Below are 141464 nucleotides of genomic sequence, written 5' to 3' on the forward strand. Positions count from 1 at the left end.
GTTTTCTTTAAAGCAATGGAAGAAAGTTGTTTCCTAACCATGCAAATCTTTTTTTTTTTCACTTTACTGTTATTGATTTTCATATGTTTGATTAGATCGATCATTTCATATGATCTTTTTTACTTTCTTATTTGAATTTTCATCATATTCTTTCTACGGTGCCACAGCCTAGTGGTTCTCTGACTATGTGTTCTGATAATATAGGACCTATTTTTATTTCTGAGATCATTTTATGCGCTTTATTTCAGTGGCTCGCTCTGCAGATTTTTTTAAATTAGTTTTGAGTTATTTCATGTCCATCAATAAAGGTATGCCTATTACGTAATAAGGTATGAAAAGATTTTTTTTAGAAAACTTTGCAAATTCAGAGGAATTTCCATGTCAAAGATTTGGAAGATTACTCCATTATTTGTGTTTCCTGAATTTTCCTACCAATTTTCCTGTGTTCACCTGGGAATACCGTCGAGACTTTGTTTCACATCTTGTTCGCGTCTCTCTACATTTTCGATTACGACGGCTACTCCTCTATTCTAAGCTCATTACAAATTCACAGGTTCCCTCGTATAAGCAGAGTTCTTGGGAACAAATCGAATTTTTGGAACTCCGCATTAATAGAGCAAATCTTTTTTTGTGCTTTTTTTTCGATAATATTTTACATTGGTGGTACTTGCTTTCATATCAGCCTGCTAAGTTAATTTAGTGTTTAATAGTGTCAGGTAATTTCAGTATTTAATTCATACTGAAATCGAGTGTGTGGATTATCTAAGAAATTCTTTATTTTTTAACATACTTTACAGAAATGAGCATACATCAAGCAAGAGTTTCCGAAATTAACTGTTTTGCAGAAACCTCTGCTTATTTGAAAATAGCATAACTATGCAAAGTAGTTTTTTGCTTTGCACAACAAATATTTTTTTTCCATTTTACCTTTTTTCTTTCTTGAAAATTCCCGAATAACTTTATCCTTTTCTTCATTTTTTATTGAGTGCTTTAATTGACGCTCTTCACTGAGCACATTTTTTTGGTGTTCTCACAAGTGTTTGGATCCCCTTAATATCTCTCTTCCTTGCACCTGAATAGAATTTCCATGAAAATAAAACGGCTTTGATGTCGTACTTTTTACTGAAGACTAATCAAAGGGAATGGATTCCCTCGCCATATTAAAAGGCTTCTGTGCTGGCTTACTGCTACTGGTACGTATATATCCACTAATAATGCTTGGTCAATATTTATGACCCACTTACTAGTTCAAAGCTCGTTAAGTCGCAAAGGAAATGAATATCCGGAAAGCACGTAATTAGGAATCGGCTTCATTTTCTTTCTACTACATAATATTTTGCCTATTCGTATTTCCTATTCACAGTACATTTTCTTTCGATAATTTCTCATTCTTTTTTTTCAACTGATTTAGTCTGAGCTTATATTCTGCATTATTTCCTCTGCGCTGATACATTGATGGGACTATGAACGATACTCTAAGAATCTCAACAAAAATGAGGATTGCACATTTTTCCCGGGAAGTATTCTGCGAGGATTGTATTATTGAGCGGACACGTTGCTTGTTCAGATCATTATTGATCGATGTCCTCATTTCCAAAGGAAGGGGTTCGTTTTCGACGCGTCACATTTTTTCCTTGGCCCGTACTTTATCTAACTTTTACTTGGTGACGGGGTAGGCCATCATTTTTGAGGAAGTAACTGGTAATTTTGGAAGAATTCGATGTTACTCGTAGCTTATACCCAATTTGCAGCTTCTTACACAGTTTTCTTTGTGCTTATAGTTTAAAAATGGTTCTTAGCCCTCGTTTCAGGCTTCAATGATCTCGTATTCCACTAATGGTGCACATTACATGCATTCACGATGCTTTGTTTAGTGGGTGGACAAATCTCACGGTTTTTCCGAACATACACATGACAGATTCGTAATTCTTCGTTATTTACTGCCTTATTCCTCTAGAACATTCCTTACATAGCAGTTAGTCCTCAGCGGATTCTGTCTGACGGTGTTCTTTAATGTTTACTTGTGCGCTTCTAGAGATTTCTGTTGAAGTCGTTTTCGAAAATCGATTTATGATGGATTGATTTTCTTTCTGTTGATCTACAATATAGTCTACGTTATGACTATTCTGAAACAAGATAAACTTATTCGAATTATTAAAATATACATAGGATTATGGATAAGGTATTCTCCGAAGGTTTCGGAGTTGACGAAAGGTCAGTGCTAACCTCGAAGGGGCGAGTAATTTTCCGACGTATTACATAAATACTGCTGAAGCACACGATTTATGGCATGATTTAATTCAGAAAGATGAGTGTAGTGTTTTATTTTCCTCACTTTTAATTAAATTCCTAACTACTACAAGAAAATAAGAAGACGCCGGTATTCCAATTTTCCTGCAATAATCAGGAATCCAAGTGTATCACTTCTATTGTGTTTTTGCACTCCTATTTTAAGTGGATCACTTCTGTGCTTCACTAGATGATTCTGTTCTTGTCCTATGTTTCTGATTGTTTCGTCCTGTCTTTTCATTTCCATGAAAACCTACCGACGATCACTTTTGTATTTTGTTGTATTTTCTTCTACTCTAGTCACAGTTAGGGTAGAACTAGGTTCATGAATGCGGAGTCACAACACATTATCGATTAGTGATTCTCGTTATAACGATTTCGGTGTTAGATATCACAAAGTCACGATACATGTAGAGTACGATTGAATCCCTCTTGGTTTTTTCTCCTTATCACGTAGAGATTACTTATGAATTTTGTTATAGAATATTTCTTCCTTCTCCTAATATACTCATTCATTCCTTACAATTTATTCTTTTGTTTCTGTCTTACTTTTCTGAAGCGTTGAGTTTGTATGTCTTATTTCTTCACTGTAACAAAATTTGCTGCAGTTTTTGGCGACATGTCAACGGTGTCCGCCGGCGGCCGCCGCGGTCCGCCAAAGGACTTCCGTGCGGCACCTCGAGGTGATTTGAGGTTAATGAAACCCCGTGGGCGAGGATATTCTCAGTCAGACGTCGGTGAACCTTTTATTCCACGATTTTCTGCTATAGCTAGCGAAGTGAGTTCTACATTCTTTCGTAGTGATGTTGATAGCATGACAATATCATGAAATTTCTTAGGGAGTCAAAATAGGATTACCTCCTGAGGAGTATGGAGAGAACACCACAGTCTTGACGGGTGTGACTAGTGAACATTCGTACAATGGAGATGATCGGCCTGTTTATGAGCCTCCCATGGGAAGAGTGATGAGTAGACGGTCAGCTGAATTTCATTTCTATGCCGTTCAAAATCTAAGCGGTAACAAACAACTTTTACTAACTTTTTTGATTATGTAATTTCTTCCAGGTGCTCCAGGGTGCTATGGCTTGGTGCCGCTGGCTTGATTTCTCTAGTAGCTCTTATATCAGCACCTCTCATGTGCTTACTTCCGTTTGCCATGACTTATTCAATATATCATTATCCACAAATCACATGTGAAGTGAGTAGGACTGCTCTTTTTTTCTTTGTCTATTTCCCATCACCAATAAACAAACTATATTCAGGTCGATTGTCAAGGTTACTTGTTATTAATAGCTATTAAAACACTTTTACTTATTGTTGCTTTGTGGGCTCTCTATTGGCGACGTGCTGCCGCAGATTTGCCAAGATTGTAAGTGGTTTTGTTGACTTCTATTCCAAGTTTTTCATATTAATTCATCTTTTTCCTTCAAGATACTTTGCTCGAGCTGCTCTAAGCTTCTTTGTGTTATTCATACTTTTCGCATTCTGGTTGTTTTATACTGTGCGAATATTTTTGGAAAAGCATAGTAATTATACTTACGTGGTAAGTCTTACTTCATTTATTTTTCCGAAGATTTTTTTTATCATCTCGCAACTACAACCATGATCCTTTGTTTACTGGATATCAACGTGTGCTAAAGCAAAGACGTAAAAAAAAAAACTGCGCACGTTGTGTAAATCTAAATGTCCGCGCTTTAACAACTTTTTTTTGCTAATTATAATGCATCAGTGTTCTCTGTATTCTGGATACTTCATAGTTGTTTTCATAGTTTCCAACATCTCACATGTTATTATCGCCAGAATACTGAAAAATGAACTCTTGTTTGAGGTGACCTACGCACTTTCCTTACTTGATGCTTTGTTGTATACACACTATATCTCAGTAATAGTGCTGGAATTACGGCGGTTACGTCCAGAGTACATTGTTACTATGGTTCGCGATCCTGATGGCGAGTCAAAAACCATGTCCATAGGTGAAGATTTTGTAATTCTTGTTTCGATTTTAAGTGCTGTCATATCAGTTGTTCAGGCATGATGTCTCTGCAAGAAGCTGCTATCCAAGTTTTACGTTTCCATGAATCGTATTTCCCATCTTATAACGTTTTCCTTGACAAGGTATGCTTTATAAAGCATAAATGGTTGGATGCTATAGATCCATCTCATTCTTCAGGAGAAACAAAATGGCGTCGATTTCACATGAGATAAATGTTAACTAGATTTATTTTTGCTTTAAGGCCCGTCAATCAAGCCATCGATTGAGAAATTCGTCTCAGCCACCTGGATTCAAAGTCTATGACATTGAGGGGTTGGGAAGCGGAACGACAGAGATTAGCCAGGTATTCGCTTACGTTTTGTAATAGAAATTCCTCTATAATTTTGGAATTTAGAGCAATCTCCGTGCACTCATGGAAGCAACATCCAGACGACGCAGCACAAACCACAACGATATTCTACAAGAAGAGTGCGAATGGGAGAGGAGAATTAAGAAAAGGAAGTAAGTGACGTCACCGGCACATTCTTCTAGAGACCAATTCATATCACGAGATTCAGATATCGATTGATCGCGTCGACTGAGGAGGCGTTCGCACAAGTACAAAGCATCGTCGACAACCAAGCAGGGAATAAGGTAATTGTGCTAACGTTAAATGTTTAATTCTAACTTCGAAAACGTCTGGCCCCGTAATAGCAGCTGCCCGCTGTAAGAAATGAAGGCGGATGGCTGTTATATTGAATTTGGAACTCACAACGTTTATGAGATCATCACGGCGGCGATAATTGCCTACGGACGGGCGTCGCGCCATTCGGAAATGTTCGGTTTTGAATTCGCGTTAATCGACGTTTCACTTCAATGCGATGCGTGGTGAACTAATTAGTACACGCAGGATAGATGCTGCACTTGCCAGAAACCATCGAATATTTACAAAGGGGAAGGTTGTGTAGAGGTCGAATCAGTTTCAGTGATAGGATACTTCTTCCTTTTACCAAGTCTGATCTGAAAACGAGATTAGTTTTTTGGCAGTGCTGGAGCGTATTTCAGCATCCAAAGCACAAACAGTTGTGTTGAGAGAGGAGGGAATTGACTGTGCTGGATGTTTTGACTCGGGAGAATTGTAATGTGGCTTCGATGGCATCAACGATGAGAGGGCCCATCAACCCCAACTAGACATATAACAATGATCTGTTTCCATCAAAAGTGTCGCTTAAAAAGATTAGAATTCGTATACTATTCAGTTTGGTCAAATTCTTGCCCGATAAATCCGCGATTTCAGTTTGTGCATAACGTTGTTCACAATGAAATAAGAGGAATTCATTCGTGAAATTTTAACGAAGTTTGTGCAGAATGGGTTTGGAGGTACAGAATAGTATACGCATCGGGAGCATACGAGCTATATAGCCCGTTTTGTTATGGCATGTATGACAAAAGCTTCCCATACCCTGAGAGGTCGAATGCCTGAGGGAAATACAGGATCTTTCGTAACAGACATCCGTCTCGTAATATCGAACTTTCGCTCGCTATCAAGAGAACTCAAACAAGGCACACTGTCCAGACTTCTGCGATGTCTGCATCACCGTTTTCTGTGTTGCTGAAAACACAAAAACACAACAACAACAGACTCACGGGTCGACAATTACATCGTGTGCTGCGGCGCTGCTGATGAAAGGAAAGTAGGTGGTTGCGTATTAGCTGTGAGGGACGACTGGAACAACCTGCTGGAGGAGTTTGGATCTACGTCGTCAAGATGCGGCTTTGTACAATTGCGGGATCGCCGAAGACTTGAACTCCGGATCGTAAGTACTCATGCACCTATAGAAACCGCTGAGGATATAACAAGGATTCATTTTATGATGAACACTATACGTTGACATCCAAGATGCCAAACCAGCAGGCGGCAATTGTTTGAGTTAACGCTGATGCAAAGACGGGACTTGAACAACAATCTGATGATCTCGGAAAATGGTTCTACCTGAAGTAGCAACAAAATTTCTGATAGACATTTGCGAGCAGACGCACCTCATCATTGCATCCATTTTTTAAGAGGAATCGTCGTTGACATGAGCTTACGTGGCAAGGGACAATCCCTTTGACCCCAGAAAAGCAGCGAAAGCGGAAGATGCCAACTCTCAAGCTTCAGCTCAATTACATTCTGACGAAGAACATACCTTTGCCAGATATCCGAAAATTCAGAGCTGTCTGGGACGTCGCATTCGATTCCGACCACCGCCCAGTTCTTCTCAGCCTTATGGTACGGTTCCAGAAAAGGTATCGAGTATCAACATCGGAACGAGGAGTGCAGAAAGAAGTTCCGCCAACGAGTTTCGATAAGTGTTGGATTACGAACCAGGAAGAGAGTGGACGACGCTGATTCTTTCACTAAATGCATTCATTGCATTGCATTGGACGCTGCAAAGCAAACGCTCTCGGTTTTAGCACCGAGAAAGAGGTTCACCTTTGCATCTGCGGAGACAATATCCATGTACAATTCTGTTTGTGTTACCCGCACTACTGATGACTTCAGCCTGGAGAAGCGCCTCAGAAGAAAGTTGCGTCATCAGCTGAAAAGTGATCATGAGAACGAATGGACGTCAAGAGCGAGAGAGTTTGAGAATGCATGAGAGAGCAAGAACCCAAGAAAAGCCTGTACTCTGCTAAGGCAGTATAGTGGAAAAATGAAGGGGTGTTTGCCTGTTCTAAACACTGTCAACGGAGTCGCTATCGGGGAGGCAACTGTGGCAATCTGGAAGGAACATTTGAAAGCTTTGCTGAACCGGCAAGTACCGTCAGCTCCTGAGCGTGTGCTTGCAAAAAGGTCGTTATACATCGCGGTCAGCGAACAAACACCGACCGAGTCGGACGTTCTGGTATATCCAGAAATCCGATGGAGTATTTTTTAAAATCTTTTTTCTTTATTCTATTTAAGAAAATTCTTACACTTAGTGAACGACATGAATAGAAGGATAAACGCTACTGTTCGAACACCAGCTGTATGTACTACACCGTTCGAAGAGGAAACTGGAGTGAGACATGGAGCAGTGGCGGGACACTTTCTGTTCAACTTTGCCATCGACATAATGCGAAGGACGGTTGAACAGTGTCTCGTCGATGACGTTTTTGCACCGCCTCCATGTCCTTTGGTGGATCTCGAATACGCCGACGATGTAGTAATATTCGCTTCAAGCAGTCCGAAATTACAACATGTTGTTGACCTCGTATCGAAATTAGCTCCATCCTTCAGACTGGGACTTTGCCGTGATAAATGCAAGCAGTTGTAGGTCTCCTAGTTTGTTAACTAGTTATTTATCATAAGTTGATTGGTAAGCGGGATTCAAATTGAAACCTTTGTCCATAGCCAGATGTTCTGTGCACTTCCGCGAATAAAGGTCGAAACCATCCGTTTAGGTGACCTTGGTTTATGAACGATTACAAATGCGGTTAGCCCATTATTCTTTTGCAAATCGTAAATTTTGGGAAGAAAAAGGGATATTACTTTATCTTTAAATTTTTGACCGAGAACTCCATTGTAATCAGATTTCTCTCTTATTTGTCTAGATCCTTCTTTCCTTGAATTTGTGGAAAATCATGCCTTCATAGGAGAGTTCACCTCTAGACGAGAACTTTTGTCTCTGTTTTCTTTTCGTAACTGATTTCACTTTCAAGAATCTCTGCGATGCTATGGACTCGACAACTGCAGCTCAAGGAGTGTTTGCGTGTATTATGCGGCCTTTGAACAAGTATCTCAGACAAACAAGGCAACAACCTCGTCATCCTGCTGAAGCAGTTACTCATCATATAGAGAGGTATGAGTAATTTCTGTTTTAAAACCATGTGCAACATTTGACGAATGGATCTTTAGATGTCTTAGTATGCGGTTAAACTACAGGACATTCTTGCAGCGATTCTTCAGTGATAGGTTCCCTGCGAAGGTTAGTGTTTTCAAAATTCTGTGGTTGCATACTTAACATCGGCAATACTAGGATATCGTGTCCGAGTCGAAATGGTCTATCATTTCGGATGAACAAGCTTCGGCATCGATTCAGCATGGAACGACGTTTTTGCTTCGTTCGCACAATAAGGTAACTTTCCCTTTGGTTTGAATACGTACTTACTGGTCTTTGAGCTCTTCATTTTCTAATGTCGCCTACTGATTGAATTATCGATTTTTGCTCAGGACGACGATGCAGGTGTGCAATTGTTGTGCACTATAAGTTCACTACCCTTCTTCAACCTCACCGAACAGTCACGATCCTCAAACAATAAGTTTGCTTTAAAAATAAGAAATGAATCCTCTGTCTAAAATAATATTATATTACGTCAAATAACTCGTCATAAACAAGCTGAGATTGGTCACATGATTCTCTTTTATTTTGTTGTGCGCGTTGATATTCTAGAAGTGACGGAAGTTTCCGAACTAATAAAACAATGTAATTGTTTGATCTGTGCCTAAATGGCTGCTGTTTTTGCCCATTCTTCAACGATATTACGGTGTATTTTGTTGTCATTCGTGTAATATTTGTAATAATTTGTTTACATCAAGGTTTCCAGACAGGTGAGAATCGCACTGTAAGCTAAATGTTTTGCGATTGGCATTTAGGGAATTTCTCTCTTTTTTATTAGCAATTTTTTGTATATAAATGTTGAACGAAAATTATGGCCTTCTAGAGACATTCTCATTCCACCAACATGCATTTCTGCTTGTTTTTCTCTGTTATCTCATTTTGATGTTCTCCAATTTCCTTGTGATCTTTTCTTTGATGCGATAAAGCTTTGAATAGCTTAAACGATGAGATAATTCAATACGAGTGGTATAAGGTCTTATTACTAGAGTTTAGCACAATGATCTTAAATCATCGATCATGAAGCTTCATTTGTTCGTTTCCATATCACGGATACGAATTTTCAAGCAAAAAAAAAATCAGCGAAAATCGAAGAATCAGATGATATAAGATAGTTGTCATCATCTTCCCTCAGGACTGCTTCCTCGGTCTGACTCGGTAGTGGAGCAATTCGATGTGTTAGACATGTTGCACAGGATATTAAGAGTAATTTATTATGTGGTTATGTGATCATCGAAGCATTACACGGATCATTGTCAATGCGAACAAGGAGGACAGTCAACATTAAAATGAATTGATGTCATTCCTTCAAAAAAAATACGCAACATTTGCTTTCGGATCGCTCACCGATAGTTCTCTTTGAAATCTGGATCGATCTTTTCAAATCCACCTTTCGAAAGGTGCTCATTGATTGGACATAGCATTACACAGAAGAAACGTGATCTATTTATGATCTTTCTAGTCCATCTTCATAATTTTAGGATTATATTGTAGCTTATTCCAAAGTTCCATTCCAGCTCCTCTTTCATCTGATACCCTAACTTCATGAGTTTCTTTCTGAGAGTAATAAAACTTCTGAATAATGGCTACTTATATCGTAGAATCATTGTTAGTAGTTACAAGTAAGCCAATATTAAAAGTTATTTGTTTTAATGACTGAGGATGGCAGACCCCAGAACATTTAAGATGAAATTGTCTCATAAATGAAGAATCTTTACTACAAGCAATTATCAAACATTGTAAAAATAAAGAAAAGAAGTTGCAAATAACTATAACATCCTTTCCTTAATGGTGGTCAACACCAAAAAAATCACAGGCTGTTTTATATGTAAGATTCATTCAACAACGCCAAATATTTCCAAGTGATCTACGTTGTTGAGGAGTAAGTTTGGCAAGCAACTGGAATATGGTCTAAATCATTTGCGAAAGCAAAGAAGAAAGGAAAGGTAATAAAATACGGAAGAAGCACATCAGAACCTGAAACTCCTGCTCGGCTGCTTCTCCTTCGGAAATGCTCCAATTGGCGTCAAGACTGTTAATTTGGTTCCAGAAATCCTTGATCACTGGGTCATCGGTCCTACTTAATCTCGATTCGATAAATTCATCGTGCATACTTTGTCTTATACGCATTCTGGTCTTGAATTGAGACTAAAAGTGTAATTTGTTGTGAAAACAGACGAGTTGGTGCTTTAAGGTGCTTAACATCACCCTTATCTCCTTCGGTTTTTTCATGAGCATAAAATGGATTTTCCTCATTTTATTCCATCTAAAAAGTTGTATGGTAGGATTCAAAAATGAATTATTTACATTTATGTGCACAACAAATGGAATGAAAGTGAAATGGAAGAGTACAGGATTGTGAAGCTGAATGCAAAGTTTCTGGAAGCAATTAAAAACAAACCTTGTCATTTCATCATCATACTTGAGTGCTTCTAAATCTAATATATCAACTTTGCTATTCAAGAGATCTTGCAGCTCTTCCACATAGGTCGGATCAGATAGCATTTGTGAGAATAACAGGAACAGAATTAGACAAATAGTTATCATTGTGTTAGAGATAGGAGTCCACGACTATATCCTACAATGATCAAAATAGTCCACAAATCGTGTGTAATAAAACAAATCCATTTGAAACAATTTTATACTTGTAAATTCCATATTACTGGTCTGAACACATGTAAATGACGTCAAAGTAAATGGATAGGAGACATATGTTTGTGTGGTTTGTAAGAAATACAGAAAAAATAGATTAATGAGAGGGATGGAAGGAAAGAGAAGTGCAAGGCGCCACTTGTGAGCCTGGTTCATTCCGATAGGTTTCCCATTGATTGGATAGCAGCTTCCCTGACCTATGGTTTAACCAACAAATTCACTTAACTCGTTCAAATAAAAGAGTTCATTCGATTCATTTAATGATGTTTTTTCGGACGAAACATCTATTTTTGGCTACTCGTTATTGACACAACTGTTCTTTTGTGATTCTAACAATGGTTTTTCTTTTTCGTTCGAATGCGATGATTCAGTTCATTCGATTCAATGAACCATTCTTCACTTCGGCCTCGGAATTCAATCAACTCAAAGAATTTCTTTTTCGAAATGTTTTGCGTTCACCGTAGAATTTTGATAGCAGAATAGTACAATGGTAGGTCGAAGAAATGGTAGGATAAATAGACGTCAACATCGTCCGGTAGAATGTTCCAGCGGGTGCTGGTTTGTCGTTCATTTTTGATTTTCCATTCGTTGTATACGGCAGAGTTTCTCGGTCTTCATTTCCATTCGTTCTTTCTGCTCTGAAACTCCCTTACTGTTCCACTTTCGGGCTAACCAGGCTAAATCGAAAAAAAAGGGTTCATAGTAAAATTACATAGTGTAAGATTTCTACTTTACTATCCTGCTAATTTTAGTGTTAATTTAAATGATAAAACTATGTGAGTGCACTCAAAAAATGAGTAAAAATTTGTGATTCGCATTTTGTTTGCAGCTGAACAGTTGGAGCTGTTGCTTTTTGGAACATCTACATACATCTCACATTGTTCCTCGTTCTTTAGACTACTGGGAGTATAAAGCAATGTTTTGAATCCCTGATAATCAATAAAATTTCTCTATCGCTGATAGACTTTCGATACTTTGTGCCAAAGATCCTTTTATTTTCATGTTCCAATGTGTTCTTTATCATTTCAGCAAGGTTCACGAATATCAGGTTTCTTTAGGTCTTCACCACACTAACTCCAAAATTTCACAGTCATAATTGTGGACTTCCTTTCATACTTTTCTTCTGCAAAATCAGTATGAATAATGAATTTTATTTTCCAAAAGAACAACTTGTTTTCCAGAATGAAGGTTTTCATACTAATTCTTGCTGTTGCTATTGCTGGTTCACTTGCTTTCGATCCGGTGTTCGTGGACGAACTTGAAGACTTGGTGCCGAATAAGCAGGACGAAAGGGAGTTGGAGGCATTGGATGATGATGATGAAATGATCCGGTATCATTCTCTTTTTGGATTATTGATAATTGCTGTTAAATTCAAAAATTCGTATCCATCACTTTTCTTGCCTGAGCTTGTCAAATCAGAATAATTGTGAGATGAGATAACTGCCTAGAAAAAATATTGAAATATTATTTCAGTTCTACAAAGAAGGAGAAATTGGACGCAATTTTGGCCAGGCAGTCAGAGTTCATTCAGGTGTTTATTTAACAGCACAGCTAAGTTTTTCTCTCATTTTGGTATGCGAATACCCCACTCCTTAGAAACGGTTCAAAATTGAAGTGGAAAGAGAGAAACGTCGCCATCAAGAAAAGATTGAAAAGAAAATCGCAAAAGCCAAGGATCCTCAAATCAAGGAGTTCTGGAAAAAAATCGAAGAAATTGACAACGATATGAGCCTATCTGAAAATGATGCGGACATCAAAGAATGGGAGGTAGGTTTCTGAGTATTTCTAGTGATAGTTTGTGAGTTTATTCGTTGTTACTTTCAGCTCAAGTCCAAATTGACTCCACAACAACGCAAAACATTGGAAAAGGACTGAAAAACTGTGATGTAGATGAGAAATAGATGTGTACGAATTTCGTCCAGTCTCCGATGATTATAATATTTAACAGAGTGTATCGTATTATTTAATAAATCCTTATTAATGTATTTATTCACATTTAATTCTTACACAGCAAAGTTCAGAGTGTGTTGTCTTCTCCTACTTTATTCCCGACACTATTTTCAAGTGAGTTGAAAAAACGTAACGGAGAATTCGGACCCTTTCTTTCGTCTTTTGCTCCTTCTTTCCTTATCATCTACTATTTTGCCTCTTTCTCTCTTCCTTTTTTTCTTTCAATCATCTCATTTTTTTTCATTCTACAAAAAATAATATTGTATCCACCTGGTCGCAAAGACAAATGTACCGCAGAATACTGCCCCATACGTAGTCTATCAACCTTGTCAAATTTTTATCCAGAACCATTTCAAACGATCGACAGATCCTTGCTCGTCTGGATTTATTTGTAAGATCACATAGAGTCAGATAACGTCTTTCACTTATTGTATTTGTCCCGGTTTCATGGGACATTTGAGCCTTTTAAAGCGAAAATATTTTACAACATGAAATATTAATTGGATCTTGTTCTTTCTTGTTCTTTTTAAATTGAACAATGCATCTAAATGCATAAATATCAAATACGTTGGTTAAACAGTTTTGTTGCCTTTAAGTTATTTAAGTATATGCTCATTAGGTTTGTTTAATTACAGGTGTTGTACTGTTTTCCTGTAACTCAACGTTTTTAATGATGAATTAGGCATGTAACGATTAATCAATATCTCTTGCTTCTGCAGTTATTGTCGATATTCCAGATTTATATTAGGTGTAGTTAGATTAAAAAATTCATGGGCGTGATGTTGAAATACGGTATTCAACATGTTACATGGTGAGGGGGTTTTTCTTTTCCTTCTTGGAGCAAATAATTGATAGAGCGAAATTGATGAGTGTTTTACATTCCACTAAGATAAGAAATGTCATTGAAACATTCAAGAAAGTCGAAACACATGTTTCAACAATAGTCATGTATGTAAATAAGTTTGAAAACTATCGAAAAGAAAGTAAAAGATGTAGATTTATAAATTATTTAAACATGGGAACATTTACCTTAATACATTTTTTGTATTGTGTGTAGAACAAGTTGTTTAGATCTTTGACCAACTGATTCGTCATCGAATCAATACACGTGATAGACGCGATAGATGATAAGAATCGACAATATCCACTTTAGATTTTCAAATAAACGTGATCAGATTGTAGTATAACCACGAAATAAAGCAAATAGTTTATATATAAAACAATAGTTTGTAAACGTTCATATGTGAATATAGTGTGTAGTTTAATGCTTGTGTACATGCAGCGTATATAAAGTTGTAAAGCAGAATTTTGTAATGTTGTTTCTCATGAAACCCGCGCAAAATCCATAAAGATACTGCAAAATTGTTCCTATTGTTATAGTTAGATGGACTGTCTTCTTGGACGTGATCGAAGGATTCCCGAACGTTTTCGTACTTTCTGAAATGGAATGATATTGATCCTTCCAGATAAGCCACTTTTAAAACAAAACAATCATGAGCCGATTTCTCTCATATTTTTATCTAAATCTTCTTATCTCTGCAGTCTCTAGAGGTTTCAGAAATGGAGCTGAATACATTGGCATAGCAAAAGAATACTGTACCTGGGGAGAAGTTGACTGCAAGAAGTATTTTCTAATCAGTAATTAGGAACGAAAACAAAAAAATTGCTTACGTGAATCCTCAAACATTGTCTGCATCAAGCACGTATGAAGTATAGGGCGTGACCGCAAAAACTCACTTCGAAAAACGCCCTGCTGTAAAAACGCATCTACACGTTTACGTCATGAGGAAGCTTTACTTTTCTTTCCATAGACTGTTGCTCTGTTCATGCCACGTAATTGAGAACGTAATTTATCATTTGGAACAAAAGCCAAAAATAGCAGCAAAAATGTAATGGAAGGACAACCAATATAACACTTCGGACGCCCTTCAAATCCTCCTCACAACCAAAAACTCCACTTCTGCAGATCAGAGAACAATAAAAACCACTCAACGAGATCGTTTGTAAAATAAGCTTATTAAAGTAAGCTTATTCTGCCGGTTTCTTGAGTATCGTGGTGAGGTAGGGGATTTTCATCTTGATGTTCCTTCTGTCTCCATAAAAAGAGAGCTGCAGCTTTGTCGAAGCAACTCTGCAAAAAAAAAAACTGAGTTGAGTTGAAAACTTGAGTTCTTTGTAGCCATGAGTCTCAGGGAACAGAGTCAATTAGTGGAACGAAAGGTAATAAACTTTGTTTCCATGGAACTATGAGGAATTAACTGACTAACACGAGTCTAACGGCAGACGTGTTACGGCCTAACGCGACTATCCGCATCTTCACTGGGGTGTGTCGTCCGTGACACATGCGAGCACATCCTGTTTATTTTTCAGCTGGAGCTCGCATAGAATCCATCCATTCATTGCTGTTCCATAATCTGCAAAAGGATACGTCTCTCGATTGGACTGCCTATCAACGCTTAACCTCCTCAGCTCTTTTTTCACTGCCTCCGTCTAGAATTTTCTTTTACATCCAGAAGGCCTTTTCTAGCATGAGTCTGGAAACATCCCCCCAGAGGAGTTTGACGAAGTGATCAGACGGCCTCCTCATAAACTGACTAAAGAAGAGAAGACAGTTTTTCGTGACTACTTCAGGATTCCGGTGAAGATTTTGTGGAACGGGTCATCCGCCGGTATCTATCTAACGTATCTTCTTCTGCCTAAAGTTTGTCATTATGGCGCAACACTGGCCTGAAGTAGCCTAGTAGTCATTTAAGAAGGTTCTCTCCACGCAGTCAAGGTTCTCCATCACCGTGACTGTTTTGCCCAAGTCTCCGATCCGTACATCAGGGCGAATTGCTGATAAGTAGACTTCCAGCCTGGCTTCGTTAGCGGTGGAGATCGACCACAGATGTTTGGTCAAGGAGTTAAATCCCGAATTGATTTTAGCGCACCTTTCCTGGAAATCCCTCTCGCAGAAGCGATCGTTTTACGCCATACGGCTTAAATAACACACAACTCCACGAAAATCATTGAATAATACGACACTTTAAACAACAGAAATGTGTGTGAACGAAATTGGAATGAAATTTTGCTCTGAATATTTGATGAGAATTTCCTCGTTTCATCATCTATTTTTTCGTCTTCAATGGTCGCTGACGAGAATACTGCAGTCTTTCTCGTGCAAAACGCAGCGTTCATCTTGAACTTCACGTTAACGACTTCATCAGGAAATCTCTTAAACTTCTAGCACGGATTATGTATGTAGGTCCTGTATGTATACTTATAGTAGTTCTGGCTGAGATATTAATTTCAGCAACAGATCCCCCACCACCAACTCCTCCCCTTCAGTGAAAACTGACAGGAATTGGGCAGTCGATCGGCAAAAAGACAGGACAAAAGGACAAGACGATGAAAACAGAGCGTTATCAAAAACTCTCCCGTCCTTGACAGAAAATCTCCTCAGCTTTCTAGGAAACTTCCAGGTGGAACCCTTAAATACAAACGGACAATGCTTCATGAAACTTGTCTTAATCAGTCACTGATGACATGCTTTTGTTCCCTATGAAAGTGAGATCGAAATCTATGTTCATGATGCTCCTAGATTATAAACCATCGCTATTACCTGACATTTCGCTGGATTGAAAAGCAACACAGAAAATCTTTCTAAGAATGCTCCCGTTTTAAATATATGTTATTAAATAACTTCTTCATTAAATAGCACCAGTATCATTTTAGTAGCAACAAATTGGCCACCTACAGCGTAAAGAGTTTTCAGTCACCTTATTTATGACTGCTTCGTACTGCGGCAAGCATGTAGCCGTTTTATTTCTTCACGCGAGTTTTTGAGGTTTTTAGCAATTCAGAATTGAGGTGGCTAGTTGTCTGCACTTCGTCATTCAGCTTTGTCCTTCAAATCATCCTGAAGAAGAGAGTTGTTTTTGAAGGAAAATGCTCCTAGAATGGGCAGGATTCGGAGGGTGTCGCAATCCTAGTACAATATTTTCTTCGAAAAAAACCAAGCCGTCAAGTAATTTCCGCTGTAATTGACAATGTCTGGTGCCAAATTGAGACCTGGACCATCTAACACCCACCAACGGAACGGATCACCATTTATATTCTACAGCTGCATCCTGCACCACTTAACCATCACGGTACAACCCAATCTCGCTGCATACGAAGATTAGCGCTGACTTCGCGAGAGCCTAACCCACCCAACTATTCACTCCGGTTCAGGCTATGGAAGAACAAGCTCCTTTGATAACTTGTCCCTGTTCGGACTTATTTGAAATTATCCGTAAGAATGATTTTTAAAGGATGAAGTGGAAAACAACTTTCTGCGCTCAACTTGAAAAGTGTTCGTGAGGAGAATGAGGTTAGCAGCAACCAAATTCATTTGTAATATGACGATACGACGATGCAACTCCCCGTCAAAATGGGTTCGCCCGCACACGGACGAGATTTTTTTTTTGTCACTGACACGAGAATTTTTTTTGACGCGGCATGTACGAGTGTCCACCATACACAGCTTTTCTTTATGAAGAGTTTAATGTGCGTTTTAAGTGCAAAGAAAATAGCTATTTGAATTTGTTCTGTACCATATCTAGACGTTTACACCATGCTTCTAAAATGTGACTCCTGAGATCCAACTTTATTTGACGCTTTGGTTAAAAACTTAAAGTGTTGATCTTTATCCTGGTAACAACACAAGTATAAATCTTAAAAGGAGAAAGTCTACAATTTATGGATTATAGTTGTGACAAGGAACGACATCGTGACAATCTTGCTTTCACGTATTTTTTTGTACCATCAAAAGAAAGGGTTGCACGCACGGATCATCACAAAGACTGACATGTTTTTTTTATTAAATCATTTTCGTAAGACCTATGGGCATATACAGACAATTAGTCCATATGATGCAAGCTCCCAAGTCATGTGGTTGTCAGTTTGGGAATAGTGTCATATCAAAAGTACTCCGGAGTTTTCATCGCTACCAGTCAAGGTACTGATTAGAAGTTTTAAAAAAATGTCTTCATTGATAAGGAAGAAGAGGAAAGCTATTCATTCCAATGGCGAAACTCCTAGAAGCCACCACTGGTAAGTATTCTGCGATGATTTGTTCCCTTATTAGGTTCCACTCGTATCGAGCACATACATTCTGATTTTGACTTTCAATCGAAAGGAATGATTACTTCATAGCTGCGATCTGCTATTCTACCCATGACATAATTCTAGCAGAAATGACAAAGATCCCGTTTGGTGTCCAAAAGGATGGAAGATGTTAAATTTTTCTTTCAATAATTTCAAAAAAGGAAATTCAATCTGGATTCAGCTTGAAAAGGGAAAAATGAGCATTCCAGCGGATTACCGTTCTTCAGATTTTTTACCATGTTTTACTTTCCCCAAACTTTCACTGTTTGTGCAGAAATTAATGTTGGGCTGTTGAAGTTGCATGTTTGAATACTGTTTTCGCCCCGACATCCGATGAAAATACACACATATTTATATATCCCATGCCCACCCCTTCATATATTTATTTGACAAGCTTTTAAAATTGCCCAGAATATCGCATGGCATCGTTTTGTATGTACAATCATCAAAAATTACCTTTACCAAAGTTGTGGCTTTCTAGTTTCTATGGTAATATATATATACTTGTTTATTCATTTATTTATTTTTCTATTTATTCATTTATTTATTTGAAAGCACCTACAGGTGTGCTATAACAACGAAGAGAGCTCACTAGAGTTCCGCCTAGGTTTTACACAGCAAGGTTGGCCCTTCACAGCACATTAAGTGGTGGGTTGGCAAGTCATTCTCCTGTTATAGAAGGTAAAAAATCCTCATGCGAGGTCCTTTTCCCAAACTCAGAATAGTGCAGTAGATAGACAGCAACCTGGGCTTGGGTGACCAACTTAACTCAGAACAGACGAGTCCATCAGGGGACCTGGGCGAAACGGTGGCGGGACCTGAAGCGGAAGGGCTCACTTCTTCGCTATCCTTGAACGGTTAACCACCACTAGGATAGAATAAGGACCAATTATAACGAAGAGTACGAAAAAAAGCATATCAAGGCAAAGTTTCAGTAGCCAGTGTCGTCAAAGAAAAAACAGAAGAAATGAAACTAAACTGTGAGCTAAAAGCATGGATCACTCCAATGGTTAATGTGAACTCTTATTAGAGAATAAACTTGCTCGACTTTTCTAAAACAGTGGAATTTTTAATTCTTGTTCATATCTAGAGTAGTAAGAACATTCAATAAGGATAACTTGTTCTTCAAAATCTTCGAGTTTAAACAACACTAAACAAAACTTTAAGAGGAAATAAATTAATCCAATGCGCAACTCTGCAGAAAAAAGGAGCTTAACATACTTGAGAAGAGTTTTGGTCTCAATTTAGAAAAGTGGGAATCGAGGATAGCTGTTCTTCAACTTGTCTGTCGGAAAAAAACAACACTTGCTTTTCTTTGGCGTAGCTTCTTCTCGTAACATACAAAAACCCAGAACTAAGTAGTTGACCACTCATCTGTACTTTAAACTCTTTAGTTCAGAGCGTTAAGTCGAATTTCATAAGAAGGGAGTATTTTAGGGTAGCCCGGATATATAATGTATACATATGGAGGGAATACGACTTTTGACATTTTCGCTTATCCGAATCACAACCATGCACACTTCAACAAGAAAGAAAGCCATTCACACACATGTGATGCTTTGCTTTGAGTTGGATCACGAATCTATAACAAATCACTAGATTCCTCTCAGTATGATTTTCTTCTCATGATGTTATACATATCAAAGTCAAACGACCCGTAAATATTTGATTTAGTAGTAGTTACGTCTTTGTGAAATACGCAACAACCAATTCGGTGCTTTCTTTTTAGGGCTAGTCGTTCTCGTCGGCGCATTGGCCGTGGTGTCCGTAGTTTTCAATGTTCTGACATGGATAGAAGTGAACAAGGAGAAAGAAGTTGTGCCGCCGAGTCCTGCTCCAGTATCTTCGACGAAGTTGCAGACGCAAACACATGAACAAACTCCAGCTAAGACCAACCCCATTACTACAACAAAGCAGAAAGGGCCTACTCCTCCTAAAACGGAACCTATCATTACAACTACGAAGGAACGGCTATCAACGGATACGACAACCACTTCAACAAAGCCAATAACCAAAACGTCTGCTACCACAAGGCTGAGAACCATTCAATCTAGCACAATAACTACCATAAAACCTCCGACAAGCACCCTAGCTCCAATACGAGTTAACGACTCAGTTTTCTGTCCGAGTTATGGAAACCCCGACATGAGATATTCGTATCAGGTGAGTCCAATTTTGTGTTAAAATTGGATTTCTTAAAGCTTTACTAGAGAATGATTTCCATCTTTATAATAAGACAATGGCCAGTTCGAAGAAGCGCAAGCCTTGTGGTGAAATCGCGTTCTTTCGTAAGCAATGAGATGACGTTGTTCATAAATCTCACTTCAGTTTCCTTTTAATCTTGCTCTGCGGTTCAAGTTATCGAGAACTAGACAGTTTAATACAACACACGCGAGTCTGCAAGTTTCAGGAAGCAGCTGCATTCATTATCAGTGGTCTGGATCAGAACGTCGATCCATGCGATGATTTCTACGCATTTTCTTGTAACACTGTAAGATCCAATACATTATGGAACACCCTATGAGATAACATTCACTTTGTTTTAGTATCTGAAGAATCATAACGTTACGGAGCTTGAAATAAACCGAATCGGGACATACAAGGAGGCTCAGGAAGATGTGAACGCTGATATAGTGGACGCACTTGAACCCGTTGCAGTAAACGACGCTAGGTTTTCAGAGACGGAAAGGATTGTGAAGGCTGTAGGTTTCTTGTCACCTAATCGTAACATCAACCAGTGATCAGCGAAGCAATCGAGGGTGGAAGGATACGATTTCAAGTGGTTCACAATTCATTATTAGCGATTTTAGGCTTTGTTCGCATGCGTCCATCACTCGAGGGCGAGGCTCCCCATCGACAATTCAAGGGACGTGCTCATAGAGATGAGAGATTTGTATGGATTAGTGTTCTTAGCAGGCTTCCATATGAATAAGTCTATATTTGTGCTTATAGATTGGGTGCAATACCTTTCCTTAACCATACTCTCAATAAAAACGTGGACTTCTTTACTGCGATGGGGAAACTAGAACAAGAACATGCAATGGGAACACTTTTGGGTGCAATGGTCTCCGTAGACTTCTCAGACGTCACTCGTCACGCCTTATATATTTCGCAGGTATTCTGGTTGATATAAGTCGCCATAAAACGAATGGGTACTTCCTGATAAAGTTTCCGGTAGAAGGAATCTTGTGAGTATAAGACGAAACAGTAACAGTATTGTTTTCAGGCGTACTAAGCAGCGAAAGCACATTACTTGAGCAAGACGATCAGGGATCCCGGATAATTATATTTATTTATTGCAGCCTTATCTTCCACTGCCACGAGACTTCTACGTTCTACCGCAGCATACAAAAAGGCTTCAGAATCGTGTAGAACTAGTGAATTTGGTTCTAGGGAATTTTGCAGAAATCGTTTTAAATGATCCCATCCCATACCGAAATCTTATAAAGAAGGTGCTTACTTGATTGGAAGATCCTATTATGACAAATAAATGAACAACATCGAAGAAAAGAGGAAGCAGTTCAGGTTTCACAAGATATAGTGAAGCTGGAGATGCAAATTGCAATGGCAACATGGCCCGATAGTGAAATGAGGTAACTCTTTTCTAGCGGAAGTTAGATTTTTTTTCTGGCATGTATATTTCAGGAATTACGCGCTACAAAACAATCCATTCACACTCAAAGAATTGGAAAAGGCGTATCCATCGATTAAATGGAAGAACTACTTTACGGCTTTGCTCTCTTCTGTAGGCAACCTCGACATCAACACTGTGCCGGTACATCTGCTCTTCAGGTCATTTGGTTGACGTCATTTACGACTTCAAACACTTTTTAATTCCAGTTCATTGTTACACAACCGTCGTACTTCGCTTGGTTGAACGCGCTTTTCGCAGGAGAAGCTGTCGATCGTAATACAATTGCTAACTATCTTCTCCTTAATCTGATCTTCGTAAGTCTTCGACTGGTGCGATTATTTCTATATATTTCTGCTTATAATTAAGGAAGACGCTGATTTCCTTGGTGGAAACTTCAAACGAGAAGTGCAAAAATCTGACTACGTAAAATATTCTTTTCGAAGAGGCCGAGGAGTCACAAGGTGGGCACAGGAAAAAGTACAAAATGTTTACGAAGAGAAGTTCTAGCGAAGCTAAGATATGAGAGAAAGCTCGCAGCACTTCAACAACTACATCATCTAAGAACAGAAATACATAGTATACATATAATAGTGCATAGAGTTGGGGCGGCGACCGACCAATCGTGCACAAAATTGTTTTCTCTCATACTGGTGAACAATGTTGAACAGAACCGAAAAATATCTTCATATTAAATTAATAACAATGTTTATTTGTAGAGTTGGCCGACAGTTCGGACGATTATATGATGAAACAATTGCAGATGCAAATATGGAGTGTTTAAACAATATGATGCATTACATGCCAAACGGACCTGGTATTTATAGCAACAACTATCTTTTTTTTTGTTTTCTCTCAGTGTTAGCAGTTTTAAATTTGGGCCTAATTTATCTACGCTGCTTTTTGTGCAGAGCTCACAGCGATTCAGAAGTAACGTAAGTATTGAGCCAAACACGAGAAGAATTTCCAAGAAATCAAGTAAGAATAGTAAGTTATCAAGTAAGAGGAGGGACAAAACGTCAATGCAAATGAGTGGAGAAAATGAATTTTTTTACATGACTCAGTACCTAAACAGTAACTTGTATTTGAAAGATTCGATGGCCGTAAAATCAACGCAAAAATATTATCAGTGAATCCGAAGAAACAACCATTTAATGAACATGAAAGATATTTGTTTAGGTTATGTCTACGTAAAATCTAAGAAAAACAGGGAGGAGGTGGCGAAAGACGTACAGGAGCAGACAGAACGTGTCATTAAACACTTTTTGGTAACTATTTGCTTTCTAACTCCAACTATTCTGACTTTCATGGTCCATGGTCCAAATCTAATATCTATGCGTACACAAATATGGCTCCCACAATCCTAGGAAGATTTAATGAATGATTCGTGTTGAATTGGAATCGAAGAATATACACATGCACAAGATGAAAAAGTAGTGGCTTCCTTCTAAATTATTTTTATGTCATCGTTTTTCTGGATAACAAAACGTGTTGACATCTTTTAAGCGTATGATCACCGAACTGGACTGGATGTCAGAAGAGTCTCATGCTGCGGCGAGGCAAAAAGGTAGGTGAAATGGACGTAATTTTCAGTATTTGCAGTATCAATACACTGTTTTCTTTCTTTTTAGCGGAGAATCTGGTTCAAAACTATGGATGGCCAAAAGACTTGTATGGAGACTTCTCGAACAGTGCGACGATTGACAGATATCACAAGGTGTCAACTTCATTAATATGTATTCACCTTCGATATATTTCCTTTCATAATTTTTCCAGAAAGACTATGGTGAAATTCTCGACCTTTTCAATGCGAATAACACTCATAACTATTATAAAATTCGAAAGGTCATGATCAAAGGATATTCAAACCTTGAATCCCTCAAAATGCTTAAAGAAAAACCAAAGAGGCAAGGATTGATGTGCAAAAAAAATATGTTTCATTCATGATCAGGCTAACTTAGGAACTACTTTTCGATGTCTCCTGCATTGGTAAATGCGTGGTATCAGCCGGATAGAAATTCAATTACATTCCCCTACGCTATCTGGAATCCACCTTATTACAAGTCAGTGAGGCTTGCCATCTGATGTCTTTCTTATCTTTCGATATAAAATGCGCAGTTTTAGTTATGAATACCCTCAAGCGTATAATTATGCTGGACAAGGCGGCACTGGTGGCCATGAACTGGTACATGGATTTGACGACCAAGGCAAGTTAGTCCCATCATTTGTTCTCACTAGGAAAACGCTAATTGCGAGTTTTTAAGGAGTTCAATTTGGTCATGATGGTAAACTCACTGGCTGCACGTGGCTTGAATGCGGGTGGATGGATTCGACATCCAAGAATGGCTTCAGAGATATGGCCCAATGTGTTGTTACACAGTACAGGTCGATAATTGGAGAAGTAAAATTATAGTCACATTAAGTGATATTCCTTTATTTTCAACGATGGAGAACTAGTAGGGATGTCGATATTGTTCATGTTCTCCGTGGTTACCATTTTAGTACTCAGTGCTGCCCAGAAAAGAGTGGTACCATACAGTGTGCAAATGGGATGACAACTCAAGGAGAGAATATTGCCGATGTAGGAGGTGAATCATACGCCCTAAATCCTTTCAGCAGACGTTTTCCACGAATAGTAATTTCAGGTCAATTGGCTGCATACAGAGCTTATCGAGAATACATCGAGGAGAAGGGTGAAGAAGAGAAGAGGTAGTAGGATTTTAATCAAAGTAGAATGGAATATCATTAGTGACACATTCGTTTGAAGACTGCCGGGATTGGAACAGTATACACCGAATCAAATCTTCTGGTTGACATATGGTTTCTCATGGTGCATGAGCCAGACAGAGAATAGTCTCGTTACACAGGTATGCGATCAAACTTTGATGTGAGAAAGTCGAAAATTAGTATTGAAATCTTCCAGCTTCTGGTGGATCCTCACGCACCAGGCTCATGCCGAGTCAACCAAGTAATGCAGGATATACCAGACTTTGGACGTGACTTTGGCTGCACAATGGGACAAAATATGTATCCACCAGCAGAACAACGATGTCCAGTGTGGGTCGCAGAATAAAAGCTCGAACATGGACCGTCAGATCTCATGTTATTACGTGATAATGACGTTGTCAGCAAAATTTCTTCTTCTAAATTCTGGATTTTTCTTCAAAAAATATCCATAAGCATGTTGCCGAACAAGATTACTGCTTCTCTAGAGCGAACCAGCTGCGATCTTATCTGAACAAATTATTGAAGTCTCTATTCCGTCCACTGATGTAGCTGTACATCTATCTAACGTATTTTTGCTTTCATTTCCTACTTTGTTTTATTTTGAATCCATTTTCATACAAAACACACATTATCTGAACATGCTTTTTCTGAATTAGAGGTATTCCATTCGGCAGCATTATCTATGGTGGTATTAACAAGAATAAAGAAGTTATCTTTGAGGCAGGACGAAAGTTCTTCGCCATTCAAATTAACAACCAACTTGGCGCAATAAATAGTTGCTGTATTAAACAGTTACCAAGTCCAAGTCCACTTGAAGTACATAAGAACAGGCCCGTGCTTGAAAAGGTAACAAATAAATATGTACTACACTGGAAAAAGTTAAAAAAAACTTCCATAACCAGAAAAAATTAAATCCTTCCAATGTCCGACATGTCTTCAAAAATTCACATTCAATGAACGAATAGTCGTTCGGTTCCTGCTCCGAGTATGTTTCAATGCTAACTTACTCAATTACTGCACGAAGAGCAAAGTCCTTGCCGAAGAGAAAGAAATCGGAGGCTAATCCTCAGAGAAGGACGAGTAGAAATTTAAGAAGAGCATAAAAACGATTTTCTACATAGCATAGACTGCAGCAAGCAGATTAAATGGAGCTGAGGGAGCAAATCTTTTGCTGCAATTTACAGACAACAAAAGGACAAGAACATTCCAACAACTTCCCAGAACAAGAACATCCTTCCCTCACTTTTTTTAACTTCTTCAGTTACAAGAAGGCCTTATTTCTATGATACCCTCGTTCTAGAAGATATTACCAAACAAATATTGCTAATAAACCGTACGATATCCTAACACGTTTAAAATAAATCCGCAAGAGCGGGATGTAGCGCTGTGTACTGGAGTGTACAAAAATGTGCAAAACTGACATAACAGTACGTGTAGGAAGTAGATCGTAGTAGTAGAAGATCAAAACAGGTTGTGAAAATAACAACACCCAAAATCTTCAAAGATTAGTGAAAATCTTCCGTGTAAGTTAGTTTCAGTGGATTGATCATCTGGGCTAAACAACGGTCCATGGGAAGGGCAATATTTGATCGAAGAGGGGTGGAAATTCAATTCCCCTTCCCACAACAGTCTTGCGGCATCTTCTTCCTTTCTCAGGGATCCAATCCTGACACGACAAATGGCTTAATTCCGAAAATGAAGGAAACGGCGAACAAGAAGTTTCAAGGGAGACAGGAAAATGTTCTTGCTGAAACAAAAAACCACATCAATACCTGTGCAGCCTATCAGCACTAACTAAGTTGGTAACTAATATGCGTGTTAACAATAGTCGTTCCTTGATTATTTTAGAGCTCTTTCAACAAAAACAGCAAATAACGCAAGGCAACACTAATGACTTTACATTTAGTCATCATTATCAGCAATTTCTACTAGTTAAAATGTAAAAAAAAAGAACGCAGAAACAGTTCATTCTGATCTCCAACTTTCAGAACTAATAAAATAAATAAATTGTAGTAAAATGAGCGTAGAGTTCGAATTATCTATGGGTAAGCCGTACCAGAATTTGAAAAGAAAAAAAAGGTAAATAACATTAACTAAGCTCTGGAAGTGAACAATGGATGAAACATGTTCTTGTTGCCTTACATTTCGAGTATATCGTCTAAGTGTGAATTTTCATATCACTTTTGACTTTCAGCTTTCGCACATGGAACCTTATCGATTACTTCAAGCACGCTAATCTTGAACCCAGAGCCATACTGTCCAGCAGCATCCAATATCCATTGTTGTTCGCTGTGAAAAAACGAACTATTGAGAGAATTCGGAGTTAAAAAGATATGGCAGAGCAGCTAACGATTGAATCGTAATTCTTGCCACGCAAGAGCAAATCCTTCTTGTTTCAACGCGTGATTTCACTAATCAGCCTGAAATGTTCGCTTTTGTATGGAGAACTAATGGCGACCTCGAAGTCACACTGGATATGTCTCGAAGTGGAAACATGTAATCTGCCGGTTCAAGACAACAGTTCTTCAGAATTCTCAAACAAAACTCTCTGATAGACAGCTGTGCAGAGGCAAGATCAACATAAGTGTGCTGTCATATACATATGAAAGATTAGTATATTTATTAAAGACTTTTCACCACCATGATTTATAGAGATTACGTAAATTTGGCTCATTTGGCCAAAGTATCGTTACTAAATATTGCAGAATAATAATGATGATAAATAAAATGATAAAATAATAATGTGATAAGGTTATTTAGTGGCTGGTGTGATCACAGCTAATCTGTTAAACATACACCAGTTTTGCTTTGAGACATAGTAAGGGGAGACATCCTCGAGGACGAAGTTTTGCCCTTTTTTGAAGTTATGGAGAATGAATTTTAATTTAGGACCGCCTCGCATAAGATGACAACGAAACAACACGTAAAGAATGTAAGAGTTTGATTAAATTCAAATGACAACTCACATACAGGTAACGAAATGTGATTAGCTTCGACGTATCATCTCATTGCAGCCAAGCACTTCTCACTTCGTCACAACTAAGAACTAAGAATATTACCTAGACTAACATACTTCATTAGACAATTACATGTACACATTAATATTGAACAGAAAACCGTTCCAGTAGTTGCGTGTTTCTTGTTGAAGCAGAAAAGAAGAGAGGGTTGGAGGTAAAGTGTGATTTTCTCTATTGTCGATATCATAAGATGATGTAAGCCACGAGTTCAACTATCCGCCACTCTGATGAAGTAGTCGTGTCATACACATTCCAAATTCACTTTTCCTCGCTAGATAACAGCTCCACTGATTAGAACTTTTTAAAAAAATAGCTTTGTAGATAAGAAGATTCCCCTTAGTTCTCATTTCAATGACCAAGCTCCTCGTAAGCACCGCCGGTGAGTTCTCTACATGAAACGCTTTTCTTCAGTTCAAATGTTACAAGTGAGATATTCGTTGAAAATGGAAGTGTAGTGAAAGAAAGACTGTTTTTTCTTTGCCGCACACTTTATTTAACCCGTTATTTAACTTGGAAGCCAGAACAGGAAGGCTTCAAACGCAGATAGACAACATTAGTGGGAGAATGGCGAATTTTTGAGCATGAATAACATGAAGCATGACCACGACAGAAATGTAATGCTAATTGGATTAAGTTAGAACAACGCAGACAAAAGTAAGAAAAAATTGATTAACAATACTTGTTTCGCCATACTTTCAGTTCTCTTCACTAGAAAATTCTTCTCTGTGCGTCTCTTAAAGGAGGAGCGAAATAGGATTCGTTATCCTTCAAGTGTGCTTTCAAGTGTAGAACAGTGGCAAATAATTGAAAAAGAAATACATTTAAAAAATATCCTAGAAAACAAAAAAAAAAGAAATATATTATCTTGGACTAGCGGTATAAGTTTCTCTTAATACTGTCGGCATTTAACAGTATTATAAAAATGCATAAAACCCTCTACAAAATGTAACACAAAAATGAAGCCGACAAAAAGTTGGTTGTGAAAACTAAGCTGGGCTCGACATGTCTTATAGCATTCCCGAAAACGTCCAATATATAAAAAAGCAATAATGGAAAAATATTGTTTTCTGGTCACTACTTAGAACTTGCACTGTTTCAAGTTCGTTTTCAGGGTTGACCGGCGTCGTCGCGGCCCTCTTCATCACTTCTCTGGTTTTCAGCATCCTTACATGGACACGTGTAAAAAATGACAACGATAACCCACCAAGACCTAAGGAGCCACTCAGTCGTCCAGTAGTGCAATTGTCTTCATCTATTCAGACTACCGTATCCGAAAATGTAGTGACAGAACCCATAGTGACTGTGCCGACAGTGTCACGCACCAGAGTTTCGGCAAAAACAATATCACCGAGAAGTTCCGCGACAACGTCAACTCGAACGCTTCGAACTCTCACCACACCGAAATTCGTCGCAACGGAGGCCGCACCGCGACGTAATCGTACGATAATGTGTCCGAACTATGGAGTTTCAGACAACTCATACGCATACCAGGTTAGTGAGCTAATCTTGATCACCTGGTAACTCGTTGGTGCACTGTGCTACATTTCTGCCTACGTTGTCAACGAACGTTGTATCTCCCCTCACACTCATATTTCTATTTGACCCCTTATCGCAGTTTATATGGAATATACCGTAGAAAATGAAGCTGTGATTTCCCGTAACTTTCTCCTATCTAAAAGTACGCTGTCGCTGTCGTCTCTACTGAGTATTTTTTTGCGTTTAGAGAAGCAAACACTGGCAAAAGATAGTTCCCTGGAGAATCCTAGTCGCAATGGGATACATTAAACCAAACCAGAACCAAAATACCAACCAAAATGAGTAGAAAGCAGTATCGTTCTATGCTTTGTTTATACACTCGAACTAGGGAAACGGATTCTGTAACATGACATGAGTGATGCAAATCTCCATTGAAAAGACACTCACATTCCTACTGATCTCCTAAGTCTTTCTGGATTCATTAACACTTAACCACATGTTTACATGATCGAGGGGCTCATAAGTGGCAAGAAGTTACCCATCCGAGCACAATGATACTGATTTCTGCGTACTTATCATGGCCCTACGTTCAAAAAAAGCAGCGACAACGTGGTTGGATCTTGTAAAATATTTTTACAGAAGTTCTCAAAGATGATTTCCTTTTCCTGTGATTTATCTTAATATATAATGTCATGTTTCATTAAGCACCAGAGCTGACCTGCTGAATACTTACTTACCTAGGATTTCCCTACACTAAACTTTTAATCTGATTAATTTAATCTGATTGTAGGTAACAATTCCAGGAAGCAGCATCGTTCATTCTTAGTGGCCTCGACGAACGTGTCAATCCGTGCGAAGATTTCTACGCTTTCACTTGTAACAAGGCTTGTTTCTGTATTTTACATTGATTTGTCAAGTAACATAAAAACTGCTCTCTTTCTTGCAGTTTCTAAAAGATCATAAGGCTGAAGAACATGGGGTCAGTCGTTACGGAGCTATAAAAGAACTTCAAGATGCAGTGAACACAGAAATAGTTGACGCCCTCTTCGATGTGGATGTGAACGATAAGAAGCGGTCAGAAACGGAGAGAATAACGAAAGCGGTGATTTTTCTGGCTTCGATCGTTAGTAATTTAGAAAAACTACGGTAAAATTCACCTCATAAACAAAGAAACTCATGTACTTTATTTCGCTACTTTGTTGTTAGTTTTGTGAATGACAGCTGTCATATTCGTTTCTGCAAATATCGAATGCCACATTTCTTTTACTGCATATATTTTCGCCGATGTATTTATCTGTGAATTAGTCAACTATGAAAGCTTAAACACATACAACATTTCATCTCATTGTGAAGTCGTTTGCTCATCAAAACAATAACAAGGGGCTCTCGTAGTTACATCTAGTACAAGGGTCACACTTATTTACTCGCTTTTTTCCTATCATGTTGGGATCAGAAGGCGAAGCGGAGTCGGCAAGAGTCTACACGATCGATCGAAGGCTCGAATCCACCCCAGTGCTCACCAACCCTTTCATTCCTCTGGACTCCATAAATTGGTACTAGACATGCTTGAGAAGATCTGAAAAAAACACTGACTTGATCGGATAGCCGCCGTGAACCATTACAGGGCTGTACGCGCGATCATGAACCTCAAACGATTTTGAATTGAAGTCGAACGCGTAGGCACATCCCTACAAGGATTGATCAATGCCGTGCATCTTACTTCTTATCCACTTTTCTCAAACAGGCTTTCTGTTTCATGGGCAAAAGTCTTCGTGAGCAGTAAGGGGGATTCGAACCTTCGATCGATCGTGTAGGCAGCGGAACCTTTTGCCGACTCCGTTACACGCGCCCCAATTACGTGGAATAAAACTGCTAATATACAATTATACTAGCAGAAAATTTATTTTTGTGAAGATTGCCTTACTCACACAATATCGGCATCGAGGAACAATTCCAGCTTCTCCACGACTGCGTTTACCACATCTCGCCTAATGTTCCGACCGAAACAATCATTAATTTCCTTGAAGAAATTGCAAGAATGTAGGCTATATGTTTCAATGTTCAAAAACAGCTTCCAAAAGGATAGCTATGGTAAATGTCTCCACAGGTTTGGAGGTATACCGTTCCTCAACCACACTCTAAAAGAAGATTTTGACGTTTTCGCTGCAATGGGAGAAGTCGAACAAAATCACGCGATGGGTACGCTTTTCAGCGCAATGGTTTCGGTCGACTACAAGAAGATCAAACAGAATTCACTGTTCTTATCACAGGTACGTGTTTATGTTTGAAATACGTTGTTGTGGAGAAAATTACCGGTCTATTAAAAGACGTACAAATGAAGGTGAAAATGGCAACAACTATATGAAATTATCAGGGAGACGTAGATCACTTTTTCTTCTTTCAGCCTCGGCTTCCGATGCCAAGAGAATTCTACGTGCTTCCACAGTTTACGATGAAGCTTAAAAAACGTGGACTTCAAATTGCTGACGTTTTAAAGAAATTTGCCGAGAAGATCTTAGAAGAACCCGATAAGTATAGGGATATGATAGAAAAGGTAGTGGCGATTTCTTTTTATCATTTTTTAAAATGAAATCTATGACCACCTGAATCTGTGCTGCGACGAGACCACTACATAAAATTTGAAAATTTTTTAAAGGCTGCGCAAGATGTTGTGGAACTAGAGAGGAGGATCGCTCTGGCGTCTTGGGCAGATGCCGAAATGAGGTAAGTCTATTTCAGCGACAACCTTTTACGAAAGTTAAGCGCCTTCTTGCTACAGAAACTACGCCCAACAGTACAATCCCTACGATCTGCCCACTTTGAAAAAAGTGTATCCATCTGTCAAATGGGAGAGCTATCTACGTAGTCTTTTGTCAACCGTCGGTCCAGTCGATTTTTCTGGTCCACATAAACGGGTGAGCTAGTTCAGATATTTTGGTTTTTAGAGGAAGTTTATTCGACAAATTTTAGCTCATAATCTCGCAACCGTCGTATTTTGGGTGGTTGAATGCTCTCTTCAATGGTAACGTTGTTGACGAAAATACGATAGTAAACTATATAATCACGCACTTAATCTTCGTAAGTTACTCAACAAAATGTTTTGTCGTTATATGGTATTCCTCCTGACGTCCTAGGAAGATGCGGAATTCCTTGGTGGTATATTTAAAGAATCTGCAGAGGATTTAAATTACGTCCGGTATGCGCAAAGAAGTGGCAGAGGAGTTGCCCGGTGGGTTAACGTTTTGCATCAAAACAGGAACACATTTGTAGATGTAACGTGTTGTGTGCATCATAAATACTAAGAAATTATGATAAAGTCAAATACGTTCCACCAACGATCTTGCTAACCTGGCTATGAGTTCCATGAAATCCTCCATAGGTGTAAGTAATCTACAAAATGGAACATCTGTTCATGGTATACCTTTCTTTGCGGAGATGGAATCAATTGAGTGTTGTTTGCTGCTAGAATCAAGTCAGAAAGAGAACTCATGTTGTCCACTAAATCGTTCTCAAAGGTTTCTAGTATTTTAGAGTTGGAAGGCAACTTATGCATCAAAGAGATACCAGGGGCGACCCGAATATCCCGTGCATGAATTTCATCATGACGTACATGCCGTATGGACCTGGTGCATTTTCTTCATTTTTTTTCTGTGGATTATGTGATCTTAAAACACTCTTCACTATAAGGAATTTCATTTTTTTAAGGTTATGTCTATGTAAGAAGCAAACAGCAGAGAAACGATGTTCAAGCAGACATTAAGAAACAAACAGAACTCGTCATCGAGAGCTTTCTGGTACAGAAAAGTTTGAAGTTTGAATAATTAAACGGAGGAATACGTTCTTCTGCGAGCTACCTTACTGTGATCTAGCTACGTTACTGTGATCTCCATCTATTCGAACACTTCAGACGATAAGACAGAGTTTACCACATTTTCTTATAATTTTTTCATATTCTTAATCTCTGTGATAAATTTAGCGGGGAACCCTAGAAACCCCTTTTCCTGAATGATATATGTGCCAGTTTCCCTCAGCAAACCTCCTCTGCTGCATTTCTGTCATCTATTTCAATTTCATCGATTGTAAGCAGAAAGTCCGCTAAGCCGCTTTCGTTTCACACGCGTTTGCCGTCCCTGTGATAAACGATGCCAATGCTGCAAACAACTCGAAATCGGTGCTTGCATACACCTTGTCGCGTGTGAACTTCACCCATCGTTTTGTGAACTTGGGCGACATCAGAGCCTACCAACCACCCGCTAATGTCACTCAGTCAAAAGCGAAAAATTTCTCCGTCGTGTGTTTTCACGTCGCGTTTGGATTTTTCACTGAGAATGTCACGGAAATCACATTTCAACAAAAATCTTAGGAAAGAACTTAAAGGTGGGACACCGCCTTCAACAAATGACGAAATATAAGATTGGTAGACGGAAAGAGTAAGAAAGAAGTATGAGCACTCGGGCTACAACTTTGAGCCACCCTGTTCGGATGGCTCAGCCTCAAACTTGGGTAATCAAACCTTATGGCTATTAAGTAAAAAAACAAATAACACGACGACATCAATGCTCTTATCACTATGCACTAAAAGCTAACACGCAAAAATAAATGTTCAAGAAAACAGTAATGAGAGAAAATAAAGAAAATCAAAGAGAATGGATACCACAGAAAATCGCCGCTTATATAAGCGCACGCAGGCGCTTCTGATATGATATCGCGCATATCTACTTAGCAATGTAAACATAAACAAAAGCAAAAGCAAAGGCATCTACATCCTTCTACTTAAGCTGAGTCACGTCCGTGACACTCCCCCCTAATCTTGGTTTCGACCATCCGGATTACTGTCCAGGACCGTAGTAGTCGGCGAAGGTCTCCAGTTCTCGCTCAATCTCCTTCAGTTCATAACGCTGGTCGTGGATACACTCCGGTAGGGTGCACAATGTTTTGTTGTGGTTTCTCGATCCACAGTACATGCATTCTCTGCTCTGATTCCAACAATGCTCTGTATCGTGGCGACTGTCCAAGCACCTTTTGCAGCGAACGCGCTTCCTCCTCAATTCCACGCTCACGTACACAGGGCAGCTATCGGAATAGTATTGTCCCTTTGCCAAACAGAACGAACACACCAGATAGCGTTCTTCCGGTCTCATGAAGTTGACATGACTGATCCTTCTATCTGGTACTTTCCTTCTGCTTCCAAGAATCGCTTTGAAGGCATCCCTTCGCTTTTCCAGTTCCACTCTCTTGTGGCGTCCTGGGTATTCGTCGTTTGGAATGCTCTCTCGAGATCCGTGGTTTGTGCCCTGGTTGCCTGCCTCCTCATGGTCGTCGATCACTTCATAATCGTCGTAGAAATCCAGAAGATCCTCTTCGGGCTCCTGATGCTTTTCGGCGTCTCGTGGGTCACCTTCGCCTTGGTTCCTCGAGGGCGGCATGGAATTATCTCCATGAGGTCTGGTTGGCTCTCTATCTTCCGAGTTACACGTCTGGTCGGACGTTTCCCCATGATGCTCTCTCAGTCTCTCCATTGACATCTTAATGCCTTCGATGCTCTCGTTCATGCTCTTGAGTTGGTCACGGAGTTTCTCGTGTTTTTCTTCGAACTCCTGACGCAGCTCCGCGAAAAGCTCCTTGACTTGGTCGAACAGGCTGGCGTGGTTCTCGCTTTTTTCCTGCAGCTCAGCCTCCTTGATCTCGTTCTCGACCTTCCGCCTGAAGTCGTCTATTTTTTCGACTTCCTTACGAATGAAGTCGGTAGTGAAGCATGGGCGGATAATCACTCCTTCTTCCCAGTCATCATAGAAGTCTTCGCGTTCATCTGAAAGAGTATCATCCGCGAGAACGAGAAGTCCGTACAGGTCGTATGCCATCGATAGCGTTTCGGTTGCGCTGCGGATCCTCTCCATCAAATTGGACGCTTCATAATGCACTCTCTCCAAGCGACAACGGTAGAGCGCCGCCTCTCTCCTGGCGAAAAGTTGGGTCCTACTTCCACGCAGCTCAGTGAAAGTTTCCACGAGATTGTTAGACTTAACAAGCATGACAACAATACTCAGAAATCTACGGATCTTGCATTGGATCATCATTGGGTACTAGATGTCAACTGCTCCTTGTTAATCTCCAGTTTGATGAGCAGGGATGTGGATTGAGAGATGAGTTCCTGAGCGCCACTTATATACTCCGAAACTTTCGCCTCTTCCTCTTCAGTGAGAGGTTCCTTTAGGTTGTCCACTGTTTCGGTAAATGCAAAAAGCGCTCTATCAAAGATGTCTTGGAGTGATTTAATCTCCATTTCAGCCTTTTCGATCTCATTCAGTATAGTTCTATATGCTCCCTGATCCTCTAGACCTACGTTTTCCCCTAAAGTCGCATGTCTCGCCAATGCTTGCGATAGGGAGTTAGAATGCCTGGTTAAAACTCCTTTCCGCGTTTTCAATGACGTAGCCATTTTTTATGCACTACGATCAGAACGGAAAGTCCGCAGAGAAATCGATCAGCCGCTGCGCAAGTGCTCTAGCTTGAGATCGTTACGAATGATAACGGTTAGTGGATGAAGGAGCTGGACCCAAAGGAAGATGCACCAATGCTCTAGTCCAAGCTAATAAATTTGAATGCTCAGAACAATCCGTGGAATCGAGGCCGGAATGAAGCGTTTGGCATTCACTGCAATCGGATTTGATGCCCACCTGTCCTTTTTGGCCTGTCTTCAGTCTCTCGCTTGGTCGGCTCGCTTGGTCAATGTGGCCGATGCACCATGTTGTTCGGATGGTTCAGCCTCAAACTTGGGTAATTAAACCTTATGGCTATTAAGTAAACAAACAAATAACACGACGACATCAATGCTCTTATCATTATGCACTAAAAGCTAACACACAAAAATAAATGTTCAAGGGAACAGTAATGAGAGAAAATAAAGAAAATCAAAGAGAGTGAATACCACACAAAATCGCCGCTTATATAGGCGCACGCAGGCGCTTCTGATATGATATCGCTGCATATCTACTTAGTAATGTAAACATAAACAAAAGCAAAAGCAAAAGCAAAAGCAAAGGCATCTACATTCTTCTACTTAAGCTGAGTCACCTCCGTGACACAGCCACTACTTTTTTAGGTTCTTTTGTCTTTTACTATCACAAAGATAAATAGTAAACGTTTGAACCATAAGTTATCCGATGCCTTCAATGCTTTGATCGGCAGTTATCTGAGCGTGAGAAGGATAAGTCAAAAAAGAAGAACCAATTAATGTCATCCGAATAAAAAGAATCTAACTATCAAAATAAATCTGTAAAAGACCATTATTCTATCAGTGATACCCCTGCAGGACCCAGCTTAAAGGCATCACCCCACGAATCTGAGGTGGTGCAGATTTCAGGTGGAGTATTCGTATACGGGATGGGAAACTACGGAGAGGGAGGTGATTCCGTCCATTTCTTCCTAATTGCCGTAAAAAACGACCCGGAAGATGCGGCGCTGCACAAGACTGGCGCGCTCCAATCGAACCTCTTGTACAAAATGGCGCGCCAAAACGAATGAAGCCGTAATGAAGAAATGGACGGAGTCACCCCCCTCTCCGTAGTCTCCCATCCCGTATGCGAATACTCCACCTGGAATCTGCACCACCTCAGATTCGTGGGATGATGGCTTTAAGTGTGAATGCCAGAGATAAGAAGTGGATCGATACAAAAGTGAAAGAAAGAGTAGAAGATACGAAAACTTACGTTCCGTATGCATTTTCATTATTTCAGAATATGACTTCGGGCCTGAAGTGGATGTCTTCGGATTCGAAAGAAAAAGCTAGACAAAAGGGTAAGTCAAATGGTTGGTTTGATACCCACTGTTGTAAATAAAACGCTTATTTGTTGCAGCTAAGGGTATGGTGAGGAACTACGGATGGCCTCAAAAACTCTTCGGAGACTTTAAAAGCAGCAAAGAGATTGATGAATATCACAAGGCAAGACGTCAACAGGAAATGCCATTGATTCTGAAATGCTTCCCCCTGAACATTACAGAAGGATTATGCTGAAATCCTTGAGCTTACCAAGACGGAGAGGAGCAGCCTTCGATATTACCGTATGCGCCGGGTGCTGATTAAAGGATATTCAAATCGCGAGTCACTACGTTTACTTTTGCAGGATGCAGACAGGTTTACTGGCTTTTGTTGAGAAACTCTACACTCTTTTAGTGAATGTGCTTAAGGTCCAATTTCCTCCTATCACCAGCGTTAGTGAGCGCCTGGTACCAGCCGGAAAGGAACTCTATCACTTTCCCTTACGCGAGCTTCAATCCACCGTACTATAGGTAAGACGAAATTCTGAACGTAAATTAACTGTATGGTAATGCACAATGTCTAGCTATGAATATCCTCAAGCTTACAACTATGGTGGTCAGGGTGGAACTGCCGGTCATGAGCTAGTCCATGGATTTGACGACCAAGGCAAGTGACTGAAAACGCTATACTCCCAACATTGTAATAGGCAGCATAAAAACAAGAATAGGAGACGAATTCTAAGGTTGCAGCCTTGCTCTTAAAAGAGAAGAATATGTGTGGGACATCAACAACGTCACAAATGTGAAGTCGCGGTTGAAACGTTGCTCAACAAATTTGCACATGTCCCAGCTGCCTGATATTATATCAAGCCCAGGTCCCTAATCACCGCAATCATGCAAGAGTTTGGCAAAAAATAACGAATCATGAGTTGAACAGAGCCTTACAACTAGTTCCGTTCGTTGAAAGCAAATCTCATCTCATTTTCTCTCCCATGGTTCACGGATAAAACTTCCAAACACACCAGTTCTGTGTTAAACACTACAAGAAAAGAGAAACTGTACCCACCAAGAGATAAGGATGTAAATAGAAAACTGCAGGGTTCCTCCACATTCAAACGAATGTCATGAACCCCATTTATAGAAGCTGAGATTTTGAAAAGTGCTTTGAAAATTCCCTACGCTCGAACGGGATGACAGACAATGGTCCCGCTATTTACAACGTCCCGATCGGTAAGATGGCAGCACAGGCTACGAAACTGACAGCGCTAGTACTGCAAGGAAAACTCAAGCACTTAGAGTTGTGAGTAGAAAACAGTATTTTTCTTTCCAATCAGCACATGGCTAACAATAAAACAAGAGGTCTGAAAATTCTACAGACAAATTTGAGAAGACAGATCTTGTTAGGCCTATATTTCATGTTTAGTGTACTGTAAACTCCGTCTCACTGCTCTCTACTTCTAATAACTAGTTCTATTTCACATTTGTATATTGTTGGGCCTAATTTTAAGCACTTCTTCGCTGTTTAACTTCCGAGATGTTCTTTCTTCTGCTGGAGCATGTACCTACGTCACTACTAGGCCGCAGGCTTTTCCGTCTCTGGTTCAGTTTACTGCAGCATAGCAACAAATTGAACATTCTTTTCGAGAAGAAAGGCTGAGATGATTAAGATAGAGAAAAAAGTGTGAGAGAGATCTGTTATAGGAGAGGAAAAACAGGAGGTGAAGAGCTGTCAAGGAAAAGGCTGCAGCAAATCATAATTCAAGAGAGTCAAAGAGCCAATGTCTAGATTTCAGGAGTGCAGTTCGGTCCCGATGGAAGTCTAAGTAGGTGTACGTGGTATGATTGTGGATGGATGGATAAAAGATCAAAAGATGGTTTCAACGACATGGCCCAATGCGTTGTAACACATTATAGGTTTGCCTTTCAAAAACAATTACTACAAAACTGTAAGAGATTTCTTCCGCACGTCACTCTTTCACTGGCTTTATTCTATTTCTATATCATCCGCTAAATGGCGAAGACACAGGATACTATGAGTATTGTGGATATAGTGAGCAACCATTTGATTCCAGCACTTTCTGCTGCCCAGAACAGGAAGGTAATATACACTGCGCAAATGGTGCAACCACACAAGGGGAAAATATTGCTGATATTGGAGGTTAAATACACTTGCCAATAACTTCAAATTCAAAGCACACTTATGTTTGATGTACGTTCATTCAAGGTGAACATGCTGCATACATAGCATATCGAGAGTACATCAAATCACTAGGACATGAAGAGAAAAGGTAGATCTTCTAAGAAGTTATTATTAATTGAACTTATGTGAAAATTTAAGATTGCCAGGATTAGAACGATACACACCAAACCAGATCTTTTGGATTACATATGGATACTCATGGTGCAGGAGCGTAACAGAGGAATACCTTATTAGTCAAGTATGTTTTATGATTACGTTTTACAGCAAGTTTGCAAAAAACTCAAATTTCAGCTTCTCACCGACCCCCACGCACCAAGTGCTTGCCGCACTAACCAAGTAGTCCAAAGTATCCCTGCGTTTGGACGGGATTTCGGGTGCTCATTAGGAGACAGAATGTATCCTGCACCAGAGCAGCGATGTTCAGTTTGGGTTCAAGAGTAAATGGTCGGACGAAACTGTCGGATTTTATGTTTCAGTCGAATTATAACACTATCAACTAAACATTTCCTTCAACAAACGTGTATTTACCACGCAATATATTAGCGGCTACGCAATTCAGACGACTAGATCGTTGTTGGAGACACGACGTGACTGTAGGATACGTTAAACTCCTGGAGTCATGTCGCACAGCTGCCCCATTGTCTCGGTGCTGTCTGCTACCCACAAATTTGCAGTCTATTCTTATTATGAATAGAATAAATTTTTGCAATTCCTGCAGCGTTCGATAGCGGGAGTGGCAGGAAAAATTGGAACCAACCAATAAACAGTCCCACTTTTCAGTCTTTGCAGATTGCACTAAAAGTGTAGCGAGAAGTTAAGGTACAGAATCTTTCTATTTTTCATAACCCGTAAAAGCCACTAAAATGGATTTGACGAGTGGAACAATAGCACTCATCGGAACAAGTATTAATGTCAAGCGATTTATTTCAGGGGATCCTCCTTAGGTCGGTAAGTTTGCAAGCGGTTGGAAGTTTTCTACCGACAGTTTTGTTACTCAAGCACATTGGTAAGTTCGGTTGAGGTGTGAGACTCTCGTTAAAGCCAACATACCACGAATCTGACTTGGTGATGAAATCGGCGGAAAAATCTAGAGTTGAGGTTGTAGACTGCGAGATCGGGGGTAGTTCCGCTCCATCCTACTTTCTTCTCTTAGTAACATTAGCTTACATGTCATTTATCCTCTAAGACTAATGCATAGGTCTTAGGGCCCCGATTAATTTAGTTATTTACCTCCAGAAATATAGCCACTGAATACTTTCTTTCCCCCAACTACATTTTACCCTGGAAAGGCTGCTAAGGGGACCGGAACGTGTGCAGAGAGTAGCGTTCTGACGTATCTCGTAGTAACAAATGTGGCTCCAATGGCGTTTCTTACGACGATCAGGGAGAGATGAGCGCAACAATCCCTGATTCCACAACCTACAACCCTATCTCTAGGTTTTTCCCCGGATTCCTTCACCACTTCAGAACCGTGGTATGTTGCATTTAAGCAACATCAAATGTGAACTTGATAATAAGGGCCCACAGAGCCAAGTGGACCTCATCAATTCTAAAAAAAGATTGTGGAACCTTCGAGATGATAAGGTGGTGGGTATCACTGCACACCGGTACAGAGAATCACATCGAACATTATCATACTCCAGCCCATTAGGTCTACACTTGTATTTCCCGGTATCAGGTTCATCTAAGAATAACATTGTATCGAGCAACTAACTGTGTACTTCAAACTATATCGCATTCCTCTTTACTTATCTTCATCACCATCAAAAATGCTGTATCTCACAAAAATTTCAGTAAAATTAGATATTTTCATCTGAATTCAGATCCAACCCTCATACACCCACTATTCTACATTCTTCGGCATCCAGTAATATGCCATACACTATGAGTAATCCACAACGATTCAGTGACGATAAAATACATATGCATATTGCATTATCATAAAGATGGTTGAACTTCCATACATTCTACGAGAAAAGATGAAGAGAAAATTACGAGGTACTTGCGAAATACTACGAAATACCTACTAACAATACAAAAATAGCAGAATGGTAAAAAAAAAAAATTATGTGAGTACACGATAGGAACAGAGGAGGATCAGAGCAAAGTCTCAGTGCGTGAAAGGTCGGCAGATCAAACGTGAATCGATCACCACTACCAATTGATCAAACGTCAAAACGGATTTGAATTGATCATTGGAAAGGTCCATTACCAGAAGATAGGTCCTACTTTTCTGCAAAAAAAGTCATCTTTATTATTTGAGTACTGAAATCTAGATAATCATTTGTTGAAATATTGTTCTGTAAGAATTCGTTTTATGTACACTGTAATGATGATGAAATATTTGACACGAAAATATTGATCGATGCTATCTGTGACGATGCGGCGATAAGCGACCTAAGTACGAGTCGCGTACAAAACTAAAAAAAATGATATGAAGGATATGTCTGTGTGTTACGCCAGAAACAAGGGGTGTGCTCATATAAGGAGATCTAATAAATAAATATGTTGTTTTACATTAAAATATTTTTCATTTAACCTATGTTCAGCTATTCTTGTGAGGATGTTTAGTGATCACCTTAGCATTAATTACTCTGGTAATTCATTCGACATCCTAATTTGTCATAGGTGTCAGGATGAGAATTCATCTCCACTAATGTGCTAGGACAATGGTTAGGCTGCTGATAAAGTCTTCGCACCAGATAACAGCAAAGTTCGAAAGTCGCATCATTTCAATGTCCAAGCTGGTCGGCGTCGCCGCTCGTTAGTTTCTTTCTTCTTTTAATCTGAATTTTTGTTATTAAATGGTGGTTTGCATAGCTTCTGCGGTGTAATATGTCCTTTAAAAAATCTTTAACATGATATCAGTGACCATTGGGCGTTGTATGTATGGCTGTGTGTTTTCCCCTCGTATGTTTCACGAGGAAAGTGTGAACGTGGAAGAGGAAGCCTCTTTTGCACAAAGAAAGCTCTAAGGGCATCTTTTAAGATAAATGATCAAGCGAGAAGAGGAAGGCAGAAGAATGATCACTACACAGAGAATGAGTTAAAGTGGTTACTGTGTTTAATAAGTTTTTTTTTAAACTAAAAAGTTAGAAGTCTGGTATCAAGGATAGCAGAGTTTAGCCAAGGAAAAATCCAAGGCATATGTGATACATCACATATCAGAAATTGTGGGATTTGTACCTGACGCCTTATATATCCACTGATCAGATGGAATATCAAGGACAAAGTTGCGAGCTGAAGCCGAAACATTATCTCGACAATTTGGACAAGTCCTTTCTAGAAGAAACCTAGATTTCTCTAGGTTACCTATTGAATCTTGCAGGTATATCTGGAATATTCCAGATGATCTCAAGGATTGCAGTGACAATATCTCGAATCTGTTGAATAATAATTCTGCTGATTCGTTCGTCCATATCCTATCCTAGATATTCAACGTCCCATCTTCGCTGTAAATCCCTTGTGGTGGCCCGCTCCAGAGAGCACGGCACCGTATCTTCTTCTAGCTGTTGAAACTGAACTAAGGAAAGCTAGGTTTTTTACTCTTTATCTTTCGAGACGGTGAGGAATCTTGAGCTGAGTAATTCTCAAAACCATCTTGGGATTTTCTGAAAATCCATGGAAGCAACTTAATCGCAACATCCCCAGGTATTGGTTCGAAAAGAAATGTCCATGATTATCCTCAGTTTTGAAATTTTGCCTATCAAATCATTCTTTCTAGATTTTTCACACTTGACAGGGTTAGGAAATAAACACCCAATGTTCTGCAGCATGAAGGACTGGTATCACGACTATATTCTGGGCTCTTAGAAGTCCTGAGTTGAAAAAAAGAAGAGAATGACTAGTGAAGGTTTATAGGTAGACTAGACGTGTGGCATTGGTTATAAATCTAATATTTTTCACTAAGAATCATGTTCGATAAAGCACTGCTATCCACCTGCTTTTTCAGGAATGAAGGTCCATAACGAGAATTTGGTCATAACGAGAACTATTGGTCAAGAATCTCATCCATTTTTTACCTTGTGTCATTGTTGATTCAATTAATTAGTTCAACGAATCGACAAGACCTGATGGTTTTTTTTTAAATGAAATGTGGTCTTTTTCTTTACGATGAGTAAAAAATATTTTGAAATATCTTCACGTCTTCTCTTACTAGAAGCTGTAAACAAAAAAATGAAAGAATTCTAAGGTTTTGATGGGAAATGAGGTCACGTTGGTACAGAATAGAATTAGATGATTATTCTACCACCAACTTCGACACTTTCCAACTTCGCTAAGAAAGTGAGCGTAGATGGCCAGATAATAAAATAATCCGCTCTGCAAACAGACATTCAGCGACTGAATAGAACTACAGTGCAACTATCGGAAATTTTATGAAACGACTTTTCAGATGACTAAACAAGCTAATCATATAGATTTTATTGCAGTTGCGGTAGTGGTGGCCGCAGCGATTGTGATCGCTTCACTTGTCCTTAACATCATCATCCTCACCCGAGTCAACACTATCAACAACAACGTCCTCAGCCCAACTCCGACACCACAGCCGACTGTCATTTCCAATGGAACACCACAGCCGACTGTCATTTCCAATGGAACACCACAATCGACTGTCATTACCACTGCAGCAGCACAGGCAACTGTCATTACCAGTGCAGCACCACAGGCAACTGTCATTACCAGTGCAGCTCCACCACAACAACCGACTGTCGGTACCGTTCCGACACCACAGCCGACTGTCATTACAAATGACACGAAGTTTTGTCCGAACGTTGGGCCAGCAAACACATCGCCAGCATACCAAGTAAGTTTCATACAGCGATGGGATCACAGATTGCACTATTATGTTCCGTAGAATATAGACGGGTTAAACGCATCACCCCACGAATCTGAGGTGGTACGGACTTCAGGTGGAGTATTCCTATACGGGGTAGTAGATTATGGAGAGAGCGGTGATTCCGTCCATTTCTTCCTAATTGCCGTAAAAAACGGTCCGAAAGACGGGGCGCGTGCACAAACTTGGCGTGCTCTGACCGAACTCGTAGAAATAAGCGCCCGGGACGCTTGAAGCCGCGTCTTCTGGGCCGTTTTTTACGGAAATTAGGAAGAAATGGATGGAATCACCCTTCTCTCCATAATCTACGATCCCGCACATGAATACTCAACCTGAAATCCGCACCACCTCAGATTCGTAGGGTGATGCCTTTAAAACAACATGGATCACGGTGCAGTTGCGTAAGCGGCTGCGTTCGAAGCAATGCGGTAGAGCGTAACGATTAAGAATGATTGAGGAACGCTGCTATCACCGTTCATTGCTACAGTTCGCGATGATCTCTCGATTCCAACCTCTCTCCTCCGCGAGCGCAACCGCTTACGCAACTGCACCGTGGTTCATGTCGTTTTGACTCTACTATACTTCGGTTTCCGTAACTGGATAAAATTCAGTGGGATAGTTCCGAAATGACTGAGTTCCGTCAGTGCGTACTTCAAGACAGCGTGTCACGAAATTGATGTACTGTGGAAATCTGATGGAAAAACACAGAGTCTGGAGTGTAAATTACGAGTATGATCGTGCCCTCACTTAATTCCCCTTTGTCGTTCCAAAAAACCGCACGGGAACGAAGTTTGTTCCTACGAGGTACACGTTAGAATGCGCACTCATATATATGCTGGAGTCCGCTTAGCAGCCTATTCATTAGTCTTATATGAACAGGCCGCTGAGGAGACCTCACTGCCGATCAACCGCTCGCTCATGGACGCGGGGCGTACGCGAGGGTGGCGCGCTCCATCTTATCTCGTCGGGAACGAGCACGTTTCCCACGTCGTTTTTTAAAAAGATTAGAGGAAGCTGACCAGAGGCAAGCTCGTACTCGTAATCAGCAACTCGAACTCTATGTTTTTATCAGCTTTTCACAACTCTCAACTACAATTTCAATTTTGTGACACGACGCCTTTAACATTTGAAGAGGTGCTTTAGCAAATCGTTCATATGTTTTAAAAAAGAGCTCTTTCTTTGACCATTTTTCGTCACGTTTGAAGGATTCATAGTGTTGAACCACATGCTTCTCTTACTACTGGGGTAAATGATGTCCTCTTAGTGCATGGCTTGTTCATTTGATGGCTCACACTTACAAATTATTATAAATGTGTATTTCTAAATGGTGTGCAGATTTATGGAGTTGCACCAACGGGATGGTGGAGAGGGAGGTGATTCCGTCCATTTCTTTTTTAAAAAACGGCCCGCAAGATGCGGCGCCGCACAAGACTGGCGCGCTCCAATCGAACCTCTTGTACAAAATGGTGCGCCAAAACGAATGAAGCCGTATCTTCCGGGCCATTTTTTACGGCAATTAGGAAGAAATGGAGGGAATCACCCCCTCTCCGTAGTCTCCCATCCTGTATACGAATACTCCACCTGAAATCTGCACCACCTCAGATTCGTGGGGTGATGCCTTTAAGAAGGAATGAAAAACGTTGGATCAGGCTTAGTAGATATTCACAACAATATCCTGGATCATTTCTGCCCCACTACCTTTATAAGGGATGCCTATGGTGTAGTTGTGATTGTACTACTGTGGTTTTCTCATTACTTCGGCAGTACCGCCGTCCTTTACAGAGAAACGAACTAGAGGACCGTCATATTTCAACAAAAATTTTCCCTTGCTACCAGGATCTTGTAAGGGCAGGTAGTAAGGCCTCTTCAAAATTATCGCATTCTTTCTACTTCAGATTTTGACTGCGCTATCACGCACCTGCAGCCCACTAGTCTCGTTGACTGCTTCAAAATATGATATAGGATTATTCATCCACATTGTTTATCGAATCTTTAAATGTTTCAGTGAAGGTTACTAGAGGTAAGTTAAAGGCATCACCCTACGAATCTGAGGTGGTGCAGATTTCAGGTGGAGTATTCGTATACGGGATGGGAGACTATGAAGAGGGTGGTGATTCCGTCCATTTCTTCCTAATTGCCGTAAAAAACGGCCCGGAAGATGCGGCGCCGCACAAGGCTGGCGCGCCCCAGTCAAACTCCCTGTACAAAATGGTGCGCCAAAACGCCTGAAGCCGTATCTTACGGGCCGTATTTTACGGAAATTAGGAAGAAATAGACGGAATCACCCCCCTCTCCATAGTCTTCCATCCCGTATACGAATACTACACCTCAAATCCGTACCACCTCAGATTCGTGGGATGATACCTTTAAACATAATAGCATAACACATAACACATGCGGGACGTGTGTAGCACAATTGGTAATAGGTTCCGATGTGACTGCATGGTCGCTCGATGTTTCGAAACCGCCCTACAGCCAACCAAGCACTTCATCCTTCCCGAGTCGATAAATTGGTACCAGACTTGCCAGGGAATAGAAGAAACACTGACTTGGCACCACAAGTCGCTGTGATGTTGCACGTGCGCTCAACAGTAAACGCATTCTTATTTCTGGATGCTCAATATTACTTTTTCCTTTAGTAACTTTAGCTTACTTTAGCAATTTATGGACCCCGGAGGGAAGGGCTTGGTGAGCGCTAGGGCGGATTCGAACTTCCCGTTTCTTCCGTTGGCGCATCCCAAGTGGATTGATTGAAGCCAGACACGTTATCCTCCAAGACACATACACAACCTTACACCTTACCATTGTTTAAGATTTGACTGCAAACAAGCAAGTGTCATAGCATGTCCTCAATCTATCTATTTCTTTAACTATGATCTGAATAGAGGTAATAAATCAGTATGAATCAATCACTGGTACTGATTCGGCGAATGCTATCACACAGAGACGGTGCAGTGAATGAATGGAGTCTGCAGAATCAAATCATCGCTCTGACCAGGACCTGACCTGAACTGATACGAGGGGAGAGGATAGTTTTGTGAGGATCTGCCGGTGTTTCAAAAGAACTCTCCACACCTCACACACTCCTGAGCGCTGTGAGGGAGCTGGTTGCCATTGCTGGCAGAGCTGTAACAAGTACCTGTAATCTCCCATATAGACGGGCCAAAACATTGTGAATGACGATGCAGTTGCTTAGGCGGCCACGGCCTAGGCGACGCGGTGGAGGTCGAAATCCAGATGGGACCATCGCGAATTGCAGCGATGAATGGTGCTAGCAAGGATCCCTTTTGATTCCAACCGCTACACTTCACCGCACTTCGATCGCAGCCGCTTGTGCCACTGCACCGAGATTCATATCGTTTCGACCCGAGTATACCGAGGCACATCCCACCACTCACTGAATCACTCGATACGAGTTCAGTGCTATGAGGAGAGGGTGTTTATGAGCGTAGATATCGACGAGGTGTTGTTCTGAACGGCGTGCAACATGCTCCCACGAATCTTAGAGGAAATCCAATCACGTCCACCATGAGCCAATATCGGCACGGAAGGTGAAGACATTATATCGTGATAACTTTTTCTATTTTCAACCCAAATGATTCTTTGATTCATACCCGCTTAGAGTGAAAGTATGCTCCTGTAGGTAATTTGTCAGCGCTCCACCCGAAATGTTCTTTGATTATCCAACGTAGGTTCATCCTCGTCATGATATCTTCAAAAATGGTTGTTTTTGTATTTTCGATATTTATAGTAGAGTCAAATTATATGAGTTGCGGGTGCAGTGTAGTTGCGTGAGCGGTTGAACCGGTGCGGTTGAGCGTAGCGGTTAGGATCGAGGGAGGGCGTACCTTTGCTATCATCGTTCATTGCTGCACTTCGCGATGGTCCTACCTCGATTCCAATCACTACGCTCCGCGTCGTTTCGACTGCACACGCTTACGTAATTGCACCGTGCTTCATGTCGTATCGATGCTACTATATTCTCCCGATGGGTACGGCGTTTTGACTCGACTATACCTCAGCAGTCGAGATCACTGTTAACTCCTAGATTAATCCGTACGAACTGAAGGATGTGAGTGCTAATTTTTTCATCTCCGTCTGCATCTGCACTTGAAGAAACTTCCCTTCGATAATCCTGCACTCCAGAAACACTAGACACTTTAGACGAAAGTCAGCCAAGCTGCTCCAATTAGGCCCCGACCATGCTGATCCCATGCTCAGCAGACCAGCGCTCCTCATCTGCCATACCTTCCTTAACATTTGAAACCACGTAGCTGAGTTAAGGTTTTAAAAAATAGGTGGTCATGAAGTGTGATTCATGGAAGGGACAAAGGATCTACGCGACTTCTGTTAGGATGCCATCAATGTCCTAGCTGAGTAATGGCAAAAGGCGTTAGATGTCAAAAGTCGGGGTGTCCTCCTCAATAACCGAATTATCGATGAACTGTAATTAACATACTGAAAAGTTCAAATCATTAGCGGCACTTACCTGGCTCTTTAACCTTTCTTTGCATTTTTTAGCACAAACATTTCATCGTAAAAAAATTCATTGTTTTAGCAAGCTGCTACGTATCTGCTGAATGGTCTGGATCAAAGTGTTGATCCATGTGTGGACTTCTATGCTTTCACGTGTAACAAGGTGAGTTTCTCCGTGATGCGAATTTTATCCTACTTTAAGGGGAAATCGAATCACCAACCTAACGTATTCTTACATAGTTGTTGGAATTAAGATAAGACAAATTAATGAACTTCATAGACAGGCTCTAGATGTTAGGGACCAAACAATCGAGAAATTATAGGACTCAGATGCACTAAGCATCTACCCGTAGCTAGAAAAAGTGGCCGTCATGCCTAGGACCGTCGCACTGTACAGGGAATCATGATAGGATTAGCTGGCAACGGCGATTTTTGTGCTTTTGCTCAATTAAGTCTGCTCACAGTACTCACAGCATTTCCATAGCTTCACTGAAAATTAGGAGTCCATACCTGTACAAAGCCAAGAGAGAAAATTGCATAAGAGCAGTGTTAGCACGAGAAAACTAACGAATTTAAGTATGCGTTGAAGTCTAAAGAGCACATTCTACATTTTGATGTAAAGAATTTGTACAGTATTAAGGTCAAGCCTTCTAAAAGCGTTCGTTTTACTTCATTTCTAGTAGTTTCTAGAGTATACCTGGAAAAGTTTCTCCTTTAGCTGTTTGGTCCTCACGTAAATTTGCTGAACTCCTAATCAATTTCAGCACCCATTTGGTGAAAGAAACACCGAACCCGACCGAAGACTTAAAGGCATCACGCCACGAATCTGAGTGGCACAGATTTCAGGTGGAACATTCGTATACGGGATAGCAGATTATGGAGAGGGGGTGATTCCGTCCATTTCCTCTTAATTGCCGTAAAAACGGCCCGGAAGATACGGCTTCATTCGTTTTGGCGCACCATTTTGTACAGGAGGTTCGATTGGAGCGCGCCAGTCTTGTGCGGCGCCGCATCTTCCGGGCCGTTTTTTACGGCAATTAGGAAGAAATGGACGGAATCACCCCCTCTCCATAATCTACAATCCCGTATACGAGTTTCAGTTTCAGTTTCACGCTTCCTTTTTCGACCCAGTGAAAGAAGATCAACGTTTTTGAGTTTCTCGTTAAATAATATTCCGTTATTCGAATCCCATAGGCGATATGCAAACAGAAATCAGAAACAAGACTATCACCACCAACCCTAACTTTAATCGCTACTTTTCAGTTCATCGCCCAAGTAAATTTAACGGCTTTGGATTTGAATCGTTTATCAACATATGATCAAGCTCAAGAGGCTGTAAATGCTCAAATAGTAAAAACTCTGATGCCTGTTGATGTTAACGACGACAAGAAATGGTCAGCCACAGAGCGAATCACAAAGGCGGTGAGCCTTCTGCATTACAACAAGGATTTCGTTTCTTCGCAATTCCATGGATTTTAAGGCGCTCGATGCTTGTGTAATCAACAGTAAACTTGCTACTTCGCTAGACAATTCAAAACAGATTTATAACGACATTAACACGTGGTACGACTCATAAATATTTCAGATATTATCTCGACGATAGATCCATTCTGTTTTACAGGTTTGGAGGAGTCCCGTTCTTAGGAGGAAGCCTCGTGAAAAATGCGAGTATCTGGGCTGCAGTGGGTACCATCGAACAGACTCATGCTCTCGGAACATTGCTATCATCCTGGGTTTCTGTGGACTACAGAAATGTGTCCCAAAATGCTCTCTACATATCACAGGTACTTCGCTGATTATACCTTTCAGTCTATTAAGATACACATAGGCATACGTAAATACTATCTATAACTATTTTTTCAGCCATCTCTACCGATGCCGCGTGAGTTCTATGTGCTCCCTCAGTTTGTGGATAAACTGAATAATCGAGCACAACAGATCGAAGCAATAATGCTCTCCTTTGCGAGCGATGTTCTTCCTGATCCATCGCCTTATGCTGCCACAATCAAGCAGGTAATCTTAAATAATCTATAGCTACAGACTGTTTCAGAGCTTTTGAGAAATTGATCCGCTAGTGACCATACCGTTCTTTAACTGTTCTAGATTGATAATTGATATAACTGTTACATTGGGACTTTCCTTTAGCAGTGGGAATCTCATCGTCGTGAGAATTCTAGGGAAAAGCTCATTGAACTTGATGAAAATCTAGCAAAAGTTGAAGGTGAGACCAGTTTTTTTTTTGTGAAAGAACCAATCTTTTAAATCTAATAAAGCAATCTCTTTAATATAATTTGTAATTTAAATACCTGTATAAGTAGTGTTCCTAAAATGACCGAGCAGTAAAGGTAAATCAATAATTTCTTATGCTGCTTAACAAAACAGTATTTTAGTACTTTATTGAATTGTTCACAAAACACATCAAAATCAATAACACGATCTATCCTTGAGCAAGTATATATTTTCATCTATGCTGGTGTTTTGTTATCTTTCAAATCCCATTCCCAGTATCGATCAGCTCAGCTGCATGGTTAAGGGAGGCGTAAGTATAATCTTGATAGAGATCATAAAACTGTCAATCGAAGAAGATCACAACCTTCTGAATACTGTAGCCGTTTAAACGGAATCCCGTGTGCTTCTCCAACGCTCTAAAGGAGAGAATCCAGTTTAGAACGGTTTGGTCATTTCCTGATCAAAGTCAGAAATTTCAGGCCTCCCAAGATGTTGCAAATTTCGAAGTTTTAATTGCTATGGCTTCATGGTCTGACGATGAGCAGAGGTCTGTTTCTTATTTCTTCTCGTCGAAGGGATGATAAAAATACAGAACGCGTAAGGATAGCTAAATCCACATAATCTATTAAGAATATATGGTCCTGAAGATCATTTTTGAGTGTACCGTGTGAATTGCGAGGTTAGAAAACAAAAAAAGAAAACTGGCAGTTGCTTGCCAAGGATTAGATGTGGCCTTCCTGTGATGTCCTTTGCGGAGCTTCACATCGCATTTTCAGGAATTATGACCAACAATACAATGCGTACAAGTTGTTCAACCTCACTCAGGCGTATCCCTCAATTGAATGGAATGATTACCTAACAAATCTTCTATCATCTGTCGAAAACGCTACAGACGTTGTCAGCAACCAAGTAACTTTCGCTCACAACTCCTTCACGCAAATACAATGTTAGGGCTTCAGGAGATCTCACTCATTGCTGGGTTGTATTTTTAGGTCGTGCTCTCTCAACCTTCTTACTTCGCATGGTTGAACGCAATTTTCGCTGGGAACACAGTTGATCAAAACACTATCGTTAACTACATTATCACACAATTGTTGTTTGTAAGTCAATCAATGAAATTTGGGGAAACTTGTTAAAGGCAATACATCACTCTAAAGTGAATTTTGAGGAGCATTAGAAACGTTAAAGGCAGCACACTACGAATCTGAGGTGGTGAGAGAATCCGCTTAAAAAGCTAGAGACGCGGTTTTAGATTGCGGGATCAGAGGTGGTCCCACTCATCTCTTTCTAATCGTCGTAAGAAATGGCGTGGAAGACAACGTTTTTTGAGACTATTTCAGTTGAAACGCTCCACGCATGTGCATGCGCCGCGTCCAAGTGCTAGCGGTCGAATATCAGTGATGTCTTCTCAACAACCTTTTCAAGTGAGATAAATGAATAGGCTGCTGTAGGGACCGAAACTTGTACACCGAAAAGCGTTCTAAACTAATTCGTAGGAGCTAAAATGGTTCGCACGTCGTTTCTTACGACGATCAGGGAGAGATGAGCGGAACCACCTCTGACCCCCGTAATCTATAACCGCGTCTCTAGCTTTTTCCGCGGATTCCTTTACCACGTCAGATTCGTGGTGAAGGAATCCGCGGAAAAATTATGTTGCCTTTAAATTTGTCGAGGGCGAAAACGAACGTATCAAAACAGACCTCTAGGGGGCACAGAATGAGTTTGGCGGAGTGATAGCAACGCATGGTCTTTTTCTCCTTGTCAGCGCACTCTCTTCCTTCGTCTGAGTCAAAATCGCAGGGACAATCGCACTCACTTGATTGAACACTTCTGGACGCCGATCATATACACATATGGATAGATGGTAGTAAAATAATTTTCCTTTGCCCCATTCTTCCGAGACCCTAAGCTGATCGTTCGCATCTCCAATCAATACTTTATTTCTTCTAGTACGTCTGGCAAGTAGAAGAGGTTTAACTTACACAATCAAGAAGGAGCCCGTTACAAAATTTCCATATATTTTGTGCCCCGCATTTCAGCTACTGTATCTCAATACCAGTCCTCTACTGTATCTCAATACCAGTCCTCTACTGTATCTCAATACCAGAATTTTTTTTAGCGAAAGTTACGGTCTCCCTAAAAATGTCCAAAGCAGTCTTCTCCACGAATACCACAACGTAAACGAAATATTCTCTTTTATCCAGGATGATGCAGATTTCCTCGGAGGATCTTTCAAAAATGTTGCAGTGCAAGCTGATTATGTTCCCTATGCTCAACGAAGAGGTCGAGGAGTTACAAGGTAAACAGCTTGTGGTAGATTAAAAATAGGGATCATTGACTGTAGAGGAGACTATGTTCCTTGAGGATTGGTCGACGACATTTCCGAAAATTCGATGATCAAGATGATCCTGCTGTCGGTTGCATAGACATGCTTATGAATTACATGCCATATGGACCTGGTGAGGAGAAAAATCATTCTCTAATCTAACCATCATTCAAACCAAAATATGCACCATTTGTTTATTCAGGTTATGTTTATGTGAAGGCACAAGGAAACAGAGACCAAGTTGTTAAGGACATCACTCATCAAACAGATCTTGTCATTTCAAACTTTCAGGTGATTTGAAATTATTTTCTATACCACTCTTAATAAATTAATCACAACTGCTTGCAGAAGATGATAGGCACATTAGATTGGATGACGCCTGATTCAAAAGCTGCTGCCAAGTACAAATGTAATTTTTCAATTTTTGTTTGGTCATAATTTGAAGAGACATTATCATTGTTCAGCTGATCATATCCTCAAAAATTATGGTTGGCCATCAGACATGTTTGGTGATTTTCAGAATTTCACAAATGTCGATGACTACCATCAAGTAAGTAAAACAACTCTGTATTATTTTGCAGCGGTAACTTAAATTCTTCAGCTTGACTATTTCCCCATTATTAATGCGTACAACAACGATAGCACCGATTACTACACGATTTTCAATCTACTGAAGAAAGGCCTGGAAAATCGCGAGGCGTTCCGTTTGCTCACGGAACAAGCAGACAGGTAATGTTTTTTTTTTTTTGCTTGCAAGTGATTTGGATTCGTCGCGAACCATTCTGGATGAACTGTTGCATTTGAGAGGGAACTTCCTCCAGTCGCCAGCAATGGTAAATGCGTGGTACCAGCCAGAAAGGAATTCAATCACATTTCCCTACGCTATCTGGAATCCGCCTTATTACAAGTGAGCACATTTAGAGTATTTCGATGCTATCACTGATACAATTTTCGCTTCCAGTATCGACTACCCTCAGGCTTATAATTATGCTGGCCAAGGTGGAACGGGTGGTCATGAATTGACCCATGGATTTGACGACGAAGGTAGTCGAAGTTAAAACTAAAAATCTGAAAGAAAAAAAACGAAGCATGAGAGACACTTTTGCTCCTTTTCCTGTTTCTTTTTCGTTATTTGGTTGGGCATTTCTATTGAATTTGGAGCACGTGAAAAACGTTTATAGTTGCTTTTAAAGGCATCACCTCACGAATCTGAGGTGGTACGGATTTCAGGTGGATTATTCGTATACAGGGTCATTGATTATGGAGAGACAGGTGAATCCGTCCATTTCTTGCTAATTGGCGTAAAAAACAGCCCGGAAGATGCGGCGCCGCACAAGGCTGGCGCGCCACAGTCAAACTCCCTGTAGAAAATAGTGTGCCAAAACGCCTGAAGCTGTATCTTCCGGGTCGTTTTTTTTTACGGCAATTAGGAAGAAATAGACGGAATCACCCCCCTCTCCATAGTCTCCTCTTCGTTAACCCGTACCCCGTGTTAAGTTTTTTGGCTGTTGTCCTGAATAGTACCGATGTACTTGAGAATATATGATTAAAGTCTTCTTTTATTGTATGGAATCACTCCCTACCATAGTCTCCCACCTGAATACACCACCTTAAATCCGTACCACCTCAGATTCGTGGAGTGATGCCTTTAACTCATCTCGCAAATACAAACTTTTAACTACTTGATATTTTTTACTATCCTTATTTTCATATATCATAGTTCATTCTTACCTTAGGTGTTCAATTCGGATGGGATGGATCTCTCACGAATTGCACATGGAATCAATGTGGGTGGATGGATGCAACTTCAAAAACCGGATTTACCGGGATGGCTCAATGTGTTGTCACTCAGTACAGGTAGGCATATTCTAGAGTCAAAGGAATGCATCTATCATTTGTTCTCTCCCCTATCACTGTTCACAGCTTATCACATTGCTTAGTATGAAGTATAGGGACTGAAGTTTTATGTTATTACATACATGTTCATGTTAATTCAAATAGCGCCAGATGATATCCGAAAAAAGAGCAATTTCATTTTTTTTAAAGTACCCAATGCTGCCCGGAAAAAACTGGCAACGTCCATTGTTGTAATGGAGCTACCACACAAGGAGAGAACATTGCTGATTTAGGAGGTACGTTGTATTTTTTTTAACCACAGTTCTCTCATGTCTAATAGAAATAAACAGAATGTTGCTGACATAGTACATTGTATTTAGGATATAAATATTAGTCTGAACATCCGGCTAAGGCTGGACCTCAGACTTTTTGTGGTTTTTGTTTCGCTCGTCTTCAACTGATCAATGAAAATTAATAGTAATAGCATTTTCTGTAGATTTAGAATTGTATTTTTCAAACCACTTCTTCTTTTTTTGAAATAAATTCAGGCGAAATATTCCATAGTTTTCTTTCTAAACGCGTCAGTTCTACATTTGGGGAAAATACTGACATCAGCTTCAGGCACTTCTTTGATATCAATATAATGTAGAGACCCAGGGACCCGTTCCGTTCCATTTCATAGTTTCCTGGAGCCGACGCACCAATCCGACATCAGACCCCATGGGGCCAGTCATACCCCACTCTATAGGTTTCTGGCGCTCTTGCACCAATCCGACGAGCCCGTCTCACTGTTTCTGGAACTTCGTGACAAACAGATGGACAGACAGACACATACACACACGTGACAGAATAAGACTGCTATAATACAGGATGATATATATATATATATATATATATATATATATATATATATATATATATATATATTAGGTCAGCAAGCTGCATACAATGCCTACCAAGACTACGTCAAAGAGCTGGGCCATGATGAAATGAGGTATGCAGTCAGCCTACGATCACCAAGTCATGACTTGTTATCATGCTAATTTTTTTGACAGATTACCTGGCCTGGAGCAGTTCACTCCCAATCAAATTTTCTGGATTACTTATGGTTATTCGTGGTGCATGAAGCAGAGTGATAAAAATCTTGTTAATCAGGTCTGCACTTCATTTTTTTCCCAAGTACCAACTTTTAAAGATGACTTGATCTTTCAGCTCTTAACAAATCCACATGCGCCTGGTTCGTGTAGGACAAACCAAGTTATGCAGGACATACCGTCATTTGGAAAAGATTTCGGCTGCAAGCAAGGATCACCAATGTATCCACCACCCGATCAACGATGCAAGGTATGGGTAGGATAGCAAGAACCGCTCTTGATACCACGAATCTCCTAGTTTCCTTTTTTCGTTGTCGATTTGTTAGCAGTGCGTGATCTGCTACTTATAAAATTTATTGTTATCGCTGTTTTAAAAGTTCTGAAAAATGAGAAAACAGGATTAATTTGGAAGCTAGTCACTCCGATATTAAGTAAATAAATGTATTGTAACTATCCGAGTGTGACATGTTCTCCATACGTTTTTTTGCAAATGAAAATTATGCTTTTTTAACTAGAAGCTCTATGACACTTCATCATATGGTTGCAGCTTTTAGTAGATTTTTTTTCGAAGTATTACACCAAAGTCATTCATGTTCACCAATCGTTACCGCAATGGTAAACATAAATAGCAGTGGAACAGATGACCTGTCGCATTTTCTAGACACTTTCAAAAATGATCATGGCCATCTAACGATGATCTTGTACCTCTTGTCTCTAAACTTAACAGGAATGAAGAAGCAAAATAAAAAACCAATCTCTGGAGGGGGTATAAATTCCATGTGTGTATTGTCTAGCATAAATAACGTATTGTCTAGCATAAATAACGAGTTCGAACGTATTCGAAGGAGAGGTGTTCTCGTTCCTTGAAAATTTATACTGTCTCGAGTACTGGTTGATTCTCTCATACGTTTTGGTGGAAACAGCTCTGCGTTTGAAAATCTGACTGGGATTTTGAAGAGATTTTCGAATACTGATAAGCTTCGATAAAGCTTCGTCGAAAAAATGGCGGTCAAACATGAGAATGACAGTATAATGCGACAAAACATAGGATGTGACAGAAAAGATTTCCGCTACCAAAATGCGTACACAGAGATCGATTCTGGGCCAGTAAAGGGATTTCAATTTGTACAAATGTGGGTAATCATGCCTCTTCCGCTTAAGTGACAAATAAGGGCAAAAGTTGACAGAAAACTCAAAATCTCAAGCTGTACCTCAACCCTCGCGGATGCGAACTTGCACTGGTCTGCTGTGTCTTTGAGGTTCAGGCTGAGCGCAGATTCGAAGATAGGCTCCTAAAATCATCTGCTCCTTCCGGCTTTTCCTATAATTCAATTGCCAACATTCAGATCCCTTCGATATAGAACTTGTGAACATCCTGGAAGAATTTTTTCCAAGTAACCTCCCCTAGAAGACATATATTATAACGGATGATTTGCAGAAATTAGCATTGGTTTATTTACATCGAGGTACTACACCTGAGAAAATGGTATGTAGAAGCAACGTTGTGGCTGTGTAGAGGATTTTAGGGCTTGATTAAAAAGACTGCAACGGGTCCTTTTTCGTTTTTAACTGTTTGCAAATCCACCAGAAGAAATCTACTTCTCCAATATTTATTCGCACAAAAAAGTGATAAAGCAAAAACATAATTGTAATTCTGCGATATCTAGTATATTAAAATTAAAATACAAAGCAAAACACTTTGAAAGCTAATCACAAAGGAATTCTCTGCACAGAGAAATACCTGACAATAGTTATAGGATCAGCAAGACATCACCACATATCTAGTAGACCCTTCCAGAGGTGATTCGTAAAAAAATCTTCGAAATACAAGAATTATTAGTGGATTAGATGATACAAACCAGAAGCGGCCGTCTCCACGCGCCCGTCCTTGATTAGTTTATTCAAATGTAGCCTTACATTATTTAAAGCAGCCAATCGTACCGAGAGTGGCGCATCCTGAAACAGATTCAAAATAGTCGAAAAACTTAGAATTTTAATGAATTATCACGAGATTTCCACTACCTTGTAAACAAGTACTGTGATATCCATGCTACTAGCTTCGCCGAGGCTGATTAATGCTTCAACAATTTGATTCTCACGAATCATACGGTGCTTCACATACTCGTCAACTTTTTCGTCACATTTCTCAACAACAGGACCATGACCTGAGGAAAACCAACGACTAAGACTTGAACAATTCACTAAGAAGTAGTTCTACAATTAAGGATAAAAAATATCAAAACACGTCCATAACATCAATATTGGTCACTAATGTCATGAAACCTGAAGTGAACTTTCTTCCTCACTTCGGCTCACAACGAACAAACTACCCATCGCATGAATTCTCCTGAGTTTTTGGTTCTCACCGATCGAACACCAAAACCACTAGTAGTACTGAAGTGATTGCTTTCAGTTAGCTACACTATCATTTAAAGTCAAAAGTCCATCTTGGATATTTGAGACATATGAAATAAAGGTAACATATGCAACTGAAATATGAAAGCGATTATTAAGAAGCTAACCGGGATAGATCCGTTTTGCGTGTAGTCCCTTGATTATTTCCAAACTTTTCATGTAGTCATGAAGATCTTCGAAAACCGTTGTCCCCTCGCCAAGGATGCAATCACCGCTTAATAAATTCCAAATAAAAGTTGTTCAATGTCAAAAAAGAATGTCAACAAACCTGAACAACGTCTGCTCCTCGTTCAGCCATAGAGAAGTGTGATCGCACGTGTGGCCAGGAGTTTGTACAAACCTAAAACGCATTTCGAGTGTGTAGCACCGATAGAGCTAAAAAACAAAAATATATTCCAGTTGGAATCGGTCCTGAATAGATGGTGTCCAACCTCAAAGTCGCACCCTCGACTTGAACTTCGTGACCATCTTCTACATAATGGAACTGCGATGGATCTTCAGCAGTTCCACGTTGAATTTTGTAAATCGGGACCTAAAAACAGTTCATATCAGGTATAGCAATATATTTTTCAAGTCATAATTGATCCAACTATCAGGTTTACTTATGGGAATCTTCATTACATATTCATAAGCAATACAAACTACCTTTATGGAACAGAATTACCTCATGACCAATGACATCTTTTACGACATTGGGAATTCCGCCAACATGATCGTTATGCCAATGGGTTATAATGATCGAGTCGATCTCACTTTGGTCTTCCTGCAAAAAAACCCTCTCACCTAACCGATAACGAAGGACAAAATAAAGGAAAGTTTTGAAACGTGCGCAACTGTTGTTGTTTAATACACATCTCACTCCTAATATGCTTTAATTTACGTATTACAAATACGATAAATGCTGTTAAATTCATCGACCGGAGACGGTAAACTACGATTGTTCAAAGAGAGTTAATGGAAAATGACTAAATGAAAAAAAACGATACAAAAGAGATATAACCAATTGAAAAGTTACGTTTCTATCAAATTGATTTTTTTCTTCTATTTTCACTTGTTTCAATCAATTCCAACTGAACCTGATGATGTCACAATGGGTATCGATTTCCACGTGAGTCACCAGAACTTTGCACAGCTGCGAAAAGTAGATTGGAGGCAAATTTCTTGAGTATGATAGAAATATTTGTCTGATAATTCGCAACCAAAGAGAATCACTCTCGTAACCTAGCCCACCTTTGTTAGAACTAAGAAGATTTCTCCGAATGGAATAACTTTTGTGAGCAGATCAAAAGTATGAGATTGATTCATTTTCAATGCACTGCTTCGATCATTGATTTTAACTAGTTCCAGCTAATTCAAATTACACTTATTAGTTCTTCAAAAGGTACGCTCCTTATTTTCGACACGTCGCACACCAGGAAATATTTCCTATAACTACCTCGCCTTCACTGTTTCCCAAAGATTTCACTTGCTCACATATCGCTACTCATTTAAAAAGTAATGTAGGAATAATTTTTCGTGCAAATGTGACGGCCACGCACTAGAGGCAACCCAATGATCCATACTGATTCACCTCTATTGCAAACATAGGGCGTCAACAAGGAAAGAAAACAAATGTGATAACTGATCAAAACAGTTTTGCAGCTATATTAATAAAGCTGCAGCAATGAAATAACGTCGGGAAAGCATGATAGAAGGTACCATAAAAGGAGAACACTCACAAAACCCTAGATATTAACCTCAAGAGTTGATTTAAGCAAAGCAACGTATTCGTGGATGTCCGGTTCTCCAGTGTCGATCAGAATTTTCCTAAAATGAGCTAAGAAGACGAGATTAAGAATTTGTAAATATGAATAACTCACTTTTTTCCGCTTCCAATAAGATACGTGTTCGTCCCTTGAAGCGTGAATGGTCCAGGATTCTGCCCAAGGATTCGAATAACAAGCGGACTAAGACGGGAAACGGAGTCCAGAGAGGTTAGAGTCGGCATTGCTCTACATAAAAAGCATATATCAAGAAAATAGGCAAGGAAGTAAACATGATTTGAATTTTAAAAGCGCTCGATGGCCATGTTTTGAATGTTCCAAGGCGAATAGGACAACAGAGGACAATCCCTTATCGCAAGGTCGCGTGAATGACGTATTTGGTTGCAGAAATTGGCCAGCATTAGAGAACCAGTCTCTAAGGGATGGGAGAAAGAGCATAAAATTGAGGCCAATGTACGAGTAACTGGGGAGGGTAACATACATCTAATAACTGAAGTCAAAAATTTCTGGAAACTTACTTGTGAGCTTTGCTAGCCAACGCGTAGGCAGCAGCAGCTATCGCATAATCCTTGGCGAACCGAAGAGCGGCGGTAACCCCGTTGAGGTACGAGGTCATCGTATCTAGAACCATGTCTCAAATGGGACAGCAACAGAGATAGTGCGGTACGATAAGGTGGACGGTTGAGATATCACGGTTTATTGTTGGCGGCAACGACTAAAACTGACGGAGCACACTTCGATAAACCAATATGTCAGGAAAATTGAAGCCAGGATCTCTTACTACGTTTATTCAGCAATCCAAACTGGGCTATATGATGATCCCTGTGGGATCTCACGAGAATTGTGAGTATTGCCAAAGAGATTGTGAGCCTATCCGCCTTCGTCCTTGCGAGATTAATCTAGTCCATCCTCGTCAAAACTCGTCCACAACTAGAAATCCTCATCAAAAATTAAAGGCGGCGAAAACCTTCAGTATAGCAATTTCAAACTGGACGACATCGCGCTTAGTAAACAAAAACTTCATCTCTGACTGAGAAGGATGGAGTGGTAGAATTTTCCCCGACAATGCTACAGTAGAACCCTTTCATATCACATCGAAGCATAAGCGTTTGGGACGATTCTGAAATCTTTCGGTATGAGAGGTATGAGTTCCTTCAAATTTCAGCGAAAACGTATCCAAAATTTCAAAGTTGATCAAAGGATAATTAATGAAAAATATAGAACGCACCGCTTAGCGTAATGTGGTTGTGTCGTAGGATGAAACTTCGGCTAACTGCGCAAAGCGGTTTTAAAACATTTCTCATTTACCTCCTCTTGGACTTGATTCCGTTGTGTCGCTTTAAGAACTTTCTTATCTTAGGCTTTGAGGTTTTGTTTACAGTTCTCCTTCTCGGGTGATGATGGAACTGTTTCAACTCATTGATGTTTATTGTTTGAGTTTTTCGCTTTTTTGAAATGAGATTCGTAAAACGAGTGTTTTTAATTTGCAGACAGGCTAACTTTTATACTTCATTGCTTACACGATGTCTTATTCATGTTTCAAATGGTTATCAGGTGCTCAGGAGGCGACTTTGCACTTGTTGCGTCATTCTTACGGATCCGCCCATTTTCATCCTGAATATAGTGATGTGGCTTAACTTTTGCCGCTATTTGCCGTCGATTTGCACACTCATCCCGCCGTTGAATGCTTCATTTAGAATCTCACGTTTTTGTTTATTAGAACTGCACTTTATGGAGGTAAAAAAATTCCTCATCTAGGATTATCCTCCCGTTGGGTTTAACGACGAACACAGTTCGTGTCGTATCGGTTGTAGTAGGACGACGTTTAGCGCCGTTTAATCGTTCAAAATCTACATATTCGCCAACGGATAACTTGAAACGAAAAATGGTTGCTGATGATTTGAAGGAGAATATTCCAAATCATAAAGAGGTCAGAATGCGATATATGCATCGAAGAAACGAATCATTACAGGAATTATTCTTGTTTTAGATCAAAGTGTCTAAGGCACCAACGGAAATGACTCCTTGGCCTGACTTTATTCAAAGGCGCATCGACATGTGGGATAGACTTATGGCTGAGTATAAGGCAGAAATTGCTGCAAAGGTTCATTTATTCGTACATTGTTGGTTGTGAAGGATGAATTTCGGCATAAATTTAGAGTTTTTTCATTTTATTTTCTGGATTTTTATGTGTTATGCCAATACTTCTACGGAAGATGGACTTTCGTAATAGCTTCGCCGTGCAGAAAAATTAAGCAAACGTATTTATAGCGACGGGATTTACTGTCTTTTTATGTTGCTCGTTTCTAGCAAGTGTCAGTGTGTTGAACCATTCATTTTGCTGGTCTTTTTGAAGATTTTCATCGATGCCAGGAAAAACTCATCTTCTAGTTTTAAGTTAAATTTTAAATTGAGTTAAGTAACAGCAGCTACTCTGATTCCTGAACGTAGCTGCTATTCTGTCCCTAAAGTTCTTTTTTTTTAACGTGGATTATAATTGCTTCACTTATATACACCATGACTAGAAATCAGGGTCAATGCTTTTACCAGTTTCTTAGAAGTAAAATCCCAAGTCTTGTGAAAATACGTCCGCGTAAGTCTTGTCTTATGTAACCTTTTCATGAATCCAGAGGAGTGGACTTGTTGTGTTTGTGGTCTTGTGTTTACTTACCTTTTTTAGTATTGTATGTTAATACCTAGAAATCTTTATATAATATTTCATAGGATAGTATGAACCAAGCGTTATATTCGTTTTAGGAGCCGGTTCCAATCAAAATCACCCTTCCGGATGGTAAGCAATTCGATGCAGATGCATGGCGCACAACACCATTACATATTGCTGAGAAAATTTCCAAAGGCTTGGCTGATACCACAATTGTTGCTAAAGTGAATGGAGAGGTATGCTCTTTTTTTATCTGTATGGAATACTGCATTTTTGCTTGTTTTGTCCAGGTCTGGGATTTGGATCGTCCATTCGAGAAAGACTCCACATTACATCTGTTGAAGTTTGATGACGATGAAGCAAAACAAGTAGACTAACAACTTGCTGTAGAGAGCCTTCTGATAATATTTTTGTCAAAAAATCGGTTGAGGTGTTCTGGCACAGTTCCGCACACATTCTTGGTGAAGCTATGGAACGGTATTGTGGTGGACATCTCTGTTATGGACCACCAATCCAAGAAGGATTTTATTACGATATGTGGCATGATGTAAACATTTTTCTTTTGTCGTTGTGTTACTCATCATAAATCACCTATCATTTTTAGAACTGTACCATTTCTCAAGAAGATTTCCCAAAACTTGACCAAATTGTGAAGTGTGCAGTCAAGGTATATTCTGTTCATCCTTTTTCGTTCCTTATTGTGCCGACGTGGATTTTTTTCTGTTGAAGGATAAACAACCATTCGAACGGTTGGAGATGTCGAAGGAAGATCTCCTAGAAATGTTCAAGTACAACGAGTTCAAGGTATTGTTGTTGTTGCTTGTTGCAGCTCGATCAGTTTCATTTAAAGGGTGCTATGATTTGGTAGGGTGATCAATACCGATTGCGGGAGTTTGAAGAGTTCTCGTAGTTTTGAGGACTCGAACGTTTGCGGCTAGTTTGCGCTTTGGAAGAGAACGTCATAGTGTGAACATTGTTTTCCTTCGGAATTCCAAAGATATTTTTTTCGCGACACATTGGTTTCTTGCTGGTTTCATTAACTCTTTTTTTTATACACGAGACGAATAATGTCTAAATTATTTTGTTATTGTTAGTTACCATTGGAGACGAACGCAACAATGACTCTTTCGGAAGTTTCGCGGAAGCTGATGCGAATTTTTGCGAATCATGTACTTGCGCTAACTTCTTCATCCTTCCTTTTCAGCTTATATTTAAGTTCAGAGCTGTGTGCACCTGGAGACACATGTAGCCGGTATAAATAACCCCTGTTTCAAGATTAAGGTTGCCCTGTGTGAAGTTGCGAATTTCTAGAGGCAAAAATGGTGAACTGTTTCAGATTCGCATCATAAAAGAAAAAATAAACACGCCCAAGACTACTGTTTATCGTTGTGGACCTCTTATTGATCTTTGCCGCGGTCCTCATGTGCGCCACACTGGAAAAGTTAAGGTAGTTCCGTTTTGTTATTTGTCATCTCCGCTCCTCATAAATTTTCGTTTCGGAATTTTGATGTTTAAGGCGCTGCACATCACTAAGTCCTCATCTTCATATTGGGAAGGAAAAGCGGATGCGGAAAGTTTGCAGAGAATCTACGGAATTTCATTCCCGGATCCAAAACAGCTCAAAGAATGGCAAAAGTTTCAGGTTGCTTCGTCTATCCATCATTCAAGTTCATTAAATCTACTGTTATATATTCTCAGGAAGAGGCTGCTAAACGTGATCATCGTAAACTCGGTCGCGAACACGAACTTTTCTTTTTCAATCCATTATCTCCTGGATCAGCATTTTGGTACCCCAAAGGTGCTCATATCTATAACACCTTGATAAATTTTATGAGGAAGGAATACCGGAAACGTGGGTTCACTGAGGTAGGAGTAGTTTTTTTCTTTAAATTGAGACCACAGTTTTATAATAGTCCGGACGATTTCTTGTCAGGTTATCACACCGAACATGTTCAATAGCAAACTGTGGGAGACTTCTGGACATTGGCAGCACTATTCTGAGGATATGTTCAGGTGAGTACTATTTTCGTGGGTAATGCCATATATTGTTGTTTCTGTTCAAGGTTTGAAGTAGAAAAGGAACAGTTTGGATTGAAACCAATGAACTGTCCTGGACATTGCCTTATGTATGCCCACATGCCACGCACGCATAATGAGCTCCCTATTCGGTACGCAGATTTCGGAGTACTACATAGGTGAGTGCCTTTTTTCTTTCTGCTGTCATTCAATTATGTGTATGCAGACACAATTTTTCTATTTTATAGTGTAGTCTTATAGTCGGGTCAAAGCGGCATGAAGCGCGGTGCAGTTGCGCAAGCGGCCGCAGTCGATGCGGTACGTTAGAGCGTAGCGGCTAGGATTGAGGGAGAATCTTTCCCGACACCATTCCTTGCTGTAGTTCGCGACGGCCTCACCTCGACTCCAACCGCGTCGCTTCGAGTGCATTAGCTTACGTAACGGCATCGTGCTTCATGTCGTTTCGATCCTACTATATTTCCCGGGTGGATATGTGTATACTGTGTCTTTGCACGCCGTTCACATAACCCGTAACCGTTAAGGTTGATTTTAGTTCCCAAATATCTCTGCAATTTCGTTTGCAGGAATGAAATGTCTGGCGCTCTTACTGGTCTAACACGTGTACGTCGATTCCAACAAGATGATGCCCATATTTTCTGCCGGAAAGATCAGATTGGTGACGAAATTAGGGTTTGTTTATTTACCTATTGTATCTTTTGGCTTCCATGTTTGTGTTAGCGTCGCGAAATTTTTAATCCAAGTTTCATTACGGGTTTGACTTCCTACCATTTAGTAATGTTTTCCCTTCGACGGCACCTTTATTTGTTGAAACCTTATTTAACCATTTTCATTTTCTGTGACTACGGAAAATTTCCGTGTTTTTTCTCGCATAATATTCTCAATCTTTTCATTCTAGCGTGACCATCTTTTTCAGGGCTGTTTGGACTTCCTTACGTTCTGCTATGAAACAGTCTTTGGGTTTACTTTCAAGCTCAATCTTGCTACGAGGCCTGAAGGTTTCTTAGGAGAGATCTCGGTGAGTTATCCTATCGTGAGGGTATATTGTCTTCTTATGATGAACAATGGAAATTTCAGACATGGAATGAAGCTGAAGCTGACTTGAAGGCTGTTCTGGATGAGTCAGGCAGACAGTGGGGATTGAATGAAGGAGATGGAGCGTTCTATGGTCCCAAGGTATAACGTAAATCACTACTGCTTGGTTTTCAGGATGAATTACAGAATCTTCTTTGCAGATCGACATCACTATCCAGGATGCACTGAAACGTTATCATCAGTGCGCTACAATTCAGCTAGACTTCCAGCTTCCTCAACGATTTGACTTGAGTTATTTCGAGTGCGTTTCCGACCATTTGAGTGTAATTTAGGTTTATATTACAACATTCAAAAGCTGTTCATGTTTTGTTTGTGTGATTATCGAATTTAAGCGAAAAAGGTGAAAAACAACGTCCAGTCATGATTCACCGTGCGATATTGGGTTCTGTTGAAAGAATGACAGCCATTCTGACTGAGAACTATGGTGGAAAGTGGCCGTTCTGGCTGTCACCTCGTCAGGTAAGCTTTGCTTGAAGTTTGTTGATTTGAATTTTTGTTAATTTTTGTTTTTTTTTCAGGCGAAGGTTATCACGGTTCATGAATCTGTGAACGATTACGCTAAACAAGTTAAAAACAAACTGTATGGGGAAGGATTCGAGGTGATGTTACAATATTAAACACTTTTGTTGTTCCAGATAATTATTTCGTCACATATTTTAGGTAGAGTACGATGAGGGTTGCCCTGACACATTAAATAAGCAAATCCGTAATGCTCAACTAGCTCAATTCAACTTTATACTTGTTGTTGGTGCGAAAGAAAAGGAAAATGGTACCGTGAATGTCCGTACAAGAGATAACGCAGTAAGTAGTTTAGTTTACAGTTCTCCGCAGAATGGGAAACAACTAGTAAAGTAGTAAGCTGATGGGCTTTTTCAGGTTCGTGGTGAAGTACCTTTGGATGCGCTTCTCGCGAAATTCCGTCGTTTTGCTGCTGAGTTCACCAAAGATACTGAGAGCGCCGAGGAGTTTGCTGCGTAGGGCGGTCATTTCTTCCAAATATACGTTTCAACCTCTTAATTGTGAAATTGTGGTGAAAAATGTTTGTTCTTTCCTGTAATTCTTTGTTTTGTTACCTTTTTCCCTTGACTGCTTTATATATCCAAGAATATGGGGGCTTGTTGTTTTGTGCTGTAATCATATTGCATTGGTACACTGGTGTTCCTTTGTCCTAAAAAGTGTTAAGATATAGTCAGTATAATCTGGTAATAATATTTATTCCAAACGTTCTGTTATTGATTCGGATGAATGTTTCCGCCTAGTAGTTTGGTGATGTCGTGTTATCACATAATTTTTGCGTATGTGCTGAGGGAGTTCCACTGAGGGTTTTTTAAAGGCTTTTTTAAAAAGTGGAATTTCTAGATGTGACTTACAAGTAAGCACGTGGATGAAAATTAGAAAAGGAAAATAGGGACTTGTCTAATGAATGAAAGACTAGAAGCTCTTTTTTCCTGTGGTTTTGGAAATTAGCAAAATAAGCGAAAATAGATTTCAAGGAAAATTCGGATTTGGGAAATGAGCGTATTTATTGTTGATTTATTTTGAAAGATTTTCTCTGAAACAAATGCAAAGAGTATATTGATCTTTCTGAATGTACAGTAATTCTGAACGAATCCTCACTAAATTTATTGAATGAAGATGTTCTTTCATCCAACATAGGAAGAAACCGAAGGTTGATCTGAGGTGGAATTAGTTGCTCAGAAGCTAAAAGAACAAACTAGCTATTGCAGTCAGACTATTGAATGACTCCAAATATGAGATGTGGAAATCTTGGACTGTCTTAGGTTTCCATGAAACAGGAGATAGTAAGGATATCGTCACGAGAGAGTAAGAGTGAATCTACGTTACGATTTTATTGCAAAATTGCGATTTTGTCCATGGTGTGGGTTCAATTCATTCAATTCAAAAAAAAGGAGTAATGGTGAAAACAATTCACGATACGCGATTGTTTGCACACTTTTGCGCGAAAAAGAGCGGAAATAAAAATCTAAGCACAATTAAGATCAAATATTTAGAATTCTTGCTTCTAAGGTTGCTTTTGAAGTTGATATTGGCTACGGGGAATGATGTATTAAATGTTTAAGTGACACTCTTTTTTTTACTGTGACTCCGACTTGGATCATATGCGTCCTCCACATTAAGTATTGCATCATTCTTACTCAATTCTTCCACAATATCGGCGGTCCGCGTGAATTCTGATGCAATACATAGCAAACTGGTGAATAAACAGTCCACTGGTGATCAGATCGTCGGTCAAGCTGTGACTGACTACTTTCTTCTATTCTGCAATCGTCCTACAATTCTAGAATATTCATCTCTTTAATTAGTACTAACTTTGAAACTCACAATTTACACCTTTTCTGGAGATACGGCGTTAAAAACACGACCACGAATTCCCTCCACAATCGCAGCTTTGTGGAATTCGTGTAGAAAGACATTTTCTGAAGTGCTGGAGAAGTACCGTCATAAGAAAGTGAATATTTGTCACTGCTTACAGTTAAATTTCCTGAAACCTTCCGGATGAGATTATTTAGATTTTAATGCTTGAAACGGATAACTCCTTCTTTTCGAATCGATCTAGAGATCCTGAGTGCCAAGAGGTGTAATTTAATGCATTGCTTGTGCTAGAATTATTCAATAACCCGTTTTGTCCAGAAATCATGCGATCACCGAAGGATCGGATGTGAACAAGAGCTCTACTTTTTCCATCCATTATCACCTGGATCCGCTTTTTGGTACCCAAAAGGAGCTCATATTTATAATAAACTTGTCAAATTTATTAGAAATGAATATAGAAGACGTGGGTTCAATGAGGTTAGTTTAAGTGAGTCCTTAATAGATCATAGATTTTTCTTTTTTAAGGTTATTACACCAAATATTTACAATTGTAAACTATGGCAGATCTCCGGACATTGGGAGCACTACAGCGACAAGATATTTAAGTGCTGTTTCTGCTAATTCAAAAATTAACAATTGCTTAAATTAATGTCTATTTTTACAAGGCTCGAGTTGGAACACGAACAATTTGCTTTGAAACCTATGAACTGTCCTGGACATTGTCTTATATACAGTAGTAGGCCACGCACTTATAATGAGCTACCAATTCGATATGCTGATTTTGGTGTGATACATAGGTGAGGTGAATCCGAAAAGCTTCATTTACAACTATTTTCTGTTGGTTTTTAAATATGATAATATAGATAATTAAATAATAATATAAATAATAATTACAGAAATGAGATGTCAGGTTCAATCACTGGACTTACTCGTGTCCGACGCTTCCAACAAGACGATGCTCATATATTTTGTCGTAAAGATCAGATCGGAGAAGAGATGAGGGTGTGCCTTTATTGAGTCCTGCTGACCTATCTGTTCGGTTAGGTGCTTTGATTTTGCAAAATAGTCCTTTATGTTTGGAGTCTTAAGATGAAAATGTACGGTTTTCGATGAAATTTTTTTTCTCGAAGTGGTCCCGCTTCTATCCTTTTCTAGAGTTTTTCTAATTTCTTCTCATTATTCTCCATTTTATTTTTTTGTGGTGCAATACCTACGAAGAAATTGTTCAGAGCTGCTTGGATTTCCTTTCATTTTGCTACGAGAAAGTTTTTGGCTTCAACTTTGAGCTAAATCTTTCCACTCGTCCTGAGAAGTTTCTGGGTGAAATTCAGGTACGATATTGTAGTACATTTTATTTCACCCTATGATTTATTGAATACGTTATGACTGTTCATGGATTCTAGACGTGGGATGAAGCTGAAGCTATCCTTAAAGATGTTCTGAATGAGTCTGGCAAGCACTGGGAGTCACATCAAGGTGATGGAGCTTTCTACGGGCCTAAGGTCTGCTATTTGGCTTTCTTCCAGACCAGTAGATCAATTATCTGGTATGTTTTGTAGATTGATATCACAATTAAAGATGCTTTGGGACGTAAACATCAGTGCGCAACAATTCAGTTGGACTTCCAGCTTCCTCAACGATTTGACTTAACCTATTTGGAGTGCTTTTCTTATTTCTTCATGTATTCAGTATTGTGTTTGTTGACCAATTTGTTGGTTTCCAGTGAGAATGGTGAGAAACACAGCCCGGTGATGATCCATCGTGCAGTACTCGGATCAGTCGAGAGAATGATAGCTATCCTGGCTGAGCATTGCGAGGGCAAGTGGCCATTCTGGCTATCACCGCGCCAGGTGAATTCTAAGGGATATTCTCATTTATTCTTGGCTCATTGGGTTATTTTGAGATTGTTTAGGCAAAGATTATTGTTGTACATGAGTCTGTGGATGACTACGCCATGGAAATCAAGAACAAGCTATACTGTCAAGGATTTGAGGTCTTATGAGATATAAAAATTGCACTGTTCTAATCATCATAGATTTGAGGTGGAATACGATCAATCCTGCCCGGACACACTAAGTAGACAGATCCGTAAAGCCTTGCAGACCCACTTTAATTTTATTCTTGTTGTGGGAGCAAATGAAAAGAAGAATGGCACAGTGAATGTTCGAACAAGGAACAACTCGGTACTTCCATGTTACTGTAAGAGGAAATTAACATCACAGAGCAGATTGATGTCATTCAGTGTCGTGGAGAAGTTCATCTGGATGATCTGGTGGTGAAATTCCGACGTTTTGAGGAGGAACACATCAGGGATACTGAAAATTCCAAGCTTTCGTTTTAGAATTAAAAACTAACATCGCAAATTTGTTGTTTTGATTTGTGTTTGTGTTATTATTATCTTACATAAAATTTGTGGATCGGTTTTTTTCTGTAGTTCTGTGCCTGTTTTTCTTTACTGTACAACATTTACTGGAAGTTTGGAGCTTTTGCCATTTCCTACTATTCATACTATAACTACTTGAGTAATTACGGTAAATAATTGTTGGATAGAAAACGAGAAAGCGGATTTCTCTAGTTTTTTTCCTTCATGACTCGCTTCATTTTGCTCCTTATCTCGGTATTTGTTCGTCAATCGATTTTCCATGATGACGTCATTCTGTTGGTTGTTACGAGGAACGGTGGAGTTTGTTTTCAGTTCTACCGTTTTCCCAGTCCACTATCATATTATAAAATTCTTAGTTCTACGTAGGTCATCCGTGGATTTGAGAGAGAAGTTACGATTTCACAACTACACATCCATTAAATTTTTTCTGTAAACGACAAAAAATGGAAAGTGTTGCGGGTTTTCATTCGCCTTGGTATAAATTCAATAAATGTTCAATTTATAACAAATATAATGAAAATTTTCGTATCGGTAGCAATTCTTGTAAGGTGGGAAGCAGCTGATTCGAGTAAAAATACAGTCGAGCTATCACTCACTCACGTACCCGTCACCTTCTTTCATACTGATAACACTGAATTGTTTACAAAGTGTATCGATAGTATCTAGTGCGCCAAGGAAATCTGCCACGTATTCCTGATGTTCCGATTATTCCTAGTCACATCCATCCTGATAGTGATTATCCATGCGGAAACTACTCTTGAGGTACTCGAAATTTATCGTAGCGTTCTTTTTAATGACGTTCTCTAATCTTTAGAAACCAGGATTGTAGAATAATTTTGTGGCATTTAATTGTCATTTCCTGATCTTAATTGCTCATTTATTCAGGATCGCATAGAGAAAGGAAAGGAACGACACAAGCAGGTAATGCAATCCATCTCTCTACTACTATTTATAACCACAACTATAGAACTTTAAAGGTAGTTGGGACACTTGTGAACCATATATTCACTTCTATAGAGCAGCGAAAAGAAAAAGAAGCTGCTGAGAGAGAGAAGCTCAAAGAGGTAGGATGAGTGCTGTGTTCTGTTTAGTTTATTTTTTCGATTACAATTATGATAAAACGTATCCGAAAGATATCTAGGAGCCTACAGACAATTAGAAATAGGTGAACATCACCTTGAATACGTCATATACATTCTTGAAATTTGTACTACTACCTTCTTGCTCTTTTTTTTTCTTTCTTGTACTGAACGGTTGGAGTTTCATATTATTAAAACTATCCAGAATTAAATCACAAGCAAAGGATCACTTATTTCTAGCTAGCTGACCAACTCAAGCCTTATGTTGACGAAACTAAGAAGAGAATCAAAGGAGAGCAGGTATGTGATCCACTCCATCGCTCGATAATATTTCTCATCGGAATATTTTTCCAGGAATTGTCAGAAATTGACAATGCTCTAGAAGAAGCTCAGATGCATTTGGCTGAAGAGGGTGATGCAAATGCAGAAGAAAAACAAGCGGAAATTGCAAGAATTCGCGATGAGGTCAATAAGGCCAAATGGGGACTGATGGTGGGAAAGATTTGTTGCAATTTGACCTCCTCAGAATACTATCATAAACCTACAAAAGTTCTTATTTTCGAAAGAAAATATTTTTTCCAGGATCGCTTACAAAAAATTCTACACGGCAAATATAAGCCAACAGTTGAAACGATGAAGAAATCGGAAATTTTGAACGAGTACGACAATGGATATCGTCTGGAATTTTAATTACATTATTAGTTTGAAATTCTGTTCAGAATAATTCTGGTAATTAACTGAGATAAAGTTGAAGAATAAGGATATTACCGAAGGGTTTTCCAGGATATTTGCCCGTTTTTCTTACCAAAATGTATCTTATTTGGTTTTGATATAGTTTAGTAATGATGATATAATAATTACAGAATAACGGGCACCTCTTCATGGCAAAGCGCGACATGGTTACTGCTCTTCCTTTGTGTACTTCTTTCAATCGCTCTTATTGCAGTACTCACTCATCAGGTTGTAGACTCTAATTTTAGTTACTGAACCGTTATGTACCAAAATTTAATGAATCGACAGTTCAGATGTCCAAGAAAAGCGACTACGAACGTCTTAAAAATAACAGCCTGATGTGAGCAACTGACTGCTACCGATATACCGTACCCTATTCTAATCTTAATAAAATTTATTTGCACAATTATGGATCTTAATAAACATTTCTTAAAGTTCTTGTCTCTCATTCTTCAATTTGAATATTTACAAAGAGGGAAGAAAATACCATCTTACCGTAAAGTGATTGTGCGGAATAATAACTCTACTGCATATCTTATACCTTTTTAAGTATACGAGAGATACTATAGATCCATGAATTTAAGGAAAATCCCATGACAAAGCGAAAATCTGAGGACGAGTTCAGATCATGTAAAAATAAATAGAACCGCACATGTAAGTATTAGTTGCATAGCCATACGAACTCCGTATGACTATGAGAGTTACTGTAAAGCCTAAAAGTTACTTAAGAATATCGATCACATCATGTTTTTAAAACAATTAAAAGAAAAATTAGTCGATATTGTAGTTCTTCGTCTAGTCAAAGTTCCCCTACTGGTATTAAGAAAATGAAGTAGTTTTCGTCGATTTTAGAGCAGCTTATGAGAAAATGACCTGGGAATAGTCTCGTTATTTAAGCAATATTTCTCTTGTTGGAACCTAAAAGATCAAAGCGAGGAATTTCCTTAGCGACAACAACAACATGGAGCTGAACATACTACCAAAGAATAGATTATTTACGGATTTCGTATTGAATTGAATTTGAAGATAGTATCTTCAAGTAACACAAATTCTATTTTTACCTCAGAAGTGACGAAGGCTCTAGTAAACCCTCCAAACAGTTCTGAATTAGATGGATAAATAACTAAAAAGTGGATTGAGGTTGTTACGTGAAAACACGAAAAATACTGAGAACAAAATTTGTAGATGGTCCAGTGAGCAAATAAAGATTTGAATTAATTTTTCTGGATCTTATTCAATTAGAAATGAACTATGTTACGTTGTGTTCAAAATCACTTCATCCAATTAAACGATATTTACCTACAAGAAATGTCGAAATAGGTACAAAAAGGCAAAAATCCACGAAATCGTACACACTATTGAAACAAAGGGGGAATAAAAAGGTTTGTGATCGCGATTAAGTACCTGTTATTTTATTCTTCTTAAGCTTTCACATCTATCACATCCAGAAAAATGACAAGTAACGGGATGAGACAAGTCAACGTTGATTATATTGTTCTACTTGCGATTCGTGAAAGTTAAATGAAATATGGATTCTTATCATTGAGAAATATTGGTTGTGAGGACATTGTGGTGGATTGCAGACGCACAGGATTGAAAGATGCCGTATCTTTCACAACCGCTTCGATTGATAATGGTCAATTCTCGTGACCTCAGGATTCTGCTTAATGGATCATCCATCATGGACCTATATTCGTCCAGAACTGAATGCAACCTCAATCTTCGCTGAAATATGTGCCCTTTTTGATAAGAGATAACTTCATTTCTCAATCAAAAATTGAGAAACAGCGGAAGATCTTCGTTTTTCCTTTAAAAAAAAATTGTTCACATGATGCAGTTATCGACCTTTTTCACTTTGTCGAGGTATTATATCAGTTCTGGAATTTTTTTCTACCTATCCAAATACACAGCCAACTATCCAACTCCAGAAATCTTCCCAGTATTTTTCCGAATGGATGTTTAATCAAATGATATCCTAGGTCATCTTTTGGCGGGTTACCACAGGACATACATTCGTGGTTTGTGGTTTTATCGATGTATTCTGTTTATCTGTGTGTCCTTGTAAACATATGTGTATACGATAAGATTAGAATCACATGCAATCTATTATTCAAAACTTTTGCCATTCTATATCATCTACTCCCTATTTTCTTGTTTATTGTCATTTTTTTTTCAAAAAGAGGTGTGTGCAACCAAGTCTATAGGTTTTCCACAGAAAAAAAAAATCAAAATCATGTTCATACACCTTCATGATCCACTTCTGTACGATTTTTTTTTCAGTGGAGAAAAATTCGAAGTGTTTGTAGGAGCTGTTGGTCTATTGTACGGCTATCCCAATATTTCTCGTATGTTCACGTATTTTTGTGGTCCCTGAAGTAGCTGTTTCGCAACGTGGTTTGGGGTGATGTGAAAAATTATCAGCAGCTAATGTGAAAAAACATGACCGCTTCCATGTAAACACGTGTCACGGGAGCACATCGTTCGCAGTCCACATTTTCCGATAGTCAGTTATGAGTTCTAATTCCAACTTCTTTTTTTTCACAAAAATGTAGCCAGATAGATTTTTTAATTTTGTCACCACCTCAACTATTGTGTCGGTTTTATCGCAAGAATATAGTTGCACGTTTTAATTTTTTCAATCTCTGATTAAAAATGCACTTTTGTTAGCTGATTTAAATAAATGTGATAAGCTTTCTCTGTTGGAAAAACAATGTTCGATACGTAGAGACACGACAATTTTTTTTTACGTCTTTCATGTTTTTCTTTTAGGAACAGATCTTCCTCGTTTCTTCTCAGTTTATACAGACTAGTGTCCACAGAAGGTTCCATTAAGTTTAGAGCTTTTGGATAATTCTCGTCCTCTTTTTTTGGTTGGAAATTTTTCTATTTACCGGTTGTAAATGAAAAATCCATGAATAAGTTAAATTTTTTTCAGGAAATAAATAGTTGAATGCTTTCCAGCTGAATACCTACCATTTCCACTGATTGATATTTTTCTCCTGCTTAGTAAATGTGTTCGTATACAGTACTTGCAAGAGTCTAGAAGGCTTCGCTGTCCGATGTACATCGTATCAGCAATTCTCATCAACTTAAATTAAGTTGCTCCTCATTCCCCTCATTGTCCACGACGTTCGTCCCTGTTTTAACCTCTTGCAGATTCTATCGTGTTTGTTTCACTACAAGCGGTTCTTTAATGCCACGAAAAACTCAAAGACTCACCAAGTAGTTCGTTTTAAAAAGTTTTAGTTATTTCTTTGCGGTAATTAAGTTTTTCGGGGCCATTGAGAACAAACATCAAGCACATGGAAATATTTTATTGAATTGTATTTTTCTCAAACACATGTACAGAAGGATAGTAGTAATTTCGGAGAATTTTGAACAATTTTTTTACTAGCAATAAGTACATCGATATTTCAGATGAGAATAGCAGTCACTTTCTGTATACTTGCTGCCTGCATTGTAACCAGCTCCCAGAACGAGGATGCCACTTCACTTATAGAGGTGAATAACTTTCAAAGCCTATGTATCGCACAAAAACAGCATTTACGACGACGAGAACGTTCTCTTCTCCACTCCAGTTCAATCCTAGCATTAGACGAGAAATACAAAGAGAAACAATTCTAAACACTTCACAACTTGAGCAATTGCCTTACAAAACAATGCTAGAACTAATTCGCTGATTCTGAGGAACAACGCTGCTGTGTTTCTTTAAGTTTTCTGGAATACGACTTTTCCCAAAAAAAGACATACTCACTGTTGTTTCAGTCCCTTCTCGATGTTGATCGAGCTCTGGCCAACGAAATAAAGAAAGATATCTCTCAAGCGAAGTTAGTTCAACAGATTTAAAATGGATTAGATATATATCCTTAACTTTTCAATAATCTAGAGAAAAACAAGAAGTTTTACGTGATGAATTTGCCAAAAATTTGAACGATTCTGTGCAGAGGCTTAAGGATGCTCTTGGAGAGAGGCTAGATAAATTAAGAGAGATCGAACAGGTTAGTTTTTGTCACAACAATTACAGCAAGAGCATTATAATTACCCGAACCTTCTATACAGCTTGGATTGCGAGAAAACTGGCATAACTGGCCATGTAGGGAATTTATCCAGTTTTCTACAAGCCAAAACGCTTCCTTATGCAAACAAATTTAGCCTTTCAAGACTTTTTTTAAATTAAAAAAAGATTATTTACCTTCTAAAAAAGTATTACGAGAGTCTACCAATAGACCACGGGTTTTGAAGGCATACAATCTCCAAGATAGTGAAGAGAAGAAGAAAAGTCTCAACGAATGGAAGAACTTGTTAAAAGGAATAAACGAGACAAAAGTTGCTCTAGAAGAAGAGAAGGAACGAGAAATGGAACAAAAGAAAGAGGTGGTCTGATTTTCCACTATATGTTCAAAACTAGAGAGACTATACCGTTTTACTGGATATTTTCATTCCAATTATCTTAGAAACTATGTACAAGCTGCAAAGTAAGAAAGCAATGTTCTGGAAACGAAAATTTTTTCTATCTGTGCTATCCATACCTTAATAAAATATGCTCAGGTTGATTAGAAGGGGAAGGTTGTTGTAGTACGATAGACGGTAATTTCGGTTCATGAAGTAAAATAAAACTCTTGGTTAGAACACATCCAGTTCAAATTTATAACTCTATCATTAGGGTGAGGTGAGAGATCAGATGGCTGTGCTTAGATTTGTCCTTTGTTTCAGGATATCCGCAACCTTCTTAATCAATTGAAAATGGCATACGAGAAGAGAAAGGAAGAGAAAGCTGCCGAGAAAGAAAAGGAGAAAGAGGCAAAACCTCCCTCTGAACAATTGGATTCAGTCGCTATGTTTACAAGTTTTGAAATTTGAAAGGTTATTGTTTAGCAACTTCGTCAAGCATGGCAAAAGGCCAAGGAGAAATTAAATCAAATCCAGGGGAAACTGAACGATTCAGCGAACGCTAAAGAGGAACGCAGGAAAGAGGTGATTACAAGATCACAGATTTACTAGTAAGTTCAGGGTCGCAATTACTGCGAATGTTGATTAAGATGCTCGAGAGTATGAGGTCAACTTTGGAAGAAATCAAGGCAATCCTAGGCCAGGAAAAGGCGGCACGAGATCAACAACGCCAACAAAGACATGATGCATACGAGAATAAAGTGAACCAAATCAAAAGTGATATTTCTGTAAGTAAACTATTTGTGTACACATTGGTCACATATCGAGTGAACCGTGTCCCAGTCACGAAAAGATGATCTGGATGCACGTGAAGAGGAACTGAGGGAAAAGTACGCAGAGTACAAGCAGAAGCAGACCGAGCTTGAGGAATCAGTTCAGGTGCTCGTTAAGAGGAAACTCACTTAAGACGAACTCTCAATAAATCCGTTGCAGAAGGCGCTGAGAGACTCCGTTAAAGCGTCTGTAGTGATGGAATTGGGAGATCAGCTTCAAAATACTCTGGACAAGGTGGATATGATGTCGTTTTTTCTTTGCAAATCAACAATTTATGTTGGCGTTAACATTGAGAGAGGTTCATCTCTTAGCTTTTCTTTTCCAGAAAACCCTCGAAAAAGTGCTATCGCAAAATCAAGCGAAACGAGAGGAAGCAATGGCAGCGCCAAAGGCTACAGTTCTAGACGAGTAAGCTATCCATAAATTAAAAAGGGTACAGTGTGTGGTGTTAATCAATCCGCTTGGGATGCGCAACCACGTTCACTTCAATCCAGAATCGTTTGAGGTTCACGCCCGTATAACGGGCCCATACAATTACGTGAGGGGGCTAGCCGATGTGTAAAGTCAGTGTTTTTAACCTCCCAAGTTTGGTGCCAACTTATCGGCCCGGAGCGATGAAAGGCTTAGTGACCACTAGGGCCGACTCGAACCTTCGATCGGTGCTCCAAACAGTGGAACCTCTTACCGACTGCGCTACACTCATTCCAAGCTATCCATAATATCCATAATTAGAAGATTTCTCTAAAAAATCGTAACATAGATGAGTTCTCCGACTTCTACTTCTTGTCTCCAATTTGTTGCCACTTTGACCTCGATACCTCGTGAATTTGCGCAAATGTAGGAGTAAAAACGTTGAGTTGAATAGGTGGGCAATGAGAATTTTCGATGATTTTCGATGATTGATTCTCTAGAACTCTTAAATTCCTGTTGGTTGCTTGGTTTTCTTGTAATCGACCTGCTTTTTTCCTTTTAGAATTACCGGTGTTTCCGCATGGCAGACTGTGACATGGATCCTATTAGCACTTTGTATTCTTCTTGCCGTTGCACTTATCGCCATGATAATCTATCAGGTAAACAACACGTTTAACATCCAATTTTGTAGCTTATCTAGAACAGTGATCTCTAAACTTCTGGTTCTATACCTCTATCGTGGAGTTCCTCCTATTGCGATGTTAATTATTCGTAACATTTCTTAGATTTCGCTAAAGCATGGACGTGTCTCTTTCACATTTCTTCTCTATTTTTTCATATCCTCGGTTATGTAGGAATTACACGCGGTCAAACTTTTAACAGTGCTTAGTGATGTCGAAGCAGTCTTAAGGAGTTAAATTTCGGGAAAGCGAGTGAATCTACTGTGGTTTGCCATTAATTTGAACTAATTTCTAAACTTTAGAGTTTTATGCGCTTTGTGCTGCCTAAACGGATTTGCGCTTTCTCGCTTTAGAACCAACACTCACAGTTTCCTCTTCATTGCACACTATTTTTTTTCTTGGAAACTGAACATTTTCGTTAGAACCGCAGCTCTTGAAAAACTCATACAATAATCCCCTAAGCAAAAATATTCAGGCAGTATTTTACCGTTCTCTTTGTGTACTCTTTCCAAGTAATTATTACTATTATATTATTACTGTTTTATTTAACTTCCTTAAAGTTGTACTTAGTGTGGAATTTTTACTACAGCACACGCTGGAGCTCCTTGTAATTCTGAGAAGCGTAGTCAGAAGAAATTCGCTTTTCATTGTTGAATTACAGTAATAACGTACAGTTTCGCGAAAATTATCAAATTAGGATTAGCTTTGTACATGGCTCTCCTTAGTAGATTTTCAATATTACTTTACATTTATAGGTTAGTCAACGCAAAAAATATCATCGTCTGGACGGATACGACGACGAACGTGTCCCAATTGCTCAGCCTGTTATGAATCCCGGGTACGTCCTTTATGAAGAAAAGTACTCAGTTGAAGAAGGATACTCCTAAACAGAATTCATCCTATACATACGTTCTATACGTCTTCACTTGAGCTGTAACTTTCGCTCTCAAATTGTTCAGAGGACCTGTTCTTTTTCTGAGTATATGTGAGATGATGAGGCTTTCTAAGTGTGTTACACATTTTATGTTTTATATTAGGTTGATTTTTCGTCTTTTTCCCCCAACTACATTTGCTACATTTGTCGATTTCTCAGGTACACAGAGGAAAAAAAGCCGTCAATGCCTCCAACCTCTTCCGCGCCTGCCGTTCCTTACGGCGAAACGCAACAATTCTAGAAACATGACAAAAACAACGAATTTACCACTGTACACATATTTTCTGTCCGGATTTGACTCACTGCATGTATAATAAGCAGTTTAGCATGAATAAACGTTTTATTTTATTTTTTCTAGGCGGTCAAGTGTTGCCAATTTGGAATTATGAAAAACCCAGACCTAAGGTGGACAGAGAATCATATAAAAAGCAAGTTCCGTGGTTGAATCGAGGAGACAGCTTTTGACTTGTTGCACTGATACCTTTCGACAGATTCATGCAAGAACAGTGAAAATGTCTTCGGATGAACTGACAGTCAAGATAATGAAATAGGTTTTGCAGAACCGGAAGAGTATACGATTCTGGTTCTGCATCGAGTCTAACCCGATCATCATATAACTAAAAAATACTATCGAGATAAGCCTTCTCAGGTTTTGATGGTAGGGATGTTTTACATCAGTTGTTTAAATTTTTACGTTCATGCAAATTGGAATTTCTTGCTTTCCACACGGTCGAGATTGTGATTTGATCCGAAAACGATGATGGGAATTTGATTTACAGCATATGTAGTAATGGAAAAGGGCAGTTTGAAATTAAAGATCCATACATGTTGTTTACTAACATCAGCTCGATCCGAAAGACAATAGGTTTCAAAAAAACAGTAGGATGACCTTTAAGTGGGACGCCTATCAAATAAACTTCGAATAAATCTAAAAGGTGAAATCTGGTCGGTCAAAATCCCTGCTGTTTGTGAATGGGCGATGTTTCTTGTAAAAGCTTTTCTAGCCGAGCCGTAGTTGATGTTGATGAGTCGCAATAACGAAAGGTGTCTAAGACGCCTTATGCAAAACACGCGCCAGATAATTCCCGTAAGATGAATGTTGCAGTGTAGCACCGGAGAACGACCCAAAATCCAGTCATGTGTCGGCCGTTTCATGCTCCAAAAACTTATCGCTAGCAACAACAAAAGCAGCGATAACAGGCTAAACCGCCGTGAGACCCGCATTAGCTGATTTTCTTTGAGAAACAATGCAAGAAGCGATAGCGATCTGCAGAATGAGTACTTTGAACAAATCTCTGTGGTGCGCACTCTTTTTTCTGCTTCGGTAATCCGATAGACGAAGTGTATAGCAAGTTCGCGACGTGATAAAAATTTATTGAACTCACATCCGATGGAGAGCTGATCCCACAGAATTTTTCATCCATCGCCCAGCAGACAATTCATCTCGCATGAGATGCAACAATGATTGCTCGAAAATAGGAAGTGCTATCATCTCTGAGAATTGCTGGGGAGCTGTTTTATTCCTTTAAAAACTTTGTTTCTGGCTTCTATAGCATTGCAACTTTCTAATTGAAGCCTCTCTGAAAATGGACAACTCACCGAAAAAGCCGATGCTGGTTACAGAGCTCTTTCTTCCGAAGAACAAAGGTAATTGAAGCCAAACGGGGATTAGGAAGATGCTCTGTGGGCTCCTTGTAAATTTTATATTGGTCGAAAGCTCTAAACAATATTAAAGGCATCACCCAACGAATCTGAGGTGGCACGGATTTCAGGTGGAATATTCGTATACGAGGTCGTAGATTATGGAGAGGGGGGTGATTCCATTCATTTCTTCCTAATTGCCCGGAAGATGCGGCGAGTGCACAAGGTTGGCGCGTTCCAATCGAACTTGTCGGAAAATAGCGCGCCGGTACGCTCGAAGTCGTATATTCCGGGCTGTTTTTTACGGCAATTAGGAAGAAACAGACGGAATCACCCTTCTCTCCATAATCTACGACTCAGTATAGACATAACCCACCTGAAATCCGTACCATCTCAGATTAGTGGAGTGATGCCCTTAAACAGATTAGATTTTGTGGGATGCAATTGCCCAGTTTCTTGTTCTGCCTAATTTCCCTGGAAATGAGTATCTCTCGAATGTCATTGTGATTCTCTTTGCAAATGCAAATATAAAAATAAACATGTTCGCCTTTCTCTTTGGTTTTTTTTCAGGATTGCTTCGTTGTCCTGGTAGAAATCGAATTTTCGCTGTGAATTACGGTGAACTGAGACTACAAATGAAACCTGTACGGCAGTGATGCTTCATAACGCAGCTTCCGCATACCTATCATATATTTCTTTCCAGTTGTCTAGTCAACAAAATAACGGGACCGAAATACGGTAATAGTCGCTGCAAGGACGCTACTATGGGTGGAAGTTAGCAGAAATTTCATTCTTGCAAATGTCCTGTTCTGTTTTGTTGACCGCCAGTCAGTTTGCACTTTGATAAAAGATTGATATTGCAACAATTGTGCCGAATTTGTCAGTTTTGCAATATTTTGGAAAATAAGTAATGTTAAAGCGTCTTCCGTTGACCCCTCATAGTAGTTGGAATTTCTGTCTTAAGAAAGTTTCACTCCCCTTTCACTTGTTCGCCTGTCAGTTTCCTAAAAGCGAAGTGCTTTCAAAAACTCGAGTCGCCCACTATTAGTCATCGCAAAACATCGAATTCCCTATTACGACGTAGTATTATATTCCACCCATGTTGAGATGACAAAACTGCAAAGTTCGAGGAGTTTGTGATGTTGGAAGACTGACGCCTACGTTACCTCGATTACTAATCTAGATCAGCAACAGTGTGATTTGTGAAAAGAGATGCGAACAAACGTGAAACTACTCCAAAACTAAACTATACTCTTAAAATTTGATTCATCAGCGCTGGATGAAGTTCTTTGTTATTAGAACAGAGGAATGTTTTTTTCCTTCTACATCAGGGATAGCTGTGCACGTGTGCACGTGTATGCACGTCCCTCGCCCCTCTCACCGCTCATTAAAATTCTAACGAACGTTTGGTATCCGAGAAGGCTTTGTTAGCGTCGTCTTCGAAAAGATCACCTAATGTGACAATAGCAATCGCAGTTTTACGATCCATTCTCTGTTTTTTACATGGTTAAATTCCACAAACACCGTCGGACTGGCGTATTTGCTTCGAACTCTTTTAAGCATAGACCTGCTTCAGGTGTGAACAGGAATGAACCACGTTAGCCACATTTGATCACTATAAATCAAAACCAACAGATTTTATAACCTTCAAATTGTTGTCGAATATCAATCACATACAATTCAGTGTGGCATGTGTGGAACGATACGTACTCCGAGAGAAGAACTTTTGAACGAGTTCAATTCAGTTTCCGTTTTTTGGAACATAAACCTCATCAAATCAGTTGCAAATTATGAACAGTATTCTTCCATAAAAGGAGCTCCCCAAGCGTTAATGGGTCGTGAATCGAAAAATGTCTGAAATCTAGAGAAATTCAACTGATTGAATGACCCTATTGTCAATTCATTGCCCGTTTTGCACTCCAGAAAACCTGTCCCGACTATGTACCTGTGGGACGAGGAACAACTGCAGCGCCGCAAGATTTGCTCGGTGATTTGTTCCTAGAAGAGAAAGTCGATGACCAAACACTTATTGTTACGTCGTCTACTCTCGATGAAGTTCTAGAAACGGTAATGATTGGTATTTAGCAGAGCAGTAATGTGATATCTGACAAAGTTGGCGAGCTCGGTAAAATCAGTAAGGGGTTGTGAATACGAATCAGCGCGTTTCATTTTTCTGCTTTAGTGAGGAGAATAAGCATAATTAATTCCGTTTGGCCTTACACTAGAATACATTTTGAGCGGATTGTCATGATTTCGTAGATTCAATTACAATTAAATCGTTGGCACAGCAATCATTTGTGGGAACTTTCCTGTGCTGGACTTAATGTGAACATAGATAGAATCATGTGTAGTGCTAAATTTGCTGCCCCACGGTGCTCTGTTCCCGTCCTTCGCGCTACTGTCGACTACTTAATATAGGCAATTTCGTTCACTCTTTAGAACTCGCACTTCAGTTGCTTACTTTCGAAGGAACGTGGCACGCGAGCAGTTCTGCTCAGTCGCTTCTCTGATGATGTAGTCTCAAGAGTCTTCACCGGGTGTTTTGGTGAGAAAAAAAATTCCGAAAAAATGCGACATGCTATCGAACGAGACTTGCGGTGGTTCTTATTACTCGGTTCCGCTAACTGCTGGCAACGCCGCTCGCGAAAAAACCGTACCGCAATGGTCACAGCGAATACTAATTCACAACGTCATGATCGACGTAGTTGTAGTGCGATGTATTTTTTTCGATGCTTTCACTGTGTTAGCCAACAGCACATCCATTAATGCGTTATGTGTGTGCGTGTGTGCGCGTATAAGTGCGTTGACCTTCTCGGTTTTCTCTGGGATGATCGTTTCGAACGCATACCGTCCTTGACGATTATCATGCCATTCGCAATCCGGCACTGGGCGCATTTGAAGCACTGCATCTGAGAATGCGTTAGTCGCAGACCCTCTTCTCCCTCACTACGCAGCCACTCGGTAACATGTCTCCATATGCGACTGTTGGAAGCAGTAGCAATTCGTGGTTACTAGCTGCTCTGTGAATTTGAAAGGAGAACTTCCCGGAAGTATTCCAATGTAGATGGGTGCTATTAACCGGAAATGAGATCCGAAATAACTGTTTCATTATGCCGTAGAAGAGAAGTATGAATGTTAAAAGTGTCGTCTTGGAGAGTCGGTCTTAAAGGGGCGTAGGCAGTTTCATCAACTACAAGACAGATACGCCACTTTTGGGTTTTTATGACACTACGGGTCAAATTTCGGTTCCACCGCTGCTGTTGTGAGAAACATCCAGCTGACTGGGCTTTTTCTTCAACTGGTGATGTAGGCTTAGGGAGAGCTCATCGAGCTTATTTACAAAAAGAAATAACATCATTGCAAAATATTTCAGACGACTCACTTGATCGCTTGAATGTTGATTGTTAACAAAATTAATTTTATGAATGCTGTCGTAGGTCGTAGTCTCCATAAATTCCCTTTTTGCTATTTATTGTCGAAGTTTTGTGGTTTTTTAAGAGGTTTGAGAATTAATTGATAGATTTGCGAGCCATTTCACATTACGAATTTAGGTCAAAATAGTGAAAAAACGTTCATTCTTCTTCTATATAGCTGTGTTCTTGCGTTTTGTTTCCATAGATTTTCAGACTACATAACTACTAACTAAAGTAACTGTTACTAAATTTCAACACACGATAATTTGATGCCCTAATCAAAGAAAAACTAATGAATCCGCATTGTACTGTAGGTTTCTTTTGAAATGTGACCTTTAGCTCCGACCTGCCCGAAAATCTTCCTTTGTGTAACTCTCAGAGTATTGGTCAGACACGAGCAACTAATTAATTTTAGACCGTAATTCTTTTACAAACCAGACTGTGATTCGCTTTAAAGTTATATGCTATTTTGAGTGATAAAAATAAACTCATAATAAAAAAAAAAATAGTGCTGTTTAGCTGTTCTATTTCTATTTACTGATATTTTTCGATGTTGTCTGGTCGCATACCAGAATAATTTCTGCCACAGAGTGTAAACTTCCTTTATTTCACTGACCTAGTCATAGAACGTTATGGAAAAATTCCGAGTACGGAAAAAAACATAGGCGTAGACAGATGACAGTACATCAAAATACAAACACTGTACTACTATATTAGTAGTTTTCAAAGAGAGTTAAGATCGATTAAGTCGATACTAACAAATTAAGCGGACTGATCAGGAATTTTGTGATCAGTGAAAAAAGTTTTGAAATTGACTTTTTTTCCGCGTTTGGAACTGTTCGTGAAGTGTTAGTGGACAACTGTGATTAAGAAAGCTCATCTGTCGCATTCCTGCTTTTCGCGTATGTATGGAAGCGTCATCTCTGATCAGCTATTTCCACTATATCCGGAATCAAGCATTTCCGAGTGCTTCTAATTCCGAAGGAATCTTGTCCTAGGATGTAAATTTAGTGTTCTTTAACTTAAGCACGTAACATTAGGCAAATTCGTACGTTCAAAGAAAAAAAAAATCGGGTGTGGCCGATTTCGGACGCAACTACATGAAAAGTACCCAGCGGAATTACGCTACGAGGTGGAATAGATGTTATGATTACGATAAATGTCTTTAGTAATTTGAACATACAAATATCCAAAGAGACAAAATCAGATCTTTACAAAATAATCACTATAAATATGTTTTCGCCATTCTTTCGTTCTTTCGAATTTGAAGCAGAGCTTCGGGTCTGGCTGACCTAACATTCTCTGTTTTCTAATCTCCCAATGACAAGAAGATAATTTTTTTTCATGTTTACCCTTAACTGAAAACTATCATTTACAAGTAAGACTGAAGTAAAAATGAGCTCGTTGTTTTAGTGAATCATTTTGTAGTTGGGTGATGAAACACTGGAATAACGGCATTTTCCAGAGATGATTCATGAAAGTGGTTTAAGGACGATGGTACACGTTTATGGGCTGTGGGACACTCGTTGGACTTTCAGCGAAAGCAAAACAACTCTATAAGAAAGAGCTTTCATCGAGTTCCGGTGACGTTTAAAACCACGCTGCTGATCTCTTTTAGTCTTCCATCAGACCACCATCATAAAGTGGAAGTTTTTTGAATGCCGACGGTCTCAGAATCAGTGACTGCTCCCGAGAAAGAAAGGAAGCAAAGCGATGAAATGTGGCAGCATGTGATGCCATGTCTAGAGATCTCCACTCGGTAATACGACGAAAATAGGTGATCTATGTTGATTCATTTCCATTCTATCACAACGCATTTTTCCTTTGAAGGAATTTCCGTCACGATCGTCGCCCGATAACGCCACCCCCGCCCGGCACTCGCTTTTCGTGGCCACAGGTCTGCGGATTGTTGATTCGCGCATCGGTTGCTATCTGGTGCAATCAGAAGCACATAAGTTGCTTGCAGTTTCCTTCTAAGGTCATTTGTTGACTGTCGGACACGTTGCGAATTCATTGCTATGTCAGATCTTTTTTTGGGTTCACTCAATTAACAACATGTGTGACGAAACAGAGTGCGATCCGTTCCATGTACTTTTTTTCTCGCATAAAGATCAAACATTTTGGGTGCAACATGTGGTTACAAAATCGAAAGATCGTGGATATCATTCTTGTTGTGAGAACGTCCCGAAAGCACATTCAATCTACTGAACATATAAGAAAATTTTCTAGATTTCCATTGTGGATTGGAAGTTGGTGGCAAAGTGGTGGCAGCATAGGGGAAAATTGTAGTTCTTACCGAGTTTCTCCTTCAACCTCCTCGCTACATGATTATAAAAAGTTGTAACAAATATAAATATTAATTGGCATTCACTTTAAAAACAATCTGCAGAACATCTTCAGAAATGGTCGACTATCCTTACACATTTATGTCTTTCGAAATAAAAACATTCAAAAGAAGAACAGAAAGCGTTCGAAAATCACCTGTCTTCTGCACGAGTTCGGGAACATTGACGAAGTAGATAGCATGTGAATACGAGTTCATATGGAATGTTTCCTCAAAAATGTATCAAGTGCCTTAGAAGAACTTGTACGTCATTAAACTCCTCTTTACAAAAGCATTCACACTAGTGAACAATGGTTAAAATCACATTATTAAATTATAACAAGTTCAACTCTATGTAACTAGTAACACTGCTGACCTACCACCTCCTGAATGATCCCCGGTAATATTAATTTGTATTGCGTAGTGGCGCAGAAAATTGAGGTGAAATTACCTAACAGGTGGAACTATCCACATCTAAGAAGAGCGGTGCTTGTGTAACAATGTACTTAGTTGAAGAATTTCGGTTTTTCTTAAATCACAAAATTAAGTGGCATTGACTTATTTCACTCATTCGAGTTTACACTTTGTTGAGTAGTGTTCTCTGCTAGGGGTCGTGCTAGTGAGTCGTCTAAATCTTAGGTTGCCGAGCTTCGTGCTATTGCTGGTCGACCTTGAAATTTCAGTGGAATTCCGAAAGAACCTTGAGATCTTTTATCAGAACGCACTCTTTGACAGTGTCGTGATTTCTGATGTACACATCATATAGAGATCATCTCTTGAGAAGAACAGCATCTTCTCGTTGCTATCTTGTAGAGAATAAGGAGAAATAGTTTAGATTCCTTCCGCACGACGATCGTGAAGACATCCATAGAATCTGTTTGTAAGACATAAAAAAGATCTGTGCTTTGTGAAATCGAACTCAACGTGTGATGTGTTTGTACCAGAAGACAGGAGTGTTAAGAATTCAAAGCATATTTTTTCGCTAAGGTTTTACTTCTGGAATGACCGGGACAAAGCTTGACAAGTCTGTAGAATGCACGCCTCTGCAACTCATATCATAAAATTGATGCGATCATTAGACTTGAGGAAAAAATCATTCCAATGAAGTTAACTGCACGAACTGATTATTAAACCAAGCACTACTCAGTTCCACTTTTGTGCACGAAAGCATGCTAAACCCGGTCGGCCACAAACCTGCAAAACCACAACGGATACGCCTCAACATTGGTGGTCGCCAATGAACTGAGCAGATATCACTTTTTTCCCCGTTAGCGATTATGGATAGTAAGTGTGCATCGTATTCTCTCGCATGGATATTGGACTGGACAACTCGTGTGAAAGTAAAGGTGTACATATGTGGCTATCAGTTACCGTCAAGAGAAACTGTCACAGAACAAAAAGAAGGATACAGTGTTTGATGAGTTTGTGAATGATAACTGTTGTTAAAAGCCGTTTTTTCAATATTAAATCTCCAACTTTTTATAATCTCTGACCTTCCTACCACGAGTAACACATAGTACGGTCACATCATAGTCTTTCTTAGATTAATCTTGATGATAGTAAACGTTGCAAATCCTGCGGCTCACTTTGTCCAAGTTGCTTTTAGCTAATCCTTGTAGCTGTGCTGTGCAAAGTAAAGCATTTGAAGAAAACATCACCAATGATCAGTACTTTCAGTGCTCACTAGGTTCTTCATAATATTATATTTGTAAAAATAAGATTTCCGGTTAAATATTTGTGGTTATTTTTATTCATAGTTAATTTAATGCAGATTCAGGTGAGTGATGAGTTGTAGGAAGTTGCTGAGATATGTGTTTTGGATTTCAGTGATGGCTGAGTTTAAAATTTTTGCCAGGAAGTGTTCGTCGTGATGTGATTTTGACATACGGACAAAGCGAAACCTTAATTGTGTTATTCCATACGGCCTGTGATTCAACTCGTGCGGCTTGGCCGAGCGGTAATCCAACGTGTTGAAGGGGTACAAATCAATCACCTCGAAGCGAACTGAATTCGCAGTGCCGTCGAATTAGCAGTTTCGTGTAGAACAACCGCTGTCTGGCGTATCATTGTGTTGGAGTAAGGGAGAACAATTGAGATGCGAGGAAGTGTGAGAGCTGATCATCTGGGTTCTCAGCCCAGCTCTCACCTTGGGCGATCGAGTCGCAGCCCACCCACGATGCGCATAACATGTCGCAAAGCTTGAAAACGCGTCATCAAACAGGGTATAATTTAATGTGCGTTGATCGAAAGTGTGATTTCGCGTGGCCATGTCTCACTAGCCCGAACAAAACCTTCGCTGCTCGTCTACTAGCAGCCTTGATTAGCTTCCTATGCCTGTAGAGTGCAACCGAAAACCGAACTGATGAATGGCTAACGGCGACCTTGACGGGGTTACCAACTCGGGCATGTGTACTGTGTATCCGAGTGCGTGTGTTGCGCGAAACGCTCAGCAGCAGCGGTTCATCGTTTGGGAATTCGCATATCTGTTACATTGAAGTTGAAGTGAACCTGACCTTGGCGCCTTTACTCGAATGAAGAAGATACCTTTCAGAGATAGCCAAACAAATAAGAGATACAAGGCAGAGTGCGAGCGCGTACACACCCGAACGCGATATTGGCAGAAGGACACAGGTACAGGGGAAGCATCGAGCCTCTGATATCTGGTGGGGAACCACTCAAAGAAAGGCAGGGGATTGGTGGAAGAATCACGAAAACTCGACCAGAAACCCGAATGAACACCAACAAATGGAAATTTTTGCATTAAAAAACTGTGACCGTGTGAGCCACACCCGGCGGGACATCATCTAAGGTGTTGGTGATTTATATTGTGCCAAACAATCGCACGTCGTTGATCAGCGTGCTGAACGTGTGCCAGAAACTGCGTATGGATGCTGCCGCGATGACACACGTGGAACGTGTCCGTCTGATCATCGTACTCAAAATCACACTTGATGGGTGGTCCAATTTATGTTGACAGAAGCAATACGTCTTATGAAAGTACACATAAAATAACACTACTAGAAAAGCAGCACAAAGCATGTACCCCGAATCAATAGGTTTTTTTCTTGCAAAGGTGGAACGTTGACGTTTTCTCCGACATCATCATCGCTTCGCCTGTAGTTTTTCTGAAAATTTCCTAGTGGAACGCAATTCCGTTTTAGTAGATAGGCGCACAAAACGAACTTTGATTTGCAGAAACTAAAATTTTGATTAGAGATCAATTAGGATCTTACGCAACGACAACACCTTGCTCCTCTCCAAAAGAGTACAATCAACAGTTGTACTGTTACCGATACACATACCGAAACATATGTTCCGTCACAGTCTCTGCAGAATGAAAAAAATGTTCGGATTCCGTTTTGGAATGACTTGAGTACGGTGTTAATCCAAAAACACACATAGACGATAGAAATAGTGATTTTGGGAAAAGCAGACTTGGACAGTTGAGGGGCCGCCCAAACTGTGACTCTTCAGCAATGTGGAGATGGAATGGCCGTAAATTTTTGTCCTCCCGAAAGAATTTCAAGTATTGCTGGCGAAAGTAGTTGTAGTTGTGTGTGTGTGTGGTGACCCTCTCACTTTTGTGGTCGATTAAAAACCGACGGTCTGCAGTTTTTCAAATGGCATTCCTCAGTAACACCTTTGGTCGGAACACATTCTTACCACGGTGGGTGTTTTCTACCTACGTTTGTGGTATGTTTGGAGCGGCCATGAAAGGATAATAAAAGAGCAATTAACGCTAAACTTATACGAGAATGTCGCTAATAGACTAATCAGGAAAGGAAGTGATATTTGGTGAGGGAAAGAATAATTGTAACGTGGTACGTCTGGGGTCCTACGAGGAGTTCTAGTCCTCCTCTGTTTAGATTGGCCGATAGTGGATGAATATGAGCGATCGCATGAAGCAGAACGCCGCACGTACTCGAACTCAGAAATGAGGAAGGTGTTGTTGTGCCGTTTGTAGAATAGGCGTTGTACCTTAATTAACATTAGCCCGCTTACAAACAGGGAACCCGTCAGCGTCAAGCGTCGACCTTGGGCTGTCGCCTCGTCGAAATGCGCGGTCTATCGCCATGTTTCACTGCTGTCCTTCGCTATTTCGTCTACGTCTAGCCACGGAATCACCGCCCTACTCGACTATAAAAGGCAACTCGCCTCAGGGAGATACCAGGTGGGCATAGCATCCCATACAACAACGGTAGGTCATCTCAACATTTCGAAGACTCCACATTCATCGCACACTCTCAATGTTCTGCTCACTTCGGCATCTTTCAATAATTCTGTTTTCGGCGATGTCACATTTCAGTATTTTGTTGATCATGTCTTTTGCATTCGCCATTTTTGGAATGATGTGTGGACGGTAGAATTTTACGAATCTTCTGGAATTTTTGAACCAAATTTCCCTCTTCTCTGTATCCCGTTCTGACCTGCTCAACTATGAGCGTGTTGGTTGAATTGTCTGAATATGTCCTTGTGCTGCTTTCAGATGAGCAGCGAAAAGGAGCTCGAGATCGAGGCTAACTCTCTCCGTAGAGTCGCCTTTTTTGGCGTTGCCATCTCCACGATGGCGACCCTCGTTTGCGTCATCTCGGTCCCAATGCTCTACAACTACATGCAGCACATGCAGTCGGTTATGCAAAGTGAGGTTGACTTCTGTAAATCTCGCTCCGGAAACATCTGGCGAGAGGTTACCCGAACACAGGTGTGTTCCTTGCCCGACATACGACATACATACATTTTGCTTTTTCAAAAGACGAACTCAAATGGTAATTGCAGGTGCTAGCCAAGGTCTCCGGAGGAGCCCTCAGAAGCCGTCGTCAGGCTGGATACACCTCTGCTGGAGTTGAAGGAAGCTTCGACTCAGCCCCTGCTGGAGGTTGCTGTGGTTGCGGAGTTTCTCCTGCTGGACCCCCTGGAGCCCCAGGACCCAACGGAGAAGATGGAGCAGATGGTCAGCCTGGAGCACCTGGTAAGGACGGACCCGACGGACCTCCAGCCACCCCCGCTCCTCCTCACGACTTCTGCTTTGACTGCCCCGATGGCCCCGTCGGACCTCCAGGAAACCCAGGACCAAAGGGACCCCCAGGAAACCCAGGAGCCGATGGACAGCCTGGAGCCCCCGGACAAGCTGGAACCCCAGGACCCCAAGGACCCCCTGGACCTCCTGGAAACGATGGACAGCCAGGAAACCCAGGAGCACCAGGAGCTCCCGGACAACTCCACGAGGTTCCCGGACCCAACGGACCCCCTGGACCTCCCGGACCACAAGGACCCCCTGGACCCGATGGACAGCCTGGATCAGATGGACAACCCGGACAGCCTGGACCCCAGGGACCTCCTGGAGACAATGGAGCTGCTGGAGCTCCTGGACAGCCTGGAGCAAACGGAGAGAATGGACCCGATGGAGAGACTGGACCAGCTGGTGAGTCAAGCATAAACATACGCTCACACATCTTTTATCATTTAGTTTGTGAAAATCTTGATAACGCTATCAATTGCAGGAGGATGCGACCACTGCCCTCCACCTCGTACCGCTCCCGGATATTAAGCGAGCATCGCGATTCACTCAGTGTATTGTGCCACAGAACCTCTTCATTTTCTTTTTGTTCGCTGAGCGGCTTATGTCTTTCCGAACAAGCAAAACTAAATAAAAACTTTAATATAAGGTGTAATTCGTGTATCCTCATGAAAAATGGGCCATCAGAAGAGGTCCAAAGAAGTGGTCGGGTAGACCGAAGGAGTTTGAATGGCGAAAGTTGGCGCGTTTTCGTAGTGAGTTGTAAGACCTGGACCACCGTCACAAGCGGTAAATCAAAGGCGATGATATTGCCAAGTTTCGTTTGCTTCCTCGAGTCGGTTCCGCGATCACAGAACAGTTCTGATGGCATCGGAAATCATGTAGTTGTGGTCAGCAGCTGACGAAGAAACTCATGTTGAAGTGGATGCACTGATAGCGGATGTTTCGCCTTTGTTGACGCTATTTCCGTGCATGTAGCTGAATTCGAATTCGAACATTTGAGTGGTTGTGTAGCAAAATGTGAACCGGTTTCGGGACTATCATTTGTCAAAGCATTTTTCGCATCAGAAAGGAGGCGTCTTTTTCGGAAAGTGAAAGAGAAAAGCTGAGGATGACCGGTTTCCAGCTGTGATCGCTTCACGAAAAAATTACACACTCATACGCAGCGTGAATTGTTTGGAGAGAGAAGATTCGCCTGAGATGATGAGTTGGAGAATTTCTTGAGGAAGATCTCCTTTTTTTGTCGAAAATATTAAGATTCAAGTGTCAATAAGCAATGCGTTAACACCGTCGTTGATCTCGGCTCGTTCGGCACACGATCGGGTCGTTTTTATGACGGCTCGTGAGCTGTTTTTAATAGGACTTATCTTGCTTTTCTATTCGACAGATATAGATGGTTATCAAAATGGGAATGCTATGTAGAAGTCGATAAAAGACATGAAATCAGATAAACACGCTCCACGTTCCCCTCGTATCGTCATCATTCATTGCTTTTACGTGCGGTGAATCGGAATGTTTTAGACGTTGTATGTTTGTTGGAGAGGAACAGAACTTTTTCGCACTTTTAAAGTGTTTTACTCGCTGCAGTGCAATTTCGGGTCGGTCGATGTTACGCTTGAAGATGTGCAGCCGGTTAGAGTACGTACGGTGACGGTAGTTTACACGAGTGAATGTAGTCGGGCGACCGGCACCTTTGAAATACGTTTTCCAAAAATTCCGTATCCATTATGGGTCGTTGCCTTGAAACCCGTACAATCAATTCACGATTTAACGTTAGATGCATTGAAATGATAGCAATAAAGAACCTCGTTTAGAACTGAATTTGTACACAGCACCGTAGTTAACTGCACCGTATACGAGAAAATCGTGAGCGTAAAGATACGGTTACGATAGTTGTGTAAATGAAACTGTTCCTGCGTGTTTGCTGTTATCTTCCGACAGTAACTGGAGGAACACATACAGGAATTTCCCAGCAGAACGATGGAATTTGGAATTTTGTGAAGGGATGCAATTGGGCTACTGAAAATTAGTTTTTCCATTTCTTATTCACCATTATCAATAACTTTGCCTGACCTTGATCGTTTGTAGAAACATTTTGTGGATTTTCAGTATTGTTGACATAACAAATCTCTTTTGTTTTTTATTACTGAACTTTGTGACCTTGAAACTCTGTTTGCGGGTGCAGGGAATAGCTCAAGGATCTGAGCACGTTGTCCATACAAGTGACATTTTTATTCCTAATTTTTTATATGATAATGAAAAACTCGAAAGTGATTCCGATTCCGATTAAATGCTCTACTTATAAGAGAAATTTCAACATTACAGTAATTTGATAGACCTTAGTTCCAAAACTTCAAAAGATAATAAAGTTGAAAAACTTCACATAAGGTGTTACTAAAGGCGCGAATCACTGGAATATTATGACCTTTTTGCAAACAGTAACATTGATTTCAGCGAGTTCTCTCGAAATAATGTCTGGATTTTGATTTCTTTGAAAATTAGCAGTTTTTCGATATTGTAATAGTGAAAATTGCACTTTTCCCACTTTTTTTGTTCTCTTTTTGTGCTGTTTCACCTTCGCAGCTATTCAACTCTTCTATCTATTTCAAGGAAAGAAAATTAACTCAGAGCCTGAGAAAAAGAATCGCAATTTTACGGCTTTATTTTTAGTTGTTACTGTGCATTTGCTCTATATGTCGTTTAATGTCATATTAGAACAAGTTCTGCCCTAAAGAGTGAGCCGACTTTCTTTATTTGACCTAAGGAAAGAACGTAAAGTTTGGAGACCGAGATTAAAAAAGTCGGCGGAAGACATCAGATGCCGACATGTATACCGTAACCCACAAAAATAGAGACGCGGTGCGAAAGGTACACTGTCTCATTTATGATGACTAAAGCCCTAAAGAACCTCATGAATAAGTCTTCAAAAGCAGAGGGATGTGAAAGTCTTTTCAGGAAAAAATGAACAAAAATGACATCATCACAAATTGTAGTTACAGTAATTTCTTCTCCACATTTTCCACCTTTTAACATAAAAATTTCCAAAGAGAAGCATTTTGTTGCGAGATTTGCTGTGCCATCAAACTTTAGTTTTCTGGGATATATACAGAATTTCTGAAGTGCAGCCTATATTCTCAGTCAATTATTTCCTTTCACTTGATGGGTTCATTCGGTATGCATATCTCAAATTACTGCTAGTGAGAATATAAATTAAGTTTGTTTGAGAATATCTTGGCACAAGTTGGATGGGATGTTCAACTTCTATTCATCTAGAACTCTACTCCATTCGCTTGTACCTGCTCAGAGTAATTTCTTAAAATCTAGGGAATTTCTCCAGCTGTATTTTTAAGGGTTTTTTTCTTGGAAGGTCCTCCTTAATGGATTTTTCTGTTCGAAAATTCCATGATGAAAGCCTTCAATCACTCAGAGTTGTGTTCCGTTGCAGATTTTGTGTGGAGAATTTTGGTGGAAACAAGTTTTTTTTTTTAAATGAGCTTCAGTTAGTTTTCAGAATGAATGCTTATGTGGGCGTTTCCCTAAATGATAACGTGCTATATTTTCACGACATAAAAGAAAAACAACAGAAATTGATATCCAGCGTAAAGCATAATTTTTGAGTGATCTCAGGGAGGTTTAAAGTTAGGATTTTATGTGCATTGGATTTTGCCTGTGTTCGTTAACACGTAATAAATTTTCAGGAAAATAAACGAAAAAATTGTTGCAGAAGTGTGTTACAGACGTAAGCAACCCTATAACGAAAGTTTTCTACAACGTTGAAGTATGCGAATGTTTTGTCTATGAAAATTTAGCAATTTCTACATTTGACTGCATTCATCTAAACTGTTCCGGTTATTACTTAGCGATGGTCTTTCAAGGACACCTAAGAGGTTCGTAACATCAACCACTGTCATGTACTGAATAGCAGTCAAGTTCCTGAAGTGAAGATGATGGTTCCAAGCGTTTGAAAACTGCACACTGAATAGTCGTTGACCAAAACACTTCTATGACACTTACAATGGTTGTTTATTAACTTTTGTTGTTTGCTCCACATGGCGATGCATAAACTCCATGATGCTATGAAGTTTATTGCCAATAAAATGATCAAGCAGATTTATTGGCGATCACAACGATGTAATAGTGCTGAAATCATGTTCTACGAATGTTATTTTGATGACTGACCGATCTGAATAACAAACTATTATGGATGTTTGTGTTGTGAATCTTTTTCGCTCTCATAAGTGCTTGGACAAGTTCGGATAAGAGTGGATTATGCAGACAGCCAGAAACAAAAAAAGTATTATCGATTAACTGCAGTTGTGATTACTTTAATTCTTGTTGTTATTCATCAAAAAAAGGTTATTGTTCCATGTTGGAAATCTCTGCAAATTAAGTACATGTACAATAAAATTTGATTTGCAATAGATAGCTTCCTTGTAATGGTAACCAGTCATTTTTATTTTTGTAGTGACAAAAATTACAATGCTTTGATATTCTTCTGACTGCAATCTTGCACTTCTCCATAATATTAAAAGTATACTCGCTCATGTACCATTTAAAATACGTAAGAAGTAGTCCAGTGTTTGCTTTGAATCATGCCACAAAGCTAGTGACTAATGGCAAATAAAAATCTTTATTCTATGAACAATAGAAAAAGTCACTTTCCGGCAATTTACTCATTCCGAAGCTCTTTCCTTATTTACATCGATATGTTTCGCACTATTAAAAAGAAAACCCGGTTTCGTATCCACAAAAGTTTCTGCGCACTTAGGAGTATTTTTGTGGTCTATACAATTAGCTTTCAAATCAAAATGGTCACGCTAAACTATCTATGCAGCCATAAAGAAAGTTTCCAAATGGGGACCTATTGTTATGAAGCCACTTATGCAGGAACTCTTCGGAAATTCTCGTGCACTTTTATGGATACGTTTCCTGGCTGATCATCAATACAGGCTAAAAAAAGTATCTTCAAAAATCTGAAAAGACTCCAACGTCAAAACGGAAAGATGGAAAAATAACATTCTGTCCTCTTGAATGTTTCTTTTTCTCCGAAATATGCGAAGTTGCTGACCTCAGAGGAAAGGATCATTGTCCAAATGACGTTCACGGCTCAGCCGTTTTGTGGTGAATTCGCGGTGTGCCCTGAGGGCAATTCCAAAGAAAATCGTCCCTATTAGGATCTGAAAGACGAACATTTCGATAAAATGATTACATATCTTCTATAATAAGTTCGATTTTCGATTGCTCTCGTTCGAAAAAAAAACGACGTTTTCGAGGACGATGGGATCTGCGGCGGTGGACATTTTTTGCGATGTCGTCGTTAGAAATCTATTCGTTTTTTTTCTCATTCTGTTTTCTCTGGGGAAAATTGTGATTGCAGAAAAACGTGCAATAGGCATTTGTCAGCGTTTTGATGTGCACTGCACACAATCACTCGAAGGACAACGAACGGTTCCTAGTAATGGCGTAGCTCTCGTTATAAGATGGGAAATGCCATAAAACGGATTCTAGAAACTCTCAAGAACCATATCATTTTTTTCTTTTCGAATGGAATCAAAATTATATGGTATAAAAGAATTTATGTGGTCATAGTACCTAGGTGCATCCCATTTCTGAGTTTTTCAAGTGTCCTAATTCGTTATTTTTCGTGAAGTAAATAAAAAGCTCAGAAATATGTAGAGATTCAGGAAAACCTTTTGACTTACAGAAATCCTCCTATAGTTGGTAAGATCCATGATCCAGTTGAGATTCGAAAAAGATTTAATTTGCAAAAATCATTCATCAGGTGAACACTCCAAAATCAATTTATATATTAATTACTATTTATTCAATAATTATTTGCAATAGTATATTTATATTTTATTTTTTATATTGATTTTATTTATGTTTTTGATATCTGTTTATATCTGATATATATTCACTTATTCAATATCAATTTTTATATCAATTTATCTTTTCACAGAGTTATTCTCATCAATGGATTTATTGAAGCTGTGATTTATAGGTCCACACAACTACTGTCGATAAATGATCTTAACTTCAGAAATCCAAGGCTTGGCTGATGAGTGTTAAGTGCTGGCAATCAATAATCAAGCTTCGTTTTTAATTTGTTTTTGTTCATTGTTTTTAAGAACTTCCGCAGCTGAAATCCAGATCCAATCCATCAACTTCTTTTAACTATTTCTAAACGTTGAGCGTAGCACGTACTAGAGAGAAGATCTCATTAAACGAATATCCGTAGCCCAACACTGCGATAAGGGGAAATTTCCAACTAATTGCTGAGAAAAACAGAACGAAAAAGCGGTGTTGAAATGATTTGCCGCATCTCCTGAGCACGTCCTTATAAGACTTGCAATGAGTTATTGATAGCTTGACGAAGTTGTTCTGTAAATTGCCTTAAAACGAGTTACGCGTATACTAGGATACTCTCCAGAGAGTGGCTGGCTGGACTGGTTGTGCTGATGGTGTGATCGTTTGGAAAAAAGTTCATATAATCGTTTTTCTATGATTCTAAACTTCAAATACTCTCAAATTAAAAAGGAAACGAATAGAATAGGGAGTATGTGGAGATCCTATTCGGTTGCGCTGCTATTCGTTTGCACACTTTCCAGAAATTTCTGCCTGAGATGTGTTGAAATGAGAAAGAATAAGATATTTATAGGGAAAGAAAAGGGTAATGCAAAACGATCCGAGAAAATCTAGTACTCATGTGAAGGCTGTATAAGAAAATACTGCTAAAACAGTCAACGGCTCATTGAAAAGTTTTTTTTTCTTTGTTCGGTCTGAGGTAAGATAAGCGAGCGATGAGAGGTTGTTATGAAAAAAATGATATCCACCTTAGTCCTTCCTCTAAAAAATTTCCACACAACATCTTAATCCTTCAATAATTTTATCATCCAGATCGAATCATCGAAATGAGGTTTTAGCAAAGTTTGAAAAAAGTAAAGAAGGCTGAACAAGGAAATATCTGCAATTTTGAACATGTTCGATGTGGATTCTCTGTAAGATTTAATTGTTGTGGTTTGGAAGGTTGTAGGATTAAAATATTACATTACAAAGATTACAATATCAAAATTTGGGCCTAGACACTACCAAATTTAGGGAACGAACAGAAATCCAAGACCAGTGCTTTACTTTCGGTTTTAGAATCCACGACTACTTATTTCATTTGTATTCTTTTTAAAAAAGTTATCAATTTTTCCTCCTAGTTCGGGTTGCCTCAGTGAAAAGAAACCATAGCTAAAAAAAATAATTTGAATTGTTCGAGATGTGATTGGATTTTGAAAGACACTTAATATTTGTCCACGCCCAGTCTGTCGCCTTACCAAAAATTTACTACATAGATATGATGCTTCCTCGCTAAGAAAAGAAGAAAAAAACCAGAAAGAGTAATTACATTTCACTACTTTTATTTCTATATCTGAGAATATTCCCCACCTTCAAAATTCTCGCTTTTTTTGGGAAGTTTGAAAGTGGGAAAATATTCCCAAAATGGAGATAATATTGTAATAAAACATTTTTGAAAAGATTTTCTTCAAAAAGAATTTTCTCGCACGACATTTTATTGCACTGGAATTTATTACTTTTAGTCTAGGTTTTCTCCTGTTATTCTGGGATTGAGACCGTAGCAATTTATATTTAAACATATAGACTATAGTGGAACTATGAACGTGGATATTTGTGGCCTCATGTGTTATTCTAGGACCCACTTTAGAGATTCGCTATGATGTTGAAAGGAATATGATCAGAAGTTCTGCAACATTTAACTGAAAACCCCAATTAATAATCGCCAGTCCGTTCTTCAATATCGCTGATCATGAATATGTTATTTATTTTGCACCGTCAATGTCATCCGTTTCTTTAGATAATAAGTTATAAGCAGCTTATGTCGGAAGTCTCCGAAACCTGGCGTACAGGGATTCCTTTAGATGTCGAAAGTAAACACGATGTATAGTTTGAAAATACTATTTGATTCCGTGTTAATATCGATTCTATTTTTCCATTTTTTTAAGGAAGAGAAAGTTGTGCTTTGAAGTTGAAAGAAAATATTCATCAACGCGTTTTCACATGTCGTAATCATACACTAACAGTAACATCAAATGCCACATTTGTGTGAAAGAATAGTTGAAATCAAATCATGGAATAACACTCTGGACAGGGTTTAGTTTTTGTGGAATTTTTAGGTAAGAAGAAATGATAGGTACAGTAGAAATTCAGTAGCCGTAAGAGAAAACATGAAAAATGTGTTGTCTTCAGTGCATTAAGCCATATAAAACTGTGGTTAGCTACGATCACTCTTAACTTCCTAAAAATTCCAAAATTTTGAGGGGAGGTATACTTGTTAGTGCTATACAGCAGGAAAAGTGCACTTATTATGTGTAATAAATAATTCTATAATCGAAAACACGGTTTTTTTCTTAGTCACATACTGCACCCTGCAGAATTTTGCAGTCAGAATATGTTTCTATTAAAAGAGATCGTTTTCTATAGTGCTCTGCTAAGAAGAAAAAATTGTTTCTTAAAAATTCTAGCGATAAAACTAAAACACTAACAGTTCAAAGGATCATGATGGCTTAGGTTTCTATGGACTTAAGCCACGAATAATAATATATCCTGAGCCTACGGAGAATAAGTCAATTGTTTTTCCTAACAAGTACACCGTATAGAGGAAAAGCTTTCATTTCCAGAAAGAGCAGATGTAAGAGTAATAAAGTATGTTTTTTTTTGTATTTTGTGAATAATTGTTGAGAAAGAGTTCGTTTCGGTGATGCCAGATCCTCGCGAGGAAAATCCATTTTAAAAAATTATGTTTTCTTGTTGCCGCAGAGGAAGACTTCGTACTGGTCAATGCCATCTAATTTTTAGAGGAACGATTCGAAAAAAAAAAGAATAAAAACATCATGTTTTTTTGTTATCCCAATAAGGTTCAGGTGAAACTTTATTATTGGCCTGACGTTTCGATAAACTCCTCTTTATCAAAAGCCAGTCTCACAGACTAGCCGGGTCGGTGAACCACCGTGTTTCTACAGATTGTCACCAAGGCGAATTTTATGAATAAAAATGACCTAGCTAGATTTTCCAGGCATTCTGATCTCAAATATGTTCACTAACCTCCGACACAGCAACAGGGAATTGTCTATCATAGAACGCTGAGCGAAATAGAAGCGGTTTCTTAGGGGAAGTGATGACCTAAACTTTGCTTAAAATTTCGAAAAAAAATCCAAGACTTTATGAACTGTACCTGCCAAATCACTACAATTAGAATTATTATGGAGAATAACATTCTCCAGACAAGATACGGTACCAACGCTGTTGCTGAGTGTTTTTGTACACCATAACAGAGGCAAGGGACTGTGAGAGTGTAGCCTAGAGATAAATTTGAGGGATTTTCCGCAGAATTATTGTAAAAAAAAATACCAAACTCACCGATTAGAGACACGACGACGAAAGTGAGGATTATTACAGCTACAGAATCCCTAAAAGATAATCGCATAAAATCTAGCATTCAGAGCATGTTGTGGTCGAAATAAATGAATTTCTCTTTCTCCCTCCCTTGTTTCGAATCGAAATGAAGATCCAACCTTTGCTCTACACTCATTTGGCTGTGATCCACCATTTCTGCCAGCGTAGCATGAAATAAAAGCCCAACGGTGGCAGATTCGACCATTATTGCCGCGTACAAACCCGCCAATATCCAGGCACCACGGAATTTCTCTGTAATCTAGGAATTCTCTTTCGTTTATTGAAACAAAATTGAAACACCACATAACACATTGTTGTACTCTCTTCCTCAATAATGTGGATAACACTGAATAGTTATGGAATAAAATACTACAATTTGTCTGTATCATCCTGATAGATGTTCTTGTTGTTTTGGCTCAACCTAGAGAAGATCTTTGACCGTTAATCAGTCCATTGGCCTCATTTATGAGGACATATAAAGGGCAATGTAAGGTTAATTTTTCTCTATTGCAACAACAACAACAACTGCTCGTCCATTTCGACCTCATTTTCTTTCAAAGTTCTCCTATTCGACAGCAAAGCAATAAAATAAACTAGCAATGAAAAAAAAATCGTCTTAGAAGGCGACACCACGAATGATCTAACAAGTTTTGAGATCCACTTAAGGATAGAAATTAAAAAAAAGAATATTTGTACAGCGAAATGTACAGTACAACAAAATGCACACAAATTCCGAATACTATTCATTTATCCCTAAAGCTCTTTCCTTATCATCTTCTATCCGTTTCTAACTTTTTTTTAGCAAGATTTTCATAGCCATTATATGAGTGACTAAAAAGTAAAATAGTGGTCCAGTGTTTGATCTCTGAGTGAAAAAAAAATTCTTCTCAAGTTATGTAATTCACGGACAGCACAATATCGCAACATTGGATTTATTGCGTATATGGAATATATTTTCCTAATATGATGTTGCGTAGTTTTTTTAGAAGGCAAATTAAACAAAAAAAATAAATGTCCTTGATTATAGAATGTTAATTTTTCTAAAGTTTTCATGCAGATCTTCATAAACTCACGTTCTGGCATCATGTAGACAATTTGAACAGGTGAGTAAAGCGCTGAAATAGAGAGAAATTTCGGATAATGAGTGCGAAGAGGAAAAAACGAAAGAACCAATCACCTACACATTGTCACAGAAATCACTAAAAAAAGCAAGACAACACGCAAGTAGGATTTGTGGAATAAAACTGATACAATTCATAAAAATACCAGGTTTTACTTTACATCACCTCACATGTACTATGTACTCCTTCTGGCAATATTTTACAAGAAATAGGGTTCTCTAACTTACGAATCATATCCGAAGAAGAGGTTGAAGCAGCTTTCCAGGGAAGAATTCGATGTTTGAGGTTTGTAGGAAGGAGGTACGATGTGTTATCAGTCAATGGATCAGTGAGTCTGTTCCAATATCATCGAAGATGTGGAGATTTGGAAATGTTAACAGGAGCGGTCGAGAGTGTTGATTTCAAAAGTGCATAAATACAAAAATTCCAGTAATTTTTACCACGGATAGCAAGTTCCACGGTTAATGTTTAGGATTAGTCAAATTTCTGCAGTTCTCGCAAGCATGTTGTAGTTTGAAAGAATGAGCTGCAGCTCAAATTACAGTGTAGTTCTTATCTCATTCATTGGAAACAAGAGTTAACGAAAAATATTCTTAAGGATATCGAAGGTGTTCAGGTATTTTAGTGAGGCTAACATAGAAAGGAGCATCACTACACTTACAGGATAACGGATGAGCTCCTGAAATCTACAAAAAGTGTTATAAAGTGTTCTATAACATTTTTTGAGAAACATGTAGCAAAAATCAATTACTTTTCAACATTACTAGAAGTAATAGTACTAATGAAAAGCTTTAACCTTTAGCAAATGAATTGGATCCGACTATACTTAAGTATATTATATTTAAAACCTTGATAAAATTGAACGAAAATGGATCTCTTCAATAATTTCCAAAAAGATATAGTAAAGATTCTCCAGGAAAATTTTAAAAGACAATGAAAGTTAGAAGATAACAAAAGAAGGATTAAATAGCAAGTGAGCTCAACAGACTGCGCAGGAATAACTGATCTATCGACTTGAAGTTCAAAAAAAACTCTTAACGGTTCGCCAGCGAAAATCTACGGAATCGATCAAAGATCATATTTTGCAAATCTGATCCGCTCATTGTTGTGGTGTTTTGGATTGAGAAAAAAATCGGGCAGGAGTGATGTGAGGAAGATGAATAACTGACAAGAACAGACCGGAACAAACATTTGTCATATGTCACTTTAAAACTTTTACTGAAGCAGAAATAGGTCGAAGAGCACAAATGAAGAAAACGATCTCTTCAATAACAAAGAAAAAATTTGAGTGGAGATAAAATATTAAGTATGACAGTGAAAGTAAACATCTAATTTTCATGATTCTGATTTCAACGAGCAGATACAAATTTTATATAAAATAAATTCATTATTTTATTTAATTTTACATATTATTTTATATAAAATAAATTTTATATAAAATATTGCTCATATTCCATTCTCAGTGGCGGTGTTTCAAAAAAAAAAACGATCATTATTGGTTCTGCCTATGTTCTTTAGGAGCACTAAATTCAACAAAATCCTAGAAATCTGTCAAATATACTAGATTCTAGTACTCTTACAAAATTCGTTCAATTTCGTTAGGGTGATCCTCGCCAAACTGATTGCGAATACTAATTCAAATAAAATATTTTATGAAATGTATAGGTTTCCAATACAAATCCCTTTTCGAGAAGCAGAAGAATTGGAGGAATGACACAAATATGTACTATTGGGAAACTTTATGGTTTTTTTTTCTGTTTTTATGGAGGATTTGGATGGATGAAATCGAATTAAGTCAGAACAATTCGTCTCCATACGCTGAATTTTCGATAATCACATCATCTGAGAAGAAAAAAAAACGTATTCGAATCCTGTCCTCATTAAACAGACGTTATGCAATTTTTCGATTTCAGAAGGTTTTCAGAGACAAATCAGCTTTTTCTACTTTTACTTCAGATTGTAATCCAGCCGTCATTTTTGCTCATTTGCCTTATCCTGATGGTGGACATATTAGATTAATGTATAGGAGACATCTGAGATGTAAAATGAGCAAGAAATTTTCCCATATTTGGCTGTTAATGTTTAAAATTTTATAACTAAATAATTTCATCACACGTGAATACTAGAAACCAGGTGTGAGCTCTGTTATGAACAAAAATCATTGGATAGAGGAAAAGTGTGAAGTTTTCAGACAAAAAGAGGTAGTTATAACTAAAACGAGCATTTCTGTCTCGGGCATGATGTGAGATTAAAGAATCGAGACGACAACTGCCGATAAGACATCATCCTCACTTACGTCAACTTGATTTTGTGAGGGATGAGACGATCATATGATCAAGACAGATGTATTTTCTTCGGGCATTGATGTAGGAGGACAAATGGTTAACGAATACGATGATTAACTATGTGTCGTTGTACGAGAAGACTTAGTACGATTGATGGGTACTGTATGCGGTATATTTCACGAACGTCTATGCACTATGAAACATAAAAAAAAACATGCCTAAAAGCTCTTATCAATCACTCAAAACTCCCACTATTGACGATCCATAAAGCAAGGGAAAATAATCCACACCAATGTGTGTTTCCTAGTTGCTATAACACTCTCTGAACTGAGCATAATGAGGAAGTGTCATAGCAACTAAGAAAATGCTAAAAATTTCAAATATCATCATCATATCAAGTTGAGGATCAGGTAATACTGCTTAGTTTTTAGCCTTAGTTCGACCTTCGTAGCAGTTATTTTTTATTTTGTAACTTTTCAACAGAAAAGAAAACACTAAAAAACAGCAGCAGATACACACGAAATTTGAAAATACGATTTGGAATTTGAATTTGAAAAATGAATTTGAAAATATTGTTAAAATACGGTCAAGATTAAGATCACCGTGAAAATCCAGAAAAAAAAACGACCAAGACGGGGATTTTAGATGAGAAGGTGCTCTTCTTGTATACACGTGGCTGGGATCCATAGGGAACCAACTGGCGTTGATGAGGGAACCATGAGCTGTTGTGGAATGATACGGGCGACAAAACAGCCGCTCATGCTCAAAAAACGCTCTTCATTACAGCGTCAATTGAATACGCAAACTGATTTCATTCTAGGATCAGAGATAATCATTTCTGGATTATTTACAATGTTTGCAACGAGAAGGGCTAACGTTGTGGTGAGCGAACTCTCATCAACTTCTTCTGAGAAAAAAGAAACTATGGAGGATAACAGAAATGAGGTTTGACATATACCTCTTGTAATATTGATTTTGAACCGGAAACAAATGAGGTGCCCCCGTCAATCAGGTGAAAATGTTTAGTTCGAGAACACTACGAAATTCTTCCGAAGAATTTTCCGGATTAATTCTCATGTTTATTACAGAAAATCCTGTACAAAAGCCTTTCAAATAAACCGATATGAGAAATAAGTCGATAATAAAATGATGTAGGTTAGGAAAAGTAGAGATGAGCTATAGAGTCAGGATAAATTTCGCACCGGAAATCCGGCAATACCGCAACAGAACTGTGAAAAAATTACGATAACTTAGAATCGAGGTTTAGAGATGAGGTCCGGTGAACTGTACTCCTCGTACTACTGACGTCACAACGTCAGTAAAATCGCTTCCCAGACGACCGATAATCGTGATGCTTTGTGATCAGTCTCAGACGTCATGTGACAAGTACAAGCTAATCGGATCCCGGATACGATGAAAGTTATATAAATTGATACCCAAAATTTCAATATGAATCACGTTTCTCTAGGACAAAAACAAACAAAGAGTGCACGAGATCAGGAACCAAATTAAAATATCGACGCCAGCTATCTCCTTATCTAGGTGAAGGACTCCTGTAATTTGCTATAAACAATTACTTCAAACTTGTCAATTTCAGAGAATTCTCCAGCTTTATTTTACACAGATAAAGTGAAAATTTTGAATATCTCAAATTCTATCATAAAAAATAGAAACATAGGAAAAAATAACTCTGTAGAATGAATATTTGGTCGGAATCGACCAATTCGAAGAAAAAGATTTCTCAGAACATTGCAGCTATCACTTTACAGTCATTAGGCTCATCGTTCCTTGAAGTGTTAAGAACCCACATGAGAATGCAACATATAAATTGTGGATTTCTGGATGTGTTTTTCTGTCGTTTGACAAATGCTTGTTAGGCTTTGTTCGCAACTTTTTCCGATGTTTACTGTGTTTAGTTAAGGTTGCCAGTTGCTGTTGTTTCCCTCATCCCACGATAGAATGTTAGTGTAGATGGTGATATGTGAAGAATCGTAAATAAATAAATAAACAAATAATTATGTGTATCTCTAAACCTATCCACTATGTATATAATTAAAAACAAGCAGAGATCTCTAGAAATTAGGTGAAACATAGATATGTACATTTAAATATTCTGCAAGCTGAAAAACGCTGAGACGAAATTAGGAATGGTCCCGCTTGGATTGAAATAGTTATGAACAACCTATGAAACCTTTCGGTAATTTCGCAGAGCTCACATATTTAAAAAAAAATAAAATTTTAGTTGCTGCGTTGCGCTGCCTTTTCGTACACGCATTTTTAAGCTTTATTATTTCTGCTAATGTGGTGGTCCGCTAGCAAAAGACGTGCAATTCTATAGCATCTTTAAGTCTTTAGAGAGAAATGAGGTAAAAATATGCATAAATGTGAGCGATAATCTAAAATCGAACTATAAATCCAATGCTTACCTAACATGGCATCCTATTATGCAATGCTAAATGAATAAAGTACAGTTAAATTAATAATAATAAATTAAAAAGTTTAGTAGTTATGGGTCTCGTTGTATTTTCTGGAATTATCGCTCACATAGCTGGATTCGTAATTTTTGTGGATACAAGCCAGAATCATCACTATAGCAATGCGAGAAAAACAGCGAGCAGTTCCTTAAAAATTCCGGATTTTCTTTAAGAACTTAAATAAATCAATACGTGACAAAGCAGCGTATGCTCATGGTCAGTGAACATGTTAAAAAACGCACTCAGTTAATTGTAATTTTTTTACTCAACACAATTTGTCATCTGAAGGAACATTTGTGTCTTCAATTCCAGGAACATAAGATGTTTTCTATTTTATTTGTGTATTACAATGTTTGTTTGCTCTTCATCCTATCTTTACTTCATTTGTAGATCTCGTTTTAAATTCATTGTCTGAAATGGTAGTAGACATGTTGGTAAAATTTTTCAACAGAAAAACAAAAAAGAGTGAACGGAGGGATTACTAACTCAGATCTTATAGCAGATGCTACAAATTTCAGAAAAGTTCACTATGTTTTTTTTTCGCGATTTAAAGAGATAACCATCTCAACGTTGGTAAAAGTTTTCTACGACTTTGATCACCAAACTCTGGAGGATAAGGAGTGATAAAAAAAAGATGAATAATTAGTAAACATCAAAGACGAATATTTCTGTAAAATAAATCCCAAAAATGTAAAAAAATAAGCATGTGATGAAACCAATCACATGCTTATCCTCAAAGAATCTAATTTACAATCAATTTAAATCAATTAATTTTAATGTAATTCATCCAACTAAATTAGTAGAGATGAAGACTTAGCGAAAAACATTTTACGTTCTTGAGCTTATACCTCTTCTATCTGTATATATCCTCCTATATGTGTATATATACATATATCTTACCTCGGTTTTACGTTAGAATGAATATGGACCTGAGCAGTAATAGATTTTAACTCAAAGGTCTTCGCTGGATGAAATCCTAGGAAGCAATGTTTCGGACTTTAACATTAATTTAAAATTTAACCCAAATGTCTTTGCTGCATAAAATCCAAGGAAGCAATGTTTCTGGAAAGGAACTGAAATGAAGTATCGGCTGATAGAAGTTGGGGAACAATTGAGTTGGAAATGGTAAGCAACACCTCACAGAAGCGTTATACCTTTCAGGATAAAGAATCTTTTCTGGGGAATAACCACTTCTAAAGAAACGGTTTAGTTAGCTACACAACGGTAGGTCAAAACTTGAATTTTTGATCGATAGGTGATCGGGAGATCATAAGATTGTCGATAGGGCACGTGACTCGGCCATCTATTCCTTATCGATTTTCCACTATTTAGCTTGATAACGTCGTTTTCATCGTCTTTTAGTTCTTTGTACAGTTCCTCTCGCTTTCTCCTCTCTTGCACAGTTTCACTTTCTTTCCAGAATATGTTTTAAGGAACTCTTCCTACATCCTCCGTCCATTGCAATTATTCTTCAGTGTGCAGGAAGTACAAAAGTGAATGAACAGCTGTAAACGTCTTTTATTCCTCTAAATTACACTGATATCGAAAGAAAGACTGCGAAACTAAAGGCAGTAGGATGGAGCCGGGAAGACGATCGGTGCGTGAGTCACATTTTCCTCCACATGTCAAGTGTCACGGTTGTTGAAGTCGCATTTAGGCACATTTTGTACAGACAATGTAAGTGTTGCAATGGTAGCAGATAAAATGTAAAATTACATTGAACAACATGTGAAATGAGCTTGAAGTAGTCTTGCTACGAAATTTGCTACGATAACAATGTCACGAAGGTGATTAATAACCAGGTGCAGTTCTAGGCGGTGGACAATGATCGCATCCACCTGATGGTCCGGCCAAGCCATCAGGACCGGTTGGGCCTGGTTTACCTGGAGCTCCTGGCGGTCCCGCTGCACCGCGATCACCGGCATCACCTGGTGATCCGTCTGGCCCAGGTTCTCCATTCCTGCCGGGTGGTCCTAAAAGTTGAATCAAACATAGAGGGTACAAATTAACTATGTAGAATATGGATCACCTTCCAGTCCTTGTGGTCCGGGTGGTCCTGGAGGTCCAGGTGGTCCTTCAGGTCCAGGAACTTCGTTGAGCTTGCCGGGTGGTCCCGGAGGTCCGGCTTTTCCCGGTTGCCCAGGCTCACCCGGTGGTCCAATCGGCCCCACTGGTCCCGTAAGTCCACGATTGCCGTCAACGCCCTTTTCGCCTGGAATTCCGGGTTCTCCTGGTGGTCCTTTCGGACCTGGACTGCCAGGTGGTCCTGCTGGCGCTTCCGGGCAGTCAAAGCACCACTCCTTAAAACATAAATGACTTTATAATATATCTATTGTGGATTCAGGAAGTGCATATTTGTGTAAGTTTGCATACCGGTTCCTTTTGAGGAATTGGTGGTGGAGCATCGGGACCATCTTTACCGGGTAATCCTGCCGGACCATCCTCGCCGTCAATACCGTCAGATCCAGGAAGACCAGGCGGTCCCATTGGGCTGACACCACACCCGCAGCACAATGCAGTTTGGGTGTTAGCTTCAACAGCAAGAGAAGATGTGTCGAATCCGTAGCCGGCTTGGCGATGTGTTCGAGTTGATAATGAGTTTTGTGCTGGATACACTTGGGCCAACACCTAAAGTAATCTGGTTTTTTTAACTGCTCCTAGAGCTAGCTGCGTAAATAAGTTTAGTAAGTAGTTGGTAAGTAAGACACACCTGAGTTCGTGTAACTTCCTTCCAGATATTTCCTGAACGCATTTTACAGAAATTAATCTCATTCTGCATCATTGTGTGCATGTGTTGCATGTAGTTATACATCATCGGCACAGATACAATACATACTAAGGTGGCCATTGTTGAGACAGCGACACCAAAGAAAGCTATTCTAAATCGGTAAATTATTCGGAAAATAATTTGAAGTTGCGGAGGATTTTTACCGATTAGGTGACGAGAATTAGCATTAATCTGTTTCTTAGATGCGCAAGGTAATCTACGTTAGTCGGAGCTTTTTTGTGGATCCCTCGATCCGCAAACGCGAACACATTTCGTTGCATTGTTAACGGAGACACTTAATTGAAGAAGAGAAAAAAAAGTACCGTCGCAGTCCATTCGCTTCCTTCTCCATTTCTAGCAAGGATTGTTTGTCACCCATTCTGAAATAATGCTGAGAATCTAATGTTTTTCAAGATACGGATAATTCACGTTAGAGTGGAGATTAATTATGGGAAAATTCGAGATAATTCATACTTGCTACAATATTGGACCAGAACCGAGTGATAGGTCCGTAGCTGTCGAGAACGAGTGGAAAATATCGCGCGAGTTAATTCTTTTCTTCATGTAATGTTTTCGCTTAAGCCTAGGTCTAGTATTACCAAAAATATGTTTGAAATACATATGTGACATGACAAAACTTCAGAAATAAGTAAGTGGTGTTTTGCACTACCTACGGTTTTTGAAATTTTCATTGGGGACTGGACGAGAATTATTGATTTTCTTGTGGTATATTATTATTTGGTGATATGCTAATGGCGTTCACATGCTGTTTTTAATTAAGCATTGAAATTTACCATGATAAAGTGAGCACCGCGCTTGTTCTATAAGGGGATTTTACAAAACAATATTATGTAGATTACAAACTCAGTCACTCATTTTCTCGATAAGTTATTTTCTCTCATTGGCTCAAAGCCGCATTGAACTTAAAATTTTAAACCGCTCATTTCAGAGAAAATCCTTTTTTTTCTCGCTGAAGCTACCTCATCGGAATTGTTGATGTAGTCATGGATTTGTAGAGGTGCTACGACTGGGGTTCCAGATTGGTCTACATGATGGAATTAGCGTTAGTTCAAATTTATGAACGTGTGGAAGAAGACGTAAAAGTCGTCAAAGTTGCGCGCAGTGAGGTGTGTTGGGCGATTAGCACATAACTGGCGACGTTGTGTCGAGTGTGCTGCTACGATGAAGACACTGAAGAGGAAGAGCGGATTGTGAGGAGTGTGGACGACACTCAACGCTAATCCAGCAGGTTCATTTTTCATTCAAAAACAACGCGCGATATGTCGAGTCGCATCATGACGACTGGTTGTTGGGATGACGTTTTTGACGAAAACGATACTATTGGAGAAAAAACGGAAGAAGTTGGTCTAATGGATCATATATGAAGGTTAAAGAGGGGAGAATTCCGAGTGTACAAAACTGATGACTTCGCCCAACCACAACGACATCGTCGGCGGCAACAACTGGGATGTAACGCCCACCCGTTAACTGCGTCGCACATCTTTCAACTTGGAGTGAAGGAAGTGCTAGACTGCAGTCCACGAATGCTTTCACGGATTTGCTCTACATCGCCAGATCACTACTATCCACATGTCCTCTAGAAATGTACAACAACAAATCCGAAACTGAGATATAGGATATTATTTATATATATATATATATATATATATATAATATATGCAATAAGTTACGAGCATGCAAAAGTAAACGGGTCCCCCATTTCATTAATTGAAGCGGTCGCAGGTACCCTAGGACTACGTTCTATCGCTTGAATTATTTCAGCAGCATTACCCGTTTTGACTAATTTATGATCTGTCAAGTTGGTTCTCTGTTACATGTTAGTGTATTCATTTAACATTATCGTACTGGCCTTTCAATTTAGTTTTCTTAAGCGAACGAACCGTTCTGGATGGTATAAACGAAATAAGTGGCATGAGCAAATAGCTTAGCATTCCAACTTGAGATTTCTAAAGTGCAAAACCTTCTTTGTTGGTAAATCGTTTAACAGCTGCGTCGAAGGGAGACTGGAAGTTGCTGTGGCAAATAAGATCGTATAGTTTTGAAATTCCTCTAAACTGGATGTTTTAGTATTGTGACAGAAATGTGGTGTCGTGTCTTTTCGGCTTATTACGTATGTACCGTAGGGTGACAATGTGTCAAAGGATCATTTTGCCACCGAAATTAATTAGTATTGAAGGAGTATACTGTGCTACTGTGGAAGTCGTTAATTTGCTTAGAAGCTCAGAAACGTCGTTCCGTATTACACTATGCATATAGGATTGCATTCTTGCTTGGTAGTGACTTAAGAAAACTAGTCCCATTCGCATTAAGTACGGCTTTGATTGCGTCAGAATGCACACATTTGCTGTAATCCCACAGTTTTCATGGACTCTTTCCTTCCTATCGTACAGTATCGTTGACAGCACAAGGATTTGCTGAATCAGTACATGTGCTAACTGGTGAAAATCTGTAGAGTTTTGTTAGATTTTCGTATGAAATCAAGCTTTGTATTTTTTGAACGAATGTGATTAGGAATTGAAGATTAAAGGTGGAGAGAAAAAGCACAAAGGCAGAGTGAAGCACATAATCGCCATGTAGCAACGTTGGTGACAGTGAAATGCCTTTCACCTCATCGCATACTCGACACCAACGGCGAAGCAATTATCCATCATTGAACATCTCTCGCTCCGTCACCTTAACCGGACCATACACACGCGCCGAAGACACAAAATCCAGAGATGCTACTGCCCTTTGTCGCGCCTGGACGCGTCGAAGAACATTACGTGCACGTGTTCGTCTCCACGTCCAATTCTACCGCAGTTTTTCCCACGAATGAACGTTGCGATGATTGCCTTTCATACAAAAAAAAACTTCATCGAACGGTGTCATTAACGGCTCCCGAGACTCCTTCCGGGAACAGGCTGGATCCATTTTTTCATATGATTGAATGCTTTTGAGGGAAACGTCCCCACGGAAAAGGTGTGAAATTGAGGACTACGGAAAAAAAGAGAATTTTTTCCAAAGTTTGTGAAGTTGGAATAAGGATAGGTAGGTAAGATAAACAAGTATTTAAGTACAGGTTTACCAAAAAATAAAAATGGCATGATTTCTTTTCAGTTGTTGAAAAATAGAAACAAGACATACTAGTAAATATTAGCAATCCAGCACATTTCATAACTTCTCACTGAATACTTCGTGCTCGTATAATTAGTCTTTTTTTGGCGGTTTCAGGAGTATTTTACGTTTTACAACCCAAAAAAAAAACTTTTATCAATATAAAAATTTTCGAAGCAGCATGTGCTTCCGTAACCAGATTACCAGTACTACAATCTGAAAAGTCTTTACGGAACTAGAAAATTACTTGCTCGACGCAGGTGACAAAAAACCTAGGTGAATCACGATATTGTAGCGGTATCGTTTCCTTGGGTTAGCTGAAGTTGTGGTTTTCAATACCGAGTTACTACTTTTTTACTACTAGTTACTGAGCCCTTTGTGCAGAAAGCTATGTGGAGACGAGAGAAGCCCATTGAACTTTCACAAGGAATCTCAAATTAGTGGAGTATTTACTAGTATTTTAGGGCATGAGATATACCTATGAGTTTGAAGTGCTCCACTGCATATTTATTTCTGTAACTAATGGTTAGCTAGTCAATCAGGTCAAAATCCACATACTGAGTGGAAGACAAGGATTGTACTGAAATTGTCCCAGTCTTCCGTGGATGGCGAAGAAATCAAGTGTGAATTTTTTTTTTGAATAGAGTTCATATCTTTTTGTTTCAAAGGGGAAAAAAAAACACCATACAAGTTTGTCGCGTTTTGAGGATACTAGGACCGAGTAGGTTATCCTATTCTTGAGCACATATTTGTCTTGAAAAGAGGAAGACTGGAAGAAAAACAAAGTTTATAAGGTTACACACCGATAGTTATCGCTAAAGTGTGTCATCTTGGGTAAGACAGTATTAAGTGAAAGATGAGTGTAAGACATACAACATGAAGCAAGTTTGACAGAATTCAGTGAAATGGAGCGATAGTAAGAGTAGCGTTTGTTGAGCGGAGAAGATCACGCATAATTGCACAACGATTCGAGGACAGAGTGGTGTTCAATGGACCTCTTTTATAGGCTCTTGACACAAGGAGGGCGATGGGCGTGCTACTCTAAGCAAGCGTCGCCGCCGGCTGGACATCGAAAGCTACCACACGAGACATCCCCACGTCGAAACAGCGAGGGATTACTGTATCGACAGGTGAGCATGAATAGCATCCATGAAACCAGTACAAATGGGCAGCAACAGAAGAGCGAGACAGCAGCGAACCACTTGATGGTGATATCTCCCATTCTCCCGTGAACTTTATGGATTACGAGAGGGCTTTCGTGGATATTACCGATACAAGACTTTTCTTGCGTGTGTTTCTCATGTGCAGGGTGAGTGATGGGTAACAAAAGAGCAACAGAGCGGATAATTTGCAAGTAGTGAAGGGGCTTTTTGTTGAACGTCGTGCAAGTTTCATCCTGAACTTTTGTTGAGGATTACTGGCCGTAATTATCCACTTGATTGACCCGACAAAGGGATTAATTAGCTGCTTGTCCTCAAGATTCGGCGTTCTCGTATGTCCTTCGTTTTTCCACTGCACTAATAACATTGTTCCAATAGTTTTCAATTCTCAAAATTCTCTCCACATTTTCTGGAAACATTCCTACTATGGCTGAGTTGATGTTCATCGGGGATTGCTATTGCGGTTTGGGTGTTAAGTTTTTCTAAGTTATTGTGAGGAAGTTACTACTGCTTAGCTTGTTTGCTTTAATGCAAAATTGCAAACCAATGGTATATTTCTTATTTTATTAGAAGAGGAGAGTGGAAAAGGCATTAGCAATAAGAGTGAGGTGTTCAAAAAATTAGACTCAAATCAACAATTCTTACAAATGTCACGGTAGTGAAAAGCACAAGTTTGTCATTTCCATACAGCTATTAGTATTATGTTGATGCATAAGTAATGGTCTTTTTTAAATTTAAATTTGCGCACATAAAAAAAAAGAATTTGGTGTAATGTAATGTAATAACATGTTATTTGAAAGAGCATTTCTTCCCCTAGAAGATAGAATTTTTGGTTTTTATGCTTATTGAATTTTTGTTAACTTTCGAATTTATAAACACAAATGAGGTGTGAATTCCGTATTTTGCTGGAGCTAATTTGTTGATAAATAGGAACCACATTTCATTTGCAGCGGTAGAATTTGTGGAATGGCCTTTAGCAAACATGAAAAATGTTTATAAGCTTTAAAGTTGAATTGATTTAAGAACCTTGCACATACATCTCCGATTACGTTGAGGAACACAAAATGTTGTGTTTTATAGTGAAAAATTATTCTAGACCTTATTATGGAGAATTTTATTCTACATTTTATTTTTGTATTATGAAATATTTTTTATTTGATGGAATTTCATAGGATCATTAATAAGAAGTTGGAATATCTATATCATACTGCAACATGTATACAGGTAATGCTTGTCCTACTTTTGTTGAAAAAGTTGTCTTGCCCATGTTCCGATGAGCTTATGCTGCCAAACCAGCTCATCTTGTTTACATACGTACTTTAAAAAAGTGGACCTATCGTGTTTATCAGTAGCATAAAGAGTCTAGAGCCGATCATGTGTATAGTAACATTACACTGCTACAGTGTTTAAATAGTGCACAAGAAAAATAGTTATTCTAATATATATATATATATATATATATGTATATATATAAGGGGCGGCGAGGAACAAGGAACAAAATGCTGAAAAAATCTAAAATATGCCACTTACTTTAAGATGAAGCCTAGCAAGAAACTTCCTCTTTTTTGTTTTTTTTTTGTTTTTTTTTAATGAAAAATTCCACCTAATTACCCTCATTATGTAGCTGTGCACGATAGCTGCACCGTCTCAAAGACGCAGAGGTTAATATTATTTGGCGAGACCCGTTGGCAGGTTATTTAATTGTGAACTATTTATAGTTACAATAGTCTCAATTAGTGAACAACTGAATCCTTCTGAAATTTTTTTAATCAGAAGCTAGTGCAACACAGAACATGGAGTCGGTTTTGAATATTACCCGACCAATAGCCTGAATTCATTTAGCACTAGTACCGATATATCCAAGTCTAGGGTCTGTTCTTTTATTAAATTCTGGATTGCTCAGTTATTGAGTTCTGATGCATGCATATCACTTTTTATTGTTCAACACCAATCTGGAGACTAACCTTAAGTTAACAATAATATTGAATCTATATTGATGGTGTGTATTTGTACCCATATTTTGGACTACTGAGCACTTTTATTTTTGCATGTTCTATTTTGTAGTTAATGGAAGATCTTGCGCTATCGCAGATCTTCCTAAGCACTCTTTCTCATACCTTATTTCGCTTATAACATTTCTTTTGGTGTCTAGCAGAAAATTAAGTACTGCACTTGAGCTTATGCTCTTAGCTGCATGATAAACTACGATGCCTTAAATTTCTAAAGTTGTATCTGGCCTAGAAGATACGTTTTCGAAGCATTTCCTATTTTCTTCTTTCATTTTTGATTACTCTCTTTCTCATCATGCTCCCAGCAAGCTTGTAAACCTAACTGTATCACTGAATTTATATCCAGACGTTCGCTGTAAAATGTCCTTTACTCTCATTGCAATGCAAATAATGTTGGGGGTCATTTGCGGTTTGTTGCAGCTTCGTTTGTTCACTTTTACGCATAAGAAGAGGTGCATATTGAATTGCGAAGGGATGGTAATTATGAGCACTCGAAGAGAGCCGTTTTCAACGAAAACGAGGGTCGTAGTGTACGGCGTTGAGATTCACCTCCACTATTATGGTTGCCCAGCCCGTTGGTTATTCTTGGCCAGCAGTTTTGCCAGCAACCGGTCCGAATAACCCGACGTCATGTGAGCAGCGTTAGCGAGTCAATACGTCGTGAAGCTGAATATAAGTACGCATAGTTCAAACGGTGACCTTTTGAATTATAGTGATGGAACACCTTGACCTTAAAATTGTAGCAGATCACCTGCTGACATCCACAAATAATTAGACCTTGGAGCGCTTGCATTTTACATATTATACTACTCACATACGTACTCATTCGTTTTGTTCAGTTAATGCTTGTAAAAGTTAATATATTCTATATCTGATAAGTGTTTATTTTCAAGAATTTGGAGGTTAAAGGTTACCAAAAGATAAAGACCAGAAAAGAAGCCGACATCCTTTCAAAAGGACTCAAATTTTGTAAATATCTCAGGGGGAAAGCAAAGGTTTGTTCATCCTGTTGGCAATCTCCTGTTTATCTGTGCTACAAAATTGCTCAAGTGGTTACGGTGAAGATGAGCCTGAGATGATTACCCTACATTTCCGTTGTTGGTCACCTTTTTCATCATGTTATGAATTTACAATAACATTTGCTAAGTAGGATTTAGGAAGTGGGCGTAAATCACCGACTGTGAAAAACAAATAGTTGGTGTGATCCAGTTAAAACTGTAAACTATGCATTGCTTTCTACTTTTGGCTTTTTTTTTGGCTTTCTACGGCAGCTAGTACGGTATTTTTATCACCTACTTCAACACTGTACGAAATCATTCGCGAAAATGTGTTGTCTTCGCTTGATTTCCTTTTTGCTTGAAGAATGCAATTTTCACCGCAAAGCTGTCACAACAGTGTATAATACGAATGTAAGAAAGCCTGTAGAAAGCCAGTTTAGCCCCAGAGTATTCCGTCAGGGCGGCTAGTCATTACGCATGTCGAATAACTTTCGGAATGAATCCCTGAAATTGCTCCCCGAACCAGAACGTTGGCTATCTTACATAATGATTCTTATCCAATCAAACTCAGCTCTCTCATCGACATTGGATGAGAAGTTTTAGAATAACTGCATGACATACGAGGATGTCCTCGTGTTTCTTTTTTTTTGCTGTACCCACTGCTCTCTTTGGACACATTTTAGGTGAACCAACAAAGAAATATGTGCATTAGCAGTGAAATAGACGTGTGTTGAAAAAAGATTTCTTTGCTTTGTAGAGTTCAGAAAAAAAATCCCAACATTGAATGTAAACAACAAGTGGATTATACAACACATTGTTTGAAGTTCGTTTGTAAGATTGCCTGGATTGTTAGTAACATGAAAGAACTAACCTCTTTTCGCAATGTTAGTCGTGACAGCCTTTCTCGGTCAGTTACATTGCCACCGCATGATTGGTGTGGTGATTTGGCGTTCTCGTAGTTTGATAGAGAAGAACATTTTTTCATCAACAGGACATTCCCACCAAGCCGTTCTATTGCTAGGATGTAGGATCTAAAAAGCCTCTTTCGCGCTACATGGATTAAATCACCACGATGTTACTCTGTTAAAACTGCCATTATACAAGTGGAGATGTGAAAGTTGAAAAAGTATGTCAGTCATGTCGCTGCAAAGCAGTCTTGATATGCTCTCACATTTTGTGGATTTCCAGAAAAGAAAGCAGTAAAATAAACCAAATTTTCTACCGACCAAATCCGTTCTGCATTTATAAGGCTCGCATACGTTGAAACCAATTTTCCACAAGTTGCTATTTATTATTTTTCCCTACTTCCCATATGAATAATAGTAGCACTTGATTTGTGTTTTGCTTGATTTTTCGTTGTAACAAATGAGCTATCGAAAACACATTTTCACAACACAAAACACATTTAAAAATAACACATTTCCTTTCTTCTTCAGTTTTGAGCGTGCTGAAGGGGAAAATAAATGTCGCTCCTACAAAATACCTCTATTCAAGTTCTCCTTCCGTTGCACATCTTATTTTTTTTTGTCATCGGAGCGCCAGCATTTGTCAACTTTTTAATTGCCCCTAAAACTGGTCTTTTTCTTGTGTGCTATTTCTTTCTACCGTGTTCTTTTCCTGAATCTTTCAGGTCACCTATTAGAGCTAATATTCATCGGCTGTTTAATTACTTATTCGACAGTATACAAAGAATTTAGAGCGTTCTTAATTCGTGGCGTTGATTGAAAAAAACATGCAGTCACTTTGCACTTTGTTCTTCAGAGATGGATACAAATATTCTGGAGCTCTATAAAGTCGCAACTATCTTTTATTATCGGCATAATCTGCCGTTTTCATCAATCAGTATACTAGTCGCCGTTAAGACTTTCTCACGTGTTTGGATCATACATGGAGTGGATATATAATATAGTCCGTTGAGAGGGGAAAGTGAAAACTTGGACTTCACTCATTACTGAAAAATGTGTCAGTTTTTGAGGTCGAAAAACCGTTATGAGTTAAGAATTTCGAAGAGCAGTCTTTTTAGGTACACGTAAAAATCTCGTGAATGCACCTTGATGTCTCTGAAGAGCTTTATTTTCTTTTGATATGCTTTCTTTTCTAATTTTTTGACAATAAAAATTATGGTTGGTACAGATTTGAAATGGTTTTCTCCACGTAAAGCTTGTTTTGTAGCACGGCTTGTTAACAAAAGGTTTTGACTGTTTTCTCTCAAAAAATCCCGAAAGAAACCAAAATTATATTCTTCCAATGTATGAAACACTTGTACTATTCAGAGTATGGGCTTAGCACTGAGGAAGAAAATCTCCAGAATCCGGAAGAATATTCTATTCTAGAACACTTTGAGGTCTTGAGGTTAACTTTCATTGTTGGGCAGTCCTATCCTTCTTGTACTATGTTTGGCCCGGAGGGATGAAACCTATTCTGCAAGTCTGCCCGTTCCTATTCTTTTTTACTGTTCCACATTTCCCGTACAATACGTCACTCTTACTCCAGCTAATTCTCAAAGTAATTACCACAATTAATCCTCTTCATCTCCTCACAAATTACCCTTAAATCCTACAGGTTTATCATTTAGCGCTTTAGAAAGGATGCTGGAAAAAAATTGGATCGACGTAAAAGCGATTGTTTGGTGTTAGCGTCGAGAGATATGTTGGCTCGCTGTGAAGGTAGAAAACAGGAAATTGTCGCATCTCAATACAATACCGTGCACAAATGACAAATGACAAAGTTGGAGGTCTGGTGTGTGTTCGAATGGTGAAGGTTTGGTGGAGACGACAGAATTAGCGCAAAAATTCTAAACTTTCTTCTTCTGACTAAGATTCATGAGCTGGCGAAGATCATCTGTTCAATAACCGTCCTTCCGACGAAAGGACACCTGAATCGTGGAAACAGGCCCCATTCCACCTTCCATTCCACCCCACAAGAAGTTATCCTTCACGGATCCAAGAAACGATCGAGGAACCTCTTTGCTGGGTGTTATGTGTAAGGTCTTGGGGGGAATCATGCTCGACCGACTTATCAAACATGGCGAAGAAACAACGCGCGACTAGCAAGACGGGTTTCGTCCTGGCCGATCTACGATTGACCAGGTGTTTATCGTCAGGAGAGTGATCGAAGTGTTGGAGCGGTATTTGAACCCAATGCAGTTAGCCTTTTTGGGCTTCGAAGCTGCTTTCGACTCTTCCCAATGGGGCGTCTTCTCAACGCGCCTCGCTTCGATGGACTACAACGAAAGTTTGTTCGCTTTCTTGATAACATGATGAGTTAACAACTGCTGCAGTTTGAACACCAGCCGGATGTACAAAGTGCTTTAAAGTGGTTGCTGGAGTAGAAGGGGCAATAGCAGGACCCTTTCTGTTCAATTTCGCCACCGACGCCATCATGTGAAGAACAGTAAATCAGTGTCCTCCCAATATCATCCCAGCACTACGAGAATGCCTATTAATCGATCTCGGGTACACCTAAGCTATGGTATATTCGCGGAAAGCAGCACGAACCTTCAACGTGCTGTGTTCCTTTCATCAAAACTATCCTCAACCTATGGATTACGTCTGCGCCCTTATAAATGCAAGCAAATGTGGGTCTCCTCGAGACCTTCAATCGGAATCAGGGCAGCCGATGAAACTGGTGGATGAGTTCTGCTACTTGGGCTTTATGCTTAGCAACAACGCCAGCTGTGAGTCCGCCCTTGAGAAGTGATATGGTGCTTAGGCGAACAGTATATGGAGAGTGGACTCCTTTATTTCTGTGCCACTATCGAACAGAAAGAAACCCGATCTGTACATACTCAACTCTAAATTTTACCCATCCAGGACCTATCATATATGTGCTTTCAAACCGATAGATATATGACGTTTATATTATGTTCGAAGCTTTTTGCAATTTACATAGATACAGTGATACTCACTTATTCTATTCTTAGTTATTCTTTACTTTATAAGACTGATCAACACTTGTGAAATAGAATATTAGTTGCGCTATAAAGAACTATCCTAATTGGCACATAATGACTAAAAGTACTTAGCCAAGACATTGACGGTACAGTAGAGCCCGTTCGGCTTTTCGAACTTCATTGTTGAAATATTTTGGCTGAGATTTTGACGTATATGTGAAGAAGGTAGTGAAAATAGTATATATGTAGCGTTTTCTTCTCACCCTCTTGCGAATTTGCATTTTAGTTAATCCTGGTGTATAGCAGCTAGATGTTTATTTGAGAAAAACTTTGATTTTCACAAGGATCTAATTGTCATATCTGAAGTAGATTTTGCATAGGTTTTTCCTTGTGCAGCAGTTCGGGAATGTGTGTCTCCACTAAGAATCCTTCCGTCTGCTATTTTAATCGTATAAGATGCAGAAACTATAAAGATGAGTAAACCCCAGAAAACTGTCTGCGCTACGTTTCGCTGCCGTTTGCCGTTTTCGAATTATTTTCAATGGGTACGAGCTTTGGGTATATTCATTTATTATATTTTATTATTTATATTTTGTTTTTACGTATTTCAATGGGATGGATGTGGCGCAGTCGGCAAGAGGTCCGTTCTAGCACACGGTCGATTGGAAACCAGGCCTTTCATCCCTCCGGGATCGATAAATTGGTACCAGAGTTGTCAGGGAGGCTGAAGTCACCGTGTTCATCGTCGGCTGACCCCCGCAACTCATAGTATAGGTCATAGCACGTTCGAAAACCTCAACGGTTACGAATTTCTGTAAAACGCGTTGGCGCATCACAAGTGGATTAATACGCCAGTGACTTTATCCTTTATCTGCTAATTGCAGGCGGTCCTCAGTTTTGACCCGCACGCCATCAATAGCTGTAAAAAAATGAGCTCATCGCGGTCATGCAGATCGGCATCGCCAACGGCGGCGAGGTGCCGAGACAGTGCGAATATCTCGAGTTAAGGTATTTATTGATACACCGTCGACGGTTATGCTTCTCCAGCTTGAGAACAGGAATCTCTGGGGATAGTTGAGCCGGCCGATTGTATGCCGAGAACGTGTGGTTGATAAGAAATTTTATTGTACAGAAGGAATATAGACACATAAAGTCTGTGTAATACTATCTCGTAGTATTCTTCATTTGAGAATCAGTGACAAGTTGAAGGATAGATGGATTACAAGGATCTCAAACATCGGTCATTTCACGTGGGAGGCAAGGCACCAGCACTATTCCCACGATATTCACATTACATACGGGGGCGGGGGTCGTAATGTCATTGAAACAATATGAAGTGGAAGCGAAACAAGGATACGAAAATATTAGTGGTTTAGAGTATGGGACGTGTACAAAGACAGTACATTTGATTTGAACACTTTAAACCTATGTGACATGCATAACACTCGAATGAGCTGACCAAAACATGAATAATAACAACATGAGACAAGTTTTTCTTAAATCACACGGTGATGTGCAGCTATGTAGCAGCACTGAAATCATAGATAGTATTTCTGCGAAAAAACAATCAGGAAGAAAAATCACCGAATTTTGGACTAGAAACGATCGAAGAGATTGAGAGAAAGCAACAACGATGAAAAAATGGGATGGAGTTTGTACATTTCGGTGCTAATTTGTGGAATGATGTGTTCAATGAATGTCGACAGCAAGGAAAAGCTGCAAGGAAACAAAACAAAAAGAGATCGCTAGCATTGGACTGCACATTATTCGCTACACCGTCATCTATGCATGTATAGTATGAGAAAATTGTGCCTGTAACTCAATACACCCTCAAAAAGTAATGATGTAAAATCGCATCATTCACCGGTTTTATCGGTGACATCCATCGAATCAACCAACCGAGGAGCAGGAGGAGGCCACATAAACGAAATTACTGCTCTTAGCTGGGGTATAACGAACCGCTCTGATATGTTAAGATACGAATTTTTCGTATGTACAGAACAAAATTATGAGAATGTGGGACAGTTGAACAACACAAACATGGTCCACGCACATGCACTCGGTTATTCTATATATAAAATTGCAATAATAATATTAATAATAATAATAGTTCCCGTTGAATGTGTTCAGACCTCCTCCAGTGTTCCGTGATTTCCTATTATGTTTTTGTACAGTTGCGATGAGAGGAATCTGAAAAGCAAAAGAAGAAACTAGTGGGAAATACCAAATCGGAGAAATCTGAAAGAACTTCTTTTATAGCCATATTGCGTTGTAGAAAATGAATACCGCCCGAGGGCTTACTGCTAAGCTATCCGTTCGCTCGTCCAAAATACGTCCTTAAGCCGACAAGTGTTGTTGTTTTCTTTTTGTAAAAGATAGAGTCGAAGTGATATGAAAAGTTATTATTCGATGAAAAGGAGCTGCGCACTGTCGTAGGCAAAGTAATTTTCCTAATCATATTAAAGGTAAAGGGATTTTTCGCTCCACAACCGTAAAATTTCTTCAAGCGTAACGGTGCCTCCATTTTAATCGAATAAGCTCCGATGAATTATTCAAAAATACAACAAATCAAGAGTTAGAAGATGAGTATGAAGGGCTGTGAAATTAGTCAGACCACTCATCAACGTTTTACTTTGCGACATAACAACTTCGCCACTATTCGAAATTCAGAAGCACAGTTTAGCATCGACGTAACGTTCCTTGTTGATCCCTAATCATTCGCGTGAGACCTGACGTAAACCTATAATACCCGGAATTGAATACAATTTCTTTCGCCTATAAATATGCTGTTACCAGGCAGCGAGAAAATGAAAATCTAGATGAAATTTCTGCTCTGACGTCGCTAATAGAGAACGATATTCGAGATTATAGTTATGGCGTACATTGTTGGAATTAATTAGTTATTAGTTATACGAGAAAACAAATTGCGATGTGGAAGCTGAGGCGAGTGGAGCGAAACATAACATGAAATCAAAGACCGTACGTTCATGTTTTTCTAATTAGAATCGTAGCTGATCAGAACCGCCAAGGCTTTCTCAGCCATGTGATAAAATTCGAATTTAGCGCTATTCAATGAATAAAAAAGCCCGAATTCTCTTCAAGTTATAACGCTCGAACGACCTTTCTTATTAATACAAAAATTTGGAGCAAAATAAATCATCCCGGTGCACAGTTGGCGGACGAAAGACACGACAACTGTACTCATGTAAACTTTTCTCAGCAGACAAACATAAGCCTAACCTCGGATACGAGTCTCTCTGCATCAAAGTGTAAATCTGATTTTGAGCCTCATCAAATGTTGTTGACGACGGTCGCGACATGTTGGTATTGACAATTTCGCGAACTCTCGAATCCAATGAGACTTCCTTTGGTGAGAGTATTGAGATGAAATCCTCGTAGATAATGCGTGCCTGGAATGTTCGATGAGATTAGCTAAAGGTCGCAATTTACATCGTCTTTACATGTCTGAATACATATGAGTATTTAGCTTTGCAAATAAAACTTGCGCCGATTCATATTAGCATTAACATTGTGACACATTCAGTGAACTCCTGGTGAAGATCATAGACTTGAAATAGTAAAACCTACTTTTTCTTCGATTTTTTCGGCATTTTTCTCTCGTTTCAACTCTTCACATGCTTGCCAGAATAGGATATTTTCGTCCGAGTACTCGCCTTTCAAAAATTCAGCGAAGTACTTCTGGCCGACTGAAATTGCTTACTGTTATACACGAAAACATATGATCCCATTGTTGTATTGTAATTGTTCTCTGAAGTGTTCCCATGATATGTGATATGTTCTGGAAAACCTACGTTTATTTTTCATGAGATTCTCGAATGATTGTGACCATGCGTAGACGACTTCATAGGTTGGCCTGAAATATGAGGAAAAATGAGCGAAAATCGATGACCAGCTAGCAATTTGCGGCCGTAACCAGCTACGTTCATGCGTTTTTTATCTATCACCACAGCACATACACATCCGCATAGTAGTAAACAGGAGATTAGAAGAACAGGGCACAAAGAGCCGCAAACAACATGCGTCAAAAACCCGCAGGTGCAACTTTATGGCATTCAATCAGAGTTCCGTTCAGAATGTCGTCATGATTGCGTGAAATACGAGATTAATATGGGCTTTTTTTATGCTGATGCACCTGTCATGACACTATAAAAAACGAAGGAGATTTCATGTAACACGAAGCTGCTGCGGAGAACGCTATTTAATTACCTCATAAACAAACCAAATATGTGATGGAAATAAGAGGGGCTTATTGACGAGAGTTCTTCGAGTCGTTAGCTACGGATAGCGTAGGTAAAAACGTTCAAGTGCGATTAAGCTAATTGGAAGAAGATGCGCTACCGTCTGTGACCATGCAAACATTCACTTTGCGGCACACATAATTTCTGTTTAGAAAGATGTGGATAAATGTATTTGTGTAAGATTTTAGTACTACTCATCATCAACATCGTATTACTAGCGCAGCGGAATAGCTAGTCTGAACAAAATTCGTGTTTAATTTCCTAAAAAAGCTAATCTTGGCTGTATTTATTTCAGTTCAGCTACAAAAGGTAAAGTACACATTTCATGAACGCTCCTTATCACTGCGCCTCGGTGCCTTGACGCATGTGATTGGCTCGCCCATATTACGGTATGTATGTAATGTAGTACAGTACGAAAGTTATTCTCGTTATATCGTCATAACAACATCTCATAGCAATAAAACTCACTTGTCTAGATTGTCAGTGGTGCTAGAGGAAGGCTTCTTCTCAGTTCCGACCGTGGAACTGCAACAGAGAAATGAAACGTTGCTAGAAAAAAAGAGCATCACATTAAAGAGGAAAGTTTTTTTTTTTTTTGTTAAAAAAATAAAAACAATACATTAGTGGATAAAAAGCTCGTTAGTGAATACTATTCAGCTAAAATGCTGGGACAATTGTCATGTCTACTTCAAGCGGTAAGTCATATATATGAAGTGCCATATACCATTATACCATTATACCTGACGGACTTGTAAAACGTCTTGTGATGTACCTCATATTTTTCTATTTCCCCAAAAGTATTATAAATGTCTTTTTTTCACAATCAACAATGTTTAAACAACAATCTATCTATTATGCTTATTCAATTCTTCAATATCAATCATATTTCAAAATGTTCTCAATATTTTTTGTTGAAAGTACGTATCATACGATTCACTTAGTTCGCATGAATAGCACGTGAATCCCTTGGGATAAATCTTTTTGAAAGAAAGATGGAACACGGTTTTTTTTTTCCTCAAAACTTCTGGGAGCTTCTGGACGACCCCAGGGAAACCATAGCAAGCCTGGCAGAAATCATCCCGACATTCATTGTCATTGCCGCATTTTGTAATTGCAGTTAATGGAAATGTTAGCTATTTTCTTTCTACTAATTTTGATGCCATCGAGACGTTGAAGGAGATTTGCTTACATTGGTTCGAATTTGTTAATAAGTCCAAAATCGTTAATAAGTCTCCTGCGAATGCGATCTTGTCTCTTTTTCTTGCAGCAATGTAGTGAATGTTGAAGGAGTAGAGATCGAGTTCCAATCTTTCGAAACGAACAAGAGGTACAGGGGTTTACACTTACTGCGAGAATTTAGTGCAGTATAACGGGTTTCGGAGCGAGTTTTCTTCTCCTATAATCGGAAGCGATTTTTTAAGTTTTCGAAAGAAGTCTTTTTGAAATTACTTTAAACTGCTGTTTTATTCTCCTTTTTCACTGTGCAAAGACCTCTTAGAACATTTGAGTTTTGAGCTCCATATTATTCCTTTGATTCTCGCCTCGGTCACTGAATACTCACAGCATTCACGGACAATTTTTTTGATTTTGTTCCCGGTTATAGATCTTCTCTGGCCTTTTACGTAGTCTTTCATTCATGAAACGAGATGTTTTGCGAGGCATCTCGAAGAAATTTGTGTTCTCGTTTCTTCACAAAAGCTATGTTGAGAAGCAAAGCCGATTTTCATCGTACTTGGATTTTACAACTACTTAAAATTTACAACTTTCATCTATTAAGCAAGACCTTGCACGGGAATATCAGCAGAATAGATCGAATAAACTTAGTCTGAAACTTAATTAGTTAAGCTAGACTCTAAAGCTAGGAACGTGTGTTCTGCGTACACTAACGAAACATTCGTGATGTCTTAACCGAACCTTAGCGGATATCTCACGATACGAAGAGAGTGCGAAAAATGTCATCGAGTAACACAACGAAGCTGCGGATGAGGCAAAATGTTTGTAGCTGTTTTTTTTCTTCAAGGCTATCGATTCCAAAGCAATGTTCCCAGAATTTTGCGCTCTTAACTTTGGATCTCACTTGAGCTACAGTTTGTTAAACAGTACATTTAAATGAAAAGACAAATCAAACAAAATCAACGAAGCTACCTGTGGTTTTGGCCCATGAAATCACAATCGCAGATGAGGATTTTCATAAGCATACTATGAAATCGTGACCGCCAGTGTGTGGTGAGATTGTTGAATCCTGAAGGATGATGATTGTGAAGTGTTGGTTAGGAGTTAATGGCCTAGAGAGGCAGCAGGGGTGGGAAGAATAGGTGTGAAAGCCGCGGGGCGCGCACGCTCGCTCTCGCGTGAGGCCACACCGAGTATGCGGCACACGGATCGATGCACCACAGACGGGAGGCTGGAAAAGCGGGGAGAATAGGGGTCGAGGCGAGACACACGCACACAGACGACGGAGGGAGAGGGCGGGCAGAGGTGGGGCAGCGCCGCCGGCAGCAGAGTCGGCGGCGGTTGTGAGGGGCGACACCGCGTCCTGAACTGTTCAGGACGCTCACCCTTTCTGAACCACGAAGAGTAGACGGTGTCCGAATAGTGAGTACTCGGGGATTTCTAAGGTAGAACAGCAACAGCACAGCTGCAACGCTACTGTACACGGTTCCGCGCATGTTCACGCGACGCAAAACGGACGACTTCTAAAGCCAAATACTCCCGTCGGAGAGGTGCACTACCTTGCACTCAATAAACTAAGCAAAACAAGAATCGATTGCACGAAAAGAAACCATTCTGAGGGCGGCTGATCAGTTCTCTGGAGCATAAAAATGAAAATAATAAACATTAATTAGCAAAGCCTATCCATCGGGAAATCTCTGAAACAGTAAAATCAATACTCGGGAACGGCAAGCACATTATATATGTTTTTACATTCCTTCGGAAATCAAACAAGAACTGACTTTCACCCACGTGAAGTCATACGAAGGCGTTTGGATTTTCTCGGATTTCCTCAGATTGTTCTAATGGCAAAGGGCCATGAAATTTTGTAACAATCAAGTATAAAATTCCGGAAGATGATCGCAGATCCCAATTTTGGAGCCTATTTTGTTGAGGTTTTCCGCAATGATAGAGTTTTCATGTGGAAGAACTGAAGAAACCGGATACTCGAAAGTATTTAGTACTGCTGTAAATTTTTGTTGTACAAAAATTCTGCTATTAGTTTCAAGTAGTCAGTAGAGTTTCAGAGTTTCTTCACCATAAAGTTAAAAGGCGTGAGTAGATTTTTTGAGGATTGAGTTATACTTATAGCATAAACACGAAGAGTTTAGATGTAGTCTTGACGCATCAGGAAGATTTCTGGGATCATAAAATTAAAATCGGGGCGCGTAATGTGGTTGACCTGTACGTCGATTTGCTAAAATTACATATTTGGCTTTATTTTGGTAATATGAAGGTAATATCGGGTTCTGTACCGAAAACAGCAGGTGTTAACAATAGAAACCAAAGTTAAATCACGAATAATTGTAAAAACGACAAAAAGCCGAATGATATTTAGGAGAGACAAATCGCATTTCTGTGTGTAAATATTGCTATCATAACGAATGGAAGCATGCAAACTTTTCGCTTTACCGAAATGTGTTTCTGCTGTGTGGAATTTAGGAATTGAACAAATTCCTTTGAAAAAACCATTTTATCCCAGAAAACCGTTTGTACTCTCTCCGCATCTCGTAGTCTTGGTGAACTGTGACGTAGAAACGTCCAATTTCATGTAAGCAACTCCCAACCGCCTCTCTCCTCTTCCAGGAAAAGTAAAGCTGATGAACTCTCTCCTTCAAAAGAGAGGTTAATTCTTGGTTTTAAACACATAAAGAATACAAACATATGAAGGGACAAACGTGCAGCTAAAAGAGGTATGGTGAAAGGCGAAAATACGTTTATAGGTGTAAATCTCATAGGAATTTCTAATTTCCAATATAAATGTACAGCCAAAACAATGTGAAATTCGTGACAAGTCGTACACAGAATTGTTACTCGATTGGCTCAATAAAGCTGATGGCTGAAAAAAAGTTGTGCTCAAGAGCATGTCTTGCCCTAAAATTGCTCGTTTCGTGCACATTCGGGAAACGTGTAAGCATGTTCCGACTTTTTCATGGCTCAGGTTTGGTCTTTAACATTAATAGAATTGAATGTGAATTTCGATCATTTCATTTGTCTACACATTAGAGGACCACCGCTAGTTTAATAAAATATCTGTTCCGATTTTTCCATCCTTTGTGGATATCACAATAATGTTTCTGATTGTATATCGAATTCCCATTGAACTTGAAAGCATCAACTAAGACGTGAGAAGAAAATCTTCAGTGACAATGAAATAAAGAGGTAACGTCTGTCTGAGAAACTGAGATGTAGTGAGTTTCTGTATTTATTAGAGAACATCAGATCTTAAGTTTGTTTGACAGGTAAAAACCACACTTCTCAATTGACCCATCTTTAGATCCGAGTTCTATTAACATCTCTAGAAAAAGTTTCAGAATATTCATTGAGTACCTGCTTTGTCTTAGTTTATTCCAATCGCTGCCATCAGTGGATTATACTCTGTGAGCCTGTTTTGTGTATGTATGTGGCTGTTGCTTGCCGCCCAGAAACGAACTTTAGTGGAAAAAGGAAAAAAAAGTCCAGGATACGCACAAGTTCCTACTTAATTGACATGAATAAAATGACAATGGAAGAAATTGTCGAAGCGATTAATTGGGGAAATGTATGGTTCGATTAGGAACATGAAATTCTTAACAATATTTCTTCCTCTTAAGTACTTGGAAAATTGGACGATTAGCGATCGTTTCTTCCGTCGAAATAACCGGCGTCCCTGTCAGTAACGTTTAGCACTCTACATTCATCAATAATGGCAAGAAAAAAGTCGAAGAAATTGAGAGAAGGATGTCTCAGGAAACCGATTCTCAATCAACAACCAAAATGTATTGTACAGCCATATGAAAGTGTTAAAAAGACAGAGTGGAACGCCGAGACGAACGAGGCAATCAGAACGATTAAAAGAAAACAGATGCGAGCGAATATCTGCGACGAGAAGCGACTTTTCCTGGTTGAAAAAAGCATTGCTGTTTAAGCATGCACCGAAATAGTGCAAACATAAGCCTATAGGATCTGATCGACATAATCGGTACTTGAATTTTGCATTTAAATTAGATTGGGAACTGTCCTGTGAAGTAATCAGTACTTTGATGCCTCGTAAGTGGATATTACTTTTGTTCTTACTATTATTTTTATTGTTATTACCGCTATCAACACTATCATTATCACTATTATTATTAATTCATTGATCATATATGTGCAAACAACTATATTTTCATATTTAATCACGAGGAACATTTTGGTACTCGTAGCTTCATTTGAAATTATAAGCCTTTAACTCCACAGTTTTCCACATGATTTCATATATGAAAATTCTCTGCTTGCTATGATAGATATTTACTATATAAAATAGTAGCAAAAGTAATTTAACGTGAATAACGAGTATGACCATTTATTAACGCTATCTGCCTTACTTCGCACGCAAATATTGATTCCCATCAAAACATGCACTCTGAGGTTTGGTGGAAAAAAATCTGAGCTGCGCCTTCTCCCTTTGTTGTGTGTACGTTTCCATTGAATGCACCATAGGTTTCTGCATAGCAGAACACTGGATTAATTCCACGATCTCGATTTTGAAATTAGGCATTCGTTATGAAGCACCGATACCCTCGCAGCGGACTGCCATGAAAATAAAAACAGCTTTACCTTGTACCTAATCCCCTACACGATGATATCGTATAAAAAATAACTTTTGGCCCAGATAGAAATTTTACAGAAGTTATTAACCGCTTTGCTCAAATTGTAACCATTATGACTTGGTCCTTACATCCTTGGCTAAACGGCAAAGAAAAGAACAAGACAAAATGTTTGCATTTCAGAAGATCGAGGAGGAACACGAGTTCATTGGAAACGGAATTCGCTAGAGATCTTGGAGGTATTTTTCCTTTTACTTCCTTTTCGCACTGCATTTATAGTTGGGTTTTTTGTTCGCTTTCTTTCGTCCTTTTCTGATTAAAGCTGTCATCCTTATTGCAACGTTAGAGGTTTTGAGGAAGTTTTTTGACAGCAGAAAGGGGAAAAAACAGTAGACAAGTATAAAACTTACTGCATTATCAATAGTTTGATCGTTAGACTTAGTAAAATTGAATTGCTAAATTTTTTGATCTTAGGTAGAATATTCTATTTTTCATTTTCGGACCATTTTTGGTCGTCTTACTGAGACTTGTTTTGTGGTCAAAGCTTCGTTTAAATCGTACTCTAATCAGCGGAAATATTCATCTGTATTTTTTTCCTTATTTTTCGAAATCTTCATCAGAATAAGAAGGGAGCTCTGTTTGTACTCCTTTCCTTTTTTTGTTCATCATTTGTTAATCTATTGCCTGTTTTCTGTCAGTGTATCACACAAAATAACACCCATTTTTGTTGCTCATTCATTAGATTCATGTTATTGTGGCTACTTAGACATTTTTTCGTTTTTTGTAGTTTGGTCTCTCAACAACGAACACATCATTCTCAAAAAACTCCATTGCGTCAACACAACTTTTGTGATGGAGAAGTGGATTTTCTAGGAAGTCAACATTAATGTCGCCTACAAACTCTTTTCACACCTAATTCATTAGAACGTAATTAAGCAGTTGTTTGCTTCTCGTATATTCTTCCTGAACGTTTCTACGTTCCATGGTTACTCGAGGGACACGAAGAGAACGTAATATTATATAATATTACAGAAAGATAATGTAAAGATTAACACATAAATTGTCGAAACTTTGTTAGTTCTGGAGCACTGGGATTATCAGAATATCACTGCAATGGCAAATGTTTACTAGTTAACTTCTATTGAGGAAACGATCTTTTTTACATATAACACCACCAAATTAGCAATGTCTTTGAAATGTTTGTGGTAGATCATCTTAATTACACTGTGGCTTAAAAAGGTCTTATTAAAAAAAAAACGAGGAGAAAGTCTTCCTTTATAATCGGCCCTGTAGATCATGCAGTTATAAGAAAAATGATGAATCGGACTAGTCTTGCAGCGTGATAATCAAGCAGTAATCTACAAAGATTATTTCTTTAGGGTAATTTCACACTATTTTTTGTTGAACACGAGTGATAAGCGGACAGTGAAATTCCATGGTTGGTAATTTTTAAAATGGTCGTTATTGCGTAATCCGACAATTATATGGAATCAGGAGGTAATCTCTTTATCTTTATTACTGAATTATATTGTCAGATTAGCTTTTTTCCAAAAAGAAAACATGAACATGCAGTTGTTGTAAAGAATTCTGTTTATTCGTGTAGTAATGAATTGCAAGTGAAATTATGAATGAAACTAATACTGGTTGAGCTAACGTGAAAGAAATTAAAGATTAAAGATCCTCTGGTAAAAAATGTGTTTTAAACACTAAAATGTGTCAAAAATTAGTTTTGTTAGGAGTGTGACCAGGTAATTTATGCGTGTTGTATTTGGATTTTCACTTTTTAATTATGGTGGCGTGAGACCACCACAAAAAAATGATTGTACACCTGAAATTCTCGAAGGAATTTTCATATTTAAGTAAAGCCAATGTGTTAAGAAAACAATCACTTCCTGTATAAAAAATTTTTTGTTTTCTGCTACAAATCTTCAATGAAATTTAAAAATAATTGTTCTTTTGAGTATTTGAAGGTCTGATGAAGTGACCTATCGTTTTGAAAAATCTAATATTTTCGCAGTGATTCTATCTCTGCGAAAATATCACGTTTCATGAGATCTTTGACTCGCAGTTATTGAAAAAAAAAACGGCTGGTAGTTGAAGTAGTTTAAAAATTTTAAGAGAAAGTGGTTGCAGTAATGAAAAAAACAAAATAAAAGTTCTGTGTATGTATATACACATACGAAGTTCATATATTATGCAGTTACCATCCTACTTTCTATATTTCCGCTCAATTGCAGTAGATGTTTTAACTGTGATTATTCTACAGCGTCTGCAATCTTCTGAACTCTTCAGAGATTTCTTTTCATTTTCAAATTTATTTTCACATAGTCATGCACGTGCAACTTCACAGCTTCTCAAGATACAAACCAAAGAATTTTCAGAACTTACTGACACAAGTTACGGTTGTTGTGGTTATCAGCTAATCCATGATTTAGCATAATAAGCTGCTGTAGATACGAGAATAACGTCAGTGCTCTCAAATTATTATTATGTGCTTGTTTTTGGTAATTTTCACGGAAACAATGAGCGACAATGTTTGTGTGCTCTATTTCTGTTCACCTCGATAAAAAAAAAGCTCGGTCGCAGATGTTATTTCTAGAAAAAGAGTGAAAATTAAGAAATTCTGCACCTATATCCTTGAGAGATAAAGTACTAGATAGATTTCCACGATATCATTCTTAAGTTGTTTTAAAATCACATGACACATCGTTTATGAAGTTCCCACGATGATTTTTCTGTTTTCCAATCTTTTAAATTTTCCTTATCATGAAGAATTTGGATATTCACTATTCCAATTTTTATTGTCTGTTCACGGAAAGGAAATAATAATAGAAATAGAATTATTAGTATATATATATATATATATATATATATATATCATTTGTGGAACCCTACTGCAAGTTTTGGGAAAAGTGGCCCATCCATTTAAATTGATCGATGGAGTTACAGTGACGGGAATGAATAGAGAAAACAAAAGTTTGTTGATAAAACATTGTAACTTTTTATTATTTCCATCTTAGTTTCGTTTTGCAGCAGTGTTTTTCTTACTATTCTCAAGGACATGCACAGTGACTCGCAATGCATCAAATATGGAATATCTCAGGTGAATATTTTCATTATTCAGATGCTTGACTGCAACAAAATGATTAATAATTAGTTACCAGCAAAAATTTTGTTTTCGCAAGAAAAAGAAAATTTCTCCAAAACTCTTCAGTAGATAATAATAAAACTCAAATTTCTAAGGAAAATTCTTGCTGTTTCTGTTCATGCCATATTCACGTGGCGAGAGAAATGTGTGAAACAAGTGGGAATTCGTTGTCACAAATGATTAGTTGTTCGGAAGGAAATCTTTTTTTCCGAATAGTGAAACCAATGCAGAAAAAAAGCAAGAATGTGATAAATGACTATTTTTCGTTGTGTTTTTGCTATTGCCATGACCAAATTTTCCAAATAAAAGCTCTCTGAGCAGAGCAATTTTTGATAGAGACTCAATATACTTACTCGTAACTTTTGCGATATCCTTATTTCTTTAGGAATTCGACTAATGTTTATATGTGCATTCAAGAATGTTCTTTTAACTTATCTCTTCTCTTCTCGATGCTTCTTGATTTTTCCTCTATTTTCTTACCTTGAAACCCATTTTTAATCGTTCCATTATTTTAAGAACCACTGTGGAAATGAGATCGTTTCGCAGTTTAGCGTAGTATAGAACAAAGATTTTAAAAAAAATGGATAAAACACTGAACGACAGTAAAAGAGGTGTAGCATCCCCCTTTTACCCTCGTGCACCATTAATTAAAGGCATCACCCCACGAATTTGGGATGGTGCGGGTTTCAGGTGGATTATGCCAATACGGAGTCGTAGATTATGGAGAGAAGGGGGTGATTCCGTCTACTTCTTCTTAATTGCAGTAAAAAACGGCCCGCCAGATACGGCTTCGAGCGTTCCGGCGCGCTATTTTCTACGAGTTCAGTTGGAGCGCGCCAGCCTTGTGTACGCGCCGCATCTTCCAGACCGTTTTTTACGGCAATTAGAAAAAAATGGACGGAATCACCCCCTTTCCACAATCTACTACCCGGTATAAGAGTACTCCACCTGAAATCCGTCCCACCTCAGATTCGTGAGGTGATGCCTTTAATCTCAAATTTCTCCTCATCAAGTAATCTGTCTTTAATAACCATCTGCGTGTTACAGATAGTTATTCAATATCATGCCGTTATAAAATACTATTATAAGCATATGTTGTTGCTTTCTAGTTTTTCTTTTTTTTTTTTTTTGAAAACTTGGCTTTGTTCGACTGAAAAATTATGATACGGATTGCAAATATAAGAACATAAACTTTGAATATTTGTTGGAACCATTTTGCCTGAATTAAAAAATAGTGTTTATGAGGATGAATACTATTTTCTATATTCATTTCTTATTAAAATGAGCTACCATAAAAACGATGAAAACTGAGGCATTTTAATATGTAAAAAAGTAGTTGTAGTTAAAAATTTTAATTGCTGTAGTGCTTCTATTTAATTTAATTTTAATTCACCACGGCAATGGAAATTTGTAACTACAACGCGTTATTCAGGGTCAAGTGTTGTGATGGGACATAACCCTCTCGAATACGACCCTTCCCCCACCTTCTCCTTCTTCTCCAACGTTGCTGCGACAGTTTTCGGTGGCTGCCAATTTAATATATTGGAAATTTTGTGTGTTTGGGAAAAACAAAATTGAAAATTAGCCAAATTAAAAAATGAACAAATGGCAAATGAGAAAATGGGTAGCTGACAGAAGCGAAGAACCCGCAAGTAGTAGAAAAAGAAAATTGGTCTTTTTTTAAAAATTTAAATGTTTTTTTAAATCTATGAAATATTATCAAATAATGATTAAATAAAGCACATAATACGACAAAGAGAAGAGAAGAATCAGGAGCATAGGTCGAATTACAGAAGAACAAAAAAAAACAATGTGTTTGTTATGATTTTGTTTCGATAATGTGAAATTGGACGATACAGGTTTGATACCCTGCTGAGTCAGATTTTTGCTAAAGAGTTAGAAACTTGAAACCACTTCAGAAGATGAAGAATTTAATGTAGTATGCAGCAGTTTAAAAGTGGGTTCAATAGAATTTAATAACCAAAAAGGCTCAGATTCTGTGCCCATTGTTAAGTTTGGAAGGTCGCAAATAACTTCGTGATAAGAGGACCAAAAGAAATATTTTAAGCAGTTTTCCAGAGAAGAAGGCTTGCATTGGAAAACACCCATACCACTGCGTTTTTCCACCTTTTGATCTTGTTGGAATCTAGATAGGACAAGGATGAAAAAAAAAAAGAATTTTCCTTTTTCCCATCAAAAACTTGGAGAAGCGGTGAGACCGTAAAAAATGTGTGATGTGGCTTTTGATACAGAAAGTTTTCTTCTACAAATCACTGGAAGATGATTTACTTCGCGCAAGGTTACTCTGAGTTATTGAAAATTACTCAATATCAGACACTTTTTAGCGCGCTAGCAAAAATTGGGATTTTGGCAGATTTTCCCATTCCAGAAAAGCTGAGCGGCGTTTTGATAAATCATCCATATTTTCGTATACAGAAAATAAGGAAACCCCCTTTGCAGAATTTCTTTTTTTTTCGGACTGTCTGGTTCTCTCAAAATTTAGATGGGAAAAATGCAAAAAAGTCGAAAGAGTTCAAATACTGTCCCATCCAAATCCCAAAAAACTGGAAGAAAGAACAAGACGAGGCCTCAAAGATCAAAGACATGACTATTTTGCGCAAACCTTCCTCTACCTTTTTCCATTCAGGATCCTTCACTAGCTCCTCGTATCACGAAGTTGTCCCAGAGCTAGAAATGTGATCAGAGTGTGAGCTTTTTGGTCATTAAATTCTATTAACTCCACTTTTAAACTGCTGGAAACTGCTCATAATTAAATTCCTTATTTTTTTTTAGCAATGGTTCCGAGTTTCTATCTTTTTTTTGCTAAAGTTTGGGTCGGCGGGGTGTTAAACCTGCGTGGCACCATTGTCAAACTATCAACACGTTGTACATCCTGAAAAGAAAATGTTGATGCTTCCATATTATTGTCTTACTTCTGGAACTTGATATTATAATATTTTGCAATGCACATAATTATTCAATAATGTGTAATATTTTGTCCTGGTTATAACTATCCTCCATCCACTACAGTGCACCGCAAACTCCCTTTCGACCCTCTTCCCTTGCAGCCACTCCCTTAAGGAACCCCAGTGGCGAAATCCCATCACTCCCTTTCGATACTGAATTGACAACGGCCGATTTTGAGGGTGACTACAAACATCCAAAATGTGTAGATGTTTCAGATAGAGCATTCTATCCTTTTATGAGAACGGTGCTTGTCCACTATAGCTGCCCATTCCTGTAGTTCCTCATCATTTGAGATGCTTACTCTCAGGAATATAAAGAAATGATTTGTGTTCGGTTATATTAAATCACCACGTTGACCACATGAGGTGAAAAGTGAAGATGAGTACGAGCTAACGTCGTATCCCTACGTGAAATCTCGTGAAAAAACGTTGCTTCCGTTGTTCTAAGTCGGATTTTTACCTGAAAGAAAATCTTCAGGGGTGTTGCTGACGCATTACGCCGGCAATTGTTTTCTCCCACAAAATTGCGTGCGCAAAAAAATCTCGGTACTAGCCGTGCCTAATTCTTTTCAGACTCTATAAACAACTAAGTTACCGAAGAAGTGAGATCTTTAACACGAACTACACTTTAAATGACCTCAAAAAATTATACTCGTAGATTTTTTATGCAGATTCTACAAGTGAAATCCACTTAAAGTTCAAGCAATGTCAAATTGCTACAGTACTATCCAACCATGATCACTGTGATTTATTTGAAGCGTTGACTGCTTCCTTTCATTATTTCAGAACTATGAGGAAGTCCTGTAACTCTGAAAGAGTAGGTAATCGTCGTAAAAATAAAGACCTCTAAGAGAGTTAGTGAATCGAGTTACAATTTTTGAATGAGAATAAGTACGTATATTCTTTCTCTCATCGTTTCGAGCCACAGTTGTTCAAAATTCCTCAACAACTACGCATTAGTAGTTTTACCAATGTCTATTAAAGTGCACCAACTGTAGCACTTCCATCACAATCGTGGAAAACGAAAAAGGGGATGGTGTCTTTGGAAACATAGAAAAAGAGCCAGATGCTTAGTTGTACGAAAGAAGGACTTTGTCGTTTTGTCGAATTTTGTCGAAATTTCTCTTGATTGATGCCGTTAACTATAGATCACTTCGGCCCGTTTTTCTTCTTCGCAATTCTGTTTCCTGTAATTACATGTTAACAGACTTCTGAATGTTGTAGCTATATCCTTGTAGTGTGCTGAATATGCAGCCTTATCATCCAGAGAAGTATCATCCGTGTTGCTATACCAACACACATAGATTATCAACTATCCAGATCATTTTTAACAACTTTGAAAGGAAACTAGTAATACATATTTGTATATATACACGGATATAAAACAAATAATTATGGGAGCTGTGGGGCAAATTGCGATTTATATTACTATCGCAAATCATCTCTTAGTCGGATTAACAGAATGAGAAAAACCTTTTATTCCTATTTTTATTTTACAACTAAGACCCAGTAGAACTAAGCATTTATCGACAATTTCAAACACTTTTCGAATTCCTGACAATTCTCGAGCCATTTATACTAAATCGCAATCACTACTTAATATCAAAGTAAAAATTCTTCTACAGGTCATTTTTCTCGTTGGCAATCTCGTGATTCTCTTCTTCTTTGACGGTGATGATGTTCTTACTGTAGTATCCGACGTCAATGTAGGGAATATTTTCGTTGGTCATCCACTCGTTGTCCACATAAAATTTAAATTCATAGTATCCTGAAAGCGTCGCGTTGACGAAATTAATATATGGTACCAGATTTGGTATAAGACAAACCCGGTTCCAAATTAATAACAGCGAAAAAATAGCTATCTGATTTGTGAAGCCTTGTATGATTGAGCCATCCGTCCCAGGATCCACATACATAGACCGAGTAGGGTTCACTGGGTTTTGACAGTATTCTACTTTCAATTTTCCCGTGAAGGTCTTTGTGACATGCATGCACTTACTTTTCTTTAAGGTAATGCCATATGAACATCACTGGACGCATTATCTTCCTTACATTTTTATCATGCAATCCAGAATCAGGTGCCGCCTCTGCCGATTCGTTCACAGGTTTGTGCTCCACAGCGTCCTCCATACCATCCTTAACAAAATTTGACAAGTTAGCGGGATTCAATTAACAATATATAATCGGGACAAAATCTATTTACCATTGCATGAGGTTCGGAGTTCACATTTGACGCATCACAGAGGCTTTGTTCGTTTTGTAATTCTTCTGAAAATCACAGGAAAAATGAGAAAATATAAGGTTTTCAAAAGTTATGGAAAAAAAGTACCAAAATGCCATTTAATATTTACTAATTGAGTCGATACCTAAGAATCCGGAGAGGAATAAAATTTTTCTTTGAGAATTTTGAGAAACAACAGGAACTATTGTTCTTTTGGTATTCATATGCATTTAGTCTCTAAGTGTTTAATAACATTCGTATTTGAAGGAGTGAATTTTATTGTTTTATTTTAATTTTATGGAGACCGGTGGCCTGCCTGAATTTGCAAGCAATGGCGAAAAGTTTCATTAAAAATTTTCTGAGTTGTTTCATTTCATCAGATTTTTTGAACGATTTACCACTTTTTTGCAGACTTTCGTAGATAGCTTAAAAGAATACACCGCAATATAACGATGTAACAGAAATCAACAGGAGCTTATCAGAAGTCACCAGGAGATGGCGTCTAAACACAGATGGAAGAACAGATGTGAATCGTTTAACTCTAGCTAGGAAACTGGGATTTTTTTTATGTGACATTGATAATAATCCTCTCACTGGATTATTCAAAGGCATATTTAGTTTAAAAAAAACGTACCTTCATCTGAGGAATTGTGGCGAAGAAATATTTTTTTCAACATGCCCCACATAGCCATCCAAGTTCACCTGAATTTTTTTCTGTTATAAAAATGCGGCAATAATTCCAGTTTCATGTATTTAAAGTTGTATGAATATTCCAGAAATAAAAGGTCTATGATACGTCTTTCAGAGAGAGGAATTCTTTGCAACTGATCTGTTTACCGAAATTTCTATATACGCATTCTGAAAGTGGCTGTTGCAAGTTTCTCCGAACTTATTAGAATTTTTTTAACCACTGCTATAAGGATACGAAAAGATGGACTTCTACAGTTTTGACACATTCAATTAATTAAAATTCAGGTCATTAAACGTAAGGAACTCAAGAAGTAAAAAGTAAAAGGGAACTGAGTAACTATTTTACACATTTTCAAGCGCATTTTTTGGATCTCAGTACTTTTACAGTTATTTTCTTATTTTCACATCGAATTTCCCACTTTTACGATTCGGCGAGCTTCTTTAAAAGGAATTCACATCTTTAGCTCTCATAAGTGTCAGCAAATATATCATTTATTCAATTCAGTTTATATTTAATTCTGTAATAGCCTCTTTTTCCAGTAGGATTTTGTTTTTGCTCCATTTTCGATCATTTCAACTGTAAAAATTGCGCAGTGTACGCTAGTAACGATCTGGCGGAAGCCAGGATTTTCTGTGAGTGGCTTCAACAATAAAAAGAACTGTATCGACGGTCTACGTGGTAAAGAAAACTACAAAGGTGTTTAAAAATTTTTAAGATGACTTTTATAAATTTGAAACTCACATCTGAGATGAGAAACATTTCGGAATAATCCAGAAATTTCGTAAATTCACATGTATTAGGTTAGGTTTTAGAGCGGGCTTTATTTCCTATCAAAAATTTTAAGAATGACTTCTGCTCACAACTAAATTATAAGTGAGCGCTGAACGCTCTTTTCGAAACAACCGACCAACATGTGAACAAAACAAAAAAAAACAGAACACTGTGCACTCTGCGTTCTTTTGATGAGCACAATGAACTACGAAGAGCTGCAGTGCTTGTAAGCAATGTTCGAACAGAATGTCGACAGAAGACGATCGATTCATTTCAATGGATACTCCGTACACGACGAAGACTTTTTCCCTTGCTTTCTTCAACTCTCACCCGGTAGCATGAATCTTTTGGCAAAAATGTCCCGCTCAGCACTTCGTTTCTTTTGTATACAAAACCACCCAGTAGACCATCGTTATTGATATGAAAAACATCGTAAAAAAACAACATTATTTCTGGATAATTCCGAAATGTTTCTCATCTGAGAGAACCTTACGTCGCAAATTTTTGAAACGAATTATATTGATGAAATGTTATCAGAATGCGATGAAATATCTACTTCAAACCTTTATAAAAGTTGCCGGGAAGCTTTATAAAAGTTAAAGAGAGACGTACGTCCTGGAAGTTTCTACCGGATGGAGGGAGGAGCATGTCCAGGACTGGCTATATGAACATATCACAGCTGTTTCCTCTTTGAACTGATGCTGATAAGCGACACATCCAATACAGTGAAAATGTCACTGTCGGGAATACAATAC

The 141464-nt window shown here is 38.9% G+C and overlaps 20 protein-coding genes across 31 annotated transcripts in view; 11 read left to right on the forward strand and 9 right to left on the reverse strand.

The window, feature by feature from the left end:
* Positions 1–2908: 2908 nt before the first annotated feature.
* On the forward strand, positions 2909–8582 carry RB195_025970 (uncharacterized protein; the record flags this gene model as incomplete). The annotated part of the gene is made up of 14 exons (XM_064214314.1): positions 2909–3067; positions 3129–3265; positions 3355–3487; positions 3552–3658; positions 3721–3832; positions 4118–4262; positions 4319–4404; positions 4524–4625; positions 4677–4783; positions 4840–4915; positions 7946–8085; positions 8142–8211; positions 8263–8361; positions 8457–8582. The coding sequence occupies 14 exons, from the start codon at positions 2909–2911 to the stop codon at positions 8580–8582; spliced, it is 1599 nt and encodes a 532-aa protein (XP_064070195.1).
* Positions 8583–9960: 1378 nt separating this feature from the next.
* RB195_025971 (uncharacterized protein) lies at positions 9961–10668 on the reverse strand (the record flags this gene model as incomplete). 2 transcript variants are annotated; one of them, XM_064214315.1, is made up of 4 exons in its annotated part: positions 9961–10020; positions 10099–10269; positions 10330–10387; positions 10523–10668. In XM_064214315.1, the coding sequence occupies 4 exons, from the start codon at positions 10666–10668 to the stop codon at positions 9961–9963; spliced, it is 435 nt and encodes a 144-aa protein (XP_064070196.1). The 2 variants fall into 2 exon arrangements, with proteins under 2 accessions (XP_064070196.1, XP_064070197.1); XM_064214316.1 differs by having other exon boundaries at positions 10523–10626.
* A 1287-nt stretch (positions 10669–11955) lies between these two features.
* Positions 11956–12649, forward strand: RB195_025972 (uncharacterized protein; the record flags this gene model as incomplete). The annotated part of the gene is made up of 4 exons (XM_013435783.2): positions 11956–12104; positions 12248–12305; positions 12371–12541; positions 12599–12649. 4 exons carry the CDS (start codon positions 11956–11958, stop codon positions 12647–12649), a joined length of 429 nt encoding a protein of 142 aa, XP_013291237.1.
* Positions 12650–17769: 5120 nt separating this feature from the next.
* RB195_025973 (uncharacterized protein) lies at positions 17770–24555 on the forward strand (the record flags this gene model as incomplete). Its single annotated transcript, XM_064214317.1, has 23 exons — positions 17770–17797; positions 19581–20014; positions 20262–20342; positions 20398–20553; positions 20662–20744; positions 20804–20966; positions 21154–21303; positions 21377–21444; positions 21497–21626; positions 21692–21799; positions 21852–21946; positions 22202–22299; positions 22662–22750; positions 22989–23049; positions 23114–23199; positions 23259–23389; positions 23444–23545; positions 23607–23689; positions 23747–23867; positions 23985–24070; positions 24128–24191; positions 24250–24349; positions 24406–24555. The coding sequence occupies 23 exons, from the start codon at positions 17770–17772 to the stop codon at positions 24553–24555; spliced, it is 2667 nt and encodes an 888-aa protein (XP_064070198.1).
* A 3022-nt stretch (positions 24556–27577) lies between these two features.
* RB195_025974 (uncharacterized protein) lies at positions 27578–32616 on the forward strand (the record flags this gene model as incomplete). 2 transcript variants are annotated; one of them, XM_064214318.1, is made up of 14 exons in its annotated part: positions 27578–27605; positions 28338–28717; positions 29506–29586; positions 29649–29804; positions 30660–30742; positions 30810–30972; positions 31107–31256; positions 31359–31426; positions 31482–31617; positions 31673–31780; positions 31837–31931; positions 32234–32328; positions 32408–32496; positions 32572–32616. In XM_064214318.1, 14 exons carry the CDS (start codon positions 27578–27580, stop codon positions 32614–32616), a joined length of 1677 nt encoding a protein of 558 aa, XP_064070199.1. The 2 variants fall into 2 exon arrangements, with proteins under 2 accessions (XP_064070199.1, XP_064070200.1); XM_064214319.1 differs by lacking the exon at positions 32572–32616 and having other exon boundaries at positions 32408–32523.
* Positions 32617–33531: 915 nt separating this feature from the next.
* Positions 33532–34734, reverse strand: RB195_025975 (uncharacterized protein; the record flags this gene model as incomplete). The annotated part of the gene is made up of 1 exon (XM_064214320.1): positions 33532–34734. One exon carries the CDS (start codon positions 34732–34734, stop codon positions 33532–33534), a length of 1203 nt encoding a protein of 400 aa, XP_064070201.1.
* Positions 34735–34775: 41 nt separating this feature from the next.
* On the reverse strand, positions 34776–35141 carry RB195_025976 (uncharacterized protein; the record flags this gene model as incomplete). Its single annotated transcript, XM_064214321.1, has 1 exon — positions 34776–35141. The coding sequence occupies one exon, from the start codon at positions 35139–35141 to the stop codon at positions 34776–34778; it is 366 nt and encodes a 121-aa protein (XP_064070202.1).
* A 1186-nt stretch (positions 35142–36327) lies between these two features.
* On the forward strand, positions 36328–39101 carry RB195_025977 (uncharacterized protein; the record flags this gene model as incomplete). 2 transcript variants are annotated; one of them, XM_064214322.1, is made up of 11 exons in its annotated part: positions 36328–36378; positions 36439–36499; positions 36559–36644; positions 36703–36836; positions 36890–36991; positions 37045–37127; positions 38254–38374; positions 38533–38618; positions 38685–38748; positions 38799–38898; positions 38952–39101. In XM_064214322.1, the coding sequence occupies 11 exons, from the start codon at positions 36328–36330 to the stop codon at positions 39099–39101; spliced, it is 1038 nt and encodes a 345-aa protein (XP_064070203.1). The 2 variants fall into 2 exon arrangements, with proteins under 2 accessions (XP_064070203.1, XP_064070204.1); XM_064214323.1 differs by lacking the exon at positions 36328–36378 and having other exon boundaries at positions 36442–36499.
* Positions 39102–41329: 2228 nt separating this feature from the next.
* On the forward strand, positions 41330–55720 carry RB195_025978 (uncharacterized protein; the record flags this gene model as incomplete). The annotated part of the gene is made up of 23 exons (XM_064214324.1): positions 41330–41423; positions 43091–43464; positions 48053–48133; positions 49234–49392; positions 49451–49533; positions 49592–49754; positions 49834–49983; positions 50679–50746; positions 50976–51108; positions 51192–51299; positions 52404–52498; positions 52564–52658; positions 52728–52816; positions 52874–52934; positions 52990–53075; positions 53127–53254; positions 53331–53432; positions 53487–53569; positions 54262–54382; positions 54572–54657; positions 55292–55355; positions 55417–55516; positions 55574–55720. 23 exons carry the CDS (start codon positions 41330–41332, stop codon positions 55718–55720), a joined length of 2670 nt encoding a protein of 889 aa, XP_064070205.1.
* Positions 55721–57291: 1571 nt separating this feature from the next.
* Positions 57292–60264, reverse strand: RB195_025979 (uncharacterized protein; the record flags this gene model as incomplete). Of its 2 annotated transcripts, none has more annotated exons than XM_013435790.2 (9): positions 57292–57411; positions 57478–57620; positions 57978–58084; positions 58139–58210; positions 58302–58402; positions 58535–58633; positions 59607–59676; positions 59730–59861; positions 60152–60264. In XM_013435790.2, 9 exons carry the CDS (start codon positions 60262–60264, stop codon positions 57292–57294), a joined length of 957 nt encoding a protein of 318 aa, XP_013291244.1. The 2 variants fall into 2 exon arrangements, with proteins under 2 accessions (XP_013291244.1, XP_064070206.1); XM_064214325.1 differs by having other exon boundaries at positions 60152–60249.
* Positions 60265–60322: 58 nt separating this feature from the next.
* On the reverse strand, positions 60323–60657 carry RB195_025980 (uncharacterized protein; the record flags this gene model as incomplete). Its single annotated transcript, XM_064214326.1, has 3 exons — positions 60323–60348; positions 60415–60532; positions 60601–60657. 3 exons carry the CDS (start codon positions 60655–60657, stop codon positions 60323–60325), a joined length of 201 nt encoding a protein of 66 aa, XP_064070207.1.
* Positions 60658–61518: 861 nt separating this feature from the next.
* On the forward strand, positions 61519–66402 carry RB195_025981 (uncharacterized protein; the record flags this gene model as incomplete). The annotated part of the gene is made up of 20 exons (XM_064214327.1): positions 61519–61563; positions 61624–61737; positions 62391–62531; positions 62586–62663; positions 62726–62842; positions 62900–62962; positions 63025–63099; positions 63632–63742; positions 63812–63937; positions 63994–64161; positions 64229–64308; positions 64359–64490; positions 64896–65001; positions 65246–65347; positions 65407–65505; positions 65565–65665; positions 65757–65883; positions 65943–66023; positions 66085–66225; positions 66301–66402. 20 exons carry the CDS (start codon positions 61519–61521, stop codon positions 66400–66402), a joined length of 2109 nt encoding a protein of 702 aa, XP_064070208.1.
* Positions 66403–67961: 1559 nt separating this feature from the next.
* RB195_025982 (uncharacterized protein) lies at positions 67962–72296 on the forward strand (the record flags this gene model as incomplete). 4 transcript variants are annotated; one of them, XM_064214328.1, is made up of 19 exons in its annotated part: positions 67962–68023; positions 68077–68221; positions 68284–68363; positions 68424–68555; positions 68655–68760; positions 68988–69089; positions 69162–69260; positions 69318–69418; positions 69482–69608; positions 69671–69751; positions 69801–69941; positions 70808–70903; positions 71027–71062; positions 71119–71205; positions 71461–71520; positions 71575–71712; positions 71803–71879; positions 72084–72180; positions 72246–72296. In XM_064214328.1, the coding sequence occupies 19 exons, from the start codon at positions 67962–67964 to the stop codon at positions 72294–72296; spliced, it is 1818 nt and encodes a 605-aa protein (XP_064070209.1). The 4 variants fall into 4 exon arrangements, with proteins under 4 accessions (XP_064070209.1, XP_064070210.1, XP_013291247.1 ...); XM_064214329.1 differs by lacking the exons at positions 70808–70903; positions 71027–71062; positions 71119–71205; ... (3 more) ...; positions 72084–72180; positions 72246–72296 and adding an exon at positions 70001–70099 and having other exon boundaries at positions 67962–68021; positions 68077–68235; XM_013435793.2 differs by lacking the exons at positions 67962–68023; positions 68077–68221; positions 68284–68363; ... (6 more) ...; positions 69671–69751; positions 69801–69941 and having other exon boundaries at positions 70838–70903.
* A 3073-nt stretch (positions 72297–75369) lies between these two features.
* RB195_025983 (uncharacterized protein) lies at positions 75370–79441 on the forward strand (the record flags this gene model as incomplete). The annotated part of the gene is made up of 13 exons (XM_064214331.1): positions 75370–75453; positions 75718–75779; positions 75839–75950; positions 76195–76326; positions 76666–76752; positions 76828–76926; positions 76992–77129; positions 77185–77280; positions 77335–77409; positions 77501–77583; positions 78149–78245; positions 79022–79104; positions 79360–79441. 13 exons carry the CDS (start codon positions 75370–75372, stop codon positions 79439–79441), a joined length of 1230 nt encoding a protein of 409 aa, XP_064070212.1.
* An 86-nt stretch (positions 79442–79527) lies between these two features.
* Positions 79528–92125, forward strand: RB195_025984 (uncharacterized protein; the record flags this gene model as incomplete). 2 transcript variants are annotated; one of them, XM_064214332.1, is made up of 5 exons in its annotated part: positions 79528–79605; positions 82765–82908; positions 91064–91279; positions 91354–91999; positions 92079–92125. In XM_064214332.1, the coding sequence occupies 5 exons, from the start codon at positions 79528–79530 to the stop codon at positions 92123–92125; spliced, it is 1131 nt and encodes a 376-aa protein (XP_064070213.1). The 2 variants fall into 2 exon arrangements, with proteins under 2 accessions (XP_064070213.1, XP_013291250.1); XM_013435796.2 differs by lacking the exons at positions 79528–79605; positions 82765–82908.
* A 4538-nt stretch (positions 92126–96663) lies between these two features.
* Positions 96664–110079, reverse strand: RB195_025985 (uncharacterized protein; the record flags this gene model as incomplete). Of its 3 annotated transcripts, XM_064214333.1 has the most annotated exons (11): positions 96664–96771; positions 100703–100780; positions 100833–100957; positions 101018–101067; positions 101173–101305; positions 102127–102168; positions 108733–108906; positions 108963–109233; positions 109307–109561; positions 109644–109812; positions 110024–110079. In XM_064214333.1, 11 exons carry the CDS (start codon positions 110077–110079, stop codon positions 96664–96666), a joined length of 1461 nt encoding a protein of 486 aa, XP_064070214.1. The 3 variants fall into 3 exon arrangements, with proteins under 3 accessions (XP_064070214.1, XP_013291251.2, XP_013291252.2); XM_013435797.2 differs by lacking the exons at positions 108733–108906; positions 108963–109233; positions 109307–109561; positions 109644–109812; positions 110024–110079 and having other exon boundaries at positions 102127–102139; XM_013435798.2 differs by lacking the exons at positions 96664–96771; positions 100703–100780; positions 100833–100957; ... (1 more) ...; positions 101173–101305; positions 102127–102168 and having other exon boundaries at positions 108725–108906.
* Positions 110080–121785: 11706 nt separating this feature from the next.
* Positions 121786–122022, reverse strand: RB195_025986 (uncharacterized protein; the record flags this gene model as incomplete). The annotated part of the gene is made up of 1 exon (XM_064214334.1): positions 121786–122022. The coding sequence occupies one exon, from the start codon at positions 122020–122022 to the stop codon at positions 121786–121788; it is 237 nt and encodes a 78-aa protein (XP_064070215.1).
* A 977-nt stretch (positions 122023–122999) lies between these two features.
* Positions 123000–127330, reverse strand: RB195_025987 (uncharacterized protein; the record flags this gene model as incomplete). Of its 2 annotated transcripts, none has more annotated exons than XM_013435799.1 (6): positions 123000–123063; positions 124114–124283; positions 124462–124580; positions 124686–124747; positions 125601–125657; positions 127278–127330. In XM_013435799.1, the coding sequence occupies 6 exons, from the start codon at positions 127328–127330 to the stop codon at positions 123000–123002; spliced, it is 525 nt and encodes a 174-aa protein (XP_013291253.1). The 2 variants fall into 2 exon arrangements, with proteins under 2 accessions (XP_013291253.1, XP_064070216.1); XM_064214335.1 differs by having other exon boundaries at positions 125601–125681.
* Positions 127331–138645: 11315 nt separating this feature from the next.
* On the reverse strand, positions 138646–139939 carry RB195_025988 (uncharacterized protein; the record flags this gene model as incomplete). The annotated part of the gene is made up of 5 exons (XM_013435800.2): positions 138646–138794; positions 138853–138959; positions 139026–139162; positions 139230–139294; positions 139882–139939. The coding sequence occupies 5 exons, from the start codon at positions 139937–139939 to the stop codon at positions 138646–138648; spliced, it is 516 nt and encodes a 171-aa protein (XP_013291254.2).
* A 970-nt stretch (positions 139940–140909) lies between these two features.
* The window catches only part of RB195_025989 (uncharacterized protein), a gene marked incomplete at both ends in the record, with an annotated part of 2150 nt that continues 1595 nt past the window's right edge, over positions 140910–141464 (forward strand). Inside the window, one exon of the mRNA XM_064214336.1 lies at positions 140910–140935. Coding sequence (XP_064070217.1) covers positions 140910–140935 — 26 coding nt within the window. The remainder of the gene's footprint in view (positions 140936–141464) is intronic.

The sequence above is a fragment of the Necator americanus genome, chromosome X, assembly GCF_031761385.1.
Source record: "Necator americanus strain Aroian chromosome X, whole genome shotgun sequence".
Classification (NCBI taxonomy): Eukaryota; Metazoa; Nematoda; class Chromadorea; order Rhabditida; family Ancylostomatidae; genus Necator; species Necator americanus.